Raw genomic sequence first — 144,179 nt, forward strand, 5'->3', positions numbered from 1 at the left:
CTTTTTTGAGCGAGAATTACGACGACTTTCGAGTAGTAAGACATGTATAAAAGCAACAGATACCAATAATAAGAATGGGCTAGAAGCATCTTATATGGTGAGCTACCGAGTGGTTAGGACAGGCTATTGTGGAGGATTTAATTCTTCCTGCTGCCGTGGATATGGCCAGAACAATGCTAGGGAAAAGGCCCCAAAAAGTTTTCAGACAATGCCTTCAACAAACAACACTGTTTCACGATGCATCATTGACAAGGCAGGAGATGTTTTGAAAAAATACTGCTTTGCATACAAGCCAGTGAATTCTATGAGTTACAGCTGGATGAGTCAACAGAAGTGGCGGGCCTGGCACAGCTCCTGGTATATGTCCGTTACGTTTATGGAGAGTCAATTAAGGAAGACATCCTCTTCTGCAAACCACTGGAAACCAGGACAACAGGCGAGCTTTGTGACATCAAATGGACTTTGGTGGTCAAGATATGTTGGTATCTGTACTGATGGCACAAAAGCCATGACAGGGAGACATAGTGGAGTGGTAACGAGCGTGCAAGCAGTTGCTCCCGACACCACTTGAGTACACTGCAGCATCCACTGAGAGGCTCTTGCTGCCAAGGGAATGCCTGACAACTTGAAATATGTTTTGGACACTACAGTGAAAATGGTTAACTTTGTGAAAGCAAGGCTCCTAAACTCTCATGGATTTTCTGCATTTTGCAGTGATATGGGCAGCGACCATGTAACGCTTTTACAACATACAGAAGTGCGCCGGTTATCAAGGGGCAAAGTATTGACACTTTTTTAGAATTGAGAGATGAGCTTAAAGTTTTCTTTACTGACCATCATTTTCAATTATTTGCCCACTTACATGATGATGAGTTTCTCACATGACTGGCCTATCTGGGTGATGTTTTTTCTCGCCTGAATGTACTGAATCTAGCATTACAGGGACTCTCCGCAACTATATTCAATGTGCAGGACAAAATTGAGGCTATAATTAAGAAGTTGGAGCTCTTCTCAGTCTGCATTAACAAGGACAACACATACTGTAGGTCTTTCCATTATTGTATGATTTTTTGTGTGCAAATTAACTCAAGTTTACAATGTCAAATGTGATGTAGCAAAGCACCTGGGTGAGTTGGGTGCGCAAAACTTACCCGAAATGGACGACACAAACAACTGGATTTGTTATCCCTTTCATGCCCTGCCTCCAGTCCACTTTCAGATATCTGAACAAAGAGCCTCTTCGAAATTGCATGGTTCTGTGAAAATTGAATTTAATCAGAAGCCACTGCCAGATTTCTGGATAGGGCTGCGCTCAGAGTATCCTGCCTTGACAAATCGCGCTGTTAAGACACTGATTCCCTTTGCAACCACGTACCTATGTGAGAGTGGATTCTCAGACCTCACTAGCATGAACATTAAATACAGGCAAATTATTTAAGACAGGGACTCTCTACAATACAATCCAACATTGATCCTTTCAAGCACACCCTTCTCATTAACCTGTGGTAAGTTATTCACCATTTTGATGAACAAATAAGGTTTTATATGTAAGATGCTAAATAAAGAGCAAAATGATTGATTATTATTATATCATTATTTGTGCCCTGGTCCTATAAGAGCTCTTTGTCACTTCCCACGAGCCGGGTTGTGACAAAAACTCACCCTCATTCTCATGTTTAATAAATGTATTGTATAGTGTGTGTGTGGCAGGCTTACAATTATGGCAAAAACAACACTTGAGAGTGCACTGACCCTGATGCTAGAGGGGATACGCAGCTGGAGGTTGAATGTTTGAAAGGGTACGAGACTTTAAAAACTTTGGGAACCACTGATATAGTGGGAGAGACCTGTAACAGAACAGTTCAGAATGTAATACTTGCTGATATTCTCATAGATCATTAGCATTATTGGGGTATATGCACAATCAATACTTAAAGGTCCACTCCTGCCAACACGTAACTGCAATGCTGTGAGCTTGAACTATACTGTATAGGGTATGTTAGCTTTAGCGTAACAAAATACTTTCTAATTAAAAAATATATTTAGGCTCCGAGGCTAAATTAAATATTTTCAAAGACCTTCACAATACAATCAACTGTTGAAAGCCATGTTTGAACAACATTTGAGCAATAAAAATTACAATGAAAGCTGTGTTTACTTTACGACATCAAAACCCTTTTTAGTTTGTATAAAAGTGAGTTTATTTACTCTTTGCATCAGAGTAAGACACACAAAATCTTCCATTAGAGTGGGTATTTATTCAACCTCGCAGCCAACTTACCCTCATGAGAGAAATTTATTACTATCTTCATTGGAGGCAACATAATTACATTATACAGGGGGATGATGTTATTTTCTGCTCCTCAGCCAGGAAGAGAGTAGATTCAGTCTTCCGATGGCTGTCAAATGCAAGGACCACACATTCTCTTTTTCAGCCCGCCTTCTCATTATTTTACCTCCTTCCCAGATTGCCTTGGTTTGACCTGATAAATAAGGACCTGTCACTTGGTAAGACGCTCACATGGGGCGAGCCCTCAACTTCTCCCTGTGGCTCGCCTTGTCGCACATCTCAAGCCTGCGCCGTGTTTGAAAACTCTTTATCGCCGGGAGGCAGCGAGAGACACCTCTGCTGCCTTACACCCCTGTTGGGATTCTGGTCATGTATCCCATTAGAGGAAGGGTCCTCTTTTGGAGACCTGTAAAACAGCACCTGCTGCACTTGGACAGGAGGACTGTGGTGCCGCCATAGCCGGAAGATATGGAGACGGGCAGCTTGTTAATAGCAGCACCTGCTCTATACTCTTCATGTTGTGGGCCTGACCTCCAGAGACCGAGCATGCTCTGGTTAACAAGTCCTGTATGATGTAACACAAGTGCCTGAGCTGTGGAAATGGCAAGGTAAAATTACCTCCACTCGCCAAACGTGTCTGTAGATTTGATCTGGGAGAGTACCCAACTTCACCATGCATTGCATATGGCGAGATCTGTTGAAGTGCTGAATCAATCTTTTTCCACCCCCTTCTCTTTTAAAAATCACAAAAAAGATTGGGAGTCTCCCATTCTTGTCTTTACTACATGTCTGAGGGCAAGACAGTGCACTTCAATGAGCTTTACCTGTGAGACCGCATGACAGCAGGCCTCCAAAGCACCTTGCACTTGGAAACATGTTACCCATAGTGTGGGAGTGCTCAGACCGCAAGAACGGAGAATTGAACAAGGCACCAATCTCAAATGTTTTTGGAAAGGCTGAGCCAAATCCCACCTTTGGTGACGTAGTGTCCAAAAAAACATCACCATTTTCAGAGCCTTCATTGGAAATGTATGAGTGATTACTACAATGACCCTTAGAAAAAGCCTTTAAATGGGAAGCTGTTTTATTTTGACAAATTTCCTCTTTAAAAGGGGTCTGTAGATTTCCTCTGAAAATAGCCTACACACAAGGTTTAGGGGAGTTCATTTGACCCCTTAGTAGTGCTGCCAGGTAACAAACATACATTAGCACAGACGTTATACATTAGCACAGACGAAAATATCAGCGTGGCCCCATGGATAATTGAAATTATATTAATATTTCCACATTAAAGCACAGAGACTAAATACAATTGATCTGAGTCATATTTCTAAACCATCTCTGCCTTTAGATTTGGTCCTTGAATGCCAATAGCTAAGAAAGCCCACTAATCCTGTATCTGTGTGGTGTAACAACAGCGTGGCTGTCTGATTGTGAAACAGATGGATTAAGGCAGTCTGGAACACAACCATGCTCTGCATTGTTAGTGAGGATGTCAGGCAGATTGCTAGCTAATTACAAATTAAAAGTAAGATTCTATACTCACCCTCTTTTAGGTTACTACCTTAGATTTGCTCGGTTGTTTTCAAAAACCTCTTTCATGAATTCTGACTCCTTTAGGATCGTCTTGTTTTAGAAGTTTGACACGTAGGCTTCTATTGTTGTCCACATCGATGGAATAATAGATAGTCACACCTGCCTGTCACTGCCTCCATTTGGTAACAAGTGGTATTTTAATGATTCAGTGGATATCTGGAAATACTGTGGTTTTGTAGACGATGCTGAGTCAATATTTGACCGTAAAATGTTTTTTCTTCAATTCCCAGGTTGGCTTTAGTGACATTGGATGGCAAAAGTGGCAGTGCTGCAAGGAATAGATTGTTTTAGCCGATGCAATTTCAACTACATTTTCTCATATAGACCACAATAGTCTGACAGGTAGGTAGGAAATGCATCTAAGCACTAAATTAAATAGATTCTGCATATTGCTGTGCATGCAGAGATCACAGGAGAATGGTGTTGTCTTCAGGAGGAAACTGCTTCTGATTTACACGGGGATGATGATGTAGATATTTCTGCAGAAAGCCATGATTTCTATATTCATGTGGGCTACAGAGAGTCATGCAACTGTATAACACATATCTCCAGGACACAATAAGAGTTCTGCATCAAAGATAGTGTTACATTAGAATTATATGAATCAAGATATTTGTTTAATGAATCATGTATTTACCTCTGTTGGGCTACACAAAAGTAGAAATATGTGCAAGAATATATCCAAAGGCACATTAGCACAATCTAATTAAATGTATATTTCACTTGGAACAGGCCTATCCTTGGAATTGATGTGACTAGCATGCCTTGGACATAATCATGAGATGATTGTGCATTCTATTTGAAGGTTTGTGTTTTCTTTCAGCAGTGATTTCTGAGAAGTTCATAGTTACGGTGGACTGGACATGGGTTAACTTATGTGACTTAAGAAACAAATATCCTGTATACTGCCATAACAGCACAAATGTTATAGGCTACTATATTATCCTACAGGTACTGTACATTTTTGGACAATATTTCAGTTGTAATGAATGGAAAGTTACTTTCCATCAACTTTGCTTTTTCATATTTCATTTTGGCCAGCCATGACCAACAAGTTATTAGAATGTAATCATCTTTCCTGGGACATTATGAGGACAATTAACAGGGATAAAATACCAGCGGATGTACGGATATACTCTGAGATTAGTGCAATTTTGATGTGCTTCACCTGCATTGACTCCGCATTTGTCAGCAACAAAGTCATTATAGAACAATTTCATGGAAGCAGAAATTTGCTCAAAATAGATTCCATTAGAAAACAATGTTGGTAAGGCTTGAACCACCTGCATTGAGGGTTGCATGATAAAAAATGTGTGATAGGCCAATCAAATCTGCACGCAGCAAAATGATCTGAGGAAAAGTTCACCATGACACTAGAGCAATATCTCCGACTTACTCCAAGGAATAATGGCAGTTTGAAGAATGAAAATCAATTAATTAATGCTACACAATGTGATAGGATTCAATGTCCCCATTACTAGTGACAAAGTGTGTTGCGTGTAACATTTATCCTGTCATAAATGCGGAGGGGAGGGGAGTTTACAGAGTTGTCAGGCACAAAGGTTCACTGGAAATGGTGGGAATTTGGCTCAATAATCTACATTTGAGCTTCTCACAGGCCACATGTATTTGTGTATGTCTACACATTTGCCATTATCTGTATAAGATTGGGATAGGAAAGGCCATGTGTAGGAGGAACATTAACACAATTCTATCAACTGATCAACAAATCACAACCTGGGACAAACTGTGTAAATAATGGTTAATTAATATCATTGTACTGGTCCTTACTTACCAACACTTTCAAAGCCAAATGTATTAACACTGAACAAAAATATGAATGCAACATGTAAAGTGCTGGTCCCATGTTTCATAAGCTGAAATACAATACATTTTCCATTCGCACAAAAAGCTTGTTTGTCTGAAATGTTGTGCACAAATGTGTTTACATCCCTGTTAGTGACCATTTTATAATTTGTCAAGATAATCCATCCACCTGCCAGGTGTGGCATATCAAGAAGCTCATTAAACAGCATGATCATAACACAGGTGCACCTTGTGCGGTGGACAATAAAAGGCCACTATAACATGTGCAGCTTTGTCACACAACACAATGCCAAAGATGTCTCAAGTTTTGAGGGAGCATGCAATTGGCATGCAGACTACAGGAATGTCCATCAGAGCTGTTGTAAGAGAATTTAATGTTAATTTCTCTACCATAAATTGCCTCCAACGTCGCTTTAGAGAATTTGGCAGTACGTCCAACCGGCCTCACAACCGCGGGTTGGGCCTAATATATTTATTTTATTTAAATTGACTGATTTACTTATATTAACTGTAACTCAACAAAATCTTTGAAATTGTTGCATGCTGCATCTATGTTTTTGTTTACACATTTAAAAAAACATACAAAATCCCCAGAACCCCACAAACAATATTTGAAACTTCATACCCTGCACTTAATTCCTATTTCTTTCGCTTACTTCTTTGTTTAATTACATGTAAACGTAATTATAATCATTGCGAAGGCTCATGTTCTTACCCCTAACCTCAGACCACCCCTCCCTTCCTCATTTGTCCCCACTATGCTTTCTTATTCCTGTTGGTGAAGGCATGGTGGAGCCATCTCATGTTTTTCCTTTCCATGTTGTGCGTGACTGACAAAGTGAGTACCTTTCATCATTGAACAATATGTATAAATGTTAATATTAAGATACTTTTAGTTTGATGTTAAAGTTTATATGCTGCCATATGCCTTAGTAAAATGTACTGTCAGTCCAGCATGTAAGACACAGTTGAAGTGGGAAGTTTACATACACTTAGGTTGGAGTCATTAAAAGTTGTTTTTCAACCACTTCACAAATTTCTTGTTAACAAAGTATAGTTTTTGCAAGTCGGTTAAGACATCTACTTTGTGCATGACATGACACAAGTCATTTTTCCAAGAATTGTTTACAGACAGATTATTTCACTTATAATTCACTGTATCACAATTCCAGTGGATCAGAAGTGTACATACACTACATTGTCTGTGCCTTTAAACAGCTTGGAATAACATGATGTCATGGCTTTAGAAGATTCTGATAGCTGGTATGCAAATTGGAGTGGGTCTAGGGTTTCTGGGATAATAGTGTTGATGTGAGCCATTATCAACCTTTCAAAGCACTTCATGGCTACGGACGTGAGTGCTACGGGTCTGTAGTCATTTAGGCAGGTTGCCTTTGTGTTCTTGGGCACAGGGACTATGGTGGTCTGCTTGAAACATGTTGGTATTACAAACTTAATCAGGGACATGTTGAAAATGTCAGTGAAGACACCTGCAAGTTGGTCAGCACATGCCTGGAGCACACGTCCTGGTAATCCGTCTGGCCCCTCAGCCTTGTGTATGATGACCTGTTTAAAGGTCTTACTGACATTGGCTATGGAGAGCGTGCCCACACAGTCGTCCGGAACAGCTGATGGTCTCATGCATGCCACAGTGTTGCTTGCCTCGAAGCGAGCATAGAAGTGATTTAGCTCGTCTGGTAGGCTCGTGTCACATTGCAGCTCACGGCTGTGCTTTCCTTTGTAGTCTGTAATAGTTTGCAAGCCCTGCCCTATAAGACGGGCATCGGAGCCGGTGTAGTATGATTCAATCTTAGCCCTGTACTGACCCTTTGCCTGTCTGATGGTTTGTCACAGGGCATAGCAGGATTTCTTGTAAGCTTCCGGGTTAGAGTCCCGCACCTTGAACGTGACAGCTCTACCCTTTAGCTCAGTGCGAATGTTGCCTGTAATCCATGGCTTCTGGTTGGGGTATACACGTACAGTCACTGTGGGGACGACATCCTCGATGCACTTATTGATAAAGCCAGTGACTGATGTGGTGTTCTCCTCAATGCCATCGGAAGAATCCCAGAACATGTTCCAGTCTGTGATAGCAAAACAGTCCGGTAGTTTAGCATCTGCTTCATCGGTCCACTTTTTTATTGACCGAGTGACTGATGCTTCCTGCTTTAATTTTTGCTTGTAAGCAGGAATCAGGAGGATAGAGTTGTGGTTGGATTTACCAAATGGAGGGCGAGGGAGAGCTTTGTACGCGTCTCTGTGTGTGGAGTATAGGTGATCTAGAATTGTTTTCCCTCTGGTTGCACATTTAACATGTTGAAGGAAATATGGTAGAACTGATTTAAGTTTCACTGCATTAAAGTCTTGGCCACTAGGAACGCCGCCGCTGGCTAAGTGGTTTCCTGTTTGCTTATTTCCTTATACAGCTGACTGAGTGTGGTCTTAGTGCCAGCATCTGTCTGTGGTGGGAAATAAACAGCCATGAAAAGTATAGCTGAAAACTCTCTAGGCAAGTAGTGTGGCCTGCAATTTATCACAATATACTCTAGAGACTTCCTTAGATTTCGTGCACCAGCTGTTGTCTTGTGTGTTGTTCTATCTTGCCGGTGCAGCGACTATCCCGCTAGCTGAATATTCATGATGTCATTCAGCCACGATTCTGTGAAACATAAGATATTACAGTTTTTGATGTCCCGTTTGTAGGATATTCGTGATCGTACCTCGTCTAGTTTATTGTCCAATGATTGCACGTTGGCGAGTAGTATTGACGGTAACGACACCGTTCCCACTCGCCTTTTCCGGGTCCTGACCATGCATCCGGCTCTTTCTCCTCTGTACCTGCATCGCTTCCTCTTGCAAATAACAGGGATGTCGGCCCTGCCAGGTGTTTGGAGAATGTCTTGTGCATCTTGATTGTTGAAGAAAAAATCTTTGTCTAACCGAGGTGAGCGATCGCTGTCCTGATATCCAGAAGCTCTTTTTTTGCCGTAAGATAAGGTTACGGAAACACTATGTACAAAATAAGTTACAAATAACACATAATAGCACAATTGGTTGGGTGCCCGTAAAACTGCTGCCATTTCGTCTGGCGCCATTTTAGCCATTTACAATGACGGCCTACCAGGCAACAGTGGTTAACTGCCTTCTTCTGGGGCAGAACGACAGATTTTTACCTTGGCAGCTCACGGATTCAATCCAGCAATATTTTGGTTACCGGCCCAACGCTCTAACCACTAGGCTACCTGCCACCCCAAGTAAAAATGTGACATAAGTAAAAATACTTTAAAGTACTACTTAAATAGTTTTGGGGGGTATCTGTACTTTACTATTTACATTTTTGAATTTTACTTCAGTATATTCCTCAAGAAAGAATGTACTTTTTACTGCATACAATTTCCTTGACACCCAAAAGTACTCATTACATTTTTAATGCAGAGCAGGACAGGAAAATGGTCCAATTCAAGCACTTATAAAGAGAACAAACCTGGTCATCCTTACTGTCTGATCTGGCAGACTCACTAAACAGACAAGCTGCATTTGTAAATGATGTTGGAGGGTGCCCCTGGCTATCTGTAAATAAAAAATAAAAATAAAATAATATTGGTGTATTGGTTTTCTCAATATTAGGAAGTATATTTTAGCAATTACATTTACTTTTGATACTTAAGTATATTTAAAACAAAATACTTTTAGACTTTCACTCAAGTATTATTTTGCTTTTACTTGAGTCATGTGAGGGAAAATGTTATGTTTGAGTGTATAGGACCGTACACAGATCGTATGTTTAGCATAAATGCTGCTTTTTTAATAACCAACTCGGTTGGGTTCATGCTAGTGACTGATTGATTGTACACACTAATTCTACATAGGAGGAATACTCACTATCATTGTATAAGCTATTTGGCAGTATGCCCAGAACATTGCTCTGGGACCAGAGGAGTATCTCAGTTTCAAGGTCTCAGCTTTGAGAGAAAGAGCCTTGTAAGGTATCGGTCAGTCTGGTTTTCATCAAGCTGTCTGTTCAAGAGGAAGCTTCTTACTGAAACAAGTGCCTGTAATCTGGTTCAGGTTATTAATCAACCTACCAGGGTGTTTACAAACACTACAGGAACAAGATGATACACATGTATCGATCGCATTTTAATAATACTGCAGAAGCTGTATCCTTACCCATTGGATGCAGTGATCACAATATAGTGGTGATATCCTGGTAAGTCAAAGTTCCAACAGCTGGGCCTAAAATAGTGTATAAGAGATCATACAAAATATTTTACTGTGACTCTTATGTGGATGATGTTAACCTCTTGGATCTCTAGGGGCGCTATTTCATTTTTGGATAAAAAACGTTCCCGTTTTAAGCGCAATATTTTGTCACGAAAAGATCCTCGACTATGCATATTATTGACCGTTTTGGAAAGAAAACACTCTGAAGTTTCAGAATCTGCAAAGATATTGTCTGTAAGTGCCCCAGAACTCATTCTACAGGCGAAACCAAGATGATACGTCAACCAGGAAATGAGCAGAATCTCTGAAGCTCTGTTTTCCATTGTCTCCTTATATGGCTGTGATTGCGCAAGGAATGAGCCTACACTTTCTGTCGTTTCCCCAACGTGTTTGCAGCATTGTGACGTATTTGTAGGCATATCATTGGAAGATTGACCATAAGAGACTACATTTTCCAAGTGTCCGCCTGGTGTCCCTGCGTCGAAATTGGAGCGCAAAGCCAGGTCCAATAATTTTTCCATTTGAGAGCAAGGAGAAACCATGCTTCCACGAAGGATATATCATCGAAGAGATATGTGGAAAAACACCTTGAGGATTGATTCTAAACCACGTTTGCCATGTTTCAGTCGATATTATGGAGTTAATTTGGAAAAAAGTTCGCGTTTTGAGGACTGAATTTTCGTTTTTTTTTTTTTTTTTTTTTTTTTGGTAGCCAAATGTGATGTACAAAACGGAGCGATTTCTAATACACAAAGAATCTTTTTGGAAAAACTGAGCATCTGCTATCTAACTGAGAGTCTCCTCATTGAAAACATCAGAAGTTCTTCAAAGGTAAGTTATTTTATTTGAAGGCTTTACTTGTTTTTGTGATAGTTGCCTGCTAAATGCTAACGCTAATGCTAACGCTAAATGCTACGCTAGCTAGCTACTGTTACACAAATGATTGTTTTCCTATGGTTGAAAAGCATATTTTGAAAATCTGAGATGACAGTGTTGTTAACAAAAGGCTAAGCTTGAGAGATAGCATATTTATTTCATTTCATTTGCGATTTTCATGAATAGTTAACGTTGCGTTATGGTAATGAGCTTAGGTCTATAAATAGAATCCCGGATCCGGGTTTGGTCGTCGCAACAGGTTAAAAATATTTGTTGGTCTGATGTGATTAATGAGCAGCATCCAGACGCTGCACTTGATGAATTTGTGTAATTGCTTCTTCCAATTATTGATAAACATGCACCTGTTAATTGGGGCTAGGGGGCACAAGGAGTTCCCTAAAGGGAACACCCCCTCCCATTCAGCTGAAAACAATATTCTTTAGAAATATTTAACTTTCACACATTAACAAGTCCAATACAGCAAATTAAAGATAAACATCTTGTTAATCTACCCATCGTGTCCGATTTTTAAAATGTTTTACAGCGAAAACACAACATATATTTATGTTAGATGACCACTAAATTCAAAAACACACACAGCGATATTTCACAGTCACAAAAGCATAAATATAGATAAAATGAATCACTAACCTTTGATTATCTCCATCAGATGACACTCATAGGACATCATGTTATACATTTATCGTGTGTTTTGTTCGATAATGTGCATATATATGCACGTAACGCGCCAATGTAAACTGAGATTTTTTAAATATATATATATATATAAAAATAAATCTCAGTTTACATTGGCGCGTTACGTGCAGTAATGTTTTGATTCCAAAACATCCGGTGATTTTGCAGAAATACTCACAATAAACATTGATAAAAGATGCAAGTGTTATTCACAGAATTAAAGATAAACGTATCCTCTATGCAACCGCTGTGTCAGATTTTTTTTTTAACTTTACAGAAAAATAATTAATCTGAGAACGGGGCTCAGAACCCAAAGAAATAGCCGCCATTTTGGCGTCAACAGAAGCTACAAAAAAACACTATAAATATTCATTTACCTTTGAATACCTTCATCAGAAGGCAGGTCCAGGAATCCCAGTTCGACAATAAATGACTGATTTATTCCATACATTTCCAAAAGCGCCATCATTTAGCCACTTGTTGTTAGGTTGTTCAGCCCAGCATTAAATCATCAAAAAGCACGAGCAATTCCTCCAGACAAAAACTCAAGAAGTTCTGTTACAGGTCGTAGAAACAAGTCAAATGATGTATGCAATCCATATTTAGGATGTTTTAAACATTAATCAGCAATAAGGTTCCAACCGGACAATTTAATTGTCTGAAGAAACGCATTGGAACGCAAGAACACTCTCTCGTGACCGCGCGCAATGAGACTGAGGCTTTCTGCTTTCCACATGGCTACCCCTATCCCGGTCAACTGCCCAGCAACCCGCCAAAGCCCCCACCATTTCTCCTTTACCCAAATCCAGATAGCCTATGTTCTGAAAGAGCTGCAAAATCTGGACCCCTACTAATCAGCCGGGCTAGACAATCTGGACCCTCTCTTTCTAAAATTATCTGCAGAAATTGTTGCAAACCCTATTACTAGCCTGTTCAACCTCTCTTTCGTAGCGTCTGAGATTCCCAAAGATTGGAAAGCTGCCGCGGTCATCCTCCTCTTCAAAGGGGGTGACACTCTAGACCCAAACTGCTACAGTCCTATATCTATCCTACCCTGTCTTTCTAAGGTCTTCAAAAGCCAAGTTAACAAACAGATTACTGACCATTTCGAATCCCACCATACCTTCTCCGCTATGCAATCTGGTTTCAGAGCTGGTCATGGGTGCACCTCAGCCACGCTCAAGGTTCTAAACGACATCATAACCGCCATCGATAAGAGACATTACTGTGCAGACGTATGCAGACCTGGCCAAGGCTTCCGACTCTGTCAATCACAACATTCATATTGGCAGACTCGACAGCCTTGGTTTCTCAAATGATTGCCTCGCCTGGTTTACCAACTACTTCTCTGATAGAGTTCAGTGTGTCAAATCGGAGGGCCTGTTGTTTTAATTTGAATTTGGCGCACTGCATTTCAGCGGGTGTTGATGAAAGTGATCCCGCTAACGGGATGGGTGCGTCAAGAAGTTAAGCAATGGCTTTTTTCTGGCCACTCTTCCATATAGCCCAGCTCTGTGGAGTGTACTGCTTAAAGTGGTCCTATGGACAGATACTCCAATCTCCGCTGTGGAGCTTTGCAGGTCCTTCAGCGTTATCAAATCAAATCAAATCAAATTTATTTATATAGCCCTTCGTACATCAGCTGATATCTCAAAGTGCTGTACAGAAACCCAGCCTAAAACCCCAAACAGCAAGCAATGCAGGTGTAGAAGCACGGTGGCTAGGAAAAACTCCCTAGAAAGGCCAAAACCTAGGAAGAAACCTAGAGAGGAACCAGGCTATGTGGGGTGGCCAGTCCTCTTCTGGCTGTGCCGGGTGGAGATTATAACAAAACATGGTCAAGATGCTCAAATGTTCATAAATGACCAGCATGGTCGAATAATAATAAGGCAGAATAGTTGAAACTGGAGCAGCAGCACAGTCAGGTGGACTGGGGACAGCAAGAAGTCATCATGTCAGGTATTCCTGGGGCATGGTCCTAGGGCTCAGGTCCTCCGAGAGAGAGAAAGAAAGAGAGAATTAGAGAGAGCATATGTGGGATGGCCAGTCCTCTTCTGGCTGTGCCGGGTGGAGATTACAACAGAACATGGCCAAGATGTTCAAATGTTCATAAATGACCAGCATGGTCGAATAATAATAAGGCAGAACAGTTGAAACTGGAGCAGCAGCACAGCCAGGTGGACTGGGGACAGCAAGGAGTCATCATGTCAGGTAGTCCTGGGGCATGGTCCTATGGCTCAGGTCCTCCGAGAGAGAGAAAGAGAGAAGGAGAGAATTAGAGAACGCACACTTAGATTCACACAGGACACCGGATAGGACAGGAGAAGTACTCCAGATATAACAAACTGACCCTAGCCCCCCGACACATAAACTACTGCAGCATAAATACTGGAGGCTGAGACAGGAGGGGGTTATCTTTGGTCTCTTTGTTGCCTCTCTGATTAATGCCCTCCTTGCCTGGTCCGTGAGTTTTGGTGGGAGGCCCGCATGGTAGAGCACCCCTGGTGCCTAACAATTACATTTTATCCCAGGTGCCTCCAGGTAGTTGTTGTTGATTTAGCTAATGCTTTCTTTCTCTTCACTTCTCTTGTTGCTCCTGGATGGAGTATTTTTGTTCAGTATGTTGACGATTTGTTGATTTGCTCACAATCAGAGGAGATATGTCACAAGGACACTTGGGCATTGTAGATTTTTGGGGGGCAGAAAAATATAATCAAATCAAATTTATTTATATAGCCCTTCGTACATCAGCTGATATCTCAAAGTGCTGTACAGAAACCCATCCTAAAACCCCAAACAGCAAGCAATGCAGGTGTAGAAGCATAATGAAGTTTCCCCCAGCAAGATGCAATTATGCTGGAGTTCCATTAAATATTTGGATAATGACATTACTTCTAAGGGTCGCGCCCTCTCCAATGATAGATAATAGTCAATTCATTTGTTCTACCACTGCAGGATTGTATAAATGGAAGAAAGATGGAGGTGAGTTAAGTTGAGATCAGTAGTGGCTGCTACTGAGGCTGTTTTGGCATGTTCTGATATTGTGGCAATGTCTCCTCTAACCGTACATGTGCCCCATTCTGTTCACGCAATTATTGCACAGGCAAGAATGGCTCATTTGACGCCTGCGAGACTGCTAGACTACCAGAACATTCTGTTGACAATGTCCCATGTTACTCTGAAACGATGTATAATTCTTAAAACCATTTAACTCTTCTCCCTACAGCAGATGCCTGTGAAGACCATGACTGTGATTTAGCTAGTGAAGCTGACTGTAGACCTAGTTTGGACCTGAGAGACACCCCGTTAGACAATCCAGACCGAGTTCTTTGTAGAAGGGTCTGCTCAGAGAACTGAAAAAGAGTCTCACACTTATTTACACAGAAAGCAGAATTATTTGGCCTGACTAGAGTTTGTATTTTGGGAAAAGGACAGCTCTGTTAACATTTACACTGACTGTAGATATGCATTTGGTATAGTGCATGATTTTGGAACATTGTGGAAAGAATAGAATGTTTTTGACCTGGTCTTGAAAACAGATTGCAGACAGTAATCTCATTTCGTCTGTTACAGGCTGTGTCAGGGACATACTTCCTTTGAAGATAACATTTCTAAATTGGCTGCTTCATCTTCTGTCCCCCACACCCTTCTACAGATGGCAGCAGTTCCTGCTTCCAGTAGCCATTTCTCTGTTAATGACTTTGCAGGCAACGGCTGATGCATCAGAGAAGGACGCCTCGGGTGCATGGCTGGACGAGTGGAGCAGACCAGCCATGCCCTGTTGTATCTTCCAATTCCTTGCCAAATTATGGTCAAGACCATGTGTCAAAGGAGGGATGGTAAATAAATATTGGTGTACAGTAGGTTTTACTGTGTTTGCAAAACATGTGGTGGGGTTGTACAATATTTGATTTGCAATCATATATTAAACTAATTGGTGAAATAAGCCTGACATGGGTAAAGTTGTTTCCACTGGCACTGATGAGTATGAGAGGCTGATCCCACACAGTTACTGATCTCTCTCCACATGAGGCGCTGACAGACTAGGTTTCTCCTTTTCCCCATAACAGGTTGTCCCTGCACGGAATGGAGGAAGACATGGTTGAGTACTGTGGCAACCTTAACAGTGTTCTAAAGACTAATTTCCCTCGAGTGAAGGCGTCTTTGACGAACTTGGCAGATGGAGCTCAGCAGTATTTGAACCCAGGTGATTTCGTGGTGGTCAAAGACTTCCGGAGAAACCTGACAGAGGGTGAGATGAATCCTGAGTCAAAGGGACAAACGTAGGCCCTGAGTAGTCACCTAGAAGTAGATGGTCATCAGAGAAAGAGAGCCCTGCTGGGCCCCCATATCCAAGAAGACTGATGGAATGGCCATTACCAAGTTTTCTGATGAGTATGACTGTTTAAATGGTTTGGGATATAAAGCCTCTTGGCACATTTTCTATGCTTTTGTAACAGCTTCCAATTAAAAATATCATTGCCATGTTAAATCAGAGGCTTCGTCAATAATTAAATGAAATTAACCAGCCACAATAGGGACGCCCCTCAGAGGAAACAACATCTTTAATACAGCAATACCCTCAGATAAAAGTAGACATTGTTAGGGTAGACTAAAATGAAAACAATGCCTTCCAATAAGGAAAAGGTTACCATGTTTGTATTGTTTGTTTTTTAACCTAACAATAGGGGTAAAAGCAGAACATAGTTTGAGAGTGATTCATATGCGTTAGCAGGAGTGATTGAGAGGGTTTTTCCTATTGGGAAAGAGCAGAGGCTTCCTAGTTGAAGGAAACCAATATGGAGACTAGTGAAAGTAAACAAAGATTCATGGTACTCATGATCTATCAGTTGATGTCAAATGTAATGAGTGTTGACAGTATGTGAATGGTAATATTAGTGGCTTTCAGATAAAACTCTAATAATGCAATATCTTAGTAATTTGTAAACGTTTCAATACAAGTTCACATGACAAACAGAGGGATTGAGCCTTGGGACTGATTACATTAGATGCTGCCATCTGGTGATTGGTTTAAAGATAAGCTTCCTGTGGACCAATAAATAAGCCGCCAGGGAAAGTCAGTGTTACTCACTGAACTCAAAACAGGCTGTACAGTGGAAAAATTTGAGACAGTGGTATGAATAATTGAATAAGATACGTTTTTGGACAATTTCCAATTATTATTTCTCAATTCGAGGTCAGGGCTTTGCACTTCAGGTCAGGGTTTTGCGATAGCCGCTCCAATACCTTGACTTTGTTGTCCTTAAGCCATTTTGCCATTACTTTGGAAGTATGCTTGGGGTCGTTGTCCATTTGGAAGACCAATTTGCGACCAAGCTTTGACTTCCTGGCTGATGTCTTGAGATGTTGCTTCAATATATCCACATCATTTTCCTACCTCATGATGCCATCTATTTGTGAAGTGCACCAGTCAAATCAAAATCAAATCAAAGTTTATTTGTCACGTGCGCTGAATACAACAGGTGTAGTAGACCTTACAGTGAAATGCTTACTTAAAGGATCTAACCAATGGTGTGGGGAAAAAAGGTATGTGTGTGTTTGTGTGAGGGTAAGTAAAGAAATAAATCAACAGTAAAAATAAATTTGAAAAAAGAGTAGCAAGGCTATATACAGACACCTGTTAGTCAGGCTTATTGAGTTAGTATGTACATGTAGGTATGGCATGTAGTATGTACATGTAGGTATGACTATGCATATATGATGAACAGAGAGTAGCAGAAGTGTTTGTTTACATATGTTTGTTTATATTTACAATGCTTACAAAACATTGAACTAAGCTCATGAGGCATTTCTAGGTTATATTCTTCAAGAATCAATGGACCAGTCAAAAATGTGGACATACTTACTCATTCAAGGAGTTTTCTTTGTTTTTGATATTTTCTACATTGTAGAATAGTGAAGACATCAAAACCATGAAAAAACACATATGGAATCATGTAGTAACCCCAAAAGTGTTAAGCAAATCAAACTATTCTTCAAAGTACCCACCCTTTGCCTTGACAGCTTTGCTCACTCTTGGCATTCTCTCAACCAGCTTCATGAGGAATGCTTTTCCAACAGTCTTGAAGGAGTTCCCACATATGCTGAGCACTTGGTGGCTGATTTTCCTTCACTCTGAGGTCTAACTCATCCCAAACCATCTCAATTGGGTTGTGGAGGCCAGGTCATCTGATGCAGCACTCCATCACTCTCCTTCTTGGTCAAATAGCCCTTACACAGCCTGGAGGTGTGTTTTGGGTCATTGTCCTGTTGAAAAACAAATGATAGTCCCACTTAGCGCAAACCAGATGGGATGGCGTATCACTGTAGAATGCTGTGGTAGCCATGCTGGTTAAGTGTGCCTTGAATTCTAAATAAATGACAGACAGTGTCACCAGAAAAGCACCCCCACACCATCAGATCTCCTCCTCCATGCTTCATGGTGGGAACCACACATTTGGAGATCATCCATTAACCTACTCTGGGTCTTACAAAGACACGGTGGTTGGAAGCAAAAATATTGTGGTCAGACTCATTCAGGTGGAACAAACTTCAACTTGAGCCTTTTTTCAATGCTGATTTGAATGTCATTGAGAAAAGTGTCCAGGATTTTTTTGGCCAACATCCTTTCTGAATTTAAAAGTATTCCTCGAAATAATCTAGTTTTTCAAAAGTATCTGTAATCTGATTGCTGGTAACATTACATAACTGTTTTTTTTGTAATCCCTTACATGTAACGGATTACATGTAATCTGTTACTCCCAAACACTGTCGGCTAGTGTGCAGTGGCTGTATCAGGTATTATCACCTAATTTGCTAATTTGTTAGTTTATCCCTTGAGAAGAATAACTTTCAACAAGAAGTTCAGTTACAAATGATCATCATCTGGTGAGTGGAACTGTGTTTTTTATTGCATCACTCTTGCTGTTGCGGGCCATCTCTTTGAAAATAGCATGTGTTAACCATTGTTGCATTTAGTGAAACTGACAATTTTGGCAACATGAAATCTTATTAAAATCCGTTGGCATTGTCAGTGGAGGCTACTGAGGGGAGGACGGCTCATAAAATGGCTGAAATGGAGTCAATGGAATGGTTTCAACCACATAGAAACCATGCCTTTGATGTGTTTGATACCATTCCATTGACTCCATTCCAGACATTATTATGAGGCGTCCTCCCCTCAGTAACCTCTACGGGTTCATATACACCCCCATGAAGTCTGACAAGCAACCACTTAGATATGGTAATTTTCACGTTTTCCTAAATGCTTAGAATATTTAGGAATTACGTATACTAAGGTATTTATGAAAATTCTACAGCAATATAGAGTGGGAAAGAGGCCATGCATTTGGAAAATTAATAGGCACTGCAGTAAATAAAACCAAATAAAAACAGCAGTCTTGTCCAGGACTGGAGTCTACACAGACCAGTGCGCTATAGCCAGTCAGAGCTACAGTAGACCTTTATACAAACAAGCCATTTGCCACAAGGGCCTGCCGTAATTCACTTTGAAATGGAATTAGTGTTTACAGGCAGTTGCAACAGCACAAATATAGATAATTTGAACGCATTTGCCAAAAGCCCAAAAAATACACCTGAATGGATTATTGCAAATGTGTAAACACCACGGGAGTCATCTTACATTTGGGAACTTTACAGTCTTATTGATCAAACAACCATGAAAAGGTAGGCTCTCTCTCCCTTAGCTATGCACATCAACAACAACACGAGTCAAAATATGGAGCCGACAGACATGGCAGCTCTGCTTCTAGCGCCTAAGGAACTTTGCAATATTTGTTTTTTTTGTGTGTTATTTCTTACACTATTAGTCCAGAACGTTTTTTGTATTATTACATACAGCCGGAAATAACTTTTTTTCAGAGCAGCCGTAACTGACCATTATTATGACCAGGAATATGACTTTCCCGAATTGGATCCTTTGTTTGCACCCCCCCCAAGGTAACTGAACTTATCCCAGAGGCTGCTCCAAGACGCCACCAGCGGAGAAGAAGTATTCGGAGTGGACTTCTAGTCCGACTCAGGAGGCGGGCACATCATCCACCACTTCCGAGTATATTACTCGCAAATGTTCAGTCTCTGGACAATAAAGTAGACGAACTCAGGAAGAGGATCTCCTTCCAGAGAGACATCAGGTACTGTAAATACTATCCCCGTCCATACAGCCAGCTGGGTTTTCAGTACATTGCGCAGACAGGAATAAAGAATTCTCCGTCAATACCATGATGGCCCTCAAGGAACAACACTGGACTTTATGCAAACTGGAAACCACATTTCCTGTGGCAGCATTTATTGTAGCTGGGGATTTTAACAAGGCAAATGAGGAAAAACTACCAAAGTTCTAAACACATTGACTGTAGTACTCGCGCTGGGGAAAACACTCAACCACTACTTTTCACTCTTCCGGGATGCATACAAGGCCCTCCCCCGCCCTCCCTTCGGCAAATCAGATACTGACTCCATTTTGCTCCTCCCTTCCTATAGGCTGAAACTCAAACAGGAAGTACCCTTGCTAAGGTCTATTCAATGCTGGTCTGACCAATCGAAATCCATGCTTCAAGACTGTTTTGATCGCGCGGACTGGGATATGTTCCGGGTAGCCTCGGATAATAACATTTATGTATATACGGACACGGTGACTGAGTTCATCAGGAAGTGTATAGAGGATGTTGTTCCCAGTGTGACTATTAAAACCTCCCCAAACCAAAAACTGTAGCAAGATGTCAGCATTCGTGCGAAACTGAAAGAAAGCGCTACTCACCATATTTAACCATGGCAAGGTGACTGGGAATATGATTGAAAACAAACCGTGTAGTTATTCCCTCCATAAGGCAATCAAACATGCAAAACGTCAGTACAGAGACAAAGTGGAGTCGCATTCAACAGCTCAGACATGAGACGTATGTCCCAGACGGCATCCCTAGCTGCGTCCTCAAAGCATGTGCAGACCAGCTGGCTGGGGTGTTTACAGACACATTCAATCTCTCCCTATCCCAGTCTGCTGTCCCCATTTGCTTCAAGATGTCCACCATTGTTCCTGTACCCAAGAAAGCAAAGGTAACATAACTAAATGACTATCGCCACGTAGCACTCACTTCTGTCATTGTGAAGAGTTTTGAGAGGCAAGTTAAGGACCATATCATCTCTACCTTACCTGACACCTTAGACCCACTTCAATTTTCTTACCACCACAATAGATCCACAGGTGATGCAATTGCCACTGCACTGCACACTGTCCTATCCCACATGGATAAAAGTAATACCTATGTAAGAATGCTGTTCAGCCTTCAACACCATAGTACCCTCCAAGATCATCATCAAGCTCGAGGTCCTGTGTCTGAACCACGCCCTGCGCAACTGGGCCCTGGACTTCCTAACGGGCCACCCCAGTTGGTGAAGATAGGAAACAACATCTCTACTTCACTGATCCTCAACACAGGGGCCCTACAAGGGTGTGTACTCAGCACCATCCTGTATTCCCTGTCTAATCAAATGAAATTGTATTGGTCAAATACACGTGTTCAGTAGATTTTTGCGGGTGTAGCAGATTTTTGCGGGATTTTTGCGGGTGTAGCAAAATGCTTGTGGTAATACATAAAAAAACAAAATACAAAATTCCTAAGAGCTAGAAGTACGGCATCCCTCTCTGTTGGCGCCAATTTCCAGGATGACTGTGTGGCCATACACGCCTCCAACTCAATCATCAAGTTTGGAGATGACACAAGGAGGTTTGGTCCCTGGTGGAGTGGTGCCAGGAAAATAACCTCTCCCACAACGTCAACAAAACAAAGGAGCTGATCGTGAACTTCAGGATAAAGCAGAGGGAACACTCAACTATACACATTGACGGGACCGCAGTAGAGAAGGTGGTAAGCTTGAAGTTCCTCGGCATAAACATCACTGACGAGCTGAAATGGTCCACCCACACAGACAGTGTGGTGAAGAAGGCACAACAGCGCCTCTTCAACCTCAGGAGGCTGAAGAAATTTGGCTTGGCCCTAAGACCCTCACACACCTTTACAGATGCACAACTGAGAGCATCCTGTCAGGCTGTATCACCGCCTGGTACGGCAACTGCACCGCCCTCAACAGCAAGGTTCTCATCACCGGGGGCACACTGCCTGCCCTCCAGGACGCCTACAGCATGCAATGTCACATGAAGGCCAAATAAATCATCAAGGACACCAACCACCCGAGCTACAGTCATTTCACTCCGCTATCATCCATAAGGCGAGGTCAGTACAGGTGCATCAAAGCTGGGACCGATAGACTGAAAAACAGCTTCTATCAAGGTCATTAGACTGTTAAAACAGCATCACTAGCTGGCTATAACCCAGTGACTCAACCCTGCACCTTACAGGCTGCTGCCCTATATACATAGACATGGAATCACAGGTCACTTTAATAAGTTTACATACTCCTTTACTCATTTTATATGTACAATTGATGTCGGAAATGTACATACACTTCTTGTACACAATGTACACACATTTCTTGTTTTCAAACTATAGTTTTTGCAAGACAGTTAGGACATCTACTTTGTGCATGACACAAGTAATTTTCCCAACAATTGTTTACAGACAGATTATTTCCCTTATAACTCACTGTATCACAATTCCAGTGGGCCAGAAGTTTACATAAAAGCTTGTGCGAGCAAGGAGGCCTACAAACCTGACTCAGTTACACCAGCTCTGTCAGGAGGAATGGGCCAAAATTCACCCAACTTATTGTGGGAAGCTTGTGGAAGGCTACCTGAAACGTTTGACCCAGGTTAAACAATTTAAAGACAATGCTACCAAATACTAACTGAGAGTATGTAAACTTCTGACCTACTGGGAATGTGATGGTAGAAATAAAAGCTGAAATAAATCATTCTCTCTACTCTTATTCTGACATTTCACATTCTTAAAATAAGGTGGTGAATCTAACTGACCTAAAACCGGGAATTTCTACTAGGATTATATGTCAGGAATCGTGAAAAACTGAGTTTAAATGTATTTGGCTAAGGTGTATGTAAACTTACGACTTCAACTGTATATACTGTATTCTATTCTACTGTATTTTAGTGAATGCCACTCCGAACACCAACAATAACACCTAAATATGTGTATGTGACCAATAAAAATGTATTTGATTTGATCAACAACTAATGCTAGCCATAGCAAGATGAGCTAAATTCTAACGAAAGAATATTAGATAATCCCTCTCAAACTTTTTCCGATTGTTGGCCGTCAAACTTGCACTGATAAATGATGTGAATTGTAGCCTACTTATCCGTCTGTGGCTTGCCTGCCAATGCATGCTTGTCCCAACCAAGCACCCAAGCTAACTGGCTAAAAGTGGCTAGCTTGCTACTCTGACCACTTTACTTGCCGTAGCAGAGCTGGTTCGGCTGTTTACATGTTGTCTAGAGCGTTCTTGACTAACTATTACTTTTTTGGCCTACGTTTACTGACATCGGTCATATTCAGCAGGTGTTGCATGTTCGTAAATTTATCAGTTGTTCTGCGCTCTGGCACACTCAGAAGAGAATGCTCTGAAATCGGAGTAGATCGCAAGAGTCAATTTGCGAATGCAAAAGATATGCTAACTGTATAACAGTTGTTCAAGTTCTTGCTAGCTAACCAAATGACACCTGCATCTCCAGCTGTGTATAACCACCAAAAAACGATATGAGTGGTATAGTCAGTCGCTCACTAAGTCCTCCAATGGCATGACATGACATCATCCTAGCAACTAGCTATTACGTTAGGCTCTGTGTGTTTTACTTGTTACATAAATAGATACAGTAGCCTATTAGCCACGTTATGACTGACATGTGATCATTTCCCTTGCTAGTTTGATTATATTGACATTTCCAGCCTTAGTTACGTACGTCAATTTTTGTCCAGATTATTGAGTCATTGAGACTGAATCAGTGCATCCCGAATGGAGGCAGCAAACAACGTACCAGATCAGCTATGATTTACAAACTGATAGCAATATTTTTTGGACTATCAAAAAATGTATTGGTGATTTATATGAATCATGCATTGAACTGCATCCATCTATTCTGCCAACAATGCTTTAGTGTACGTCATGGAAGGTTGAGTGAAATATAACCTGTTTTTAAAACCTTTTATAAAGTTGTTTTTGTAGCATAAACTGGGAATTTTATATTTTTGACTGATATTATGATTGTCTGTTTGTTTCATATCTGCAAAGTAGTTCAAACGCTATCAGTTCCACTTTAAACTTTAGGTCACTGATTACTTTGTGTGGTAAACGTGAAATGTTTTTTGCAATGGGAAGTAATAGTTGTACATTTCAATTGGGAAATGCTTAATGGTTGTGTTTTGGTATTCTTATGATTGGGACCTACTGGTTTATTATGTCAGTTTATGGACTGCTGTCTTTCCATCGGCCCTATGCAGTGGTGCCTGGAGAAGTTGGTATACTCTAATTTTACCAGAAACTTCCCAAAAGGCCCGCCCAGCAAAGGAAAGGAACCCTGTGTGAAAAATCCTGTTTTCCTTGGGTCTATTAGTTTTCCTATAGATTTTTCAATGTTCACTCTCAAAATCACACCTTTGTTATAGAAAAAAATTGATGGTCTAAGTCCACAACAATTCTTAAACCATATCAGTCAGATTGGGTGGGCTCCCCAGTGGGTGGGCCTTTGGCCACCCAGTCCCATCCATGTCTACGCCCCTGATGAAAACAGAGCATGATGACAATTGCCCATCACAAATAGCCAGCTAACCAACACTTCGGACTAAACTTTTTCAGTACCTGGTTTGCATACCCATTGTTGCCTTAGTTAGCATTTACTGGTAGATATCATAAATTGCTGCCGGCAGATGATATTCCGCTGTGTCCGGCGCATGTGAATATATTTAACCTTCATTGCGATTGTGTAGGCTACTTTGTACATAATTTATCTATTGTACTACATAATTGATAACAAGTAAACCTGCACTACACTACTTTGATGCGGATCAGTAGGGGTTAAGAAGTGAGTATAAGCAAAACCCACTGAAAAAAAGCGGATATACGGTTTATACCTGCATATACCCTCCCCTACACCACTGGCCCTTTGTGTTTAACAAAAAGTGCACTCTCCTACATGAGTGTGCTTGTACTGTAGATTCACCACTGCACAAACATGTCTATAGTAGATATACATCTGTTAAGATATTAATGTTTCAAGAAAGGAGTGTATATACATGTATTTGGCCTGGCGAAGCAGTTTTATGCGCTGACAGAATGGAAGATGAGAATAATTAGTTTTTTACTCCGCTGGTCTCGGCTAGTCTCTGGAAGAAATTACAAGTCCTTACTGTCCGAGACCGAGTCAAGACCAAGTACAAATGTATTCAACACAGAGACAAGACGGATTAAGTGATATGACATGCTATTCTATAAAATATTTTTTCTGTAATTAATATTACCTGATTAAGCTAATCAGGTTAATGTAATTAACTAGAAAGTCGGGGCACCGCAAAATAATGTTTATAGAGCTGTTATCTTCCAAATAAACTCTTAAAGACCTAGTAATCTTTTACATCAGTAGCAGTCAATATTTAATCATCACCTTATTTCAGTCTCATCTGAAAGTTGTAAATTCTTGGTTATCTTCATGAACCCTGGCTAACAAGTTAAATCAGCAATACAATATTTGGTTTAATTCTTTATTTACTAAATACCTAAATAATCACACAGAATTACATCTACACAGAATGGATCATACATTGATTACAGATGATGTCACAAAGAAAATGTCCCTGGTGGACGGAACAGATACGATGGCTGGTTACACAAAGAGAGGGGGTTGGGTTTGAGTGAAAGAGCGGGAAGACTGAATAACAAAGGGAGAAGCTATGCTATCATATATACAGAATCTTATGCATTCTAAATAACCGCTTATTTGAAAATGGAGAATGCAATAAATATTTACTCTGAGCTGGGCTTCGGTAGATTGGTCATCGATGGAAGGCCGGTTTGTCCTTTGAAGAATGTCTCTGGTGGTAAACGGGATACGTTGTAGTATCGTTGTGTGTTTTAGACTGGATACGTCGTCCGTCCTTTCCTAGCCCACGTTTACAGTGACTGCTGCTAACTCAACGGCTAGGAGGTATCACTTCTGGAGTGAATAAGAGTTCAAAGTTCATACCAAGTTGCCATACTTGTAAGCTCATGCTATATTCTGGCTGGTATAGTCGAAATTCATTCTTCCAGCATGTAGGTCGTCACCTTCACACTTACGTGGTAAGTCCTCACGTCCTTGGAACAAGAAGTTACATTTTCGTCAAGGGGCTTATATAGGATTGGGAGAGAGGGCCGTGTTTCATAGTTTACAACCCATGTCTGTTCACTTGGGCGGGGCCTCTGAGTGAGCAGAGTGGTGTTCTTCTGACAAACCGTTCTCTCATTAAGAAGCTAAAAATTACATTTAATCTTTTCACAATTAGTTTCATATTTAAACATTTAAATTGCACAACAATTCCAAGTGAATCTGATTTTCCAAGATATAGTTTATGTTGTCCTGTCATCAGTAATCATGTCTCAGACACCAACTGAACTGACATCATATTGATTAAGTCCCAATGCATATTTTCAACTGGTTGGATTACCAAAATATGGTTCAGTTTCCCATCTTTTGATGTCACCAGACTCTCTCTCAATGTTAACAAAGGGATTTTCAATAGTCACATCGGTAGAGTAGAGAGAGGAAAAAGGGGAAAGGTATTTCTGGGGGTCATAAACCTCCCCCTCAGGCCAACATCATGACACCGGACTCTACAACACTGCCTTGTATGGTCCTGCTGCCATGGAACAACAGACGACCTACCAGAAAGAGGCTCAGAAGTAAGTAATAGTGTTTGCGTTCAACCCTCATCTAGGTCCAACCCCTATATATGGACTATATATGGACTCCAAAGACAACCCCAGAGGGTCAGGACAATCCCATCCAAAAGCTCCTGATCAAGATGCAAGCTTTAAAGGCAACTGTCGAAAATCACAGAGAAATGTTGGGGAGCAGCTGAGGTTTCAGATGGCACCATCCACCCCTTGTAGCATAAATTCCAGTCCAAGACAGTACTCCACACCAAACCTCCAAGTGTTGGCACCAGCCAAACCTGACAAACCTCAGGCTCCACCTGAACCACCGGCAGTGGGCTGCCATTCCGGGGCTGTAGCTGCCGCCTCCCCCTACTAATTGCTTTAGCCACCTCACCAATTCAACCTCCTCCGATCCAGCCTCCACCCCAGGCTACCATAGTCCAGTCTCCTACCTCAGGCTCTTCCAGCCCAGCCACCACTGCCAGCTCCAGCACCTGCCTCAGGCTCCAGCCCCACCCTCAGGCTCCAGCCCAGCCTCGGTCGCAGGCTTCAATCCAGCAACCCCCACCAGGCAGAAGCCAATACATGTCGACAAAGGGTCCTACTTTTTTACACCTTACAAGTGAAGATGAAATGCAATACCTTCTGCTTAAAATGGCTCTCACCAATCTCATCTATCCAGACTGAACAATTCAAGTTTCTCATTCTACTTGACCACCAGCAGGTGGATAGAGCAAAGCCCCTAGCCCTCTCCTCCTTTTCCAATCACCCCTTCACCTAGGCAATATTGGCCCTTTATGAACCATATAGACAACCCAGACAACTGGCATACAAGGAGATTAACGCATTTGACGACGGCAAGCACTTTGGGCGTGTGTGGTTCCCATGTTGAGCGTTTTATATTAAGCATTTAATTTGTAGCACCTGTGCTATATCCTACTATCTACCAGACTTTGCCACCTGGCTCCAGACAGAAGCTTGGTGCCTACCTAGACACAGGAACAGTGCCTTCCAGCCTCAGATCAGCAGCATCACTCCCCTCACAGGCCCATCCAAGCCACTACTTTCATCTTCCATACCAAACTGGTCAGTTCAAGTCATCAGCCATCAACATCCTGTATATCCACATGTGCACACTGCAATTCTTCTGATCACCACATTAGTAGTTGTGCACAGTTCAGCCAGATGACCAATGACCAAAAGGCATACTGGATCCAGAACCACAAGAGATGTTGGTGCTATGTTCGAAACCACCAGGCCTCTAAATGCAACTTTACGACACTATGTCCCTTCTGCAAAGGCCATCACCTCCTGATCCTATGCAAACCCATCACCAATCCCATCAAAACCCAATAACCAAGCCAAACCCTCTCCAGACCGGCCAAGACCCCCAACTCCATGACGGACCCTTTTTCCCATGGAAATTTGGAGGTGGCTGTTGTGAAGGCACATGTTCTCACCGTTAACCTTAGACCACCCCTCCCTTGCTCCCTGACAGTTGTGACTGCTTCACGTGATGTTTTGTTCTCTACCTTCTTGCCTTTGTGCCGTTGTCTGTGCGCAATAATGATTGTACCATGTTTTGTGCTGCTACCATGTTGTTCTGCTGCCATGTTGTGTTTCTACCATGTTGTCATGTCGTGTTGCCACCATGCTGTGTTGTCATGTGTTGCTGTCATGCTATGTTGTTGTTTTCGGTTTCTCTTTATGTAGTGTTGTGGTGTCTCTTTTGTCATGCTGTGTGTTTTGTCCTATATTTTTTATTTTAATCCCAGCTCCCGTCCCCACAGGAAGCCTTTTGCCTTTTGGTAGGCCGTCATTGTAAGTACAAATTTGTTCTTAACTGACTTGCCTAGTTAAATAGGTTAAATATAATAACAAAATACAATTGCCACTCAACTCTCCTGTCCCAACAATGTACAGATGTAGGATCTTTATTTGATCACTATTTTGCTGCTGAGAATTTTCCTGAAAAGCAGGAAATGCAAACTTAGCATGTATAATAGTTTTAAAAAGACTTCTACAGTTTGTAATTTACACTTTGAAATTTCAGAATTTCATCCGTTATGGATGTGAAATGAAATGGACACGTTTTTTGGGGACACTGGACAATTTCACGAGATTCAGGATTGTAGGCATTTGCACTCCTTGTCTAATATAACCCCCCCCCCCCCCCCCCCCCCCCCAGGTCTTCCTTATTCCTGCTGCTGAATGCATGGGGTGACCATCCTATGTTTTTCCTTTCCATGTTGTACGTGACTGACAAAGTGAGTACCTTTCATTATTGAAGAATATGTATAAATGTTCATATTTAAGATCCTTTTAGTTTGATGTTAAAGTTCATATGCTGCCATAATCCTTGGTACTATTTCCTGTCAGTCCATTTTGTAAGATATATCCTCAATTTGTTGGTAAAAATGCATTTCACTTTATGCACTTGTCAGTCATGCTTGTATGTTAACATGTGTTTGTATCTTTTGTATTTCCCTAGTAAACCACAACAATTGTTGATCCTACAACCTTTCCCCATGTTCTCCTGTGTCTCGGTGTGTAATAAAAACCCAGCAACTAAAACCCAGTATTCCTGCTCCATCGCCTCATTTCATCTGCATATTGATAGATGCGCCATGGTGGCATTCTGAACTCTGAAACAATCATTACAAAACCTCTTTATATAATCCACGTTTTCTTTAATGATACTCCCTCCGCGTGCCTGGGAATCTAAATAATTTTCCTGTCTGGATATGATTGTCCTCAAACAAATGTAACACAAATGAACAGATCACTTCTGCATTCATGATGATTAAATTCTTCATCACGTGATGCATTGACAAAATCAGAAAAATTGTCATGCTAAATTAAAGTGATTGAAATGTATCTTAACATGGTCCATGGTGAATTAAGTCCATGTCAAACCCTAGAAGTTAATGACAGGCTGTTTAGAATGGCATTAATGAGGACTACAGTAGGTATACTGAACAGGCCCAAGCAGGAAAAAGAGGTGAATTGTAGCCTTGCTATGTAGCCAGTGGTCGACATAATATACTGTACCCTTGCAGTATTGGTGTATTTAGGTTATCAGGCACCACCAGAAAACATGAAATGCTGTGATATGCAACTCTAGAATTCCTTTGACTGTTGGTGTTGAATAGCTATCCTGACCATTGCTTCTCTGGGATTAATTGTAGTGGACGACGGTGCCAAGCTGGTGGAGAGAAGACAATGCATTCAATCTTTACCAGACATTGTTAAATCGTTCATTATGCTTTCTCTGGGCTTTGCTATTATCAAGTCCTTGTTTCAGGAATAAAGCCTGCCTACTAAGCCTGTGCCAGAGGCAATGTGTCTCAAATCCTGCCAAATTTCTGTTTGAAATAAGTAGGCCACAGAAGTATGTCCTTCACAAGTTGTTGCAAATATATTGACTCAAACATGTCTCAATATCGTGAAATAATTTGCATATTGTTGTACCAGAATGAGTCACATTTCACTATAGTGCATAATTTGCAAATATATTTTACACAAGCTATGTAAGCTATGTTAAATCACAACAAATTCAAGCAGGAACCAATACTGCTTTTGAGGCCACTGTTTAGTGACGTCAACCCGCTAAGGTAAATTACACCTGAAAATTATATTTTTCTTCAGTTCCACAATGTAAAGATTCAATCTACAGTATGCCCAAATTTGCATATTACCATTTTAATCTAGAATTCCTCTAAAAAGATTACTTGCATATCAGAGAATGGAAATACTGTACATTGTGGGTCTGTATGGATGGAGATGACCCATGAAAGGCATGAGAAATGCTGCCAATTTACTAGATCCCAACAAACCCTTTCAAGCTTGAGTACCAAGGCGATGAAACTGTACCATCCTGATAGGATAGCCTGCATTGTGTGCAAGTTACACATGCCATTTCATGGTTTACTGACATTTATAGAGATGGGTTGTCTTTTATTGGGATAGTAGCATCATTCCCAGACTTCAGGTGCATAAGCAATTTGTACGGAAATACATTTTGTGTTGTAAAAAACTGAAACTTACTAGGGAGCATAATGGTGAGATAAGTACCAAACTGTGAAAACAAAGAATTCTCAGGAATAATTGCCATCTCTGATACTACCAAATCTATACACAAGGCCTCTCCAATTTCTGCAACTGTACTGTCATTAAAAAGCTCTGCTTTCACTCAGACCAAGAAGACGATCGATCTGTAGGAAGGTCCACAGTCAAACAATATAGACGATGTGAAAGCTACAAATGTCCTCAATTGAAACACACTCTATACAGCAGTAGGCCGATGAACAGATTCTTTTTGTTGAAGAAAATACAGTAGTAAATGTTATATATTTTTTAAAGGATTCTTATATTTCACATGATCAATAAAATTAAGATGATTGACTTGCAGTATATTATGAGGAAATATGGTCTTTATCTCTTAAAACCTTTAAACCATTTAAAAAACATTTATTCTAAAATGAACATCCAACATTTACAGTAAATCAGATTAAGGACCAATATAAGTGTAAATCTAGCTTTTCTAGAAGATCTTGTAAGTGATGAACATGTATTAAGTTATGTAGGACACATTTGTTTGCATTGGCCAAAAGATTAATGCAAATTATAATACTGAAATTGCATCATATTTCTTTATCATTGAGTAAGCTACACTTATTAAAATAATAATACCAATAAGCCACTCTCACTCACTAGATCTACACTAACTCCAGTTCATCACTATTACAGTCAGTGTCTTTGTAGAGCTGTGTTTTTTGTCTGCACAAAGCACCCATTTTACCCACTAAAGCTGTAACAGTGTAATAAAGACTGAATTAGTTTGTTGCACAGTCAAATACAGAAGTAGAAAGTCATGAAAATGTATGATACATATAGATGTGCATAACTATTTTGCAAACAATTATGAGGCTGTGAGATCAACTAGGTCTAAATATAAAAACAGTGAGTAAGACAAGTTTAGCTCTGAAAGAGCAGTGATGTCTTTCCAGAACCTAAAAACAGCATGAATAGCTAAAATCAAAAGAACAGAAATAGCATGTCAAGACAGTGTTTAGCCATGCCTGGTTGATTTTCTATATATGCAAATTGTGAAAATAATTACACTGTACATACTAGGTAGTGTGAAACTAATTTCGATACATGCCCTTGTTCAGTTTCAAACTTTGTCACTTTCAATTTCCCTGTAATCTGTTGCTCCCACATATTGACAAACCCAGCATCACACACATAATTGATAGTCAAAATATTATTTTCAGGACGGCAATTGCACAATGTGGTACCATTTTTGGCAGTACCTCTGTGCTAAGATGCATCAGTGCCCTGCAATCACCATGGGCTCTATTGTAAATATAAGCAGATCGTCACTGAAAATGTGTCAAGCTATATTTATAGAGATGGTAACAGGTTGCATTAGTATCAGTATACTTGTATTTGAAGAGGAAGTTTGAAGGGAAGATGGCTTAAATCTGTGTCCTTTATTTTTTCCTTGGATGCCTGGCAAGCGCCCATCCGAAACGGAGCAGTGGGTTTCAAGCATTGGAATAATACGCTCATCTGGTACAGGGGATGGAGGATCAACCAGAAGGCTTGAGTAATTGGCCCAGTCTGCCATGGACCTCAAATACATGCTTTTTCCTTCCTTTGTTTGTCCACATGCTGAAGCAAAGCTGTTTCAAAACAGAAAATCTGTTTTGGAACATAAGGTGACAACAGGGCCATCGATAAAAAGGAGGCACACAGGCTATATTAAAATCTTTCCTCAAACTTCATTATAGGTACACTAAAACAAGTCATATCTCCACATAATGAGAGGAGCCTCCCATTGGCTTTGGCTATGCTTGATTATTTGGGCAACAATGTGCAGATGTAGGATCTTAATTTGATCACTATTTTGCTGCTGAGAATTTTCCTGAAAAGCAGGAAATGCAAACTTAGCATGTATAATAGTTTTAAAAATGCTTCTAAAGTTTGTAAATTACACTTTGAAATTTCAGAATTAGAACCGTTATGGATGTTAAATGAAATGGACAAGTTTTTGGGGGATACTGGACAATATCAGGATTTCAGGAATTCAGGATAGTAGGCGTTTGACGCAATTTCCTACTTCACCTTAACAGGTTATTTTTTCTCTTTGTATGCAGTGCCTTCAGAAAGTATTCATACCCCTTAACTTATTCCACATGTTGTGTTACAGCCTGAATTCAAAATGGATTCAATTGATTTTCTTCTCACCCATCTATACCCCATAATGATAAAAAAAGTGAAAACATGTTTTTATGGGTAAGTCTCTAAGAGCTTTGCATACCTGGATTGTACAATACTTGCAAATTATTTTTTTTAAATATTCAAGGTTGTTGATCATTACTAGACAGACATTTTCAAGTCTTGCCATAGATTTTCAAGACGATTTAAGTCAAAACGGTAACTAGGACACTCAGGAACATTCAATGTCGTCTTGGTAAGCAATTCCAGTGTATATTTGGCCTTGTGTTTTAGGTTATTGTCTTACTGAAAGGTGAATTTGTCTCTCAGTGTCTGTTGAAAAGCAGACTGAACCAGGTGTTCCCTTAGAATTTTGCCTGCTCTATTCCGTAACTTTTTGTCTGAGAAATTATAGGAAATAAATGTAGCTTGGGCTAAGACAAGACTGCTTGATTCTAAATATGATTGGAAGTCCTTCAGACATTTCAGAAATAGATGTCAATCCCTGGTTTAAAAAATCAACATATTTCTTGAATTGTGTATAGGAGAGTGGTGGTAATCCAGCCAATTTCTGGAAAGTGGACAAATCTTTTCAACAAAACTCCACCCCTTGATTGAATTTTTTTTTTTTAATAACCTTTTTGAATCAGCTGGCCACCTACTTGAAAGGATCATCTGTCACAAATTTAGAGATGGATTGGACCAAGGTGCAGCGTTGTAGGTGTACATTTTTCTTTTATTTAAATGACACCGAAAAACAACAAAATACAAAAAAATGAACGTAAAACTACATGCAGTGCAGAAAGCAACTACACACAAACAAGATTCCACAAACTAAAGGTGGAAAAAAGGCTGCCTAAATATGATCCCCAATCAGAGACAACGATAGACAGCTGCCTCTGATTGGGAACCATACCCGGCCAACAAAGAACAAAGACAGATTCACTTGATCCCTTACTGCAGCTCTCTGCCCCACTTATTGTAGAGCCACTGACCTATATTTTTAACTTGACAATTGGTTCTGGTGTTATGCATAAGATCTGGAAAGCGGTACATGTCCTCCCCCTACAAAAAAAGAGAAGATCTTTCTGACCAAGATAACTATCTTTCAATTTCTAAATGATCTTGCCTTTCCAAAGTTTTTGAATCCTTGACTAACTTTCAGCTAGGATTTTTTTTAACTTCTCACTCTATACTTAATGTGCACAAGTTCGGTTTTAGACCTAGCATAACACCATTTCAGCTACTATGCTTATTTTAGATGATGTGTTAAATTGCCTGAGCTTCCTAATTTATAGACCTTTCCAAGGCCTTTGATACTCTTGACATCACATTCTTACTCAAAGGTTGACTGAAATAGGCCTTGATCAGGCATTTTGCAAGTGGTTTGAGAATTATATGTCAGACAGGACTCAATGTGTGATTTCTGATGGTGTTAAGTCTAGTTTCCTAGATATTAAAAAAGGTGTACCGCAGCGGTCGGTACTGGGACCTGTTCTCTTTACTATTTACCTAAATCATTTTGGTCTATCTGTTAAAACTCTGTATGCAGATGACACTGTTATGTACGCCATTGTCCCATATGTTGACCAGGCTATGTTAGAGCTGCAATTTGAGAACATCTCTCTGAGTAGACAAAATATGACCAAATATTTCAAACACTAGCAGACAAAATAGCTCCATTTGTTTGGTGCATTGTGTTCAGAAATCCACAGGCTCGAGCGGTCACGAAATTACAAACGACCATTCCAAATAGTATCCGTAATATCCACAGAAACATGTCAAACATTTTTTCTAATCAATCCTCAGGTTGTTATTAAAATATATAATCGATAATGTATCAACCGGGACTGTCGCTTTTTCAGTAGGAGAGGGAGAGACAATGGCTGCCCCCACTCTGTTGCGCAAGCAAAACTCTGCGAATACCCAGCTATCCACTGACACAATGTTATCTTTCTCGTTCATTTTTCAAAATAAAAGCCTGAAACTATGTCTAAAGACTCTTGACACCTTGAGGAAGCCATAGGAAAAGGAATCTGGTTGACATCCCTGTTTTCGCCTGCAATATCAGTTCTGTTATACTCACAGACAATATTTGGACAGTTTTTGGAAACTTTAGAGTGTTTTCTATCCTAATCTGACAATTATATGCATATTCTAGTTTCTGGGCCTGAGAAATAGTCAGTTTCAAATGGGTACGTTTTTTATTCAAAAACGAAAATCCAGCCCCCTACACTCAAGAAGTGAACATACAACTTTAGTCGTCAGCATACATGGACACCTTCGTTTTAAGCCTTGGAATTCAAATCCTCTAATATTGTTATTTGATCTGATTTTAATAGCTTCAATTTCGATGGCCATAACAAATAGATATTGTGACAAGCGGACACCCTTGTTTAACTCCTCTTGACAATTCAAAACTCCTTGAGAAGTAGCCGCTTTACTATTTTACACCTATACATTACTTTTACACATTTTATAAGAGATAAATAAATCCAGTCTTACTTTATCAAACAACTTTTCAAAATTTGCTATAAATACAAGGCCTGGCTTCTTAGGTGGTTCATGTTGTTCTATTATTTCTAGTAGTTGTCTGATCAGGATGAAAAATACTTGTGCTGTGCATTTCGCTAGTATTTTTGCATCACAATATTGAAGTGTAAGAAGCCTCTAGTTTTTTTGATAACTGGATCTTTATATTTGCCATCTGGGTCTTGTTTTAATAACAGTGAATTCAGACCTTCCTGCTGAGTACCTGACAGAATACCATTTAAAAAGGAGTAGTTCAAACATGCTAATAATGAGGTTTGAGTATATCAAAAAAGGACTGAAAGGATCCAGACTGAAAGGATTTAATAGCATCAAAAAGTTATTCCTCTGTAATTTGGCCTTCACACAAATCTTTTTGTACATTTGTTAATTTTCAATTTTTTATTATTTAGAAATAATTCCTTACAGCAATCTGAAAAGAAAACATCTGCTTAAAAGATTTAGCTTCGTCTTTTAAAATATAATCCGGAGAATCATAGATGAATCTGTCTTTAGTAACGAGTTTCTTCTAATTATTTTTGGTAGCATTCCTGTGTTGGAGATTCAGGAAGAACTTGGTGCATTTTTCTCCATATTCCATCCAGTTTGCTTTATTTTTGTAATATATTATATTAGATCATTCTTGAATAAGTTCCTACAGTTCTTTTTGTTTTTCCTCCAACTTATTTTGTATCTTCTTGTACTGTTAGTTCATGTCTTTCCATTGTTCGACTCTTTAGACAGAAACAGCTTTTTTTTAAATTAATGATGAATATTGAATGACATCTGAAGGTACATTTAAAAGTATCCTAAACAATAAGTGGATTTTCTGAATCTGTATTGTACTGGAAAAAAATCTGTTATATATGATTTTGTCTTAGTTAAAAATAAATTGTCCTCCAGTAGACCATTAAATATTCAATATCCCCATCCGTGTGTAAATTATGTGAGAGTTATGTGAAGGCCAATTAGATGATGATCTGATCACATTATGTCTCCTATCAATACGTTTTAACCTTTGATGCAAGAGAGAAAGAGATAAGACAATAGTCAAGACAATTAGCTTGATTAAGTCTCCTCCATGTACAGTGGGGCAAAAAAGTATTTAGTCAGCCACCAATTGTGCAAGTTCTCCCACTTAAAAAGATGAGAGAGGCCTGTAATTGTCATCATAGGTACACTTCAACCATGACAGACAAAATTAGAATAAAAAAATCCAGAAAATCACATTGTAGGATTTTTTATTAATTTATTTGCAAATTATGGTGGAAAATAAGTATTTGGTCAATAACAAAAGTTTCTCAATACTTTGTTATATACCCTTTGTTGGCAATGACAGAGGTCAAGGTTTTCACACACTGTTGCTGGTATTTTGGCCCATTCCTCCATGCAGATCTCCTCTAGAGCAGTGATGTTTTGGGGCTGTTGCTGGGCAACACAGACTTTCAGCTCCCTCCAAAGATGTTCTATTGGGTTCAGGTCTGGAGACTGGTTAGGCCACTCCAGGACCTTGAGATGCTTCTTACGGAGCCACTCCTTAGTTGCCCTGGCTGTGTGTTTCGGGTCGTTGCTGGAAGACACAGCCACGACCCATCTTCAATGCTCTTACTGAGGGAAAGAGGTTGTTGGCCAAGATCTCGTGATACCTGGCCCCATCCATCCTCCCCTCAATACGGTGCAGGTGTCCTGTCCCCTTTGCAGAAAAGCATCTCCAAAGAATGATGTTTCCACCTCCATGCTTCACGGTTGGGATGGTATTCTTGGGATTGTACTCATCCTTCTTCTTCCTCCAAACACGGCGAGTGGAGTTTAGACCAAAAAGCTCTATTTTTGTCTCATCAGACCACACAACCTTCATCCCTTTCCTCCTCTGGATCATCCAGATGGTCACTGGCAAACTTCAGACGGGCCTGGACATGCGCTGGCTTGGGCAAGGGGACATTGCGTGCGCTGCAGGATTTTAATCCATGACGGCGTAGTGTGTTACTAATGGTTTTCTTTGAGACTGTGGTCCCAGCTCTCTTCAGGTCATTGACCAGGTCCTACTGTGTAGTTCTGGGCTGATCCCTCACCTTCCTTATGACCATTGATGCCCCACGAGGTGAGATCTTGCATGGAGCCCCAGACCGAGGGTGATTGACCGTCATCTTGATCTTCTTCCATTTTCTAAATAATTGCGCCAACAGTTGTTGTCTTCTCACCAAGCTGCTTGCCTATTGTCCCGTAGCCCATCCCAGCCTTGTGCAGGTCTACAATTGTACCCCTGATGTCCTTACACAGCTCTCTGGTCTTGGCCATTGTGGAGAGGTTGGAGTCTGTTTGATTGAGTGTGCGGACAGGTGTCTTTTATACAGGTAACGAGTTCAAACAGGTGCAGTTAATACAGGTAATGAGTGGAGAACAGGAGGGCTTCTTAAAGAAAAACTAACAGGTCTGTGAGAGCCGGAATTCTTACTGGTTGGTAGGTGATCAAATACTTATGTCATGCAATAAAATGCCAATGAAATACTTACAATTACTTACATACAATGTGATTTTCTAGATTTTTGTTTTAGATTCCGTCTCTCACAGTTGAAGTGTACCTATGATAAAAATTAGAGACGTCTACATGCTCTGTAAGTAGGAAAATCGGCAGTGTATCAAATACTTGTTCTCCCCACTGTAGATGAATTCAGATCAACATTTTTGTTAATTCATATCATCACACCTTTTGAGTTCCTTTGTCCATGACAGAACATTTTCACCACCCCATTCCCTTTTCCACGCAACTTCATCTAAGGATGAAGAGTGAGTTTCCTGTAAACAGTTATATTCCTTTTGTTTTAGCCATTTCAAGACTGATCATTTTTTTTACCATTATAACCAACTGTTATTTATTATTTATTATTTACCAACTGTTACAATTATAACTGGGTATACGTATTTCACCCCTTACCATAACTAGATACTACTGTAAATGTACTGCCATAAGAGGTATTATGACTGTCAAAATTAGAGATTTCAAATGTTTGATGTTCAGAATTCAAGAGACAGGTTCTAGCAATATTTGTTTTATTTCCTTGTCTGATTGCCTGTGAGCCAATGCCACAGATGTTAGAAAAATTGAGTCAATATATTATGTGTGTAGTAATCTGAGAAGGTTGAAGAATAATAATATAATGTGTGATGTCTAAATAAATAATAACCTAGCCAATTTGCATGGTGTCTATGTGTGTAACATGAAGTGAGTATAGCCTTAATATTCAGGTGTCACGTTCACTGTCTTCAATCTCCCTGTCATAGATGAGCCAAGGCGCAGCGTGCATGTAATTCAAATTCAATTTTTTTTTTTATAAAGTGAAACCTTCACAAAAAACAGGGAAACAGAAACCGAACGTGACGCAACCGTGGCGCACACAAACACACACAGAAAATAAATAATTACCAACAACATTAGGTGGGAAAAAGGATGCCTAAGTATGATTCCCAAGAGACAACGATAGACAGCTAGCTGCCTCTGATTGGGAACCACACTCGGCCAAAAACAAAGAAATAGAAAACATAGAATGCCCACCCAAATCATCCCCCCCAAAGGTGCGGACTCCGGCCGCAAATCCTGACTCTATAGGGGAGGGTCCAGGTGGGCATCTATCCTCTGTGGTGGCTCCGGTTCGGGACGTAGCCCCCGCTCCGCATGCTGATCCCTCCACTTCCGTGGAACCGGACCGTGGATCGTCGCCGGAGACTCCGGACCGTGGATCGTCGCCGGAGGAACTGGACCATGGATCATCGCCGGAGGCTCTGGGTTGGGAACCCCCGCCGGAGGCTCCGGACTGCAAAATGTCGTTGCAGGCTCCGGACTGGGGACCGTCGCTGCAGGCTCCGGACTGGGGACTGTCGCTGCAGGCTCCGGACCGTCGCTGGAGGCTCCAGACTGGGGACCGTCGCCGGAGGCTCCATTCCCTGGATCATCACTGGAGGCTTTGTGCCATGGATTATCACTGGAGGCTCCGGGCCACGGATTATCACTGGAGGCTTCGTGCCATGGATCATCACCACATGCTCCGGGCCACAGATCATCACTGGAGGCTTCGTGCCATGGATAATCACTAGAGGCTTCATATGTGGATCCGGAACAGGTCTCATCGGACTGAGGAGACGTACTGGAAGCCTGGTGCGTGGAGCTGCCACAGGGCTTACCAGGCTGGGGAGACATATTGGAGCCCTGGTACATGGAACCGGAACAGGTCTCACCGGACTGGGGAGATGCACTGGAAGCCTGGTGCATGGAGCAGGCACCAGATACACTGGGCCGTGGAGTCCACTGGAGGTTTGAAGCGTAGAGCTGGCACAACCAGTCCTGGCTGGATGCCCACTTCCGCCCGGCAAATGCGGGGCGCTGGCACAGAGCGCACCGGCCTGTGAATGCTCACTGGAGACACAGTGCGCATCACCGCATAACACGGTGCCTGACCGGCCACATGCTCCCCACGGTATGCACGGGGAGTTGGCTCAGGTCTAAACCCTGACTCCACCAATCTACTCGTGTGCCCTCCCCAAAAAACTTTTTGGAGCTGCCTCTCGGGCTTCCGTGACCGGGTCTTGTGGCGCACACAAACAACCGAACATGTGGCGCAAAATAAATAATTACCCACAACATTAGGTGGGAAAAGGCTGCCTAAGTATGATTCCCAATCAGCGATCTGAGACAGCTGCATCTGATTGGGAACCCACTCGGCCAAAATCAAAGAAATAGAAAACATAGAATGCCCACCCAAATCACACCCTGACCTAACCAAATAGAGAAATAAAAAGTCTCTAAGGTCAGGGCGTGACATCAGGATAATAATTGTAATCCACATCGTATCACCATCATAGTCGCATCTTAGTTGCATCATAATTACGTTTAACATCATTTTCATAGAAAAACCGATCCCAGCATATCCATAGCAATTGACGTTTCACATGATTATGAAAGGGACCTTGCATTACTTTAGAGACGGCTTCACTACAGCACAAATGTATCCCGTACTATGTTATTATTCCCCAACGTCCTTGTTCTGATATCTTCCCATTGCTTGTTGTAAACATAGATAAACATGTAGACAAAGACATACCAAAGATAGTCAAACAAAAAACATTAAGCTATAGAAAAGTTAACAATAGAGAGCAGAGAGAGATCAAGTGTGTGTGTGTGTGTGTGTGTGTGTGTGTGTGTGTGTGTGTGTGTGTGTGTGTGTGTGTGTGTGTGTGTGTGTGTGTGTGTGTGTATGTACAGTATGCGTCCGTATGTGTAAGCAAGAGTGTAGTTGAGTGCATGTGTGCGCATATCAACTTCAGTCTTTCAATGTTTTTACAGTCCCCATTATTTATTTTCAGAACCTGACGTCCCCGTAGAATTTAGTACGGCCATGGTGTTATGGAGCTGTCTCGGAAGAGCTGTCTGTCTATAAAGAGTTTGTCCACAATGAGAAAGGCACGCATACTCCTCTTCCTCTGTTGCCTCTGTACAGGATTCAGCCTCTTCGTTTATCTCCTGAGGAAATTGGTCAGTGAGACCGAATCTGGTCCCTTTAAGCTCCCTTCCCTTGCTTTTGATCAACTCCTTTTGTTGGTAGTCTTCAAGTGTTGCAAGACGCAGGCCTCCTAATTGTCCCTAGAATTTCTAAGCAAACAGCTGGAGGCAGGGCTTTCTCCTATAGAGCTCAATTTTTATGGAACGGTCTGCCTACCCATGTCAGAGACGCAAACTCGGTCTCAACCTTTAAGTCTTTACTGAAGACTTATCTCTTCAGTGGGTCATATGATTGAGTGTAGTCTGGCCCAGGAGTGGGAAGGTGAACGGAAAGGTACTGGAGCAACGAACGGCCCTTGCTGTCTCTGCCTGGCCGGTTCCCCTCTTTCTACTGGGATTCTCTGCCTCTAACCCTATTACAGAGGCTGAGTCACTGGCTTACTAGGGCTCTCTCATGCCGTCCCTGGAAGCGGTGCGTCACCTGAGTGGGTTGATTCACTGATGTGGTCATCCTGTCTGGGTTGGCGCCCTCCCTTGGGTTGTCCATGGCGGAGATCTTTGTGGGCTATACTCAACCTTGTCTCAGGATGGTAAGTTGGTGGTTGAAGATATCCCTCTAGTGGTGTGGGGGCTGTGCTTTGGCAAAGTGGGTGGGGTTATATCCTTCCTGTTTGGCCCTGTCCGGGGGTGTCCTCGGATGGGGCCACAGTGTCTCCTGACCCCTCCTGTCTCAGCCTCCAGTATTTATGCTGCAGTAGTTTATGTGTCGGGGGGCTAGGGTCAGTTTGTTATATCTGGAGTACTTCTCCTGTCCTATTCGGTGTCCTGTGTGAATTTAAGTGTGCTTTCTCTAATTCTCTCTTCTTTCTCTCTCTCGGAGGACCTGAGCCCTAGGACCATGCCCCAGGACTACCTGACATGATGATTCCTTGCTGTCCCCAGTCCACCTGGCCGTGCTGCTGCTCCAGTTTCAACTGTTCTGCCTTATTATTATTCGACCATGCTGGTCATTTATGAACATTTGAACATCTTGGCCATGTTCTGTTATAATCTCCACCCGGCACAGCCAGAAGAGGACTGGCCACCCCACATAGCCTGGTTCCTCTTCTAGGTTTCTTCCTAGGTTTTGGCCTTTCTAGGGAGTTTTTCCTAGCCACGGTGCTTCTACACCTGCATTGCTTGCTGTTTGGGGTTTTAGGCTGGGTTTCTGTACAGCACTTTGAGATATCAGCTGATGTACGAAGGGCTATATAAATACATTTGATTTGATTTGATTTGCATTGATAGGTCGGGGAATCTTTGTCTTGTTGCCTGAATTCTTATTGACTCAAGACAATTCAGCTTTTCAATTGTAATACTTTTCTAAACATTTCTAAAAACATAATTCCACTTTGACATTATGGGTATTGTGTATATTGTGTATTTTAGTTTGAACGTGCAGACTGGCACTAAGAACAGTGGGAATGTTTCCCTAGTCAGCGCCATTATTAGTGCAATGCCCCTTAAAGCGTTGCTCTGTGCTACCCAGTGTGGCGGGTGGGGGCCCACCCCCCTTTCCTCCTCCTCCCTTCCCCTTGGGCTAGGTCTGTCTTCTGTGTGCGGCTCTGCGGCCCATCCCGTGCCACCTGCCCTCATGCCTTGAACCTCATACGCTTTCAGTGGATACAGCTGGCAATCCCATTGTGTGCCACTCGGGAGCCATGACCAATATTACCAATATGTATTGTCCTGCTAATAACAGGGTTAATAATATATCTGTGAGAATATCCTAGGAGCTTTTATATCATTCTAAATTAATAATAATAATAGCTTAATAATTGTTTAAAAAATAACCATATTTTGGAGATGATTTCGTTTTCAAATAGTGTAAAATGAGCGAGAAAAAGGCCATTCTTGAATATAGGGTGAGACATTGTTACTAATTTGTAAATAAAGCCAGTTTGTTATTTATATTTTTTTATTTCTGTTTTTAGAAGGAGAGAGACCAAACACCTACAGTCATCTCATGGGTCACCCAGTCAAGGCCAACACAGGTATTGAACCAGCATTTATAACAACACAGCTTGCACTGCTATGCAGTGTCTTAGTCCATTGTGCCACACAGGCGTTGTACAACGTAACCGGTCGGGAGTGGCTACACTACCACATTAAGAGCAAAATAATCCTAACAAAATAAAATAATAAAAACCTTACTGTAACAACAATTTTAGGGTGGCAGAGTAGCCTAGTGGTTAGATTGTTGGACTAGTAACAGGAAGGTTGCAAGTTCAAACCCCTGAGCTGACATGGTACAAATTGACTGTTCTGCCCCTGAACAGGCAGTTAACCCATTGTTCCTAGGCTGTCATTGAAAATAAGAATTTGTTCTTAACTGACTAGCGAGCTATCTAGTTAAATAAAGGTAAAAAAAAAAGTCATATGAAAGTCGTGTATCAGTTTCTATTTAGGTTTATGTCACCCATTCATTGTCAGTTAGAGACACAGTAGGACCCAAAAGCATAATCAGTGCTCTAACTCCCCCTTGCGCTGGTCTGGAACAATGAAGTGGTGACGCAGGGAACCATACTAAACCACAAATGACCTCTAAGTACCGCAGCATAATCACAAATCTTTTAGTGGAGCAACTACTTTATGCATAGCCACTTTAATAACTCTACCTACATGTACATAATTACCACAATTACCTCGACACCAGTGCCCCACATTGACTCTGTACCGGTACCCCCTGTATATAGCCCCGCTATCGTAATTTACTGCTGTTCTTTAGTTATTTGTTATTCTTATCTCTTACTTTCTTTTAGGTATTTTCTTAAAACTGCATTGTTGGTTAAGGGCTTGTAAGTAAGCATTTCACTATAAGGTGTTGTATTCGGCGCATGTGAAAAATAAAATGTGATTTGCTGCATCACTATCAGCAGGGGTGTAGTGCAGCTGGTGTGCAGCAGAGCGACACTCCGCCTGGATCCTGAAGTATCCCTTTAATAGCCTATGTCACTCTGGGTTGTTGGAGCTCACAGTTGTATGGTGAACTTGTGCTTCATCTATGTTTATGTGTGAATAAGTATGGCTTTGATAATAGCCAGTGCCTACCCAGCCACTGACATCATCACACGTCACTGCTTGATATATATTGTTATACTGTATATTACAGACTGTATTACAAAAGAGAGACAATCTGACAGAGTCAGTCTGTCTAGGGAATGAATAAGATTAAGCAAACTTAAAAAAGGGAATCCAAACTATAGCCACCTAAAGCAATTTAAAGCAGTCTATGAGTCAATATTTGAACTCGCCAGGCTTGTTAGCTTCACTTTGTAAACTTCAGACTTTTATCAAGCTAATCATCAGACCAAAGGACAAAACCTGCACTTTACCAGAAGTAAAAACATTCACACTTCAACCACTAATATAACTTAAAAGGAAAATCCTGACTGCATGTCACTGTAAGGCTTGACCTGGAAGGCCATCTCTTACATTTTCACATCAGGGGACCGACCAGTGGAGGCTCCTCAGAGGAGGAAGGGGAGGACCATCTTCCTATGTGTCAGAAAAATTGAATTAGTTAAACATTTAAAAAGTTAACCTTTTTAGATACAACTATACTAAATATAATCACGTCACCAAATAATTGATTAAAACATACTATTTTGCAATGGTCTACAGTAGCCTCAACAGCACACTGTAGGGTAGCACCATGGTGTAGCCAGAGGACAGCTAGCGGGGTGAACACTGCCTGTTCACCCCGCTATCATCCAAAAGGCGAGGTCAGTACAGGTGCATCAAAGCAGGGACCGAGACTGAAAAACAGCTTCCATCTCAAGGCCATCAGACTGTTAAACAGCCACCACTAACATTGAGTGGCTGCTGCCAACACACTGACTCAACTCCAGCCACTTTAATAATGGAAATTGATGGAAATTGATGTAAAAAATGTATCACTAGCCACTTTAAACAATGCCACTTGATATAATGTTTACATACCCTACATCACTCATCTCATATGTTTATGTATATACTGTACTCTATATCATCTACTGCATCTTGCCATCTTTATGTAATATGTGTATCACTAGCCACTTTAAACTATGCCACTTTTATGTTTACATACCCTACATTACTCATCTCATATGTATATACTGTACTCGATACCATCTACTGCATCTTGCCTATGCCGTTCTGTGCCATCACTCATTCATATATCTTTATGTACATATTCTTTATCCCTTTACACTTGTGTGTATAAGGTAGTAGTTGTGGAATTGTTAGGTTAGATTACTCGTTGGCTATTACTGCATTGTCGGAACTAGAAGCACAAGCATTTCGCTACACTCTCATTAACATCTGCTAACCATGTGTATGTGACAAATAACATTTGATTTGATTTGAGCTTTTGTCCTCTGGATACATGGGATTTAAATTCAAAACCTAGAAGGCTCATGGTTCTCACCCCCTTTCATAGACTTACACAATAATTATGACAACTTCCGGAAGATGTCCTCCAACCCATCAGAGCTCTTGCAGCATGAACTGACATGTTTTCCACCAAACCAAAGGATCAGAGAATGACTCTAGTACTGAAAGCATAATACACAGCTAGCTAGAACTGCAGTGCATAAAATGTGGTGAGTACAGTGCCTTGCAAAAGTATTCATCCACCTTGGCGTTTTTACTATTTTGATGCATTAATACCTTAAATTTAAAATTATTTTTATTTGGATTTCATGTAATGGACATACACAAAATAGTCAAAATTGGTGAAGTGAAATGAAAAAATTACTTGTTTAAAAACAATGATTGATAGGCAGCATAAACTTCTTGAATTCAACCATTATTTCAACCACATTTAATTTTGTGAACAGCCATCCACAACAACCACAATCCAGAAAGCGCAAATAGCTAAACGAGAGCAGCAGTGTGATTCACATCAACTATGTAGATATTAATAATAAGTGATACCCGTATCGCGGTAGACTACACCACTGCCGTCATACTTACAGTTGTACCATTGGAAGACATAGCTTGGACTGTAGCCTACAAAAGCCTATTCCTGCTCTTCCCGAGATCCATCAAACCCATTTGGTGTGTCATCATAGTGGTCTCTGACTTGTGGTCAGACTCGCTCAGGTGGAACAAACTTAAATTTGCGCCTTTTTCAATGCTGATTTGAATGTCATTGAGGAAACAGAAGTGTCAAAGTTTTTAAAAGTAATCCTCAAAGTAATCATCAGGATTTTCAAAAGTATCAGTAATCTGATTTCAATATTCTTGCTGGTAACGTAACAGATTACAGTTACTGTTTTTTGTAATCCCTTACGTGTAACAGATTACATTTAATCTGTTACTCCCAACCCTGATTCCACATCAAGTAACTCATGCAAGCAGTAAAATTAGATTTAAGAAAACAGATTAAAAATACACCTTATGGAACAGCGGGGACTGTGAAGAGACACAAACACAGGCACAGACACATGCATACACACGATAACATACGCACAGTACACACACGTACACATGGATTTTGTGTTGTAGATATGTGCTTTGCATGCAGTAAATGTTGGTTTGGTGCGAAATTGTTGGCCGATAACGTTACCAGTGGATGCAGTATAGTTAGCCTTGTCCCAGCCTTAATGGCCCATATGGCAGGTGCTTATTGTTTTACGAGGCAAGTTTATGTAGAAGAGAGCATGGGGTGTTTGAGGATAGTGTGTGGGGGGGTAGTGATGGATTCAGTCACGGATGTCTGGATAGAGGGAGTTCCAGAGCTTTAGAGTAACTCTTGAGAAGGCCCTGATGCCGAAGCGGGGGTTTGGGGGGGGTGGGGGGGGGGGGGACAGTGGAGTTCACAGAGGACAAGGGTGATGTGCTGCCAGGACTTAGTCGGGGTGAGGAGTCGGGCTGCAGAGTTTTGAAACATTTGAAGCGTATGGAGGGTCCTTGAGTTTTACTCCGGAGAGTAATGAGTTGCAATAGACCTGTCGGGAGGAGATGAATGCACGGACAGTTGATGACTCTCCTCTTTTCTTTGCATGTCAAATGGTCCAACACCCTCGACAATTGCTTTCATTTTTTTATGGATAAGGCTTTTAATACAGGATAAAAAATCTCACATGATTATGCAAAAGACAAGGCCATAATTATAAACAACATCCACAGCAGATAGTCAGTGTGCTGCTGTAGTTCAAACTGAGGTTTTAGGTTTGTGATACCACCTTCAGCCACATCATGTCCGATTTGTGTGTCACCGACTGGGTGCCCTTGATGTGCGTGCTCACAGGTGTCCAGCCTTGCCCATGTCTGCTGCAGCACTAGCCACAGCTATTTGGCAAGGTCATCCGACAGGCCCTGCACCTCGCCAAAATGAGGTTCATTTTGTGCGTGTTCTTGCTGTCCATGCGGTACTGTTCGTTCATGAGGTCATTCCATGAGCACTCCAGGTGGCCCTCCAGCAACTCGGCCTACTCTATCATTAACAGAGTGTCTGCCACCATCTCAGGCACTGCACAGGAAGGGGAGGAGGAATATTAAAACACAAATATATTGTAACCAAACAGCAGGGCTCTCTAACCCTGTTCCTGAGTGTGGTAGCTCTCCAGGAACATGATTGAAGAGCCCTGCTGTAGAGCATCATGTAAAATGCAATGCAAGCCAAAAATAATAGTTCCCAGTCAAGTGGTATCTTATGTTGTAACTGAGCATACCTGAACATATATTATTCCACGGCTGAGGCAAGCTGACTGTGTGGCATCCCAGCATATTTTACGTCCTTCAGGTTTCAATGGTGTTGATGCTTTGCCTCCAGTCCTAGCTGATGTCTGCCAGGGAGTTCTGGATGTCTTTCACGTCCCCCATGGCATTGTGAAGCTGACTGAGGCCTGTACACAGAGACACAGAGACAGACAGACAACAGAGAGAGACTTCCAGCAGTGGACATAACTTTATCTCGCTGATTGACTCTTTGAGCAGGCCGGTGTTCAGGTCCACGAGTAAGTGTCTGGAGGGCTCTGTTCCCTGTCTGCGCTCCCCACTGGGACACTCTGGATCTTAGCTTTGACATCTAAAGGGAGAAGTATAGGGCCAATGAATGAGCAATTCAACAATTCAACATTAAACATTTGTTGTACTTTGGAATCTCTCTCTCGCTGTGTCTCTCACCTTGAGATGTCAGTATGTCAGTTCTCTCCATCTCCCTCATCTCTACACTGGTGAGAAGAGAGAAGTGGAAGTGAGCCATCCTGTACCCCGCCTAACTGGGACTGAATCACTGCCTGGCAAGTGGGGACAGACAATTGTAAATGGTTTAGAAAGGGCTTTATATGACTGCAGCCAATGTAAAAGTAAAAAACATCATTTTCTACTTTTCCTTCTACTAAAACATCAGATCTAACTGGGGGATCTTTAAATCATGGGATTTATGTCAGTTGCGAAGTCTTAGCAGGTGAAAGATTCCTTTACTGATGATTGTGCTCACAATGGCACCATACACACTCTTCTTCTTCTTGGCATTCGCACATGTGTTTGTGCATGCCGCCACCTACGGTGCGGGAGTGTATGCCCAATCACGTTACATGTGTGATACAAAAGTAAAAAGTAAGGAGCAAAGGAAATAAATTGCACCACCAACTATGAGGGGTTGTGTCAACATGTATGCTAGCTTGTGGTTCGTAGGAAATGACCGATCAGATGAGAGAGTGTGTGTATGCCAAAAGGCTAGCAGGGGCAGATGAGAGACAGGCATTTGTTTTGTAATGTTCCATCAACGAGTTGGTTATTTATTAGCTATAATAAAAAAAAAAAACCTTTCTAAATGCAAAGTGGTAATCTTATGTCTTATTCAAACTCAGCTTGCAAGCTTATCATGATGTTTGCCTTTACTTGTAGTAATTTCCATCTCTGTACAAAGGCATGGTCTTCAAGCTATGGAAGATGCCAAAACATTTAATAATAATAATTGATTGGACTTACATGGCACTTTCTAGACTCTCAAAGCTCTTTACAGTGTACGGGGAAACTCTTAAACCCCTCACTAGTGTATACACCCTTATATTATTAAACAAGAGAAATTGTGATTCCATAGCTAGGCCTGACAGTGAGGACTTGTGAAGAGCAGAATAAACAACATAATTTGCAATAAGTGCCATGGGATCTTTGGTGACCACAATTTCTATGCCCTCAAAGGCCCACCCATGGCTACACCCTTGCCCAGTCATGTGAAATCCATAGATTAGGGCCTAATGAATTTATTCAAATTGCCTGATTTCCTTATATGAACTGTAACTAAGTAAAAATCTTTGAAATTGTTACATCTTGCGTTTATATTTCTGTTCAGTACAATTTAGGCAGAGCTTTATGGCGCAGAGCTTTAGAGCACCCCATACATGTGTTGTTGTTGACAGTATTGAAAATCATACTGTCAGTATTTCAAAAACACCCCAGTTTACAGTATACCGCCCAAGCCTATTTAATCCCACACCATTGATTAGAGTAGTTAATGCTGCACTTCGAAGTCGTCACAGGGGATGTGGACTGAAGAACTACGAATGGTTGGAGCCCTACCCTCCTCGCAGTCTTCAACCTTTGAGAATGATGCCACAATCATCCAGAGTTATTCAAGGTAGGTACAACATTTTTTCTATTTGCTTGTGAAAGTGCTCCTAAAGCACGTCTTGTGCACGCTCTCCACTGTCTAACAGCCAGTATGGAATTTGAGACATGCCCACCTGTCTTGCAATGAGGTAGAAATGGCTCTATAGGGACAGCTAATTACAACCCGGGAGAGGGAAGGGGTAGAAGGGCTGCCGAGGTTGGCTTAATTAGTATTCATACCCACTTCCCAGTGGTACTGTTGTCCTGACTAAGCCAGAAAGAGATGTACACACTGGACCTGTAGCCACTCTGTGAATAGTGAGCAGCTGGGTCAACCTGTTTGCTATATGTTGGTACACCTGTCATACCACAATATGTGCTCCTTGGGCGTTTCACAGACAATTTTAGGTTTGGGTTTGCTTCAAAGTTGAACTATAATGTATTTAATTTAATTTAATTTAACCTCACACCATACACCTAGATTAAGTGGCGGTGCGTGGGTAAAATCACTGGGGAAGTCAGTTACAATCTATGTATTGTGATAATTGCGTAGTTTGCTCTATAACCTGTTTGTTCATATGCCAAATGCTTGCTGGCTTCCCAAGCATTCAATGCTATGGCTGGCAACCATATCTTACTATTTTTGACCAGACAGCATAAGATAGATGGGCTACACATACAAAGACAGAGGGGCACAGTTTCACTTCCTATGATGCTTTCTCCTGTGAGATACAGTCTACCTCTCGCGAATTGAAGTTAAAATTATGAAACACAGAGAGACGAATTATAAAATATTTTGGGGAAAACATTAATATTCAATACTGCCTTGCACACTCTTGCCTGCACACTCTAGCTGATATAGGGTGTAATCATTAGTACAGTTGCAAATGAGAGTGTCTATTGGACAAATTCAGGAATGTTTATCGTTGTTTTGTTCCATTTAAGAAAAGTTTTTCAGTAGAATTGGCGGAAGGAATACACCCCTGATCACGCGTAAACACAGTTCACTTTCATAACAGCCACGTTGTATTCCTTCTCACATCTATGCATTCTCCTCCTCTCATCTTTTCCCTTCGTCACTTGTGAACGTCAATGCAAAACACATCAGCTATGTGACCCGGAAAAAAAGCTTTACAAACCATATCATAGCTACTACACACAGCGTACATCATTGTCACCATATTAGCTAAAGTAACGTTAGAGTCAACATAGCTAATAGAACTAACTCGTTAGTAAACCTGTAACAATCATGCAGTAACGTTACAGTATACAGTCAGTAAGCAGTTTAGCACTTACACCGGAGGTCCCCAGTGGCAATACATTTGTAAAACCAAAAGCTTATCTGTCTTGGAAGAGTTCCAGTGTTGTGTTGAACAGTCCTAGCCATAGCCAGGTAGCTAACATAGCATCTCTCTCTCTAGCTTTCTCTTGCTTCTCCTTCATTTGGGAATAAATTAATTTGTTCTACTACTGTCTTTCTCTCTCTTTGAGACAACAATAGATGCTTGTGAAAGTATTCACCCCTTGGCATTTTTCCTATTTTGTTGCCTTACAACCTGGAATTAAAATATATATTTTTTTGGGGGGATGTATCATTTGATTTACACAACAGGACTACCACTTTGAAGATTGAAAATATTTTTTATTGGGAAACAAACAAGAAATGAGACAAAAAAACAAAACTTGAGTGTGCATAACTATTCACCCCCCAAAGTCAATACTTTGTAGAGCCACCTTTTTCAGCAATTACAGCTGCAAGTCTCATGGGTTATGTCTCTTTAAGCTTGGCACATCTAGCCACTGGGATTTTAGCCCATTCTTCAAGGCAAAACTGCTCCAGTTCCTTCAAGTTGGATGGGTTCCGCTGGTGTACCACAATCTTTGAGTCATACCACAGTTTCTCAATTGGATTGAGGCCTGGGCTTTGACTAGACCATTCCAAGACATTTAAATGTTCCCCCTTAAACCACTTGAGTATTGCTTCAGCAGTATGCTAGGGTCATTGTCCTGCTGGAAGGTGAACCTCCATCCCAGTCTCAAATCTCTGGAAGACTGAAACAGGTTTCCCTCAAGAATTTCCCTGTATTTAGCGCCATCCATCATTCCTTCAATTCTGACCACTTAAAGGACATTCTGTAGTTTCTATAAAGTATATGTATATCCATTGATTCTTGAAATGAATGCCTCATGAACTGTCACACTCCATGAGAACCCAAATTATAAGCTTGTTTTCTCCAATGTTTGTAAACATTGTAAATGTAACCAAACGTTGTATAGCCTCATAACATGGTTAAAACAATCATTTTGATATCATGGATGGTCAGTCCTTGCATCCATTGTTCTGCCTATTGACAGGTCTCTTTTGGAAAAGAGATGTTATCTCAATGAGAAAAACCTGTATAAATAAAAGGTCAAATAAAAAATTGGATACATTTGGATACATTTGGATACATTTGGATACATTGGATACATTTGGATACATTTGGATACATTTGGATACATTTGGGTACATTTGGATACATTTTGTTATTGTTTCATCTGTGGATTTGCCCTTTAAACAGCTTCATATTAGCAAGATAAGTGTCACCAACTAAAAGGTAAATAGGCCTATAAGAAATGCAGCATATGGCATTCATTTTCACATGTTTTTCAGTAGTGCTCAAAGCAGGCCATTCCATGAGCGCAGCATACATTTTTCAAATCAGTGAGCACAATCAGTCCTCCATGACAACAAAATCATAAACAACAGAGTAGGGCTGGCTAATAAGTACTTAGTTGTTGGGTTATGCTCAGGTAAAACAATTTGTCTAATCTATATTTCCAAGATCAAGGGGTATAACATTTATTGGGTTGACTGGAATTCTGATAGACTTTGGTTTTTAATGCAAATATATAATTTTATTTTATTATATGTAGCAGAAGGCGATGGGTTAGAAGAAGCCTACATTACCAATCCATAAAGTACAATTTAACATCCAATAATGGCCAGCTATGTAAACTTTAAAAGTGATTTATCCTGCAATAGATGTCGTTCAATTGGTAACATTCATTTTTGTCTTCTTCTAATGCCTCTTAAGGGGAAAGTAAGTAACAGAATGTAATCATATTACAGTACGGAGTTTGAGTAATCCAAGAGTTACATTACTAATTCAAATTTCGGGCAGGTAACTGTAACAGATTACACTTAAATTAATCTACCAAAAACTCCATGTGGAATAGAGTTCCATGTAGTCATGGCACTATGTACTACTGTGCGCTTCCCATAGTCTGTTTTGTTAGGTTAGTGTGTAGTCAAGGCTTTGTCATTAAAATAATATTGTGCCTATCTTTCAGATGTGCCAACCAGGCTTGGTGGGTGACAGGTAACCGTGTTTCCTCCAAGTTGTTCCAGGCCTGGAGTGGCAAGCTGGAACTTCCAGAGGCTTGTAGACCTGAAGCAGTGTGATGGGGTCCAGGTAATTATCTCACACACGTATACTCACTCAATCACTCACTCTGTTTTGTTGTATAATTGTTTCCACTTAAGAAAATTGTTCCTCTCTCTTTTAGATCTGACACCCTTATTAGCTCAACTACAATCCTCACAGCTGCAGTCGTCTGCCCCTGCACCTGCTACACCGGCCACCGGCCAGTACAGGTGATTATCTCATACATGTATACACACATGCATACTCTCCCTCACTTGGGGCCCTATTCAATCACATCTGCTTTAGCTGACATCCGCATAGCTGTTGTTTTGGTGGTGTCTGAGGTGGAACTGTGTTAGAGCTGTCAAATCCACAATCTGCTCCTGGCATAAGCTGACATTGCCATTGGCTGCATGGAGTCAGAAATCTCATCCAGCCCTGTTTACAAGTTTGAAAACATGAATGTGAGATGTAATCTAAAACCTTGATTAGGCTGATAGAAATCTTCATTATTTTGTTTAAGAATTTTGAATTTGAATGTCATCATTCCTACGTATATAGCCTACACTTTCTCAAACTTGAAATGCGAGTAGGTTTGGTGTAGTTTTGTGACAATGATCAAGAGCAGCTGTTTACCGATTTGACAGTTCCAACGCAGTAACACCTCCGACATCGCCATAACATCAGCTATGCGGGTGTCGGCTATCATCGGTTAATGCTTGATCTGATTGAATCTCGTGTAACGCTCTGGGTGTAGTGGGTGCGAAGTCAGGCGCAGGAAGCAGAGAGTTCAGGGGAGTGCTATTTAATGCACTAACGGCGAACATAAGCCACCCCACGAAACACAGGGCACATACAAACCAAATGCCTGAAACACAGGGATTTAAACTGTCCAACAAAACCCCACGAAATGGGGAAACACGTTAACCTAATTAGTGCGCCACCCGAACAGGAAGGGGAGCCACCTTCGGTAGGAGTCGTGACATCTAGGCCTTACGCTCATTCAGTTTAGTTGTATGATTATTGTCAGTTAAGAAAACGGTGCCTCTCTTTTATATCTGCCACCCCCAGCAGTTCAGCTGCAGCCATAGAGTCCTCTGCTGTGGTATTTCATTTACCGGCTGCAACACTTCCTACTACACTGCCCGTGAACATTCTGACTTATTACATACACATATGTGGCTCTCTCATGCCGTCCCTGGAGGGGGTGCGTCACCTGAGTGGGTTGAGTAACTGATGTGGTCATCCTGTCTGGGTTGGCGCCCCCCCCTTGGGTTGTGCCGTGGCGGAGGTCTTTGTGGGCTATACTCAGCCTTGTCTCAGGATGGTAAGTTGGTGGTTGAAGATATCCCTCTAGTGGTGTGGGGGCTGTGCTTTGGCAAAGTGGGTGGGGTTATATCCTTCCTGTTTGGCCCTGTCCGGGGGTGTCCTCGGAGTGGGCCACAGTGTCTCCTGACCCCTCCTGTCTCAGCCTCCAGTATTTATGCTGCAGTAGTTTATGTGTCGGGGGGCTAGGGTCAGTTTGTTATATCTGGAGTACTTCTCCTGTCCTATTCGGTGTCCTGTGTGAATCTAAGTGTGCGTTCTCTAATTCTCTCCTTCTCTCTTTCTCTCTCTCGGAGGACCTGAGCCCTAGGACCATGCCCCAGGACTACCTGACATGATGACTCCTTGCTGTCCCCAGTCCACCTGGCTGTGCTGCTGCTCCAGTTTCAACTGTTCTGCCTTATTATTATTCGACCATGCTGGTCATTTATGAACATTTAAACATCTTGGCCATGTTCTGTTATAATCTCCACCCGGCACAGCCAGAAGAGGACTGGCCATCCCACATATGCTCTCTCTAATTCTCTCTTTCTTTCTCTCTCTCGGAGGACCTGAGCCCTAGGACCATGCCCCAGGAATACCTGACATGATGACTCCTTGCTGTCCCCAGTCCACCTGACTGTGCTGCTGCTCCAGTTTCAACTGTTCTGCCTTATTATTATTCGACCATGCTGGTCATTTATGAACATTTGAACATCTTGGCCATGTTCTGTTATAATCTCCACCCGGCACAGCCAGAAGAGGACTGGCCACCCCACATAGCCTGGTTCCTCTCTAGGTTTCTTCCTAGGTTTTGGCCTTTCTAGGGAGTTTTTCCTAGCCACCGTGCTTCTACACCTGCATTGCTTGCTGTTTGGGGTTTTAGGCTGGGTTTCTGTACAGCACTTTGAGATATCAGCTGATGTACGAAGGGCTATATAAATAAATTTGATTTGATTTGACATATTGTAACAGCATTCTTTCTCCTCTTTTGAGGAGGAGTAGCGAGAAGGATCGGAGGACTAATGCGCAGCGTGGAAAGTGTCCATAACGTTTATTTTAAGACATAAACTGAACTCTATGAAATACAAAACAATAAACGTGAACATGAACGAAAACCGAAACAGTACCGTGTGGCAACAAACACTCACACGGAAACAAAAACCCACAACTCAACAGTGAAACCCAGGCTACCTAAGTATGATTCTCAATCAGAGACAACTAACGACACCTGCCTCTGATTGAAAACCATACTAGGCTGAACTCAAAACCCCAACATAGAAAAACACACATAGACTGCCCACCCCAACTCACGCCCTGACCATACTAAATAAAGACAAAACAAAGGAAATAAAAGGTCAGAACGTGACACATACGCTCATCTGGAGCTGAAACAGGAAACAAACAGCCCTCACATTATGTACAGGGTTCCCAGGAGTGGCAGGCAAATGTGTTTATTGTCCTGCAAAACAAGTATTTTTTAATGTAACAAAGCCATACCCTGGCTATCCATCCACATCGCTCAGGCCAAACTGACGTTTGTTCTCCACAATGAATGTCTGTAGCGATTCAAATTCAAGGTGAGTCATCAGGCAACCAAGGCCAAGTAATGGAGAGAGAGATGACCTGGAGGGAGTTCCAGACCTCAGTTTTTTTTATGAAACAGCAAAGCAGAGATGGGTGGCTAACAAGAAAAAATAAAAGACATACACATTCGTATGTAAATATGTAAATATATTGTAATCACTTGTTTATTTGATATGTATGCTCCATTTTATTTCAGGATTGGATACATTTAGGCCTACAGATTGTGTTATCCATTTCCCACAACGGACATGTGCAGTTGGGCTTACTCACAGTTGGTGGAGAGGGCATGGTTAGCAGAGATGGCTGACAAGGAAAAATAAAATACAATATGCACACACACATTCTTTCTCTCTCTCCTACACACGCACACAATAGTCTGTGTGATTTTTTTCTGAGTTATAAAACATGACTCTCATACAAGCCACCCAAATTAGACCCAATATAAATAAATTGTAATAAAATAAACATGTTATGTATGCTCCATTTTATTTGAGGAAAATATCTGCAATAAAGTACATTCACAGTTAAAGCAATGTCTTTGGTTTATTGGATATTTCTCGGAATACAATGCGTCACCAATAGGAAGTGGGCAGACCTGCAACCCTCGGACTGTGTGCTGGTTTTGTCATCTGGAGCTGAAACATAGAGAGATGGGGAAGAAGAGCACAGTTTAAAGGTTTATCATTAATAACTGACAATTCTATAATGAATACATATTCAAATAATAATACATAATAGAGTGACTAATAGTGACTGTATTGTGATTGTTTAGTGTTTTATTTACTCAACAAGTAGTGCCCCAAGGAGGGATCGATCCGTGTCTCAAAAGCAGCAGAAAAGGTCAAATAAGGTCACCACATTTCCGTTACGGCTATACACGTCTGGCTACCGCAGGCCATCGAGTTGTTTATATTCTGAACTGTGACATGACCTTTAATTTTTTCCATTTGCAGAACATACTCAGCTGTGAAGTATTCCAACGTAATGGCTGCGATATTTTCCCAGTTACAACTGTGATATGGGCATTCAAAAGTACCTTTAGTAGCCATTTGTTTACATGCCCATGTTACTGGTAGGATGCGAACCCCCAGTCTCCTGCTCCTTAAACATTATTTCGACCAAAAAAAGATTTAGTCTTTGGCCAAGGGTGGTTTTAAGTAGCAGGCAGGGCTACTTCATCACTAGAGTGTTTTAACTCACCTCTGCTCCACTTAAAATTTGGCCTAAATGACTGCTGTGTTTTCCTCTGTTCTCATTGCAGTATCCTGCGTGTTACTGTCAAACCTTTTGGATTTCAGGAGATCCAGGGCCAGAAGTATAGACAATAAATATAAAAGGCGATTACTTTTTGTAGATTAAAGCAGGGGCGACACTTTTAGAAGTTGGGGGGACAGGCCTCCCGAATGGCGCAGTGGTCTAAGGCACTGCATCGCAGAGCCACTAGAGATCCTGATTCAAGTCCAGGCTCTGTTGCAGGGACCGGGAGACCCATGGGGCGGTGCACATTTGGCCCAGTGTTGTTCGGGTTAGGAGAGGGTTTGGCCGGCAGGGATGTCCTTGTCCCATCGCACTCTAGCAACTCCTGTGGCGGGCCGGGCGCATGCACGCTGACACGGTCTCCAGCAGCTAGGAATTGCCTAAATGGGTATCTCCCCTGACGTGGGCATGTTTTCAATACAGAATCATTTAGTCGTACTGTATTCCATATATGGCATCCAGACCTTATGAAATTTGCCCAGTATACCGTCAATCTTGTAATAAATCAAATCTAGTAGTACAAAACTTGAAATTGTGGGAGGATAACCAACCTTCTAACGGATGACAATGCATTTCTTAGCCGCTATAAATGCTTGGTTACACAATTTCTTAAGATACCAGTCTCCAGTATCAACATTTTCAAGCAAACAAAAACAAGGAGAAGAGAGAATCTGTAGACATGTCGAGATAAAATAACATACATACTCTTTGCCAGAATTCAGCCAGCGTTCACAAGAGCATAACATATGCAAATATGTCCCCTTTTGTATTTTATACCTCCAGCAGAGGAATGACATTTGAGAGCATGTAAATTCAGTTCCACGGGCGCTGATTTAAAAAAAATGGACTTTTTTACTTTATTTAATCTTTATTTAACTAGGTAAGTCAGTTAAGAACACATTCTTATGTGAACTGGCGTTCTATGGATGATCTTAAACTACAGTAAATTGTGTCTGAGGTTATATGAACATGACTGGGCATTCTAACATCTGTATCCATTCATCATCAATAATGTCTCCCAAATCTTCCTCACATTTTTGTTTTACATGTTTTGTGTCATTGGGAAAAGCCTCCATCAACCCTTGAAACAGTTTGTAAATCAACTTTGGAGGTTTGTCAGACTGCCTTAAAATAGCATCTGGCTTGTCCAATGTTTGCTACACAGAGAGAATAAAGTGTTGTATCTTCAAAAATGTTGTATCTGCATCTTAGCTCCGTAACAGACTGGTGTTCCCTGGCTGCCTGACCCTACTGAGACCCCTGTCACCATCTGATCCTCCTAAGATGAGGCATGACAAAAAATTACCAAGGTGTACATTTATACATTATGTTATCCAAGAATATAATCAATGGTTCAATAATTGAAATTACCATTATTCCCAGATCCCAGACTGGACCTTTAAACTTAAGCTCCTGTCCTGCAGCTACTGTAGGTCTACCCATAAATTCAAGAACTTGTATCATTCACTGATATTGTTAATATACATTTGAAGTCAGAAGGTTACATACACTTAGGTTGGAGTCATTCAAACTCGTTTTTCAACCACTCCACAAATGTCTTGTTAACAAACTATAGTTTTGGCAAGTCGGTTAGGACATATACTTTGTGCATGACACAAGTAATATTTCCAACGATTGTTTACAGACAGATTATTTCACTTATAAATCACGGTATCACAATTCCAGTGGGTCAGAAGTTTACATACACTAAGTTGACTGTGCCTTTAAACATTTTGAAAAATTCCAGAAAACAATGTCATGGCTTTAGAAGCTTCTGAGAGACTAATTGACATCATTTGAGTCAATTGGAGGTGTACCTGTGGATGTATTTCAAGGCCTACCATCAAACTCAGTGCCTCTTTGCTTGAAATAATTGGAAAATCAAAAGGAATCAGCCAAGACCTCAGAAAAATATTGTAGACCTGCACAAGTCTGGTTAATTTCCAAACGCCTGAAGGTACCACGTTCATGTGTACAAACAATAGTAAGCAAGAATAAACACCATGTGACCACGCAGCCGTCATACCACTCAGGAAGGAGACACATTCTGTCTCCTAGAGATTAATGTACTTTGGTGCGAAAAGTGCAAATCAATCCCAGAACAACAGCAAAGGACATTGAAAAGATGCTGGAGGAAACAGGTACAAAAGTATCTATATCCACAGTAAAACGAGTCCTATATTGACATAATCTGAAAGGCCGCTCAGCAAGGAAGAAAACACTGCTACAAAACAGCCATAAAAAATCCAGACTACGGTTTGCAACTGCATATGGAGACAAAGATCGTACTTTTGGAGAAATGTCCTCTGGTCTGATAAATAATAAATAAAATAAATAAATAGAACCTTTTGGCCATAATGACCATTGTTATGTTTGGAGGAAAAAGGGGGAGGCTTGCAAGCTGAAGAACACCATCCCAATCGTTAAGCACGGGGTGGCAGCATCATGTTGTGGGGGTGCTTTGCTGCAAGAGGGACTGGTGCACTTCACAAAATAGATGGCGTCATGAGAATGGAAAATTATGTGGAAATATTGAAGCAACATCTCAAGATCAGTCAGGAAGTTTAAGCTTGGTCGCAAATGGGCCTTCGAAATGGACAACGACCCCAAGCATACTTCCAAAGTTGTGGCAAAATGGCTTAAGGACAACAAAGTCAAGGTATTGGAGTGGCCATCACAAAGCCCTGTGCTCAATCCTACAGAACATTTGTAGGCAGAACTGAAAAAGTGTGTGTGAGCAAGGAGCCCTACAAGCCTGACTCACTTACACCAGCTCTGTTAGGAGGAATGGGCCAAAATAATAATAATCACAGTGGTTGTCGAGGGTGCTACAGGTCAGCACCTCAGGAGTAAATGTAATTTGGCTTTTCATAGCCGATCCTTCAGAGTATCTCTACCGCTGCTGCTGTCTCTAGAGAGTTGAAAACAGCAGGTCTGGGACAGGTAGCACATCCGGTGAACAGGTCAGGGTTCCATAGCTGCAGGCAGAACAGTTGAAACTGGAGCAGAAGCATGACCAGGTGGACTGTGGACAGCAAGGAGTCATCAGGCCAGGTAGTCCTGAGGCATGGTCCTAGGGTTCAGGTCCTCAGAGAGAGAGAAAGAACAAAAGAAAGAGAAAAAGCATACTTAAAAAAAAAAGCATACTTAAATTCACACAGGACACCGGATAAGACAGGAGAAATACTCCAGATATAACAGACTGACCCTAGCCCCTGACACATAAACTACTGCAGCATAAATACTGGAGGCTGAGACAAGAGGGGTCGGGAGACACTGTGGCCCCGTCCGGCGATACCCCCAGACAGGGCCAAACAGGCAGGATATAACCAATTGAGTGTATGTAAACTTCTGACTCACTGGGAATGTGATGAAATAAATAAAAGCTGAAATAAATCATTCTCTCTACTATTATTCTGACATTTCACATTCCTAAAATAGCCACCTCACATCACTATCTGACAGATGGATAGAGGCTAGACCTGACCTGGCTGTGGTAGCTACTAGCTAGAATAGCTAATTAACTCAATCGAGAGGGGATGAAACATTAGCTAATGTTACATGTCAGTTACAATACTTGCTCAGCTCTGCGAATAAACACTAGTTTCGTTTTTTATTTCTGAACACCCCAAACAGCCTACCCGACCGCTCGGAGGCGTCTGCATGGTCCTAAAGCATCCTTTGCCGTTTTTTGTATCACATTGCAATGATAAAACTGGGGGGGACAAAAATGCAGTGAAAGTTGCACCCCTGGTAGGTTTGTAATATAGTGATACAGTCTGCAGCCTCTTTGTTAACCTCTTGGATCTCTAGGGGCGCTATTTCATTTTTGGATAAAAAACGTTCCCGTTTTAAGCGCAATATTTTGTCACGAAAAGATGCTCGACTATGCATATTATTGACCGTTTTGGAAAGAAAACACTCTGAAGTTTCAGAATCTGCAAAGATATTGTCTGTAAGTGCCCCAGAACTCATTCTACAGGCAAAACCAAGATGATACGTCAACCAGGAAATGAGCAGAATCTCTGAAGCTCTGTTTTCCATTGTCTCCTTATATGGCTGTGATTGCGCAAGGAATGAGCCTACACTTTCTGTCGTTTCCCCAACGTGTTTGCAGCATTGTGACGTATTTGTAGGCATATCATTGGAAGATTGACCTTAAGAGACTACATTTTCCAAGTGTCCACCTGGTGTCCCTGCGTCGAAATTGGAGCGCAAAGCCAGGTGCAATTATTTTTCCATTTGAGAGCAAGGAGAAACCAGGCTTCCACGAAGGATATATCATCGAAGAGATATGTGGAAAAACACCTTGAGGATTGATTCTAAACCACGTTTGCCATGTTTCAGTCGATATTATGGAGTTAATTTGGAAAAAAGTTTGCGTTTTGAGGGCTGAATTTTCGTTTTTTTTTTTTTTTTTTTTTTTGGTAGCCAAATGTGATGTACAAAATGGAGCTATTTCTAATACACAAAGAATCTTTTTGGAAAAACTGAGCATCTGCTATCTAACTGAGAGTCTCCTCATTGAAAACATCAGAAGTTCTTCATAGGTAAGTTATTTTATTTGAAGGCTTTACTTGTTTTTGTGATAGTTGCCTGCTATATGCTAACGCTAATGCTAACGCTAAATGCTACGCTAGCTAGCTACTGTTACACAAATGATTGTTTTCCTATGGTTGAAAAGCATATTTTGAAAATCTGAGATGACAGTGTTGTTAACAAAAGGCTAAGCTTCAGAGATAGCGTATTTATTTCATTTAATTTGCGATTTTCATGAATAGTTAACGTTGCGTTATGGTAATGAGCTTAGGTCTATAAATAGAATCCCGGATCCGGGTTTGGTCGTCGCAACAGGTTAAATGGCTGACACAGCCCCCACTGGCCGAATCTGTGGGGGTTCCATATCTAAATCTTTTCAGGGTACCTAAATAGACCTCTGTGCCAAATGTGGTGTGTAGGACTTTTGAACTGTAAATTGTATTACCGCCTGTGGCAATTTGATGGGACTGCCATGCCCCCCAGGGGCCAAATCTGGGTGTGCTCCATATCTACATTTTCTCAGGGTCCATAAACCTACCTCAGTTCCAAATTATACCTCTCTTCTGAATTGTAATATAATGATTAAGAATGGCTGCCACACGCCCTAGGGTCTAAATCTGGGGTGGCTCTATATCTGAATATATTCAGGTGGGCAGGTAGCATAGTGGTTAAGAGCGCTGAGCCAGTAACCAAAAGTTTGCTGGTTTGAATCTCATAGTAGACTTGGTGAAAAATATATCTGTGCCCTTGATAAGAGTGTCTGCTGAAATGTATAGATTGTACATACATCTCTCTCTGTGTTTATCACAAAATGCACAATTATTCCAGATTTTTCATTTTAGAAGTTTGATGAGAAGATCCAGGGCCATGCACATACCTTTTGGGTGGCATGTGCTCCAAAACATAATGGCACCCCAAAAACAGAATTTCCTGCACTGTGGTCAGACTGAGAAATTATTACATAAAAAGGGGGAAAGCAGCACAATCTTACAATCTGTTGAGTGAAGTATTTTGAAATTGAATAAATTCTGCCCTTATTAACAATAACCAACACAATTCCAGTCAAATTATAAGATTGTAAGTACTGTAGCCTACCATTAATATATCCAACTCCAAATGTTGCCTGTCATTACATCAATAAAGGAAATGCATTTTCAAAACGCAACATATGCAACATATATAAACAGAGTTTTACACCTGCATTTGGAGCTGAAAGCCATTCAAATTAGCAGCCAATATCACGGAGGTATACGTAGCTAAATCATACAACCATGATGCCTACTTGTAGCAGAGGTTGCAGGATCGGATGGAACGCACATTGTCTGCACCACGCCATCACGTTGCAGGACAGCCTGCCTGCCGAGTGCATGTTGACAGCTGGGTAATCATTTTCTACTTCACAAATATCATAATAAATCCACCAGAATATGTTACATCTTCATCCCATAACATTGAAGACAGTGCAATGTTAAAGCTGCTTATCTTTAGACATAGCCAGTAGCCACCCAAACCAGGCATATCTAGTTTGGGTGGCAGGGTAGCCTAGTGGTTAGTGCGTTGGGCTAGTAACCGGAAGGTTGCAAGTTCAAATCCCCGAGCTGACAAGGTACAAATCTGTCGTTCTGCCCCTGAACAGGTAGTTAACCCATTGTTCCTAGGCCGTCATTGAAAATAAGAATTTGTTCTTAAATAAATATGAAAATGATCAATGAAATTGTCAGGTAGCATATTGTTCTGGCAATCATGAGTCAGTAGTAAATTGCTAAACGGTATTTTATATGGATGATAAACGTAGGCATAATCTGTTTATGCCAGGCAAAACAGGAGGAAATGAAACTAGTTCTATCTGGTCACTAATCTGGATATGTGTGCCAGCCTTTGCGAGCCGATGCTGGTCATTCACATTGACCAACAATCAAGATGCGCGGCGCAACGTTTTGGTTCTAAAGCAAATGAGAATTTTAACCTGTCTACGATACTGGTTCCCAATTGGGAATCAACCCTCCCACGTTCAGCTGAAACGGTGGCGCATGGAACGCAAAAATATTCTTACAAATATTTAACCTCCACACATTAACAAGTCCAATAGCTCAAATGAAAGATAAACACCTTGTTCATCTAGCCAGCAAGTCAGATTTCTAAAATGTTTTACGGCGAAAACATAGCACATATATATGTAAAACCACCACCAGACACAGCTCATTTGAATAGCCAAAACATGCAATCAACAAACGCAGGATTAAAAAATAAATCGCTCACTAACCTTTTGAAAATCTTCATCAGATGACAGTAATATTACATGTTACACAGTACATAATTTTTTTTTTCAATAATATGCCATTTATATCCATAAATGTCCATTTACAGTGAGTTCACGTTCAGAAATTACTCAAAAATGCCCGCAGGAAATCTGTAGCGCGGCAAGATAACGTAAATAGACATCATAAACTTTGACTAAATATACATGTTCTACATATAGTTAGAAAGATACACTTCTTCTTTATGCAACCGCTTTGTTAGATTTATTTTTAACGTTACAGAAATCGCACACTATTCTATATGCTGAGACGGCGCTCAGTTCCAAGCTACATTTCTACGTAATGTTGGAGTCAACAGAAACACAGATTTAAGCATAAATATTCCCTTACCTTCGATGGTCTTCGTTCAGAATGTTCTGGAAGGGTTCATACTTACCCAATACATCGTTTGGTTTCAAGTCTTGCGTCTTTGTATTAGCTACTGCTAATAACATCAGCTGAAATGCACCCAAAACGTCCTCTGGTCCGGAAAAGTTGCGCATCAAAACTTCAAAATTACATATTATATGTCGACTAAACAGGTCAAACTAAGTGCAGAAGCAAGCTTTATGATGTTTTAGACACGCAAAACAAACTTCAATTCAATCGGCCATCGTCTGCCCTTCTCTTGAGTGCTGGAACAAAGGAATGGCTGGGACCAATTCGCGCCCTAACGCACAGCCTATTCTCTCGTGGCACGCACTAATTTCACTCCCATAGGGTCAATTCTCGCGGGATTTGAACGATTCAAAGCTCTCCTGAAAGAGGACATCTAGCGGAAGAGATAGAAAGTCTCCCCAGAATCATAGCTGGTTGGGAAGGGTGGGGGCCATGACGTCAAAGTTGCTCCAACTTTCATGGCCACAAAAACTAGTTTGGAAGAATGCCTGCCCTGTGAGTTCTGCTATACTTACAGACATAATTCCAACGGTTTTAGAATCTTTAGAGTGTTTTCTATCCAATAATAATTTTTATTTGCATATATTAGCAATTTTTGACAGATTTTTTTTTCAGTTTACTAGGGGTACCCAATCTCTCCAAAGGGGGCATATGTCTGCCATATCCTTAACAGGTTTGACTGCTGGCAGTTCAGAAGAAAAAAATGCATAGCAAAAAAAATTGTCTGTGAAATTATACCACCACCGGAAAAGGCACTTTGGAGACTGGAAGGGCAAAGGGGAATGTGCTCTGCCCTGCATGTACCTGAGAAGATTCAATATTTTAAGGTTTGTTTTAAAAAACAACTGCCATGAGAACTGTAACAACACAATATCACATTCAGTTCGTACATATACAGTACCAGTCAATAGTTTGGACACACCTACTAGTTCAAACGTTTTTCTTTATTTTTACTATTTACAACATTGTAGAATAATAGTGAAGACATAAAAACTATGAAAGAACACATATGGAATCATGTAGTAACCCAAAAAGTTTGAAACAAACAAAACACTTTTTTATATTCTTCAAATAGCCACCCTTTGCCTTGATGACAGCTTTGCACCCTCTTGGAATTCTCTCAACCAGCTTCACCTGGAATGCTTTTCCAACAGTCTTGAAAGAGTTCCCACACATGATGAGCACTTGTTGGATGCTTTTCCTTCACTCTGCGGTCCAACTCATCCCAAACCATTTCAATTGGGTTGAGGTCGGGTGATTGTGGAGTCCAGGTCATCTGATGCAGGACAACATCACTCTCCTTGGTCAAATAGCCCTTACACAGCCTGTATGTGTTTTGGGTCATTGTCCTGTTGAAAAACAAATGATAGTCCCACCAAGCCCAAACCAGATGGGATGGCGTATTGCTGCAGAATGCTGTGGTAGACATGCTGATTAAGAGTGCCTTGAATTCTAAATAAATCACCAACACTGTCACCAGCAAAGCACCCCCACACCTCCTCTATGCATCACGATGGGAACCACACATGCAGAGGTCATCCATTCACCTACTGTCTCACAAAGACACGGTGGTTGGAACCAAAAATCTCAAATTTGGACCCATCAGACCAAAGGACAGATTTCCTCTGTGTTTCTTCCTTATTGACTGACCTTCATGTCTTAAAGTAATGATGGACTATCATTTCTCTTTGCTTATTTGAGCTGTTCTTTCCATAATATGGACTTGGTCTTTTACCAAATAGGGCTATCTTCTGTATACCACCACTACCTTGTTACAACACAACTGATTGGCTCAAACGCAAATTGAAATGCATTCCAGGTGACTACCTCATGAAGCTCATTGAGAGAATGCCAAGAGTGTGCAAAGCTGTCATCAAGGCAAAGGGTGGCTACTTTGAAGAATCTCAAATGTAAAATATATTTTGAGTTGTTTAACACTTTTTTGGTTACTATATGATTCCATTTGTGTTATTTCATAGTTTTGATGGCTTCACTATTATTCTACAATGTAGAAAATAGTACAAATAAAGAAAAAACCCTGGAATGAGTAGGTGTGTCCAAACCTTTTATTTATTTTTTGTTTTTAACCGTTATTTAACTTATTTACAATGACGGCCTACCCCGGACAACGCTGGGCCAATTGTGTGCCGCCCTATGGGACTCCCAATCACTGCCGGATGTGAATCAGCCTGGATTCAAACCAAGGACTGTAGTGAGGCACTGAAATGCAGTGTCTTAGACCACTGTGTCACTTGGGAGCCCATGTTTGATTTGAGTCATTTCGGAAGATGTTAGGCAAAATAAGTATTTTCTTGTCATATTTATGTCATAATAAAGACTTCTCAAAAAAATACATCTTAAACGGGCTATATTTTGGTCATATGACGTCACAACCAGAATATACCCAGAATAAGACGGTAAAATGACGCCCTGTGCCCATTCGGTTTGCACTGGACTGAACAAACTATGCAAGTTGTATTCCTATCCACATTCAAGACATGAAAGCTCTACCTGCTAACATCAGAAAATCATTCTCAGACTTCTTTGTCCTGCCAAAAACAAAACAAGTTACCATGCATTCTGCTTACCCAAGCCCATGATCAAAGAAATGAGCTGGTACAAGTTATAGGGGGAGCCATTGGTCAAACAGAGAACCCCACTGCCTTCCAGAGATGGATGGTAGCAGGACCTGAGCAGGTTCTACTACTGGTTGATTTTGAATCACACCTTTTAAATGTGGAGTCCCATTCAACACAAAGTTTATCACACCAGGAAACATAAAAAAACAAGTGGCCAGCTTGTGCAACCAAATCTCAAGCATGGGGAGCTGGATACACGCAATTGTGCAAGCAAAGATGTAATTAGCACTGTCCACACCATTGCGAAACAAGGCACTAGTTTCTAGAAACTAGAAACTAGGCCGAAATAAGACAAATAAGTCATTGTGAATAGGAACACATACATCCATTAAGAGGAATAATGTCCCACTGTTTAAAAATGCTAACGCAACTCTATATTGCCAAGGCTGGCTTAGCATGGCTATATTGTGCTTTCCTCATTGAAAGTATATTATAGCAACGAGCAATGGTAAATACCGTCAAACGGTAAATACCGCCAAAACATGAATAGATTGAATGAGAGAGAGGAATGTGTCTGTGTTTAAAAACTTTGCTCAACCTCTCTTCCACCCAGCTAGCATGTTTTGAATTTGCCTTAAACATTTTTTTTTTAATGGAAACAGTAGAGACAGTAGGGTAGCCAACGGGGAAATTACTTGAATCTCCCCATTTCACTTGTCTGCATCACTTATTTGTCTCTTGCTGTTGCTATGAAGCATCTTATCGAGCATTTCAGACATTTCAATTATTACCATTTTACTGCTTTTCAAAACAACATTGTTTCGTGGGCATCATTTTTTTGAGTGCTTTTTCTGTATTGGTGCAAGAATGACAATTGAAGTCTCATTCACCTTCACATCTTTATCCTCAGTTTGATACATCCATACACTCGTCGTGCAGTGTTGATACTGTTCTCTCTCACCTACCTTAAGTGGGTACTTTTAATTTCTTCATAGAGTTCTGGCGATGGATTGTTGTTCTACATGCTTATTTCAGAATACTGACCAATTCAGGGTTTAATGACTTCACAAAATAGATTTTCACACTAGTGAAGTGAACTCAACCAAGCTGTTCTAAGATGGCATGCTTTCACTTTCACCAACGTAGCCAGAACGTGCTGAAACAAACTTTTCCGCACCAGCATAGTTAGGTTTGTGTTGGCATGATAGTATAAAGATGGCAAATATATCTACAGCTAGGACCACGTTTAATCTGTCACTGAGGGCATGCTGTAATACATTTGTAAAGTGTGAATTTCATGCTCCATTACATATGCAAGTACAATTCCCACTGGTATAACATATTTGATAAGGAACAGGAATAACACGTGTTTAATGCGTTTCGATACGAGTGAGTAGGCTGGGTTTGAGAATAAACCAAAGATTTGCAATACTACAACCTTAACAGTTCTGTATGTTATATGCTATCAAATTATTTATTTTGTTTGAATATGTCAAATTTAATCAAATTGTCAAATACCCCCAATGCAACAGCACTCTCAACTCTAAATCATTGAATAGGATTGGTATTCTCCTTAGTTTCTCCCAACTGCACCCTATTTTCTCTACAACTATAGCTGGATCTCTTGTCATGTGGTTTCTCCCCTGAATGCGTATTGACTACATTAGTAATTTGAATGATAGATTTCAGCTCTTCTTTGAAAAATAGCTGGAGAACAGTGGTGAATATCATTACTTTATTTGACTCTGACAGCTGTGTCCCAGTTGACTTAGCATGCCTCCACCTCCTGACTCACTTCCAGACAATGAGATAAAACAAGGGGGGAGGGTGACAAACTCAACATGGCATTAGATTTGCTTCCGGCAGCCAGGTTTGACACATGCTTTCCAGTCCCCTGCCTCCTGTATTAATACACCCAATCGTGTTGGGAAGGTGTGTGCGCCTTGTCCAGGATCATCCAAGTGCTGATAATACAGTGGCAGATTGATTTGGAGAAATGTCAGAGGCTGTCTCACATGCACACACAACTGAGCCAGGGCTGGGTGCTGGAACCCTCTAAAAATGCAGATAGGATGAATCACTCACCACGGGGCTCCATATAGTTTTTGGGCATGTGTTCAATGTTTGAAACCCCAACCCCGGGCATTTCCAGTTGGTATTCATACTGTCGGCCTGAAGCAGCAGGCTGGAGTGGATGAGAGATATTTGAGATTCTCCCTTGTATGATTAATTAGAAACAAGAGCAGAGGCACAATTCAATCAAACGTGCAGTATTTATGAAGTAAACATACCTTTTTTCTATGTGGAAAAACACAACTGATGAAAAGTTTTAGGACTCCAGTCACAGACAGGCAGATAGCTTCCTTATTTCAGAATCACATTTTTGTAAACAAGAACACAGCACGAAGAGTGCAATATCAGGGTTGATGGAATCAGGCCCGAAGATCCTAAATTAGAGGCGAACCTGTGCCCAATGCATTTCTAGACTACCATCACTGCTAAGACAATACAATTGTCGACAAACAAATTACAATCTAGAAATATCTGGCAACCTATGTGCATGATGCAAATAAACCTACTATCCACATGAGACTCATACATAAACATGATTGACAGAGGAAGACATCCTTTCTTAGTTTAGTGTATTATCTCTGGCATACATTATTGTACTCAAGCAGAACATCATAGCACCTCCAGAATTGTGCATTCTCTGCTGCCTCCTAATCAAATAAGGTAACCTTTATGTTGTGAATACATTAACTCCAGCGAGCACATGGGGACACAGCAGTTGACATGATGAGATGCTTAAATGTATATTTAATGCTCTCAAAATGGATGTAAATAGTCACTTCGCCTCATGGAAGGATTGCAATGAAGTATGTGTTGGAATGGGAGAATGTTTGGGGTTGAAAGCCAGTAAATTTGTCATAAGACGACTCTGCTTGTACATATGTTATTGGCACTCACAAAATTGATATAATGGTGTCTCAAAATGTAGCTTGTGAAAACTGCTTATGGGTTTTCCAAACAAGTCTCATGAAAACAAATACCTCGGACATGATGCTGGTTTCCCGAACTCCGATAAAGCCAAGTCCTCGACCAAATACAGTAGCACTTGGAGGTCATTTTTTGGTTAACTTGGACCAGAAATGTATTAGCATCCACAGTCCAATAATGTGCTACAATAGGTCCTATGCTAACATCAGTCTCTAACCCGAAATATTGTATTTGAAAAAAATTCTACCATCTGAATACCTGAATATTTAGTTACTGCTCAATTCCAGATTTTACTTGCAGGGCTCAGTACAATACCTCAGGGATCTGGTATAAGAAGACCTCACTAATTACAGATGTTAGCTATATCTTACTTTATCCTTATTACTATTCCAACATGGTGCTGGACTCTTAACACTGTACCTTTGATGGTATTACACAACATGATTAAAACATCCATTAACATCACATGCTACCCTTTGGTCTAATGACAGCAGCTTGTAGCACAAATTATAATTCAAACGCTCCCTAAAACACTTCAGCGAGCAGGCCTTTCTAATCGACCTGGCCCGAGTATCCTGGAAGGATGTTGACCTCATTCTGTCAGTAGAGGATGCCTGGTTATTCTTTAAAAGTGCTTTCCTCACCGTCTTAAATAAGCATGCCCCATTTAAAAAACATAGAACCAGGAACAGATATAGCCCTGGGTTCACTCCAGACCTGACTGCCCTTGACCAGCACAAAAACATCCGGTGGCGTACTGCATTAGCATCGAATAGTCCCCGCGATATGCAACTTTTCAGGGAAGTTAGGAACCAATAGACACAGGCAGTTAGGAAAGCAAAGGCTAGCTTTTTCAAACAGAAATGTACATCCTGTCGCACAAACTCCAAAAGTTATGGGACACTGTAAAGTCATTGGAGAATAAGAGCACCTCCTCCCAGCTGCCCACTGCACTGAGGCTAGGAAACACTGTCACCACGATAAATCTGCGACAAATGGAGAATTTCAATAAGCATTTTTCTACGGCTTGCCATGCTTTCCACCTGGCTACCCCTAGCCCGGTCAACAGCCCTGCGCCCCCCACAGCAACTTGCCCAAGCCTCCCCCATTTCCCCTTCACCCAAATGCAGATAGCTGATGTTCTGAAATAGCTGCAAAATATGGACCCCTACAAATCAGCCGGGTTAGACAATCTGGACCCTCTCTTTCTAAAATGATCTGCTGAAATTGTTGCAACCCTTATTACTAGCCTGTTCAACCTCTCTTTCATATCGTCTGAGATTTCCAAAGATTGGAAAGCTGACGCGGTCATCCCCCTCTTCAGAGAGGGAGACACTCTAGAGCCAAATTGCTACAGACCTATATCTATCATACCCTGCCTTTCTAAGGTCTTCGAAAGCCAAGATAACAAACAGATCACCGACCATTTCGAATCCCACCGTACCTTCTCCGCTATGCAATCTGGTTTCCGAGCTGGTCATGGGTGCACCTCAGCCAGGCTCAAGGTCCTAAACTATATCATAACCGCCATTGATAAGAGACAATACTGTGCAGCTGTATTCAGTGACCTGGCCAAGGCTTTCGACTCAATCACCACATTGTTTCGACTTGTCAATCACCGCATTCTTATTGGTAGACTCAACAGCCTTGGTTTCTCAAATGACTGCCTCAACTGGTTCACCAACTACTTCTCAGACAGAGTTCAGTGTGTCAAATCGGAGGGCCTGTTGTCCGGACCTCTGGCAGTCTCTATGGGGGTGACTCTTGTATACATCAATGGTGTAGCTCTTGCTGCTGGTGATTCTCGGATCCACCTCTACGCAGACGACACCATTCTGTATACTTCTGGCCCTTCTTTGGACACTGTTAACTAACCTCCAGACGAGCTTCAATGTCATACTATTCTCCTTCCGTGGCCTCCAACTGCTCTTAAATTCAGGTAAAACTAAATGCATGCTCTTCAACCGATCGCTGCCCACACCTGCCCTCCCATCCAGCATCACTACTCTGGATGGTTCTGACTTAGAATATGTGGACAACTACAAATACAGAGGTGTCTGGTTAGACTGTAAACTCTCCTTCCAGACTCACATTAAGCATCTCCAATCTAAAATTAAATTTTGAATCGGCTTCCTATTTCGCAAAAAAAGTATCCTTCACTCATGCTGCCAAACATACACTCGTAAAACTGACTATACCACCAATCCTCAACTTCAGCGATGTCATTTATAAAATAGCCCCCAACACTCTACTCAGCAAATTGGATGCAGCCTATAACAGTGCCATACGTTGTGTCACCAAAGCCCCAGATACTACCCACCACTGCGACCTGTATGCTCTCGTTGGCTGGTTCTCGCTTCATATTCGTCGCCAAACCCACTGGGTCCCGGTCATCTATAAGACTTTTCTAGGTAAAGCCCTGCCTTAACTCAGCTCACTGGTCACCATAGCAACACCCACCTGTAGCACGCGCTCCAGCAGGTATATTTGACTGGTCACCCGCAAAGCCAATTCCTCCTTCGGCCGAATTTCCTTCCAGTTCTCTGCTGCCAATGACTGGAACGAACTGCAAAAATCACTGAAGCTGGAGACTCATATCTCCCTCACTAGCTTTAAGCACCAGCTGTCAGAGCAGCTCACATATCACTGCACCTGTAATTAGCCCATCTGTAAATAGCCCATCCAACTACCGCATCCCCATACTTTTATTTATTTGATTTATTTTGCTCCTTTGCACCCCAGAATCTCTATTTGCACACTCATCTTCTGCACATTTATCACTCCAGTGTTTAATTGCTATATTGTAATTATTTAGCGACTATGGCCTATTCATTGCCTTACCTCATTTGCACACACTGTATATCGACTTTTTCTGTTGTATTATTGATTGTATGTTTGTTGTTCCGTGTGTAACTCTGTGTTGTTGTTTGTGTTGCACTGCTTTGCTTTATCTTGGCCAGGTTGCTCTCAACTAGCTTACCTGATTAAATAAAGTTGAAATAAAAAATGTAAATAAATAAATATCTCAGATTCACAGACACTCTAGATGAAGTCCACTGAAGAACATGTGTCGCTGAAAACAGACCAAAACACAGATTAAACCTAGTCCTGAGCTGAAATGTTTTTTCACTGGATAATATCCATTGAGCATGCCTTTTAGTCCACGACTAGGCTTAATCTGTGTCCAGGAAACCAGCTCTATTTCAAAGTAATGTTTGTTTATATTAAATATCATTATTTGAAATGAATATGCCAGGTTGTGCCTTTAAACCATAGGATACAAATTATCTGTGACATTTTTATGAGCCGTTTTTTTGTATTTTATGGGTCAACCTTGTCATGTCTATCATTTTTTAAATTGAACCTTTATTTAACTTTGCATGTAAAAACAAACATTTCTCAAAAAGTTTAAGACCATTGGGAATAAGAGGATATCAAAAGGAAACCATTCAGAAATAGGAAATTAAACTCAGATAAACAGTGATAATGCTTATCTGAGTTTAATTTCCTAATGTAATGTATGCTTAACACAATTAGGATGAAGTCATGAAGCTACACATCAGATTGAGGATGTCTGGGAACTGGGAAGAACTATGATTAGAGGGGGATATCTCCTCACGTGCTGGAACAAAATGTTGTTCCAGCACATACACTCACTGTATAGGCCCTGTGCATTTCAATTACAGTCAAAGCACAGGTACTGTGGAGGCCTTTGCATTTCCTATTGTATGCCACTGCAGACATATAGCATGGCTCATCTAATACATTCATTAGAGGCCATTCTTCAGTTCTTATTTCATCATTTCCTCATTTCAGGTCATACAGGAGACACAAAATCCTAAATGGAAAGAGATGATTCCAGAGTCAAAAAGTGGACTTGCTGCCACCTAGTGATAATTTGTGTGCCATTACTTTAAAAAAAAAAAAAATGAAAATACCAATGACAAATTCCTTGTCAAAATTCAGTCACATTTCTGTTATTGCTGCTGCTATTGACCCAGAATGGTACCTATAAAATAATAACTTTTTTTCCTGGTTAACTGCGAACCTAGTTCATTTTTTCTGTTACAATATTGCAGTGACCACCACAAGCAATGTTGTGGGTTTGGTGGTTTAATTTCCACCCTCTAGTGGTTTACAGTGAAAGCACTATGTCTCATTTTCATCAAATAGTTGCCCGTGATGAATATTAATGAGCAGAGCATAAGAGGAAAAGTAATTGAGCTACTATATGTGCAACCTCATTATCTGTGTATCACATGGGATATTGTACCTTTTAAAACTGAAATTCACATAGATGGAGTTGTAGATGACTGCATGATCACCATTTATGCAAATGAGGCATTTGAGTTATATTCAATAATCAATGGGTATATCATTAATTGAAATGAATATACCAGGTTGTGCCTTTAAACCATATGATACAAATTATCTGTGACATTTTTATGAGCAGTTCTTTGTATTTTGGGGGTCAACCTTGTCATGTCTATATTTTTTTTAATTTAACTTTGCATGTAAAAACAAACATTTCTCAAAAAGTTTAAGACCATTTGGAATAAGAGGAAATCAAAAGGAAACATTTCAGAAATAGGAAATTAAACTCAGATTGGCAATATCACTACTCCTCAAAAGATGGTAGCATTGCACAAGCAATGATGTGACAGATGTAGACTTTTTATCAAATCTGGAAACAAGGATAAGGAGTTTCTCCCATTCTTCTCTGCATATCCTCTCAAGCTCTGTCAGGTCAGATGGGGAGAGTTGCTGCACAGCTATTTTCAGGTCTCTTCAGAAATGTGAGCCAGGCATCCAGCTCTAGGAAGAGTCTTGGTGGTTCCAAACTTCTTACCCTAATATGGACTTAGTATTTTACCAAATAGAGCTGTCTTCTGTATACCACCCCTACCTTGTCACAACAACTGACTGACTCAAACACATTAAGGAATGAAATTCCCCAAATTCACTTTTAACAAGGCACACCTGTTAATTGAAATGCATTACAGGTAACTAACTACCTCATGAAGCTGGTTGAGAGAATGCCAAGAGTGTGAATCAGGAGACATGAGGGAGAAAGATTTAGCAGAAGGGAGAGATGATATGATAGAAAGAGAGTAGTGGGAGAGAGAGGGTGAAGATCGTGACAGTGCCAAGTGGTTAGAGGAAAGGGAGACAGAAAATATAACAATGCAATGATCAGAAACCTGGAGGAGGGGGAAACATAGAGGCGAGCAGCCTCTAGTAAAGATGAGGCCAAGTGTATTGCCTGCCTTGTGAGTTGGAGGGGACAGATCACAATAATATTAAGATTGAGTGGACAAGTGACAATATGGCATTCAAATGAAGAGATGGGCAGGTGAGAAATCTCCTATGAGAAATGAATAGACCTGTGCCACCACCGCGACGACCAGATGCTCTCAGACTATGAGAGAACATAGAAAGGAGAACCTGGAGAAAATAGAACCAGTGTTCTCTGGGGTGATCAGTGTCTCCGTCAGAGCCAAAAAAAATTAAGGGACTGAAGGGCAGCATAGGCTGAGATGAACTCTTGACCACAGATCGACAGGTCCAAACACTGCCAGAGACCTGGAATTCCATATGGGTTTTGCACGCAGGGTACACTAAATTAGAAGGGTTGCAGCGAAGGGGTGGGGAGCATCTGTAAAGCCTACAAGGAGACAAAACATTTGATAATCCGAAAATAACTAGTTGAGAGTGGTGTGGAGCAACTCGGCAGAACCGTCTTAGTTTTGCAACAAACTCGCCACTGAAACAACCGCAGCTTATAGCTACTGCTGAGAAACCAGGGGAGACTGAAGAAGTAACACTAATTGCTAATTGCCTAGCAGACGTGGAAAGCACACCTCCCTGTCCTAATTGCTGATTGCTTAGGAGAGGTGAAACCACTCCCCCTTCAATACAGCCACTGATTACCAAAACAAGTCACAAATTACCCTGACCCTTGATCCTGGTTGATGTGTCAACAACTATGTGCAAATTATGAGCATTCAGCAGTTCACACACCAAGCAGACCACTGGGAAGACAAGCAGCACTTAAAGTAGATGGCCCTGGCTAGCAAAAAGACAGTACGTACTAGACCACAACAGATAAAGACAAAAATATTATACTATATCAGGAGTCCTCTAGCTGTAGAATGAAGCACAGTATATCATCTATTTAGATCAATAACAAAAGCAATGAAGTACCTTAGATTATGCGATGACTTTACTGCCCATTTGCCATTAACTGTCCTGAAACTTTAAGTAATACCAAAGTAATACATTCAGATGTCCTTAGATAAACTCACAAGTGGCACAGCAGTCGAGGGCACTGAATCTCAGTGCAAGTGATGTCACTACAGTCCCGGGTTTGAATCCAGACTGTATCACATCCAGTTGTGATTGGGAGTCTCATAGGGTGGAGCACAATTGGCCCAGCGTCGTCCGGGTTTGGCCGGGTAGGCCGTCATTGTAAATAAGAATTTGTTTTTAACTGACTTGCCTAGTTAAATAAAGGTACATTTAAAACATAAAAAATAATAAACTCTACATGCCTTTAACTCTGAAAACTGAGGTCACCTGTAAGTAAAATCCACACAGACTTTCCTACGGACACAACTCACAAAATATAAATAAGACTTCATGTAACATTTTCTACTTCTGCAGAAAGGTAATCTTTCATTTCCCTACATTGATTGATTTCTCCAATGTTGGCTGTACCAGAGTAGAAATATATCATATGAATGTTTGGCATGCTATTACTCCACTTTATCATAATATGTACTTTTGGCCTACCATAATTCATGCTCTCTCACACTGCAGCCTGGAATAAAACTGATGACAACTTTTCTCTCCATGATAAAATGTTTAAATAAACCATAGGATGTTCACCTACGGTATGTTTAAAAAAGTGTTGTGCAGGGCATCAGGGGGTGAGGCTAGTGTTGTAAGGATTTACCAAGGCTGTGTTCAGTTAGTTGAATGTTTTGAAACATTCTGCAATGGTATGTATTGAACGACTCTCCCAAAATGGTCCACATAGTCCTTCCACATTGTGGCTGTGGTTGCAGTTCTATTAACCTTTGTGGTGGAATGTTGAGTAGGAGCTTGGGTCAGTGTGTGGCGGAACCATTGGTTATCGGTTTATTGACTTTCAGTGAGCTGTTACTATCAAGTACATGAGAATCACAATCACTGTGGTTGACATGCATCTGAGTACCACATGCACATTTGATTCATGTTCCTATTACCAACAGCAGTAGGCCTGATTACCAACAATGACGAGACGGCCTATAGGGAGGCGGTGAGGGCCCTGGCGGAGTGGTGCCAGGAAAATAACCTCTCCCACAACGTCAACAAAACAAAGGAGCTTATCGTGAACTTCAGGAAACAGCAGAGGGAGCACACCCCCATCCACATCGACGGGACTGCAATCTGAATTGGTCCACCCACACAGACAGTGTGGTGAAAAAGGTGCAACAGTGCCTCTTCAACCTCAGGAGGCTGAAGAGATTTGGCTTGGCCCCTAAGACCCTCACAAAGTTTTTACAGATGCACAATTGAGAGCATCCTGTCGGGCTGTATCACAGCCTGGTACAGCAACTAGACCACCCGCAACCGCAGGGCTCTCAAGAGGGTGGTACGGTCTGCCCAACGCATCACCGGGGGCACACTGCCTGCCCTCCAGGACACCTACTGCACGCAATGTCACAGGAAGGCCAAAAAGATCATCAAGGACATCGACGACCCGAGCCATGGCCTGTTCACCCTGATATCATCCAAAAGGCAAGGTAGGTACAGGTGCATCAAAGCTGGGACCAAGAGACTGAAAAACATCTATCTCAAGGCCATCAGACTGTTAAATAGCCATCACTAGCCGGCTACCACTTGCTTACTCAACTCTGCACCTTAGAGGCTGCTGCCCTATATATATAGACATGGAATCACAGGCCACTTTAATAATGGAACACTAGTCACTTTAATGTTTACATACTGATTCCATATGTGTTATTTCATAGTTTTGATGACTTCACTATTATTCTACAATGTAAAAACAAAGCAAAATCCTTGAATGATTAGGTGTCCAAACTTTTGACTGTACTGTATTCTATTCTACTGTATTTTAGTCAATGTCACTCCGACATTGCTCATCCTAATAATTATATATTTCTTAATTCCATCTCGTTCCGTCTCGTGAATACAACCTGTCCCTGGGATTTCACACATGCTGCAACAGGTGCATTAACCTGTCAGTAACAGTGGTCTCCTAGCTACATTCCACAGAGCCTCACCAACCACGCCTCTCAACAACTATGTTTGGTTGCACCAGAACATCATTGTTTGACTCTGCATGCTGCACTTGTTTATTTTTTTCTTCGCTCACGCTCCTCTCCTGCCTGCCTGGTTGCCTGCCCCATGAGAGAGCGAACACATGTTAATGGAAAAGAAGGTATGTGTTAATAAAATAAGTTTATAAAAGCAGTTTAGTTGTCCTCTAAAACTAGCTAGAATTATTCAATCTATAGCTAAAACTAACTCACTCACTTTTGTACATCGCCTTGGTCCGTACAATTGAAATTATTTTAGCACCAGAAAACGTAATACTTTCAGATCAACTATAATGTCAATACCATTGTAAAGCACAATTTCTCCCCTTTCCAACAGAATTCATGCCGAGACCTCCACGCTGCCCGTTTCTGCATGATTGAAGAAGGCAATGAGCTCCTTCGGGTCTTTTTAAAAATGGCGGGTGGGGAAGCGAAACTAACGTGTGGTAGTGAGAAGGAGAGGAGATGTGTGGGAAAATGCCTTTTTTTCACTTGATCTGTCCAACTTATCACCTTATCGCCTCAAAAATGTAAATAAAACACTATAAAGAGTTTATATAATGTGTCATTACATCTCAGTCGAATTTGAATCGGGTTTTTAGGGCGGTGCTAAAGTGATCTTCAGAAGTAAACAGCGGCTTTGAGAGTGACAATCGCTTACAGTGATGACGCAAAAAATGACTAGGTATCCCCCCCTTACCCCCGTCACTGTCCATTTCTTGTTTTTAAATGATGAGAGAAGTGCTACACCTGGGGGAGAGATATTGTAAGACATAAATAGTTGCTTTATGCGTGCTGTACGTTACGGCATGACACGTCACGATGTAACGGAGGGTCAGTTTTTTTCAACTTTTCTCCAATACTATAGAGCCATTACCATGATTTTGAAGTCAACACAGTTGCTACAGTCCCATTAGTTTTCTTTGCAGCCTTGTTTGAATGTCGCGGTTGCGCACATTTGTACGGAATGGGGTGAGTTTACGTTAGCTAATAAATCTACTAACATTAGCTTTAGTAGCCTAGCTAGATAGCTAGCTAGTTAACGTTAGCTGCCTGTTTGATGCGATCATGCAGCCAGTAGCTAATGTAAAATCATTTAGACTCAATAAATGTGTTTGGCACAAGATAAAGATGAAATTATCTGCTGCTACCATAGGCCAAGGGATACTGAAGTTCCTGAAAAGGTTAGACAGCCAGTTTGTTAGTCCAATAATGGCATATTATTTTACTTCCACTGATCATTCAAAAATGTGTGTGGTGCAAATGTCACTGTCTTAAAAGTAAAAAACCTACAAATTCCACCACAGAGAAGTTTACAGAGACAATATGAACACATTTGTCCAACCAATGGACAGCTAATGCAGAAAGAGAGACATTATACATTTTAGCACAATGATAACTTTCACGGATAGAAACAGGTAGCCATCACGGCATCAGTCTTTTTCTACTAGCTAGTGCATAGTGACACCTACTGATAATAACTGGTATCACAGGTTTGGTTAAAATAGAGTGCAATAGAACGAGTGACATTCAATAAATCTACTTCATGAAAAGGCGGATAGTATTTTCAATGCAAACATTGAAAGTAGTTGATTTAATCATTGAATATATGGATTTTACAGGCAATCAGTTCCTACAGTGAGCACCAGGGAACCAACCACTGGTGGGCCAGATGGAGGCCAAGACAACAACACAAGGTTAGTGTTTTATGAATAACACCTTAAAACAAACGTTGTTACAAAGTCTACTGTATGGTGATAAATGTAACCTTGCCTTACATAACCCTTACAGATAAATCACACAAATTCCACATGTAAACATGTGATCTTATGCGAAGTTAATGTGATAGCATGTGACAACAAGTAAAGCAACATGTAATAACATGAAACTATGCACGCTCACATGATCACGTCAAGTGTTCCAAAAACACATGTTTCTGTAAGGGAAAGCTTGTAGAATTAATAATTGCAACAGAGCACTGTAATCAGATTAACACATAATAGGTTTTATGACATAAAATGTTGTGTGAAGTACTTAGGTAAAAATACTTTAAAGTACTACTTAACTTCTTATGGCTGCAGGGGCTGTATTGAGTAGCTTGGATGAAAGGTGCCCAGAGGTGCCCAGAGTAAACGGCCTGATCCTCAGTCCCAGTTGTTAATATATGCATAGTATTAGTAGTATTGGATAGAAAACACTCAGAAGTTTCTAAATCTGTTTGAATGATGTCTGTGAGTATAACAGAACTCATATGGCAGGTAAAAACCTGAGAAGAAATCTGAGGTTGGTCGATTTTCAACCCAGCCCCTATTGAATACACAGTGGGTTATTGGTTATGTTGCACATCCCAAGGCTTCCACTAGATGTCAACCGTCTTTAGAAACTTGAATGAGGATTCTACTGTGATGTGGGGCCGGATGAGAGCTCTTTGAGTCAGTGGTCTGGCAGAGAGCCAGATCCAGGTCACGCGCATTTCACATGATAGCGACCTGCTTTTCTACGGACAATGGAATTCTCCGGTTGGAACGTTATTGAAGATTTATGATAACAACATCCTAAAGATTGATTCTATACTTAGTTAGAAATGTTTTTAAGACCTGTAATATAACTTTTTGAAGTTTTCGTCCGACGTTCGGCTGGACCAGCACAAGCATTTGGATTTGTGCACTAAACGCCCTAACAAAAGTAGCTACTTGGACATAAATAATGGACATTATCGAACAAAACAAACATTTATTGTGGAACGAGGATTCCTGGGAGTGCATTCTGATGAAGATCATCAGAGGTAAGGGAATATTTATAATGTTATTTCTGATTTCTGTTGACTCCATCATTGCGGATAAAAAATGTTTTCTGAGCGCCGTCTCAGATTATCGCATGGTTTGCTTTTTCCGTAAAGTTTTTTTTAAATCTGACACAGCGGTTGCATTAAGGAGAGGTATATCTATATTTCCATGTCTAACAATTGTATTTTCATCGACATTTATAATGAGTATTTCTGTAAAATGATGTGGCTCTCTGCAATATCACCGGATGTTTTTGAAACTAGTGAACGTAATGCGCCAATATATACTGAGATTTTTTTAATATGAACTTTATCAAACAAAACATACATGTATTGTGTAACATGAAGTCCTATGAGTGTCATCTGATGAAGATCATCAAAGGTTAGTGATTCATTTTATCTCTTTTATGACTCCTCTCTTTGGCTGGAAAATGGCTGTGTTTTTCTGTGAGTTGGTGGTGACCTAACATAATCGTTTGTGGTGCTTTCGCTGTAATGCCTATTTGAAATCAGACACTGTGGTGGGATTAACAACAAGATTACCTTTAAAACGGTATAAGATACATGTATGTTTGAGGAATATTAATTATGAGATTTCTGTTGTTTTGAATTTGGCTCCCTGCACTTTCACTGGCTGTTGTCATATCGATCCCGTTAACAGGATTGCAGCCCTAAGTAGTTTTTTTGAGTATCTGTACTTTACTTTACTATTTCTATGTTTGACTCCTTTTACTTTATTACATTCCCAAAGAAAATAATGTACTTTTTACTCCATACATTTTCCCTGACACCTGAAAGTACTTGTTACATTTAGAGTGCTTAGCACGACAGGAAAATAGTCAAATTCACACACTTATCAAGAGAACACCCCTGGTCATCCCTATTACCTCTGATCTGGTGGACTCCCTAAACACAAATGCTTAGTTTGTAAATTATGTCTGAGTGTTGGAGTGTGCCCCTGGCTATCTGTAAATAAAAAAAACAAGAACATTGTGCTTTCTAGTTTACTTAATGTAAGGAATGTGAAATTATTTTTTCTTTGCTTTTGATACTTAAGTATATTTAAAACCAAATACTTGTAGTATTTTCCTGGGTGACTTTCACTTTCATTTTCTATTAAGTTATATTTACTTTTACTCAAGTATTACAATTGGGTACTTTTTCCACAACTGGTTATTCTGAAATGATGATAATGCATTCAAAATGGCAGGCTTTTGAGAGGTTATTCAAATGACATATAGGCTATTCACTGCAGTTTACAACCTAAACTAGAGTTTAGTACTCACTTGAAAACAGTAATATAATTCTTCATCACATTCTGTTGTTGTAGCCTGGGTAGGATACATTTCTTGTCCCTAATAAACGTAAATAATAAGGTCCCTTTTCGAGCTGCATACCCGGGGACAGGAGGGCACTCAGAGTGCTGCCTCTGGAGCGCACATCGTAGCTTAATATGATTTCCTTATCTGCTAAACTTTTTTTTTCTTTCACTGTGTAAATTGACTGGATATAATCACTGCAATATTCAGCCTAACATAGAACTTTTGAATGACAGGCTAATATGCATACGCTTCTAATTTAGGATATAGGCTACATCTCGAGCCTGTCTGTCTTCATTGTTGTGTTGCGCAATTACTCACCTGGCCTCTCCGCTGACATGGCTATTACTTTTAAATATTGTGGAGTCCCAGAAAAAAACAGACTGCAAAAGCTTGTTGGACGCTTATTTAAACTTGTTTTCTTTAGCCTACTAATAGCCTGTTGGAGGAGAGATGCACGCTTGCTCTTGCCCTATCTTAACACTGGGCTACATCCTGACAAAATAGGGCTACACCATATGAGAGACCTTTTAATGTACCTTTCTGGACCTTCTAAACTGTCGAGAATAGACCCAAACGAATCCAAATGGTTGCATAATCAGGCCCAAGCTGTTGGCCTATGCAGTTATTTCATCATAAAACAAAACAGGAGGTGTGAGCGGTTATTCAAATTAGCCTACATCACAGCAATTTACAGCCTATGGGCAATACTTTTGAATGCACTTGATATCTATAGTACGTTACTCATTGCACTGTGTAGCCCAGGTATAATAGTTGTCTTGTCTAAAAATGTAGGCCTAGGTCTATCCGTTTGCCTTGTCACTTTACCCCTTAATACCTATATGTACATATCTACCTCAATTTCCTCGTACCCCTGCACAATTTCCTCATACTGGTTCCCCATGTACAGTGCCTTGCGAAAGTATTCGGCCCCCTTGAACTTTGCGACCTTTTGCCACATTTCAGGCTTTAAACATAAAGATATAAAACTGTATTTTTTTGTGAAGAATCAACAACAAGTGGGACACAATCATGAAGTGGAACGACATTTATTGGATATTTCAAACTTTTTTAACAAATCAAAAACTGAAAAATTGGGTGTGCAAAATTATTCAGCCCCCTTAAGTTAATACTTTGTAGCGCCACCTTTTGCTGCGATTACAGCTGTAAGTCGCTTGGGGTATGTCTCTATCAGTTTTGCACATCGAGAGACTGAAATTTTTTCCCATTCCTCCTTGCAAAACAGCTGGAGCTCAGTGAGGTTGGATGGAGAGCATTTGTGAACAGCAGTTTTCAGTTCTTTCCACAGATTCTCAATTGGATTCAGGTCTGGACTTTGACTTGGCCATTCTAACACCTGGATATGTTTATTTTTGAACCATTCCATTGTAGATTTTGCTTTATGTTTTGGATCATTGTCTTGTTGGAAGACAAATCTCCGTCCCGGTCTCAGGTCTTTTGCAGACTCCATCAGGTTTTCTTCCAGAATGGTCCTGTATTTGGCTCCATCCATCTTCCCATCAATTTTAACCATCTTCCCTGTCCCTGCTGAAGAAAAGCAGGCCCAAACCATGATGCTGCCACCACCATGTTTGACGGTGGGGATGGTGTGTTCAGCTGTGTTGCTTTTACACCAAACATGACGTTTTGCATTGTTGCCAAAAAGTTCAATTTTGGTTTCATCTGACCAGAGCACCTTCTTCCACATGTTTGGTGTGTCTCCCAGGTGGCTTGTGGCAAACTTTAAACAACACTTTTTATGGATATCTTTAAGAAATGGCTTTCTTCTTGCCACTCTTCCATAAAGGCCAGATTTGTGCAATATACGACTGATTGTTGTCCTATGAACAGAGTCTCCCACCTCAGCTGTAGATCTCTGCAGTTCATCCAGAGTGATCATGGGCCTCTTGGCTGCATCTCTGATCAGTCTTCTCCTTGTATGAGCTGAAAGTTTAGAGGGACGGCCAGGTCTTGGTAGATTTGCAGTGGTCTGATACTCCTTCCATTTCAATATTATCGCTTGCACAGTGCTCCTTGGGATGTTTAAAGCTTGGGAAATCTTTTTGTATCCAAATCCGGCTTTAAACTTCTTCACAACAGTATCTCGGACCTGCCTGGTGTGTTCCTTGTTCTTCATGATGCTGTCTGAGCTTTTAACGGACCTCTGAGACTATCACAGTGCAGGTGCATTTATACGGAGACTTGATTACACACAGGTGGATTGTATTTATCATCATTAGTCATTTAGGTCAACATTGGATCATTCAGAGATCCTCACTGAACTTCTGGAGAGAGTTTGCTGCACTGAAAGTAAGGGGGCTGAATAATTTTGCACGCCCAATTTTTCAGTTTTTGATTTGTTGAAAAGGTTTGAAATATCCAATAAATGTCGTTCCACTTCATGATTGTGTCCCACTTGCTGTTGATTCTTCACAAAAAAATACAGTTTTATATCTTTATGTTTGAAGCCTGAAATGTGGCAAAAGGTCGCAAAGTTCAAGGGGGCCGAATACTTTCGCAAGGCACTGTATATAGCCAAGCTATCATTGCTTATTGTGTATCTATCCCAAGTGTTAAAATAGTTTTTCTATTATTATGTTTTATTTATTGTATTCTGCATTGTTGGGAAGGGCCCGTAAAGTAAGCATTTCATTGTTAGTCAACACCTGCTGTTTACGAAGCATGTGACAATGAACATTTTATTTGATTTAATCAATAGTGGGGCTTTGCATGCCGGGGCACCACAGAGCGCAGCCTGGAGAAACGCACAACAGATCTGCCATTTCATAATCTGGTTACTTATTTTTCTTGCACTTTGACAGGTAAATATTTAGCCTATAGGGCTAATATTTAGCTAATGAAAGGCCTAATATCTATATAATATTTAGCTTCTTACTTCGGCTACACATCACTTGCCTCTCTCTTCCAGCTGCTCCCGTATGCAACAAGCTACACAAGTCTCTCCACAACAGGCCTCTATTAAATCCTAGAAAAAGCTATTTTGAAGAAGAAGAAAAAATACTAGGCCTTATAGCCTATTCGGGAAAGAAGCAGGCTTGCTCTTGTTAATTGCTTAATGTAAAACAGGCCTACAGCATAGAAAATGCAAGTTGAGGAGAGACATTTGCAATGGTGTGATCCCTTTTGGCCTGTTATGATAAAATTGTTGCACTCATTGATGCATTGAAAATAGTTGCACAAGAAAGGGAAAAGGGGAAAGGGGGATACCCAGCTAGCAATGAGGAACTGATTGAATCAGCCCGGAATCGGGTGTCGGACTCGCCCCGGAATCAGAATGAATGACTGCCCAGAGTCGGCCCAAGTACATTGGGCCGTTTCCATCTACTGGAATTCAGCCAACTTTGCCTGCATTTTACCAGAATCCCCCCAGAAGCGGCCCGATGCAAATGTAAAGTGAATGTATACAACATTTCCCGATTTAGTAATTTTATATATTACTATTATACATTTTAGACATACAAATTATACCCATCCACAAAAAACACTTCGTATCGGAGGAAACACCATACACCTGGTGACCGTGTCAGCGTGCATGCACCTGGCCCGCCACAAGTCAATGGAACAAGGACACCCCGGGCGGCCAAACCCTCCCCTGACTCGGATGACGCTGGGCCATTTGTGCATCGCCTCATGGGTCTCCCGGGTGCTGCCGGCATGGGTCTCGAACCAGCATCTGTAGCAACGCAGATTGCAGAGACTTAGATCGCTACGCCACTTGGGAGGCTCCATCCACAAAATAATTAAATGTTAATTATATAAAGCAGCCCATGTAATCATTTGCCAGAGAGTAGCCCCATTCGGCCCGAGCCCCAAGTAATATATACATTTGGGCTAGATAACTCACACCGGAATCGACCCGAGCTCAATCCAACGCATCCAAGCCAGTATTATTTGCAGTTTTCACTATGACAATGAAAACACACTGAAAGCACTAAATGGTCTGAACCAGTATCCTATTGTTAAATACCTAATGAATGGTCTCGTTTACCACCCTATTAATAGCAGTGTGCAGTAGGATGCGTTGATCAGTTGATTGAAAGGTGTAGGAATGTAGAATGATAAACTTTCCTCTATTGTGGATGCTCGGTCATGTAGCCTATATTTTATCACTATAGCTATCGTTATAGTTAAGACTTTTGGCTTGGTGGATGGCATGGGCCTTAACTCTGTCACAACACAACAGCAGTCTTGCTAACGTTAGCGAACTTGATTGAAATAAATATACAATTATACACTTACTTGTTTACTTGATTTTTTATTCTTTCTAAATTGACTCTCAAATAATTTACTGTGGCAAGTTTGCCCCCGGTGTGCTGCAGTAGGGAAGTAAAGAGGAAGTCAAATCCATCACTTCCGTTGTTTGGCTATGCCCATAGCAACGTTTGAAAATGAGGTGTATAGTCAGATGAAAAGGGAAGTTATCTATAATAATCTTTTGTCATAGCCTACGAATAGGACCCAGTCAAGCACATCCTAGAGTAAAATGTTTTAAACATTTGGTTGGCAGCACATCAGGCAAACTTACCATTATCAATGCATAGGGTTGAGATAGGGTTGAATAATAGGTGACACTATCCTCAGTCTCCACTGTCAACCTGTCCCATTTTGAGGTCCATTTGAAATATGGAGAAACGCAATGTGCCCGCATTCCAGTCACACATATTTGTCACATGCACCGAATACAACAGGTAGACCTTACAGTGAAATGCTTAATTACAAGCCCTTAACCAACAGTGCTTTACAACAAAAAAATAAGTGACAATGAACATTTTATTTGATTTAATCAAAAAATGAAAAAAATAAAAGTAAACAAATAATTAAACAGCAGCAGTAAAAAAACAAGCAAGGCTATATACAGGGGGTACTTGTACAGATTCAAAATATGCAGGGGCACCGATTAGTCGAGGTAATTGAGGTAATATGTACAGTTGAAGTCGGAAGTTTACATACGCCTTAGCTAAATACATTTAAACTAAATTTCACAATTCCTGACAAAAAATATTCTAAGGTCAGTTAGGATCAACACTTTATTTTAAGAATGTGAAATGTCAGAATAATAGTAGAGAGAATGATGTATTTCAGCTTTTATTTCTTCCATCACATTCCCAGTGGGTCAGAAGTTTACATACTGTCCCGTTCTGACCCTAGTTCTTGTGTTATTTGTTTGTTTTAGTTGGTCAGGACGTGAGTTGGGTGGGCATTCTATGTTTTGTGTTTCTAGGTTGGTTCTCTGTGTTCAGCCTAGTATGGTTCTCAATCAGAGACAGGTGTCGTTAGTTGTCTCTGATTGAGAATCATACTTAGGTAGCCTGGGTTTCACTGTTGGTTTGTGGGTGATTGTTTCCGTGTCTGTTGCCACATGGTACTGTTTCGGTTTGTTCACATGTATTGTTTTTGTATTCATAGTGTTCAGTTTATTCTTTCTAAATAAACAACCATGGACACTTACCATGCTGCGCATTGGTCCTCCGATCCTTCTCGCTTCTCCTCCTCAGACGAAGAGGAGGAGGAAAACCCTTACAGAATCACCCACCAACCAAGGACCAAGCGGTGTGGTAACGGGCAGCAGCAACAGCGGCCGAAGACACAAGGCTCCTGGACGTAGGAGGAAATCCTAGACGGGAGAGGACCCTGGGCAAAGCCAGTGGAATATCGCCACCCCAAAGCAGAGCTGGAGGCAGCGAAAGCAGAGAGGCGGCATTGCGAGGAGCTGGCACGGCAGCGAGGATGGAAGCCCGAGAGGCAGCCCCAAAAATGTATTGAGTGGGGGGCACAGCGAGAGTGTGGCAGAGTCAGGAGTCAGACCTGAGCCAACTCCCCCTGTTTACCGTGAGGAGCCAAGGATGGAACCAGAGCCGGTGTTGGAGGTGAGCGAAACAGAGACAGTGAAGGAGTTAATGGGGAAATTGGAAGAGAGAGTTATGAGGGAGGTGCTGTGTTGGTGCATGAGGCACGGCATTCGCCCGACGGAGCGTGTCAGGGCTTTGATGGCACCTGGGTCAGCTCTCCATACTCGTCCTGAGGTGCGTGCTAGTCGTCTGGTGAAGACTGTGCCAGCCTCACCAGGCCTCCTGTGCACCTACCTAGCCCTGCACATCCTGTGCCAGCTCAGCGCTACAGTACTCCTAGCAGTGCTAACCATGGCGGGCGTTGTACTGGTCAGGCACCGTGTTATGCGCTGGAACGCACGGTGTCCCCAGTACGCGTGCCTAGCCCGGTGCGCTACATCCCAGCTCCCCACATCTGCCGGGCTAGGGTGAAGATCCAGCCAGGGCGGAAGGTGCCAGCCCTGCTCTCAAGATCTCCAGTACACCTTCACGGTCCGGTCCATCCAGTGCTACCTCCACACACCAGCCCTCCGGTGGCAGCCCCCCGCACCAGGCTGTCTCTTCGTCCTTTGTGTATAGGTGCTCCCGCCTGTCCAGCTCTGCTAGCGCCTTCCGTCTGTCCAGAGCTGCTAGAGTCTCCCGTCTGTCCAGAGCTGCTAGAGTCTCCCGCCTGTCAAGAGCTGCTAGAGTCTCCCGCCTGTCCAGAGCCGCTAGAGTCTCCCCCCTGTCCTGAGCCGCCAGAGCCGCCAGTCTGTCCTGAGCCGCCAGAGCCGCCAGTCTGTCCTGAGCCGCCAGAGCCGCCAGTCTGTCATGAGCCGCCAGAGCCGCCAGTTAGCATGGAGCCGCCAGAGCCGCCAGTCAGCATGGAGCAGCCAGAGCCGCCAGTCAGCATGGAGCCGCCAGTCAGCATGGAGCCGCCAGAGCCGCCAGTCAGCATGGAGCCGCCAGTCAGCTTGGAGCCGCCAGAGTCGTCAACCAGCCAGGAGCTGCCAGTACCGTCAACCAGCCAGGAGCTGCCAGTACCGTCAACCAGCCAGGAGCTGCCAGAGCCGTCAGCCAGCCAGGCGCTGCCAGAGCCGTCAGCCAGCCAGGAGCTGCCAGAGCCGTCAGCCGGCCAGGAGCTGCCAGAGCCGTCAGTCAGCCAGGAGCTGCCAGAGCCATCAGTCAGCCAGAAGCTGCCAGAGCCGTCAACCAGCCTGAGTTACCTCTAAGTCCGGAGCTACCTCTCTGTTTTGTGTTTCTAGGTTGGCTTTCTGTTTTCGGCCTTGTATGGTTCTCAATCAGAGGCAGGTGTCGTTAGTTGTCTCTGATTGAGAATCATACTTAGGTAGTCTGGGTTTCACTGTTGGTTTGTGGGTGATTGTTTCCGTGTCTGTGTTTGTCGCTACACGGTAGTGTTTTGGTTTGTTCACGTTTATTGTTTTTGTATTCATAGTGTTCAGTTTATGTTTTTTAAATAAACAACCATGGACCCTTACCATGCTGCGCATTGGGTCAAACGTTTCAGGTTTGGGTCAAACGTTTCAGGTAGCCTTCCACAAGCTTCCCACAATTAGTTAGGTGAATTTTGCCCATTCCTCCTGACAGAGCTGGTGTAACTGAGTTAGGTTTGTAGGCCTCCTTGCTCTGACACAGCTCAGTTCAATTTTTCAGTGCACCAGTCCCTCCTGGAGCAAAGCACCCACACAACATGATGCTGCCACCCCCGTGCTGCTCGGTTGGGATGGTGTTCTTTGGCTTGCAAGCCTCCCCCTTTTTCCTCCAAACATAATGATGGTCATTATGGACAAACAGTGCTATTTTTGTTTCATCAGACCAGAGGACATTTCTCCAAAAAGTACGATCTTTGTCCCTATGTGCAGTTGCAAACCGTAGTCTGTTTTTTATGGCTGTTTTTGAGCAGTGGTTTCTTCCTTACTGAGTGGCCTTTCAGGTTATGTCAATATTGGACTCGTTTTACTGTGGATATAGATACTTTGTTACCTGTTTCCTCCAGCATCTTCACCATGTCCTTTGCTGTTGTTCTGAGATTGATTTGCAATTTTCGCACCACAATACGTTCATCTAAAGGAGACAGAACACGTCTCCTTCCTGAGTGGTATGGCGGCTGCGTGGTCCCATGGTGTTTATACTTGCGTACTATTGTTTGTACAGATGAACATGGTACCTTCAGGCGTTTGGAAATTGCTCCCAAGGATGAACCAGACTTGTGGAGGTCTACAATGTTTTTTCTGAGGTCTTGGCTGATTTCTTTTGATTTTTCCATGATGTCAAGCACTGAGTTTGAAGGTAAGCCTTGAAATACACCCACAGGTACACCTCCAATTGACTCAAATTATGTCAATTAGCCTATCAGAAGCTGCTAAAGCCATGACATCATTTTCTGGAATGTCCCAAGGTGTTTAAAGGCACAGTCAACTTAGTGTCTGTAAATTTCTGACCCACTGGAATTGTGATACAGTGAATTATAAGTGAAATAATCTGTCTGTAAACAATTGTTGGAAAAATGACTTGTCATGCATAAAGTGTCATGCACAAAGTATATTTCCTAACCAACTTGCCAAAACCATAGTTTATTAACAAGACATTTGTGGAGTGGTTGAAAAACGAGTTTTAATGACTCCAACCTAAGTGTATGTAAACTTCCGGCTTCAACTGTAAATGTAGGGAGAGTTAAAGTGGCAATGCATACATTATAAACAGAGAGTAAGAGCAGCGTAAAAGAGGGGTCTGGGTAGCCCTTTGATTAGCTGTTCAGGAGTCTTGTGGCTTGGGGGTTGAAGCTGTTAAGAAGCCTTTTGGACCTCAACTTTGCTCTCCGGTAGAGCTTGCCATGCGGTAGCAGAGAGAACAGTCTATGACTAGGGTGGCTGTAGTCTTTGACCATTTTTTGGGCTTTCCGCTGACACTGCCTGATATAGAGGTCCTGGATGGCAGGAAGCTGGCCCCAGTGATGTACTGGGCCATACGCACTACCCTCTTTAGTGCCTTGCGGTCGGAGGCCGAGCAGCTGCCATATGACCAAGCACACCAAGCACTGCACATTTTGTATTACACCTATGGACACACATAATTCACTCACACACTTACAGTACACACTAATGCATTGTAATATGTTTTTGATGGCACAGTGAAATTGCATGAGAGAAAGCACTAAGGCATGATACATTTGGAAATTATGAGTTTATAAAGCAATAAGGAGAGGGGAAAAGGTTCTTTAATTAGAGAGATGTAAATAATGGCTATCTGATTGCCTTCACAAAACAGGATATTGGTATTGACCTGTGGTCCCTGATAAAAAAAGGGGCAATGTTATTAAAGGGCAGAAATTAATAGGAGATTATAATTAGGTGACAGGGGTTTAACAGATGAACAGGCTTTAATAAGATGGACTCATTTTCATCAAGGTTAAGGCTGCTGTTTGACTGTCCATCACAGGGGGAAGGTTAGCTGAGGCAAACCACTCATGCCTTTTTGTGGTTGAAAGATTCTCTTCAAATGAAATCTGAAATCTGAAATCTGCATAAGATGGAACAGCGCCACTATTTTGTTGACGAAAGGGAGGAAAGGAGAGTCGGGCAGTGTGGTGAATAAAATTACAGTAGGGGAGAGTGGGGTTAGTTGAGCCAGAGGGATAAGTTGAACCACCCTTGTTTCTAGAAACCATACACAAAACTGATTTTCACCAAGTCAAATGAATGTATTGTGTTAGAGGTGTCATGATGCTTGTATCTAAACCAAAGTAGATACTTTTAAGATTGTTCTATACATCAGTTGGGGTCTCTATACGTTTCAATATGAGATCCTAAACCAGGTATGAAAGTGCATCCTTTTAGCTCTATAGTCAAAATGTTTGCCTTGGGGTAAGTTGAGCCGATGGTTGAGCCAATGGCAAGTTGAGAAAATTGAAGTGTTTTCTTCCCAGGCATAATGAAAGGCATTATCACTTGGATATGAGGTAACAAAAGGGCCTGTTCTACGATAAAAGTGTGTTAAAAAGTACAAAGTGTTTGTTCGGAGTTAAGCTTGTGCTAAAAGATGCTTAAAATTATTAAAAGACCAAGCGATTGTGATTGTGTTGAATTGTGTTTGGGGAATAAAGGTAGATGTGGTTGTAAAAAGGTAGTGGTAATATTTAATTCAGTACAGAAATGTGTAGGCGTCTTAACTTACCCTTTCACGAGCCTCAACTTACCCTGTGCCCGGGGTAAATTCTGCCTAGAGACAAACTATGTTTTCAAAATTGTAGTATTTACATTAATTTAGATTTTTCTAAAAACATCCTGAAATACTGTATGTGTGTATATACAGTGCCTTGCGAAAGTATTCGGCCCCCTTGAACTTTGCGACCTTTTGCCACATTTCAGGCTTCAAACATAAAGATATAAAACTGTATTTTTTTGTGAAGAATCAACAACAAGTGGGACACAATCATGAAGTGGAACGACATTTATTGGATATTTCAAACTTTTTTAACAAATCAAAAACTGAAAAATTGGGCGTGCAAAATTATTCAGCCCCTTTACTTTCAGTGCAGCAAACTCTCTCCAGAAGTTCAGTGAGGATCTCTGAATGATCCAATGTTGACCTAAATGACTAATGATGATAAATACAATCCACCTGTGTGTAATCAAGTCTCCGTATAAATGCACCTGCACTGTGATAGTCTCAGAGGTCCGTTAAAAGCGCAGACAGCATCATGAAGAACAAGGAACACACCAGGCAGGTCCGAGATACTGTTGTGAAGAAGTTTAAAGCCGGATTTGGATACAAAAAGATTTCCCAAGCTTTAAACATCCCAAGGAGCACTGTGCAAGCGATAATATTGAAATGGAAGGAGTATCAGACCACTGCAAATCTACCAAGACCTGGCCGTCCCTCTAAACTTTCAGCTCATACAAGGAGAAGACTGATCAGAGATGCAGCCAAGAGGCCCATGATCACTCTGGATGAACTGCAGAGATCTACAGCTGAGGTGGGAGACTCTGTCCATAGGACAACAATCAGTCGTATATTGCACAAATCTGGCCTTTATGGAAGAGTGGCAAGAAGAAAGCCATTTCTTAAAGATATCCATAAAAAGTGTTGGTTAAAGTTTGCCACAAGCCACCTGGGAGACACACCAAACATGTGGAAGAAGGTGCTCTGGTCAGATGAAACCAAAATTGAACTTTTTGGCAACAATGCAAAACGTTATGTTTGGCGTAAAAGCAACACAGCTCATCACCCTGAACACACCATCCCCACTGTCAAACATGGTGGTGGCAGCATCATGGTTTGGGCCTGCTTTTCTTCAGCAGGGACAGGGAAGATGGTTAAAATTTATGGGAAGATGGATGGAGCCAAATACAGGACCATTCTGGAAGAAAACCTGATGGAGTCTGTAAAAGACCTGAGACTGGGACGGAGATTTGTCTTCCAACAAGACAATGATCCAAAACATAAAGCAAAATCTACAATGTAATGGTTCAAAAATAAACATATCCAGGTGTTAGAATGGCCAAGTCAAAGTCCAGACCTGAATCCAATCGAGAATCTGTGGAAAGAACTGAAAACTGCTGTTCACAAATGCTCTCCATCCAACCTCACTGAGCTCAAGCTGTTTTGCAAGGAGGAATGGGAAAAAATGTCAGTCTCTCGATGTGCAAAACTGATAGAGACATACCCCAAGCGACTTACAGCTGTAATCGAAGCAAAAGGTGGTGCTACAAAGTATTAACTTAAGGGGGCTGAATAATTTTGCACGCCCAATTTTTCAGTTTTTGATTTGTTAAAAAAGTTTGAAATATCCAATAAATGTCGTTCCACTTCATGATTGTGTCCCACTTGTTGTTGATTCTTCACAAAAAAATACAGTTTTATGTCTTTATGTTTGAAGCCTGAAATGTGGCAAAAGGTCGCAAAGTTCAAGGGGGCCGAATACTTTCGCAAGGCACTGTATATACATATATATACTTATTACAAAGAATACGATATTTCCCTTGACGGAGTGACGCGAAATATAAAAATGGCTCAGTTTACCCTACTCTCCCCTACATATTCTGGTGTTCTATCTGGCATGCAATTTTACCAGAGCGGAAAAAACAATGTTTGTTGTTTGAAGTAACTACTTTGTTGTTGTAATATCCCAAACGGACAAGGCAGGTTCACCAACTACAGATTCCAGCTTTAAAAGGAGCACTCAGCTTTTATTCCCACTTTGATTTGGAAGACTGAGGTGGTCCTTCAAGTGCAAAATTTAAAAAGAGGTGAAGACGCCATGACTGATCAAACATAGTTAATTGTTTTGGTGTGTGTTTGTTTTGTTACATCCATTGTTGTGTGTATTGTTGTGCAATCATAACAGAGAGAAAACCATGTCGCAAAGATCTGTACACAATTTCCTGGAAGCTGAAAATTGCCCAGTTCTTCATTGGCCTGCATACTCAACAGACATGTCACCCATTGAGCATGTTTCAGATGCTCTGGATTGTCGTGTTCCAGTTTTCGCCAAAATCCAGCAACTTCGCACAGCCATTAAAGAGGAGTGGTACAACATTCCACAGGCCACAATCAACAGCCTGATAAACTCTATGCGAAGGAGATGTGTAGCACTGTAAAGGCAAATTGTGGTGACTGGTTTTCTAACCCATGCCCTACCCTTTTTTAAAGGTATCTGTGACCAACATATGCATATCTGTATTCCAAGTCATGTGAAATCCACAGGACCTAATGAATGTATTTAAATTGACTGATTTCCTTATATGAAATGTAACTCAGTAAAATCTTTTAAATTGTTGCATGTTGCATTTATATTTTTGTTCAGTGTAAAATCTTGCATAATTTGGTCAGCTGCGTGATTAAGATTTGGGTCCATATGCGTTAGAAATTGAGAGTTCCGGTCTCCACCCCCGTGAAAGGAAACTCTCAGCCAAAGCCCTCAAAATGAAAAAAATATATAATTTCATAAACCACTTTCTTTTGGATCACTGACAGACAACATCTCTTTGTGCATAAAAAAAAACGTTTTACTAAAGTGGGCTAAATCAGGGTCACACAGAGTGATTCTTGGTAAACAAATCTTAAACAGTCTTAAACAAATCTACTTTGAAACAAAGGTATACATCTCACATAAATGGTTATGGGGTTAAAAAAGAACACATCTGTACCATGTCAGATATAGAGTTGAAATGTATTCCATTTTGAGTTTCGATCCCAATTTTACACTTTATCTATAAGGGCCAGAGGGCACTTTTGGTTATTGACTGCAGGAAAGGGCTTCAGCTGAAGTTGTAACGAGTCTGCAGAGATTTTGATGGTGTCTCTGCGCCATTCAGTGGACGTTTAGGGAAAAGAAAGGTCTCTGTCGTCAGTTATATGAAAGGGTGTCAATATTGTACTGTCACTAAGAAAGAAAGATGAAATCTTACATTCATTTATAAATTGATTGCTACTATATTTAGAAAGCACTTCAGTCATTTCAAGCCGTTTTGTTGAATATGTATAAAAACTATTTAAAAAGATTTCATATTTTCATAATATTTTTACTATGTACCTACCTGAGCTTGTGCCCTCAAACGTGAGTACATGTTAGCAATTTATAATAATTTTTACAGATCATAAATGTAAAATGTCTACCTGTAAATCATACATGTAACATTTGTAACTGCAAGTGTCTACCTGTAAATCATACATGTAACTCAATCAAATATCATCAGTAATGATGGAATAAAAATCCACTAGATTAAAACTGGCTGGTCCGGCCAATTGTTGTGTGTAGGCTGTATCTCCCTGTTTTATGATTAGGCTATTTTGAGACCGTTGCCCTTTACACTTGTACCAATGAAATGGTAGATTTGGGCACTTATAAGCGCCTAAATTTGAACCCTGTGGCTGTACAGTAACATGCTATAAATTACGTCAGAGCCCAGGCTCTGTGCTTCACAGCGCTGTATGGGTTTTGACTGACAGCCATTCTGAACTTGAGCACCGCACGTGACAAGAAGTTGTCCCCATTCCTCCCACTAATTGGGCAAATTTGTTGTTGTCTGAGTGAGAGAAACACTGTAAATTAAGAGGACTCTCTATTTTGAAAGATGAGACTATGGATTATAATAAGGATTATAATAAATACCGCTTTGATGTCATTCAAACAAGCCAAACATCTTCACACATGTTCATACTATAAAACACGTGCCATATTCAGAGTCGATGTTTATGATTACTATGTTTAATGTAATAAATCAACAATGTAATGTTTTCATTCAGTCTTGTGGCAGGTGAACTGTTGTGTCCTCAACTTTGGTCTAATAATTTTCCCATAACCTCCATACTGTTAACGTTCAATTGCTACCATGCTTATGCCATGCTTTCATATTTCTTCTGTAAAAAACAATTCAAGTTTCCCTATCCATATAGGGCAATTCCCATGATTGTAAAGGGTTAAGGAGCATCAGTTAAGTTACTGCTGTAATGACTAGCAATGGCATGTCCGTGTTCTTTGTGAGAAATTACACTGGTCACTCAAAACGTTTATAAAGTATTTATAAAGTTGCCACACGGCTAGCTATCGAGATTTGGTTAGCCATAGCCACAAGGCTTTCGCTAACTTGGCTGACTAGCTGCAAGGCTAGCTAACCATACAAAGGCTAGCTCTCGCCGCAAGGCTTAAGCTAACCCATGCAATTCGCCGCAGGGGCTAGCTACACAAACAAAAGCACTTTTCTTTCTCCAGCTAGCAGTGTGCTAACTAGCTAGGCTATTAGCTGCAAGGCAAATGCTAGCTAGCTTACAGTTTGCATGAGGAATACTACTTCTCAGAATGATGGAGCCTGCCACCCCTGCACAGGGAGAACCTAGCAGGACTTCTGCTCCTGCCCCAGAACTGGCACACTCATGCAAATGTTGGGCTATGATAGCAGGCAAGGATGGGAGAGGGTAACCGGCTGGCACCAGTATTTTCTGTAACACAAAACCCCCAGCAACTCAGCAGGCTGATACCCACAGTTTGACGCACGGAGGTCTTGCCCACCTGACTCTCCTGGAGAGAAGACGTTTCATCCGAGCTAGGGCTATCAAAATGGGGAAGAGGCCCGTCTGTGTTCCTAGAACCCTACCCCTCATGCAGTAGCTTTTCTTTATGCAACCTCTTACAGGGAAGACAAGGCAATCTCACTCATCCCCTGAGATGCCCCATGTGCCACTACTCTCCCATCAGTGCTTTCACAAGCAACCGAGGTAGGAAGACAACTTGCCAGTCGCATTCAAGCATGTCCCCAAAGCCTAATGTTAAAAAAGTCTCTGTCGCATCCAGGCACCTGGCCAAGAGCAAAAATACACAAAGGGGCAACTCACTCCAACACCACCAGAGGATATTCGGAACCACTGGTGAGCTAAAATCTTCCACAGTGTGGGTGACTTGCGCAGGCGCAGTCCAACCCTGGGTCACAGTCACAAGGGGATACAGACTGCAGTTTTCTATGAAACCACCTGTTTTCAACAGAGTTTTAGTTTCAACATTCTGGACCTATAGATCCTCAACAGCTTTCTGTGAAAGTACACGTTCAGTATGCTTACGCTCAACGTGCTGTCTCACTCTATTCGTTGAGGTGACTGGTTCACTTCAGTCAACCTGGAGGAAGCGTATTTTCATATAAGCGTCCTGCCAGCACACAGGAGGTTTCTCAGGTTTGTATTTCAAGGCATAGCCTACGAATACCTTGCTGTACCGTTCGGGCTAGCACTGGCTCCAGTGTGTAGAGGTGGCTCTAGCACCCCTGAGAACCAAGGGGCTAAGAGTGTCCGCTTAGATTAACAATTTCCTGCTTTTTTATTTTTTTAATTTTTTTATTTCACCTTTATTTAACCAGGTAGGCAAGTTGAGAACAAGTTCTCATTTACAATTGAGACCTGGCCTGATACAGGATTAAGTGGTATGAGACACAGTTTTCCTTGTACCCCACCTCACCGAGTTAGGGTTTAAGATAAATCACAAAAATATCTGTTCGGTGCCCACACAGAGAATAGAATACATAGGCGTCAAGCTGGATTCTCTCTCTTATCGGGCTACACTATCAGACGGCCGTTCCGACAGTTCCTCTCCCTGTTCAACAGGGGGTGCTCGGTCATGCTTAGATCTGGTGAAACCATCGAAGATCTATACGCATTGCATATAGACAAGCACAGCCCGTTGCTCTTTGCGATAACGGGATACACACCACTGGGTCTGGGCGCATTGGTGATGCTCTATGCGTTTCCTCCTCTATGCTTGATTCTCCTACCTCTAAACAGAATGTGTGAACAAGAATTATCCATCATCTTGGTAGCTCTTCAATGGCCAGGCAGACTCTGGTTAGCGGAGTTAGCGTTCTCTGGAGTGATGAATCACGCTTCACCATCTGGCAGTCTGACGGACTAATATGGATTGAGAGCACTACCTGACCCAATGCATTGTGCCAACTGTAAAGTTTGGTGGCAGAGGAATAATGGTCTGCGGCTGTTTTTCATGGTTCGTGCTAGGCCCCTTAGTTCCAGTGAAGGGAAATCTTAACGCTACAGCATACAATGACATTCTAGATAATTATGTATTTCCAACTTGGTGGCAACAGTTTGGAGAAGGCCATTTCCTGTTTCAGCATGACAATGCCCTTGTTCACAAAACGAGGTCCATACAAAAATGGTTTGTCGAGATCGGTGTGGAAGAACTTGACTGGACTGCACAGAGCCCTGAGCTCAACCTCATCGAACACCTTTGGGATGAATTGTAACGCCACCTGCAAGACAGGCCTAATCGCCCAATATCAGTGCCCAACCTCACTAATGCTCTCGTGGCTTAATGGATTCAAGTCCCCGCAGCAATGTTCCAACATCTAGTGAAAAGCCTTTTTCCAGAAGAGTGGAGGCTGTTATAACAGCAACGGGGAAACAACTCCATATTAATGCCCATGATTTTGGAATGAGATGTTCACAGAGCAGGTGTATACATACTTTGGGTCATGTAGTGTAATGTGGATCTGTTTTTGCATTGGATGCGTCTCAATCCACCGCATCCGACTATGTTGCACTTCCACATCTACGGTGAAAGGTGGCAGAGCTAGAGTGGTGTTTGTCCTAACATGAGACATCCCGAAAACTGGTCTTCTCACGAAAACGTCTGTAGCGTCCGAACAGTTTTACATACAAACATGACCACTCTATGGTAAGGGGAGACTTTGTTTTGGTGCTCTCCACTTTGTATAATATTTTAACATTTTTTTGATCATTTATTTTGATACCTAAAGGGGTCCTAAAATTCTAAATCAAATAGATAAATGATCCATAGTATGACCATCTTAAAGCAATTCCATATGTCAGCTTAGAATCTTTATATTTTACAAACAATACAAAACATACACATACAAATGACAACATCATGCAAACATCAACTACATCACACCTGCCCAGACCCGCAAGCACACACCCCCATCTCCAGCATCCGCATCACTTTCCGCCACATGGCCTGAAACTGCACCATTGTGTTTCTCTCCATAGTCCACACACTTTCAATATTTAAATAATAAATCATTAGATTTTTGCATTGTGTTAATGATAGTGGATTAATTGATTTCCAAGTTGTTAGTATACTTTTTTTCAAGATTGGTGATGAGAAGAGAATCGTCCATCCCATCCGGTATCTCACTACACCCCCATATGTCATGTCATGAAATATGCAGACAGATCGATTGAAAGTAAGTTTACATTGTAATACTTCCGACAGTCAACCCTCCAGCTCCGCCCACAACTACAGACTTTATAGCATTCCCAGAAAGCATGGATTACCGAGTCATTATTAGTTTTACACTTAAGACATGACTCTGCCGTTGTGCTTTAGAATTTGTGAATTTTTTCTCTTGTATAGTACATTCTATAAATTAGTTCATACTGGATTAAGCATACATTTTCATTAACTTTAGTTATGCTCCAACTTTCCCTCCATCCTGTGCTAAAATCAATTATTTTTAAGTCTTGGTTCCAATAGTTTATGTATCTACATTGGTCAGTACAAAACTACTTTTTAATTCTGTCATGGAAATCTTACCAAGTCATTTACGGTTATGCCTTTAGTTTTCCATGTGGACTAATTTATCAGTGAATTCTGAAAAGCTATCCAAGGATTGTTCCATTAGGTTCTGTTTTTAGGAAGTCATATTGGTTCTTGTAGAATATGTTTCATTTTCTTCCGCATTCTTAGTGTTCTTAATGTTTTTAGCTTCATCCTTTGAAAATAGACACATAAAAATATTCTGGACATGAGTATGCGCATCTTCAATATGTACCCATTGTTCCTCTTTAGTGCATTTAACTACAGAGTACTAGGAGTTTACTAGCCACCTGCGGTAACTGCGCCCCCTGTAATTCCCATTAAGACCACAAGATATCACAAAATTATTTCCCCAACACTTTCCCTGGCTGCCACTGCTCTTGCTCAACAAAAAATGTTATCTGTGTCATCACAACATTTTGGAGATATTCCAACAAAATGGTTGTGTGGTATATTGATAAAAAAAATAGAAATTTTGGAAAAGTTGTAGATGTATTCCAATGAAGTCAGATCTCGTTAAAATAACAGCAAATTGATATGAAATACAGTGGAGACGGTAATGTTGTAAATGACTATGGTAGCTGGAAACGGCATATTTTTAATGGCCTCGGTGCACAACTGAGCAAGAGGACAAGTACATTAGAGTTTCTAGTTTGAGAAACAGATGCCACACAGTCATCAACCGGCAGCTTTATTAAATAGTACCCGCAAAACACCAGCCTCAACGTCAACAGTGAAGAGGCGACTCCGGGATGCTATTAAAATAGCCACCTGTCCATTCTAATAGCCACGCAACGGCACACATTTCAGCAAATTAACACCTGTTTCAAATATACGGCGGGTATAAATAAATTATTTACGAGGTTACCATGAATTACCATGAATTGTTTACAAGGTTTAATGTTTGATTTGTTACATTAAAGAATTCAGTAATGACTCAAAGAAATGATGCCTATCATCTGTTATCATCCTTATATGAACTCAGTCAAATCTTTGAAATTGTTGCATGTTGCACTTATATTTTTGTTCAGTGTAATTATATGCTTTACCGATGTAGACTGACTGTAGCTCCAGATTGGATTAGATTCAACTGTGACATGTTTTGCTATGGCCCTGGGTTGGTTTTGGTTTGTTGCTCCTAGTTAATGCACAGTTGTAGTAGCAAATGCTATAGTGACCACTATAGCTGCATCCAATATTTATTTTTGCCCTAGACATGGGATGCACCTCCGTCATTCAGCCGTGTCAGTTCATTGTTATGAACGTATCCAACGGCTACTGGTGCCTTACATTCTGAACGGATACAAATGTGACTGTTTCGTCTAAATTGCATTAATATATAGTGGCATGCTAAAGTAGGCAAATAATCAGTGGGAAACAACTTTGTCATCATTAGGATGTCGTCAAATTTCCTTTAAGGAGATGGCAATGTCACCATTAGTATCAAGTTCGTCAAAAATAGCTAGTAATGTTAATGTTATCTAGCTATTATAAAGTGGTGTCCCCTCAATCTTAGATAGCTGGCTATACTTTAATGTTTTTTTTATTATTATATTTATTTTATTTTATTATGAGCACAACAATACAAAAACAGAAATATACAAACAAGAGTACATAAACCTAACTGACTTATATGGCAGCTAATGTCAATCATGACAAAAGGTCTTCCTACTTACTATTTGCCTCCTTTTTAAAAGTGATCCTGTTTCCAATTCAAATCTGAGTTTTATTGTGGTAGCCAGCTAGCTAGGGAGCTAGATAGCTAATGTCAGATAGCCTGCCATGCTAGCATTATGATAGTGATAATGATTGTCAAAATATACAGATACATAACCAGCAGGGTCTAGCTATACTCACCACCACTGCTCAAGGGTTTGATCATTGACAGCCAGCATCGGCTGTTATCTGGCCATCTAAATTGTGTGAACTGCATTCCCAGTTAGCATCAATTTAGTATGGAAGCCCATTGCTACTTGGTTGAAATTAGAAAAACATTTCAGAGCAAAATGTTTATTTCACACAAAGCTGTCATTACTGCAGACTTTGGGACAGAATGGAAAATCTGTAGAGGACTTTTCGCTTAGCCTCAAAAAGGACAATTTGCACATGGAGTTGGCTTTTATAAGGGTGTTGCAATCCTGTGTTTTGGGCAGAAAGGTTAATTTATTGTTGACATAATTATAATTCCAGCCCAACCCTCAAGTAAGTCAATGCATTTACTTCCAAAACTCATTTTTTGGACAGGACTGACTTTATGGCCAAAATTATTCTATGTATACTTTATGGTCAATTTTGACACTAGAATAAATATTTATGACTCATATTGATGCCCCATAAATGAGAAGTTGCTTTTTAGGGGCAGTCTCTTTATTTGCTACCCATAAATTATTTGATATTGATAAGCATTGAAACAATTTGCGTACACTCTTAGAAAAAAGGGTGACAAAATAGTTCTTGGGTTGTCCCCATAGGAGAACCCTTTTTGGTTTCACGGAGAACCCTTTTTGTTTCCAGGTAGAACCCTTTGGATTCCAGGTAGAACCCTCGGTGGAAAAGGATTCAATGTAGAACCCTTTCCACCGAGGGTTCTACATGGAACCCTTTCAGGTTCTACCTGGATCCAAAAAGGGATCTCCACGGGTACAGCCAAAGAACCCTTTTAGGTTCTAGATAGTGCCTTTTTGAAGAGTCACTTTTTGTCAGGACATTTTCACCCCACAATAAATATCTGTGACAGTTTGATGCAAAGCGCAAGAACTAGGGGGTTATGAGTGTCAGTTGTTTTATTAATGTTTGATCCTTTTCAAGGTCAATAAAGCTGTTACGGTAGGATGCCATGTGTCTGACTGAATTCTTTCACCTGATGAATTCCAAATTGAGAAAATGCTTGGCAAGCATTAGGTGAGGCTGTATATTAACAGCACTGATAGTAAAGACCTGGGCATATTGATGTCTTACTCTGTTTGATGCACCATGCTGAGATTAGTTCAATTGGAATGAAATTGGCTGTTAAATATATATCTGGCAGAATCTGACAGTGACAAATGGGAAGGGCCTGAGGATGCAGAAGTTATAATATTAGTAGTGTCACTGTTAACCCCAGTGGCACCAAACTACAGTATGTCACATTGTTGTTCCTTGAATATTGAAACTCTGCCAGCATCGTTGTCTAATTCAGTGTAATCTTTCAGTCATTCTGCCAGAGGTTCACACTACTGAGAATCAAAATTATATTCTTCAAGAAGCAAAGGGTATATATCATAAATAAAAGTCCAAAAGTGTATATAGCAATCGCAGATTGCCCCTAAAAAGGTATTTATCTTAATGGGTAGCTTTGTCAAATAATCATGCTTAATTGTCAATATTAATTTAACATGTTTTGTTATGCATCATAGCATAATGCAAATGACTATGTGCCAACAAAACACCACAGCAAATCGCTAAGCAATTTAATGATACATTTTCTAATTTGGCTGATGATGTCGAAATGGAAATGGAATAAAGAAATGAAGACAATGATTTCATACCACATGGGGTTTCAATCGTTCCCTACCTGTCAAGCATATTTATTTTCAGAATGAAACAGAAAATACTTCTTACATTTCCTGCATCCAATATGCCATTGCTTTGCTAAAAATACATTCAGTTTCAACAGATTGTGATTATTGTAAACAATTTCAATAATTCCAATGATTAAGAATCAGATGTTTTAAATTAGACAGTGGGGTTTTAATCTTGGCAAAGGTCTTACACCACCTCCACTCCTGATCCCAATTCTGGAATCAAGACTGATACTGTCTAAACCCATATTTTCTATTATTTTAAGGGGCTGCTGTGCAAATTCACAGCAGCACAGTGGTGTGTATTCATGAATGCCAAAGAAATCCAGGCTTCCCCAAAACATTTGCTAAGAAATAAAATACATAGAATTTATCTTTAGTCTCTCTGGGTTTCCTTGAAACGGCTCTCGTCGAAAGGAGTGGACCAAAGCGCAGCGTGGAAAGTGTTCATGATTTCTATTTTCAAAAAACACTCAAACAAAATAACAAAAGTGAAAGCGCAGTTCTGTCAGGTACAGACACTAAACAGAAAACAAGATCCCACAAAACCCATAGGGAAAATGACAACATATACAGTGGGGCAAAAAAGTATTTAGTCAGCCACCAATTGTGCAAGTTCTCCCACTTAAAAAGATGAGAGGCCTGTAATTGTCATAGGTACACTTCAACTATGACAGACAAAATGAGAAAAAATCCAGAAAAACACATTGTAGGATTTATGAAATTATTTGCAAATTATGGTGGAAAATAAGTATTTGGTCACCTACAAACAAGCAAGATTTCTGTCTCTCACAGACCTGTAACTTCTTTAAGAGGCTTCTCTGTCCTCCACTCGTTACCTGTATTAATGGCAACTGTTTGAACTTGTTATCAGTATAAAAGACACCTGTCCACAACCTCAAACAGTCACACTCCAAACTCCACTATGGCCAAGACCAAAGAGCTGTCAAAGGACACCAGAAACAAAATTGTAGACCTGCACCAGGCTGGGAAGACTGAATCTGCAATAGGTAAGCAGTTTGGTTTGAAGAAATCAACTATGGGAGCAATTATTAGGAAATGGAAGACATACAAGACCACTGATAATCTCCCTCGATCTGGGGCTCCACACAAGATCTCACCCCGTGGGGTCAAAATGATCACAAGAACAGTGAGCAAATGTCCAGGCCTGTCTGAAGTTTGCTAGAGAGCATTTGGATGATCCAGAAGAAGATTGTCATATTTATAAGTATGATCATATTTATTTTACAGTTACAGGAAACGTTTAATTTGATTGCTACTATATTTAGAAAGTACTTCAGTCATTTCAAGCCCTATTGCCACACTTGTTGAATAGGGAAAAAAATATGATTTTTCATATTCATCATATTTGTACTATGTACTTGAGTTTGTCATCAGAGTACATCTCAGGAATTTATTTTTAAAAAATTACCAGAAAGGTAAGTGCCAGACCTTTCTAAAACTATGCAATATTACCAGTTATTGTTTAAGGCCATCTCATGAAAAAATAATTACATTTGGGTACGTCTATTTTGGCAGAAATCTAAATGTTGCCTTAACATATTAAGGCAACCAACATCACCCAAAAGCTTGAGTCAGCAGCCTTTTATTGGGCTTGTCATTTAAGATATTGGAACAACTTCCCTGAAACATAACTTTGTCAGATTTAAGTGATTGAGCTTGTGCTTTCTCTCCACTGCTTAGTATTCTAGACTGTACATAATAATCATAAAAACAAGCTTAAATCCTCTTGCAATTTGAAAAATAGGCCTGGATGGCCAGCTACAGGTAGATGGGGTGCTGGGTATTGCTGGGTTGTCATGGCGACCAGCTCTTATTTCTGAAGTGTTCCTGTGTTGGAAACATATTGATTCTTTATTGGAGATGACATGGCATTCCCCCACCATGTAACATCCAATCAATGTACCGCTGGAAGCCAGAAGGCAACATGCTGCTCAGTGACACATTTGAAATGGTGGCGACTCAAATGGTACACAAGTCAGGCTTGGCTGAATGTTTTTCAATGTTTTGTAGCCGGTATATTCTATATCTAATGCAGCATCCAGTTTCCCATGCAATTGAGGAGTCCTAGAGAAAGAAAAAACAATTACAACCAGCAAACATAATTTCAAATTCCACCATTCCATCAATGTGGTCTGTTTCAGGTGTGTAATGGGTCACTTTTGAGCCCAAGATGTGTCCAATATGCAGTGGTGATTTTAGCATGTAAATCTTGGTGGGGGAAAACAGTATGGTTTAGATGCATGCCAGCAAAGCCACAACACTAAACAATACAATAATTGCTCTATAACGGTGACAAACGGTGCCCATAAACATAATTTATGAAGCAGCATTAGACATTTTTGGACTCACGGTTGTGATGTGTTTGAATAGGAAAGTGGCGCAGCAGTCCTTCGTGGGCAAATTGTCATCAAAGAGAAATATGCAGATTTACAATACCAAGTTGAATGATGGTTCAAAACGTATTTTACCAGTTGCAATGCTTGCAGTTAGCCAATGTCACCAATTCCATACAAACCACTCATTGTTGAATTTGTAATCTCCAAATTGTTGTGTAATGTTAATGTCCAATGGCCGATTGTCACGATCGTCGTACTCCTCGTCTGAGGAGGAGTAGTTGGAAGGATCAGAGGACCAAAATGCAGCGTGGTATGTGCTCATCGTGAATTTAATGAACAGAGAACACTTGAACAAACTATACAAAACAATAACCGAATATGACACTATAATAAGAACTGTGCTGACACAAGCAATTAACATAGACAATGACAAAACAGGCTACCTAAATATGGTTCCCAATCAGAGACAATAACTAACACCTGCCTTTGATTGAGAACCATATCAGGCCAAACACAGAAACAGACAAACTAGACATACAACATAGAATGCCCACTCAGATCACACCCTGACCAAACAAAACATATAAACATACAAAGCAAACTATGGTCAGGGCGTGACACCGATGAGCACCGATACGTTTTATCTATATTTTCTCTTCATTATTTCTCTTCAAATGACAAAATTCATGAATCATGATGATGACTGCTAGCTAAGATTGTGAAAATAAGATATTGACATGATCAGTCCAATCATACCTACTGTACATATAACGTGATTGACATAATTTCTGTGGCCAATGACCTTGAGCCTTCTTGGAAGGGCACTTCCTAATCTAAGTCTATGGCAGGACACAGGAGGGCTCACATTCTTGATGTCTCCCCTTACTAAATGCGGGTGATGTAGTGTCCCATGAGTGACAGAACACTGAGCCAATCACGGTGCAATGCTGAGCCAATCACGGTTCAATGCTCCTATTTTCTGCTGGCCTAGCCCCAACACCAAAGAAAGCACTGAGCTAGGCTGAAACGCCTGCATTTTGGATCTCCCTGTTTGTATGCGGCTTTATTAACATTATATATACATATTTCTAACATTGTTTGCAAACTGATGTGACACGTATTAATGCCAAACTAACATGCAAAATTTTTTTTTAATGTATACATACACCTTAGACAAATACAATAAAACTCATTTTTTTACACAATTCCTGACGTCGTTTAATCCTAGTAAGCATTCATGGTCTTAGGTCAGTTAGGATCACCACTTTATTTTAAGAATGTGAAATGTCAGAATAATAGTAGAGAGAATGATTTATTTTAGCTTTTATTTATTTCATCACATTCCCCGTGGGTCAGAAGTTTACATACACTCAATTAGAATTTGGTAGCATTGCCTTTAAATTGTTTAACTTGGGTCAAACGTTTCAGGTAGCCTTCCACAAGCTTCCCACAACACGTTGGTTGAATGTTGGCCCATTCCTCCTGACAGAGCTGGTGCAACTGAGTCAGGTTTGTAGGTCTCCTTGCACATACCTTTTCAGTTCTGTTCACAAGTTTTCTATAGGATTGAGGTCAGGGCTTTCTGATGGCCACTCCAATACCTTGACGTTGTTGTCCTTAAGCCATTTTGCCACAACTTTGGAAGTATGCTTGGGTTCATTGTTCATTTGGAAGATCCATTTGCGACCAAGCTTTAACTTCCTGAATGGTGTCTTGAGATGTGGCTTCAATATATCCACATAACTTTCCATCCTCATGAAGTCATCTATTTTGTGAAGTGCACCAGTCCTTCCTGCAGCAAAGCACACACACAACATGATGCTGCCACCCCCGTGCTTCACAGTTGGGATGGTGTTCTTCGGCTTGCAAGCCTCCTCCTTTTTCCTCCAAACATAACGATGGTCATTATGGCCAAACAGTTCTGTTTTTGTTTCATCAGACCAGAGGACATTTCTCCAAAAAGTATGATCTATGTCCCCATGTGCAGTTGCAATCCGTAGTCTGGCTTCTTTATGGCGGTTTTGGAGCAGTGGCTTCTTCCTTGCTGAGCAGCCTTTCAGGTTATGTCGATATAGGACTCGTTGTACTGTCGACATAGATACTTTTGTGCCTGTTTTCTCCAGCATCTTCACAAGGTCCTTTGCTGTTGTTCTGGGATTGATTTGCACTTTTCACACCAAAGTACGTTCATCTCTAGGAGACAATGCGTCTCCTTCCTGAGTGGAATGATGGCTGCGTGGTCCCATGGTGTTTATACTTGTATACTATTATTTGTACAGTTGAACGTGGTACCTTCAGACTTTTGGAAATTGCTCCCAAGGATGAACCAGACTTGTGGAGGTCTGCAATATTTTTTTCTGGGGTCTTGGCTGATTCTTTGGATTTTCCCATGATGTCAAGCAAAGAGCTACTGAGTTTGAAGGTAGGCCTTGAAATACATCCACAGGTACACATCCAATTGACTCAAATTATGTAATTAGCCTATCAGAAGCTTCTAAAGCCATGACATCATTTTCTGGAATTTTCCAAGCTGTTTAAAGGCACAGTCAACTTAATGTATGTAAACCTCTGACCTACTGGAATTGTAGGTCAGTGAATTATAAGTGAAAACAATCTGAATGTAAACAAATATTGGAAAAATTACTTGTGTCATGCACAAAGTAGATGTCCTAACCAATTTGCCAAAACTATAGTTTGTTATCAAGAAATGTGTGAAGTGGTTGAAAAACTAGTTTTAATGGCTCCAACCTAATTGTATGTAAACTTCCGACTTCAACTGTATACTAATATATATATATATATATATTGGACGTGATCTTAAAACACTTTCAAATTTGTATGTATGTATTGGAATTCCTAACATATTACACAATTTGCAGGAACATCTTTTTTTCATTTGCAAGATGTAACATATCATACAAAATGGATGAAGTTGTGCACAATCTTCGGGGACCCGTTTTGGCTCGTGAGTTCTACTTTAATAACTACTGGCTGAAATTTGACAAAACCTATGTAGCGTGACTTTAAGTGATTCTTCAGCCAAATAATAAAAAACAATAGTGACTTGAAGACTATAAAATACATTTACATTTTTTACGTAATGACACAATTTATTAAGGCCATAATGTGATTTATTCTCAACAAAAGCTAACCCAAATCCTATTGAGAGCATTGTTACCGTCCCATTTGCATGAATTGAACAGTGTGTAAAGCACAAATCTAGACATGTTGGTATGGCTTCAATTAGAGATGACCATTGAAAAGTGGCAAACAAAAGAAAGTCATGATGAAATGTCAAATCATTGATTAAGGTTATTTCATACATGTATAATTGTGCATTCATAAATGTATGTATTGATGTGTTATAGCACATGAGATGGAGTTTGCAAAAGAAATGGCCATAGGGTTGAGAAGGTTTTTGGGAAAGCCTTTCCATCTTAGGCCTATCATTAGCATTGCTATATTTTGCCTGTTCCATAATTGTTTGAAGCCTGGATGTTTTACTTCATATTATGAGGAATGTCTTACCTTGCTTCAAAGTAGACTACAGCCAAAATCCCACCATAGAAACATGGAGGCAATTATTTTCCTGTTCTTGAGGTTTTTCTTTCAACTTTCTTTTATTGTCTAGCCACCAAAGGAATTACCCTACTCACCATTTGCAAACGATGATAGTTGCATCTTTAAATCCCCCCTTTCTACATTTCTAATGGATATTTCCATCCCTGTCCATGAAACCGCTCACATGTGTGGTGAGCATTCTAGAACAGTGTTTTCTTGCTAATTGCATTTTGAAACATTCACGTGGGCCTAAAGCAGTGTACATTGCTGTGCCTAAAATGTGAAGAAGTATAGTTTATCAATATTTTAAGCTAAACATTGTAATCTGTTCAATCAGCCTTATTAAATGATATGTCATATACCTCCACTACACTACTTTGAGAAGCATCCGTGTTGATTGAGAATTTAGTATATGCAATGCCCAGTCAAAAATACGTGGGTATATGGCATATACCTGCGTATACCCTCCACTACACCATATTCTTTAGATGTTTGGGGCTGCTGGGGAACCATGATGTGCAGACCTAATCAAAGTGACACTGGACTAGCGCACTTGCCAGAGTCGTTAGGGTGTCAATGTCAAGCCATTTTGAGTATGCTGTAACATTTTGGACAAACCTACAGACTTTTCAAGTAGCCTCAGATTAAAACATTGCGACTGGTTGTGTTTATGCCACATATAAAAGGTAATACATTTTTTAAGTTAAATGACACACATTTAGGCTATTGGAGCGTTAGGTTCTAGGTGCATGAGGAATAGCTGTTTGGATTGGAGAGGAGACATTTACATTTATTATTTTTAAAATTTTAGTAATTTAGCAGACACTCTTATCCAGAGCGACTTATGGTAGTGAGTGCATACATGTTCATACTTCGGAACGTGAGGAAACACATGGTGGAGAAACAGAAACAAGTCATGTTTTTTTTTTGAAAATGGCCTGGTGTAGGATTGGATAGGGTTAAGATTATTATATTATTTAATAGAGTTGTATTTGGCTGATCAGGTTGTGGAATGGAGCGGAGAAAGAAGAAGAGGCGGAAGAGCAGGATCAGAAATGTCTGTCTCTTGAGTGTAGAATTGAGGATCTTTTTTCTCCGGGTAAGTGATTATGGAGTTAGTGAAATGGAGTTGAAGGGAATGAGGAAGAGGCAGTGTTTGTGAGGGAAAGGAACAAAAATCCAGAGCCTCGCACCAATGGGCATGATAAAGATGAGTCTGGTCCAGTAGGAGTGAGATTTTATGAGAGGGTGGGCCCCTGACTTTTTGCGGATCCATATGTGGTTTCAGGGTGGGTGGAGACATAGTTGGATGCTGTTGAATCGGTGAAGGTAACCCGAGGTGGTCCTGTAATGTTTTTTTTGTGTTTCTTCCACCCAGTGGGAGCGGGCACTTCGTGCGACGCAACTTGGGTCAAGATCTATATATTGCTTTCAAGATCTGCATCTTGCAGCAGAGTAACTTTAAAACGTGTGATTTCTTGGGTAGCGATAATTGCCGAGGGGGAGCAATTGAAGTTGAATATTCCTGGTGTGAATCAGACCCATGGCGGGATTGTGGGGAAATGGAGGGGACACAGCCTGTTCTTTTGAGTTTTGAATTAGAGGCTTTACCTGATAAAGTTATGTTAGGATATGTGAGTTATCCTGTAAGAGCTTTTGTGTCAAATCCACTGCGGTGTTTCAGGTGCCACATTTATAGTCATGTCACAGCAGTGTGTAGGAGGTAGATTCCAAGATGTGGGAAGTGTGCAGGAGGGCAAGGAACAGAGGAATTTGTAGTTTCCATGGAAAAAGTTGTCAACTCTAGGGGTTCCCATGTTGCTGGGAATCGGAAGTGTCCAGTGCAAGAGAAACAGGTTGACGTGGCCAATGTCAGGAGGGTGTTGTATGCTGAGGCATTGAAGAAAGTAGAGGAACATGGGTCAAGGGGGAGGGATCCTGAGTGTATCCCTGTGAATAGTAGATCTGTGCCAGCACAGATGGATAGGCCAACGAGTGATATATGCTTCAGTATGGTTAGTTTCTTAGCATTCATAGTAATGGTTATCAACTGTATTGCAGAAATGGAACGTAAATTACAGAAAATAGATGTGGTGGCAGCTGCGGAGAGGTACCTGGGTGTACCAAATGTAACTTCAGAAGAGTTACAGGGTGTGTTGAGTGGTAGTGTCCCATCCTCCCAGGCCATTGGCATGGTGTAGGAGCAAATAAGATCAAAGTAATGGAATGAGGTGATGGGTTTAAATGTGTAGGGTTAGTCGGAAGGGTGATTTTATTTCCCTTTTTTGTTTCAAAGTGTAATGGATTTACACTCCAATTCAGTTGGTGACAGTAATGCACCTTGTGATTGTCAACCACCATTTAAAAACCACAAAAGAAGAAGAAGAAGAATTGGGCTGCCAGGAGCATATGTGGCCACATTATTATAGGACAACTTGAAAGAATGATGATCCGCTACAGACAGCACATCTTAGTATCAGTAAAAATACAGCCAGACTAGCCTGCTACTGTGCTTTTCTAGGCCTTATAAACTGTCGAGAGTAGACCCACAACTGATCCAAATGGAGTGAAACAGTCAAATCACAGGGCTTTTGCGCCATTATTCAAATGACAGAATAGAAATTTGTACTCCCGTGAAAACAATAAAGCAATTATTAGGCTAGTCTAGGTAGGATAATTATATTGTCCTTCAACAAAAACTGGTTTCATAGACTAGACGTAACATAGTCAACGTAAATCCTGGGATACTCAAATTAATATGATATGTTATCTTCTTGGCGCACCCATCCCGTTAGCGGGATCATTTTCGTTAACATTTGGCACTCTGCCAAATTCTAATTAAATTACTAAAAATATTTCATTTTCATGAAATCACAAGTACAATATAGCAAAACACAGCTTAGCTTGTTGTTAATCCACCTGGCATGTCAGATTTCAAAAAAGCTTTACAGCAAAAGCTATCCAAGCATTTATGTTTGGACATCTCTCTCAGCAGACAAAACATTACAAACAGCTAGCAGCAAAGTAGATTTGTCACGAAAGTCAGAAAAGCAATAAAATTAATTGCTTAACTTTGATGATCTTCGGATGTTTGCACTAACGAGACTCCCAGTTACACAATAAATGTTCCTTTTGTTCCATAAAGATTATTTTTATATCCAAAAACCTCCATTTGGTAGGGGCGTTTTGTTCAGAAATCCACAGGCTGGTGCAGGTCATGACGGGTAAATTCCAAATAGTATCCGTAAAGTTCCTAGAAACATGTCAATCGTTTTTTATAATCAATTCTCAGGTTGTTTTTATAATAAATAATCTATAATATTTCAATAGGAGAGAGAGAGAAAATGTCTGCTCCAAGCTGTTGCGCATGCAAAACTCTGCTGGCACCCAGCCATCCACTGACGTGATGTGATTGTTCTCGCTCATTTTTCAGAAGAAAAGCCTGAAACCATGTCTAAAGACTGTTCACACCATGTGGAAGCCATAGGGAAAGGAATCTGGTTGATATCCCTTGAAATGGAGGGAAGGCATGCAATGGAACAGGGAGATTTGTTTCTCTTAGGCACTTCCTTGTTGGATTTTCCTCAGAATTTTGCCTGTAATATCAGTTCTGTTATACTCACAGACAATATTTTGACAGTTCTGGAAAGTGTTTTCTATCATAATCTGACAATTATATGCATATTCTGGGCCTGAGAAATAGGCAGTTTCATTTGGGTACGTTTTTCATCCAAACATCAATGTACTGCCCCCTACTCAACAGGTTAAGTTAGGTATGGTTACACAGGATAGAATGTCACTTAGGGCAAAAACTAAAGGAGGGTGGTTATTCGGGGTGGATGGGTCGGTGTAAAACATGAATGACTAGCTACCCAAAGGTTGCGTGTTCAAATCTCATCACAGACAACTTTAGCATTTTAGATAATTTGCAACTACTTACTACTTTTTAGGAACTTTGCAAATACTTAGCATGTTAGCTATGCTATGCGGACGACACACAGCTGAAAGGAACATGGTGAAGCCCCAAAATTGCCCTCCCTGGAAGCCTGTGTTTCAGACATGGAAGTGGATGGCGGCAAATGTTCTACTTTTAAACTCAAAACAAAACAGAGATGCTAGTTCTAGTTAGTGCTAAACACAGCTGCTAGAATCTTGACAATAACCCCAAAAAATTATCCTATTACTCCAATGCTAGCCTCTCTAAACTGGCTTCCTTTTAAAGGTAAGGGCTGATTTCAAGGTTTTACTGCTAACCTACAAAGCATTACATGGGCTTGCTTCTACCTAGCTTTTTGATTTGGTCCTGCCGCACATACCTACACATACGCTACAGTCACAAGGCGCAGGCCTCCTTACTGTCCCTAGAATTTCTAAGAAAACAGCTAGAGGCAGGGCTTTCTCCTATAGAGCTCAATTTTTATGGAATGGTCTGCCTATTCATGTGAGAAACGCAGACTCGGTCTCGACCTTTAAGTCTTTATTGAAGACTCACCTCTTCAGTAGGTCCTATGATTGAGTGTAGTCTGGCCCAGAAGTGTGAAGGTGAACGGAAAGGCACTGGAGCAACGAACTGCCCTTGCTGTCTCTGCTTGGCCAGTTCCCCTCTCTCCACTGGGATTATCTGCCTCAAACCCTATTACAGGGGCTGAGTCACTGGCCTACTGGTGCTCTTCCATGCCGTCCCTAGGAGGGGTGCGTCACTTGAGTAGATTGAGTCACTGACGTGATATTCCTGTCCGGGTTGGCGCCCCACCTTGGGTTTGTGCCGTGGGGGAGATCTTCGTGGGCTATACTCGAACTTGTCTCAGGATGGTAAGTTAGTGTTTGAAAATATCCCTCTAGTGGTGTGGGGTCTGTGCTTTGGCAAAGTGGGTGGGGTTATATACTGCCTGTTTGGCCCTGTCCGGGGTTATTGCTGGACGGGGCCACAGTTTCTCCTGACCCCTCCTGTCTTTGCCTCCAGTATTTATGCTGCAATAGTTTGTGTCGGGGGGCTAGGGTCAGTCTATTATATCTGGAGTATTTCTCCAGTCTTATCTGGTGTCCTGTGTGAATTTAAGTATGCTTTCTCTAATTCTTTCTTTCTTTCTTTCTCTCTCTCTCGGAGGACCTGAGCCCTAAGACCATGCCTCGGGACTACCTGGCCTGATGACTCCTTGCTGTCCCCAGAGCACCTGGTCATGCTGCTGCACCAGTTTCAACTGTTCTACCTGCGGCTATGGAACCCTGACCTGTTCACCAGACGTGCTACTTGTCCCAGTAGAGATCCTCTGAATGATCGGCTATGAAAGCCAACTGACATTTACTCCTGAGGTGCTGACCTGTTGCACCCTCTACAACCACTGTGATTATTATTACTTGACCCTGCTGGTCATCTATGAACATTTTAACATCTTGGCCATGTTCTTTTATAATCTCCACCCAGCACAGCCAGAAGAGGACTGGCCACCCCTCATAGCCTGGTTCCTCTCTAGGTTTCTTCCTAGGTTCTGGCCTTTCTAGGGGGGGTTTCCTAGCCACTGTGCTTCTACATCTGTATTGCTTGCTGTTTGGGGTTTTAGGCTGGGTTTCTGTACAGCACTTTGTGACATCAGCTGATGTAAGAAGGGCTTTATAAATACATTTGATTGATTGATTGATTGATAGCTAACCCTTCCGCTAACCTTAATCCTTAAACATTTTAGCTAACCCTTCCCCTAACTCTAACCTTAACACTTAATCCCTAGTGCTAGCTAAGGTTAGCATTAGCCACCTAGCTAACGTTAGCCACAATAAATTGGAATTCATAACATAGCATGCGTTTGGCAAATTCGTAACATATTGTATATTTTGCAAATTGTTGACATATTGCACGAATTGTACTTTGTAACATATCATAAGAAATAATTGTAATTCATAACATATCATACTAAATCGAGTGTCTAGGATTTATTTTTCAAAGTAATATGAAATGCTCTGTGACCATGTTGTTAAACACAATCAATAGGGCGTTTTGAATTGCCATGTGTTTCACGACTTCACAGTTCTTTCATGCGCAATAACGCACCTGGCTACTCCGCTGCCTATCAGCTATTCCTATTTGTAATGACAATTGATGCATCTTTGAATGCTTTCATGTGTGGTATAATTGCTAGTTAGCCCATTGCAGATCTGGACCTATGATCCACCTGCTACTGTTGTCCACCTGCTACTATGAATGGTGGATAGAGGGCAGGATAGACAATTAGACTGGTAGACTATATTGGCCTGTGGTACAGTAAAAGTTAACATGTTATAAAGTGTAGTGCATAAGGGAAGTATCAAAACACCTTGATACAGGGGAGGTGCATGCAAGCAGATGACAAAATGTGTCTAGAATGGAAGAAATATGTTTGAAATGTGTTGCCTGCACCGAAGGACATCATCACACAGAGGTTTCTTAGGAATAAGAGAGCAGTTACTTTACTTGTATGCTATCTCATGTCTCAGCGTATGTTCAGACTGTACAATCCTACCACTTTCAACCTGGGCCCCCATTTTGTATGCACTGTGTGACATGCAAATTTCTCTAGAGATGGTTTAATCATCCACCCAGTCATTGTGGTCATCAAAGTCACTGTGTGGAGTGATGCTGCCATTTCTCCTGTCATGCTGAGTTAATGACACCAAACAGGATAGACATAAATCAGCTCCTGAAGGAAATCCAGCATGGCAACAACTTTTTTGATTGCACTGCACTGCACTGCTTTGGTAGTGCAGCACTTTCTGATAATCAAACCTACAACAAGAATAATTCCAAGATACCCAAAAATAAGGCGAGATGAGTAGCGATATAGCTAGTTATATTTCCATGCAGTAAAGTATATTTTGGTTGGAAATTCCTCTGAGACTATAGGTTTACCTTTAAACCTGCTGAACATGTTGCCAGTACTGTTCCACAAACACAGCAGACATTGAGATGGAAACTAGGAAGTATACATATTTAGTTATACACCTTTTGGATGGTATTTGTTGATACTTTGCTGTATGCACAGATAGACCACCTACCCTTTTGCCCTCCTATGGCCTATGGGAAAATGCCTTTTCAGATTGGTGGTGTTTGGTGGTTCCCAAAACGCTAAGGCAGACGCACTGTCCCGGATGTATGACGCAGAGGAGCGGCCCATGGATCCCACTCCCATACTTCCGGCTTCTTGCTTGGTGGCACTGGTGGTGTGGGAGCTGGACGCGGACATCGAGCGGGCATTACTTACAGATCTGCGACCTTTTGATCTGTTGGGCCCACACCTCACCCTCCTCTGGTCATCCTGGCATTGGTCGGACAGTGCGCTGTCTTAGTGGGAAGTACTGGTGGTCCACCTTGGCTAAGGACGTGAGGGTTTATGTTTCCTCCTGCTCAGTGTGCGCCCAGTGCAAGGCACCTAGACACCTGCCCAGAGGGAAATTACAATCCCTACCCATTCCACAATGGCCATGATCACACCTGTCTGTTTCCCTCTGTCACAGGGAAACACCACAATCCTGGTCGTTGTGGATCGGTTTTCTAAGTCCTACCGTCTCCTTCCTTTGCCCGGTCTCCCTACGGCCCTACAGACTGCGGAGGCCCTGTTCACCTGACGACATAGTGCCTGACGACATAGTTTCTGATCGGGGTCCCCAGTTCACGTCCAGGGTCTCGAGGGTGTTCATGGAACATCTTGGGGTCTCGGTCAGCCTCACCTCAGGTTTTCACCCCGAGAGTAACGGGCAGGTGGAAAGAGTTAACCAGGATGTGGGTAGGTTTCTGCGGTCCTGTTGTCAGACCCGGACAGAGGAGTGGGCGGCTTTCATCCCCTGGGCAGAGATGGCCCAAAATTCTTTCCGCCACTCCTCCACTAACCTATCTCCCTTCCAGTGCGTACTAGGTTATCAGTCAGTTCTGGCACCGTGGCATCAGAGCCAGATCGAGGCACCTGCAGTGGATGGGATGGGACCTGGGACCTGGATGGGACCTGGGATGCCCATGTGCACCTGCAATGGGCCATAAGGCGGCAGAAGGTGAGCACCGACCGCTACCGCAGTGAGGCCCCGGTGTTCGCACCGGGGGACCGGGTCTGGCTCTCGACCCGAAACCTGCCCCTCCGCCTCCCCTGCTGGGTCTGCGGTTTGTGGGGCCATTGAAAGTCCTGAGGAGACTGAACAAGGTCTGTTACAGGTTACAGCTCCCCCTGATTACCGTATTAACCCCTTGTTCCATGTGTCTCTCCTCAGGCCGTTGGTGGCTGGTCCATTCCAGGAATCTGAGGTGTGGGAGGTTCCTCCTCCTCCTCTGGACATCGAGGGGGCCCCATCGTATGCTGTTCTAGCCATCATGGACTCAAGGCATCGGGCGAGAGGCCTTCAGTACCTTGTGGAGTGGGAGGGGTACGGTCTGGAGGAGAGATGATGGGAGCCGGTGGAGGACATCCTGGACTCTTTATTGCTGCGGGAGTTTCATCGTCTCCACCCGGATCTCCCTGCGCCTCGTCCTCCGGGTCGTCCCCGAGGCCGGTTTCAGCCTGCTCTCTAGAGACAGCAGGAGCGGTAGAGATCCTCTGAATGATCGGCTATGAAAAGCCAACTGCCATTTACTCCTGAGGTGCTGACCTGTTGCACCATCTAAAACCACTGTGATTATTATTATTTGACCCTGCTGTTCATCTATGAACATTTCAACATCTTGGCCATGTTCAGTAATAATCTCCACCCGGCACAGCCAGAAGAGGACTGGCCACCCATCATAGCTTGGTTCCTCTCTAGGTTTCTTCCTAGGTTCTAGCCTTTTCTAGGGAGTTTTTCCTAGCCACTGTGCTTCTACACCTGCATTGCTTGCTGTTTGAGGTTTTAGGCTGGGTTTCTGTACAGCACTTTGTGACATCAGCTGATGTAAGAAGGGCTTAATAAATAAATGTGATTGAAATAGCAACAGACAAACAGAAACCACCGGTATACATCCACAGGGGATTATGGGAGACACCTGGCAGGGGGTGGAGACAATCACAAGACAGGTGAAACCGATCAGGGTGTGACAGAAAGTAGTAAAAATACCAGTCAAACTTTTGTCCAAACTTTTGAATGGTACTATGTTGAAATTTGGCTATGCGACCATTAGATAATTAGCTATGAATCTTTGAGCACCTGCCCCTCCAAAGATCTGTGCATGGCCCATCTGTGCATGGCCCAGTATGTAGAATTAGTCATCGCCACCGATCCCTTTTTCCTTTTCTGTTCATTTGGTCTTATTAGTTGCACCTGTTCCTTATTGTGTTTATTGATTTTTGTCTATTTAAGCATGTTAGGCCCGCCTAGGTTTGTAAGGGATTGTTATTCTGTGAGTCTGTGGATGTTCGATTGTATTTTATTTTTGGGTCCTGTGTATGGGCCGGTCAATTGATGCGCCTTGTGTTTTTGGCGTGACCATTTTCCCTGGTAATAAAATATACATTTATTCGAACCCTCTGCTCTCTGCGCCTGACTCCAAACCCACTGTTCTTTAGGTACTCTGACAGAATCCCACACCGGTAAATGGAGTCAGCAGGAGCAGCTGCACCTCCTCTCCCATCGATGGAGGAGCGAGTACTCCATACGGCCATTCTCCACCAGATCGGGTCGGCAATGGACCAGATGATTGAGAGGATGGACCGATGGGAGAGGAGTGGTCTCCCTACCTCACCCCCAGCTCCGCTTCCGCCAGCACCACCTACCCCTCCTCCGGCGTCAGGATCCGGTGCCCTGCGTCTGGTGCTCCCCAGGGAGTATGATGGAACGACGGCTGGGTTCCCGGGATTCCTACTACAGCTGGAGCTGTACCTGGCTACCTTCGTCTGACTCCCTCGGGGGAGGAGAGTGTGAGCATCCTCATCTCCTGTCTGATGGGTCGAGCCCTGTAGTGGGCCAACGCAGTGTGGAATGGCCCAGACTCGGCAAGGGATCACTACCCCGGCAGGTGAACGGCTGTTTCACCTACGACAGGAGACAAGGAGTGCGCAGGACTTTGCGCTAGAGTTTCGGACCTTGGCCACCGGGGCGGGGTGGAACGACAGGGCCTTGACGGACCACTATTGCTGTAGCCTCCGGGAGGACGTCCTCAGGGTGCTAGCTTGTCGAGACACCACCCTCTCCCTCGACGAACTGATTGACATGTCCATCCGACTGGACAAACTGCTGGCTGCCCGCGGGCGTCCAGAACGGGCCCTGTTTATTCCACCTCCAGGCCCTCCCGCTCCAATCCCCATGGAGTTAGGGGGGCCGCATCGAGGGGGACCGGAGGAGGAGGCTCCTCCTGCACCAGGTGTGGTCGGAGAGGACACACTGCCGATCGGTGCTGGAGGAGCTCGTCTGGGAGTCAGGATGGCAGGCAGAGCACTCCTTGTTCACCCCAGGGGAGTTAGCATGAGCCACTCTCTACAGCATGAGCTGTAGAGAGAGCCGGCTGGTCAGGGAGGCCATGGTTCCACTGGACATGGTAACGCAGGGGAATCATAAGGTGCTGATTAGTCTCTTCCTTATTGATTCACCTGCATTTCCAGTGGTGCTGGGAATTCCCTGGCTGGCTAATCACAATCCGGAGATTTCATGGAGACAGGGGGCTCTCCAAGGGTGGTCAGAGGAGTGATCAGGCAGGTGCATAGGTGTTTCAATCTGTGTGACGACGGTGGAGAGTCCAGACCAGGTTTCCACTGTGCGCATTCCCTCTGAATATGCCAATTTGGCTATCACCTTCTGTAAGAAGAGGGCGACCCAATTACCACCTCATCGACGACCTCATCGACGTGTCCAGCAGGTATTCAGTATGTGCCGCTTGGTGTCCGTGATAAGTTGATTCGATGGGCCCATACACTACCCTCTTCGGGTCATCCTGGGATCGAGAGGACAGTGCGGAGTCTTAGGGGGAGGTACTGTGTCACGTTGGTGAAGAACATGAGGTTTTATGTCTCCTCCTGCTCGGTGTGCGCTCAGAGCAAGGCTCCTTGACACCTGCCTAGAGGGAAGTTACAGCCCTTCCCCGTTCCACAACGGTCGTGGTCGCACTTGTCGATGAACTCTCTCACCGACCTTCCCCTGTCTCAGGGAAACACCACGATCCTGGTCGTTGTGGATGGGTTTTCTAAGTCCTGCCATCTCATCCCGTTGCCCGGTCTCCCTACGGCCCTACAGACTGCGGAGGCTCTGTTTACCCATGTCTTCTGCCACTACGGGGTCCCTGAGGACATTGTTTCTGATCGGGGTCCCCAGTTCACGTCCAGAGTTTGGAGGGCGTTCATGGAACGGCTGGGGGTCTCGGTCAGCCTGACCTCGGGTTTCCACCCGAGAGTAATGGGCAGGTGGAGAGAGTAAACCAGGATGTGGGTAAGTTTCTGCGGTCGTATTGCCGGACTGGTCTGATGAGTGGACGAGGTACGTGGGCGGAGCTAGCCCAGAACTCCCTCCGCCACTCCTCTACTAACATGTCTCCGTTCCCATGCATGTTGGGCTACCAGCCGGTCCTGGCTCCATGGCATCAGAGCCAGACCGAGGCTCCTGCTGTGTAGGAATGGGTGCAGCGCTCGAAGGACACCTGGAGAGCCGTCCAGGAATCATTGAAACAGGCTAGTGGACGGCAGAAGAGGAGCGCTGACCAGCACCGCAGTGAGGCCCCCGTGTTCGCACCGGGGGACCGGGTCTGGCTCTCGACCCAAAACCTGCCCCTCAGCCTGCCCTGCTGGAAGCTGGGTCCGCAGTGTGTGGGGCCATTTAAAGTCCTGTGGAGGATAAACGAGGTGTGTTATAGGTTACAGCTTCCTACTTACTATCGTATTAACCCCTCGTTTCATGTGTCTCTCCTCAGGCCGGTGGTGGCTGGTCCCCTGCAGGAAGGTGAGGTGCCCGAGGTCCCTCCGCCCCCTCTGGACATCGAGGGGTCCCCGGCGTACACAGTACGTGCTATTCTGGACTCGAGACGCCAGTTGAGGGGCCTACAGTAACTCGTGGACTGGGAGGGGTACGGTCCGGAGGAGAGGTGCTGGGTACCGGTGGGGGACATTTTGGACCCTTCACTACTGAGGGACTTCCACCACCTCCACTCGGATCGCCCAGTGCCTCGCCCCCCGGGTCGCCATCGAGGCCGGTGGCGGCGCGCTGCAGGAGCCGCGCGTCAGGGGGCGGTGCTCGGCGGTCGTTGTCGCCGGTCTACTTGCCACCACCGATTCCTTTTTCCATTTCTGTTCATTTGGTCTTATTAGTTGCACCTGTTCCTTATTGTGTTTCTTGATTTGTGTCTATTTAAGCCTTTTATGCCCTCCTAGGTTTGTGCTGGATTGTTATTCTGTGAGTTTGTGGATGTTCGATTGTATTTTATTTTTCCAGACATTTTGGGTCCTGTGTTTGGGCCGGTCAGTTGATGCGCCTTGTGTTTTTGGCGTGACCATTTTTTCCGGTAATAAAATATACATTTATTTGAACCCTCTGCTCTCTGCGCCTGACTCCAAACCCACTGTTCTTTAAGGACTCTCCCACATGTTGTTGCTTGCTAAGCATTTTACTGACTCCAAACCCACTGTTCTTTAAGGACTCTGACACATGTTGTTGCCTGCTGCTGGAAGTGGCTATTGATTATTTAGAGGCAAGCCGAGGCACTGCAGAGAGGCTAGATTTGTTCTTTGTGACCTTTTTACCCTCAGCACAAACTGTATACTATGCTGAGGAGTGGCATATGACTCTTTAAGTATTGTAGGTGAGTGGGTTTCTAAATTGTAACAGTAGACTATTACCGTAGGCTGGTTACAACCTGCCTACATTTAGTCTCAAAATGAAATTATCAATAATTACCATTTACTGTATTTACCAAATAAAAAAACACTTTGTGTCTTTCGCAAAAACACCTGTATATGGTTTTGTCTTCATATTGAAAATGCATTCCATCCATGATAGGTCGTTGTCATATATTCACACTTTGGATATGGTAAAAATTACATATTTCTGCTTTTAACAGAGCAGAGGTACAATTTTGTTACTGCTCTTATTTGATGTATCCATAAAAGCACCAGACAAGAGGACTGAGGCAATTTATGACTCACCTAGTGTGCTCAATGCATTTGCCTGGAGTGATGACTATGATTCCGATAGTGTTAACTTGTTGTTGGGGCTATGGTGTTTTCTTGTCAAAACAAATGTTAACGTTTTCAATGTGGGGACATGTTTGAGCAAACAGCCTTACATATAGGTGTATTATTTATGCATATCCAATTCACAGACAACACTAGGGACACTTTCATTCTGTTTACGCTTTTTATGGATTACTAACTAGGCTTAAAGGCCTGGTTAAATTTGATTGGTGGTATATGTTAAACATTGAGTGATGTCATAAATACCCGAGTGTAACTCAATACACTCAAAAATGGTTCCACATGCTTTGTTTAGCTAAATCTTAATTTGGCTCTGGTTTGTGTAAATTGTTTGTTAGGAGTTGTGTAAATTGTTGATTTTCTACGATTCTCTGTTTTGTATAACACTGTAAATTGTGTATCAGCTAAAGTATTATCAAGCCTGGCAAAGCAAGACAATAATAAACCTTGTGAATTATTAATGCCATGCTAATGTGAATTTCACAAATCCCTATGTAATTGCACTTAATGATACCAAGCTGAAATGAGGCTCCAACAACTCAATTTGATAAGTAAAAGCAACACCGTCATTATTTCTATCTTGATTACTGACAAAATAGAACAAACATTAGTACCTTCCATTTTGGCATAATCAAAAGAAGAGAAGAAAAATAAGAAAAAAAGAAACCGCAATGTTCACTTTCCATAATAATTGTGGGACCTCTCTCTGTAATTTTCTGCAAATAGTCTGCTCTGACAGGCGAGAAGTCAGAGGCCATGCCAGGAGTTGTATAGGAGAAAGCAGCAGGTATAGTCTCGGGTCAGAGGTGAGGGAGCAGCTGCTAGTGTAGCAGTGACAGGCTTGGATGCAGGGTCAGTATGTTGGCATTTGGAGCACTCCTCTGTTAGAAAGGAAGACAAGGTGGAGAAAGAGTCACAGAGAAGGTTGCAAGAAGACCCCTGAAAAGCTAGGCGAAGAAAAACAAGGTTCATTCTTTCGTGCCCTTGCGCTCTGATAAATGTATCTTCTTTTACTTCAACTGCACTCAAGTTGAATAATAAGGTGTAGGTATGGAAAGGAAAGGGGGACACCTAGTCAGTTGTACAACTGAATGCATTCAACTGAAATGTGTCTTTCGCAAACATAAAAAGCCTACTGTGCAAAGAATGTAAAGTTGTGTTTATATGTGCACTGTTTATTGGTTTATCCCAAATCTGCAATCTTAGATATCATGTCTCCCTCTTTTTAAATCGTGCATTAACGTAAAAATGTAAGCTACTAGCTGCTGAACAGTGTCGTGTCTTAACTATCATTAAATGTGAAGACTGTTATTTTACCAAATCAATTCTCTATGTGTAATTATTATTACGTGATTAAACTAATCATGTAAACGTTAATTAACTAGGAAGTCGGGAACCACAGGAAAATGTTTATAGAGTCTCTATTTCCCAAATCGACTGTTTAGATATTTTCATATCTTAACGATTAGTCTTCTATTAATTTATCATTATTACCTCATCAGTTCTCATTACTGAACGTTGCAAACCCTTGGATATCTGCATGAACCCTATTCTAAATGATTATTCAGCGATATACAAATTGGCTTAATTATTTATTTACTAACTAACTAAATAATCACAGAAACACATAATTAACAAACAGTAGATATTGGGTACTAACACAATGCATTGATAAGTCCCTAGTGGGCTAAACCGGTATGACGGCTCAGTAGACAAAGGAAAGGGGGGGTGGACCGCTCAAGAGAGGGAAACCTATAGCTGATAATTACACTCATAGAAATTGCTAATACTTTACATGAACGAGCACTCATTCGAAAATATATTGTAATTGACATATTTACGAGTGTATGTCTTGTTGTCTCTCTCTGTGGTCGCCGGTCTGTCTGCTGGAGAGTCAATCGACAGAAAGTCTCAAGGTTGTGTTCATAATCGATACGTGGTTGTATTATAGAATAGATGTTTCAGCGGTTGTCGGTATTCTTGTCCTAGGCTTCGTACATTTCCGGCTGCAGACTGGTAGTTCGATGGCCTAGAATTTCTTACTTCTGTAGTGAATCGATAGTCTCAGAGTTGACCATTTCCAGCCATGTAGCCAATGCTCCACACTGTATGGTCTTGTCCTTTGGTAGAGTTGTAGTTCTTAATCATTTCAACATGTAGCGTCAGCTCCATATTTTCTGGTCTTAATGGCCTATAGATTTGTAGGCATTCCAACGTGGGGACTCCGTCCCGGCGGTCTCTGACTTTAATGTACATTTTGTAGGAAGTGGTTTTATACTCTGAGGAAAAATGTCTAGCCTCACGGGGGCGTGGCCACTGACTAATTAAAACTTTATATCTTAACAAGTATCTCGTTTCAAAGGCAAACATCACATTACATCTTCTCACAAATAGTTGAATATTTACTCATTAATTTTATCCAACATTAAGATGTAAACCTGACAGCTGGGAAATGCATTTTTTAAGAGATACAGTTATGTGTGTTTTCTGTCCCTCATGAGATCACCAAATGAAACACACTCATCATGACTGTCCCTTAAGTGTCCACGGACCACTCTCACATTCTCAAAATATAAATATTGTTTAATTATTCATACTTTTGATGTTCAAGGGTCTCTCTGTGTTCCACAGTTTACATTCCAACCTCAAACACTACAGAGCATAGGGGCAGTGTATTTTATGACCGTAAAACAGCCGACTTCCCGCTCTCCTCCTCTACGAGAGAGAGCACGCTGTAGACCTCTCGCTGTAGATCGGTGTAACCTGATCCTTCAGATCGTCACAGGAGAGTTATGACAACAGTCTGGGATGGTTTCTTGGACACTGATTAGGCCTAGTCCTAGGCCTTAATCTGTGTCTGGGAAACCACTCTTATGAGAACCAGGGCCGTGCACAAACCTTTCTGGGGGGCATATGCTCAAACTAAAAAAACGCACCCCAAAAAATGTTTTACCTACAACCATGGTGACAGACTCATTGAGCAATTATTACGAGAAGAGGGGGAAGCAGCACAATCTGATTAGTACATTATTTAGCAAAACTATTTTGAAGTACAACAATGACCAACATTATTCCAGTCAAAATAGATTATTGTAAGAAAGACTGTCGCCTACAATTACTATATACCCAAGGTGTTGACCTGAGTCACATGGCTTGGACTTGGGTCTGACTACAGTTACAAATTTTGATGATTTGAGACTCGACTTGATAGAAATTTAAATAACTTGTGACTTGATTTGAGACTGATGACTTGAAATCATCTGACCAGGTATTGTAACGTGATTGGACCATCAAACGGTCAATCAGTACAGTCATCTGTGCTTCAGAAGCAAAAAGTTGCACTTTTTGATTGTTGACCAATGACCAGTCATCAGCATAGGCTTAATTTTCTCCTGTTTTGCCTGACACAACAGAGTAGACCTACATTTATATTATTCATATCAAATACAGTTCAGAAATCTCCTACAGAGGCATCTTTGCCAGAACAATAATAGGCTCCCGAGTGGCGCAGCGTGAAAGGTGAAAGGTGAAAACTATGATCCCTTATTGATGTCCTGTGTTAAATCCACTTCAATCAGTGTAGAAGGGGAAGAGACAGGTTAAATAAAGATGTTTAAGCCTTGAGACAAATGAGACATGTATGTGTGCCATTCAGAGGGAGAATGTGCAAGACAAAAGGTTGAACAGAAAGCTGTTCTTAATCTTTTGTACCCTCAGTGTATGTCTGAAGATCACACTGTTTTCAATATTGTGGGATGAATTGGAACGCCAACTGCAAGCCAGGAAAGAAAAAGGGGATACCTAGTCAGTTGTACTAATGCTTGTGGCTGAATGGAAGCAAGTCCCCGCAGCAATGTTCCAACATCTACTGGAAAGCATTCCCAGGAGAGTGGAGGCTGTTAGAGCAGCAAAGGGGGATCAACTCTATATTAATGCCCATGATTTTAGAATGAGATGTTCGACAAGCAGGTGTCCACATACTTTTGGTCTTGTAATGTACTTATAGGTAGTATTGGGTACTCATCACTACATACATTAGAGAAGATTCAGCACTTTGTTGAACATGTTCAGTTAATGGATGGTGGGTATAAAGACCAAAAACATTCAACATTGTGAGAGGATATCTCCTCCACTGTTTCACCAACCAGGTATTACGGTTACCATTTCACACCAGAGCATTCACCATACTTGGACTATCACAGAGAAGTGGTAAGTGTGTGTTGATATAAATGGGTAATATGGTAATGGTTAACAATAATTGAATAAAATTTAGCCAGGGCATCAGGGTTTCAAAGATCCGTCAAGACACATCATGAAAACCAACCTCTTCTTTTCCTGGGACAGAGCAACAATGCATCACATCCAAAAGTGAGAAAATAACTATTGTTCAATTGTGCAACTATTGAAAATAAGGTTGCATTATATTAAGTATTTGTAAGTGCATAATTGGAGGTAAATATTGGCTCACTATTTGGCAAACACTCACTATTTTGACTAATGCAATATAACTGTTAATTAATGGTTTATACTGCATTTAACTATTGATTAAATAACCATTAATAACGTAATTATAAACCCTTTAAAATTTTACCTTATTGTAGTCATTCAAAAAGCATGTTAAACACTACTATTGCACACAGAGTCCATGCCACTTATTATATGATTTGTTAAGCACATTTCTACACCTGAACTTATTTAGGCTTACCATAATAAAGGGGTTGAATACTTTTTGACTCAAGACACGTCAGCTTTGAACTTTTAATTAATTTGTAAAAAACACAAATCCACTTTCACATTATAGGGTATTGTGTGTAGAGGCCAGTGACGCAAAATGTGGAAAAAGTCAAGAGGTGTGAATACTTTCTGAAGGCACTGTAAATACTATTCAATTAATAGACACCAATCTCAATTAAATGCCACAGATGTCTCAAGTGTTGAGGGAGCGTGCAATTGGCATGCTAACTGCATGAACATCCACCAGAGCTGTTGCCAGAAAATTGAATGTTAATTTCTCTACCATAAGCTGCCTCCAATGTTGTTTTAGAGAATTTGGCAGTACATCCAACTGGCCTCACAACTGCAGAACACTTGTAACCACACCAGCCCAGGACCTCCACATCCAGCTTTTTCACCTGCAGGATCGTCTGAGAACAGCTACCCGGACAGCTGATGAAACTGTGGTTTTGCACAACTGAAGAATTTTTGCGGAAACTGTCAGAAACCATCTCAGGGAAGCTCATCGCGTGCTCGTCGTAACTGACCTCAGTGGGCAAATGCTCACCTTCGTTGGCCACTAGCACACCAGAGAAGTGTGCTCTTTGCGGATTAATCCTGGTTTCACCTTTACCGGACAGATAGTAGACAGAGTGCATGGTGTTGCGTGGGCGAGCGGTTTTCTGTTGTCAACATTGTGAACAAAGTGCCCCCATGGTGGCTGTGGGGTTGTGGTATGGGTAGGTATAAGCTATGGATAACGAACACAACTGTATTTTATCGATGGCAATTTGAATGCACAGAGATACCGTGATGAGATCCTGAGGCCCATTGTCGTGCCATTTATCCTGCGCCATCACTTCGTATTTCAGCATGATAATGCACGGCCCCATGTTGCAAGGATCTGTACACAATTCCTGGAAGCTGAAAATGTCCCAGTTCTTCCATGACCTGCATAAGCGACATGTCACCCATTGATCATGTTTTGGATGCTCTAGATTGACGTGTACAACAGAGTGTTCCAGTTCCTGCCAATATCCAGCAACTTCGCACATCCATTGAAGAGTGGTTTTCTGATTCACGCCCCTACTTTTTTAAAGGTATCTGTGACCGACAGATGCATATCTGTATTCCCATATCTGTATTCCCATAGATTAGGACCTAATGAATTAATTTCAATAGACCTATTTCCTTATATGAACTGTAACTCAGTCAAATCTTTGAAATTGTTGTATGTTACGTTTATATTTTGTTCTGTGTACATAAACGTGCATAGTGTTTGTGGGCCGTACAGTCATTGCATATAAGACACTAGAACCATTAAAATGATTACAATTGGAGCAGCAGGGCTTGCATGATTCAGTTTAGCACACTTGGTAAACAACAGCTAGCAGAGTGCACTAAAGCGGGTTAGGGTCTCACGGCATACTGTATCCAGTCAACACGCTAGGCTCGGTCGTATTTCGGTATTTCGTTTGAGACTTGGGTGACTCGGGGAACTCGGACTCGGGGGCCGAGCTTTTCCAGAGTCCGGCAGAATCATATTACTCTGGGCTCCGGTTAATGGTACTCTGGCCAAGTCCACTTCAGCTTATCCAGCCCAATTAACTTTTTCAGGAGATTTTTTATTCGGCAGGTAATGAAATACCAAATATAAAAATGTTTGTCTCTGTGGTCCAAAGCTATCAGTGATGGTCCCTAATTTAGAGAATCTCCGATGTTACAAATGCTTTTGCTTTTACTACAGGCTATGGCAGTGTTTATTGTAGTTGAAGTCCATTCAATTGAAAAGTGCACATTCACTTCCATAACATTTGTTCCAGGCTACCAGCATGTAAGATGAACATGCACAATAATACAGAACACCTTTACAAAAATTCCCTGCCGGTAAAATGCACTAATGCTGCAGTACAATGAAATAATGGTTGTTTAATGATATTTGGTAGCTTCCTGTGTGTGTAGGCTTCAAATAATAATCTTTTGTTGATGTTAATTGCACTGCTTATTGTGTTGCACATTTTCTTCTGTTCCACTGAATGCTCTATTATGACTAACTACATTTCTTTCAGAATTTAACAAATAACACTCTTTTATTTTCATATCGTCTACAATCCACCAGGATTGTCACGTTCTGACCTTAGTTCTGTTATTATATCATTGTTTTAGTATGGTCAGGGCGTGAGTTGGGTGGGTTGTCTATGTTCGTTTTTCTATCATTTGGGATTTCTATGTTCGGCCTAGTATGGTTCTCAATCAGAGGCAACTGTCAATCATTGTCCCTGATTGAGAATCATACTTAGGTAGCCTGGTTTCACTTTTGAGTTGTGGGTGTTTGTCTTCCGTGTTTGTGTTTGAGCCACACGGGACTGTTTCGTTTGTTTCACGTTGTTGTTTTGTATTTTGTAGTGTTCAGTTTTTCCGTATTCAATTATGGACACTTACCACGCTGAAAATTGGTCCGATCTATATTACTCCTCATCAGAGGAGGACGACGAACATTACAAAAACAACCACCACCAAAGGACCAAGCAGCGTGGTAAAGGGCAGCAGCAGCAGCGACTAAAATCACAGGACTCCTGGACATGGGAAGAGATTCTTGACGGCAAGGGACCATGGGCACAGCCGGGTGAATATCGCCGCCCCAAGGCAGATCTGGAGGCAGCGAAAGCCAAGAGGTGGTGTTATGAGGAGGCAGCACGGCAGTGCGGCTGGAAGCCCGAGAGGCAGCCCCAAAAATGTGTGGCGAAGTCAGGTAGGAGACCTGCGCCAACTTCCCGTGCTTACCGGAGAGAGAGAGGGACCGGGCAGGCACCATGTTGTGCGGTGGAGCGAACGGTGTCCCCGGTGCGTGTGCATAGCCCGGTGCGGTACATTGCAGCGCCTCGTATCGGCCGGGCTAGAGTGGGCATCGAGCCAGATGCCATGAAGCCGGCTCAGCGCATCTGGTCTCCAGTGTGTCTCCTCGGGCCGTTGTACATGGCACCAGCCTTACGCATGGTGTCCCCGGTTCACCAGCACAGCCCAGTGCGGGCTACTCCACCTCACCGCACTGGCCTGGCTACAGGGAGCATTCAACCAGGTAAGGTTGGGCAGGCTCGGTGCTCAAGAGCTCCTGTGCGCCTTCACGGTCCGGTCTGTCCGGTTCCACCTCTACGTACCAGCCCTCCGGTGGCAGCCCCCCGCATCAGGCTGTCTCTCTGTCTCCTCCCTATAGGTGCTCCCGTCTGTCCTGAGCTGCCAGAGTCTCCCGTCTGTCCTGAGCTGCCAGAGTCGCCAGTCTGTCCTGAGCAGCCAGAGCCGCCAGGAGCTGCCAGAGCCGTCAGTCAGCCAGGAGCTGCCAGAGCCGTCAGTCAGCCAGGAGCTGCCAGAGCCGCCTGTCACGCCGGCTATGCCAGAATCGCCCTTCACTCCGGCGCTGCCGGAGTCTCCCGCCTGTCCGGCACTGCCGGAATCGCCTGTACGTCCGGTGCTGCCGGAATCTCCCGTCCATTCGGGACCCGTGGTGAGTGTCCCCAGTCCGATGTCGGCGGCGAGGGTCGCCACTCTTAAGAGGCCACGGAGGCGAAGAGAGAGGCGAAGAAGGACTATGGTGGAGTGGGGTCCACGTCCCACGCCAGAGCCGCCACCGCGGACAGACACCCACCTAGACCCTCCCCTATAGGTTTAGGTTTTGCGTCCGGAGTCCGCACCTTTGGGGGGGGGTGTACTGTCACGTTCTGACCTTAGTTCTGTTATTTCTATGTTCGGACTAGTATGGTTCTCAATCAGAGGCAACTGTCAATCATTGTCCCTGATTGAGAATCATACTTAGGTAGCCTGGTTTCACTTTTGAGTTGTGGGTGTTAGTCTTCCGTGTTCGTGTTTGAGCCACACGAGACTGTTTCGTTTGTTTCACGTTGTTGTTTTGTATTTTGTAGTGTTCAGTTTTTGTAATTAAATTATGGACACTTACCACGCTGCAAATTGGTCCGATCTATCTATCTTACTCCTCATCAGAGGAGGACGACGAACATCACAAGGATTTACAAAACTCGATTTTTTTCCCCATTCATTTACATCAATAATTAGTCAAATTATTGCACATGAATTTGACCCTGAGAATGTGACAATTATATATTCCCTTAAAACTTTTACGCAATTAAACGGGATCGGTGTCCCTAAACCGGGACGGTTGTTGCTAACGTGCCCTAATGTGACTAGAATGACATTGTAAATAACAGCCAACATTCCAGGACATAGACATGTCTTATAATGGCAGAAAGCTTAAATTCTTGTTAATCTAACTGCGTGTCCAATTTACAGTAGCTATTATAGTGAAAAAAATACCATGCTATTGTTTGAGGAGAGTGCACAACTGAAACTGGTTTGATACATTCACCTCTGAAGGTAAATAATGTACTTACATTCAGTATCTTGCTCTGATTTGTCAGAGGGTCCCAGAGATAAAATGTAGCATAGTTTTGTTTGATAAAAATCAATTTTTATATTCATATGTAGTAATTGGGTTCTACAGTTTGAACCCCTGCTGAATCTGGCACCACTCTGGATAACTCTGAAATGTTGCACACAAACTGCTGTCATCTGGTGGCCATAATCTAAATGACATCTAAACTCCTATCTATCCTATCTCCTCCCTTTCTCTTTCATTTCAAAGATGAAGGAACAAAAAAATATATAGAAAACCAATGTTTTTTTTATTTGTTTGTATTATCTTTTACCAGATCTAATGTGTTATATTATCCTACATTAATTTCACATATCCACAAACTTCAAAGTGTTTCCTTTCAAATACTATCAAGAATATACATATCCTTGATTCATGTTCTGAGCTACAGGCATAAGCTGAACGGCCCTTCAACTTATGTCGACATAAGACTCATTTTACTGTGGATATAGATACTTTTTAACCTGTTTTCTCCAGCATCTTCACAAGGTACTTTGCTGTTGTTCTGGGATTTATTTGCACTTTTAGCACCAAAGTACGTTCATCTCTAGGAGACAGAACACATCTCCTTCCTGAGCGGTATGACGGCTGCATTGTCCCATGGTGTTTATACTTGCGTACTATTGTTTGTACAGATGAACGTGGTACTTTCAGACATTTAGAAATTGCTCCCAAGGATGAATCAGACTGGTCTTGGCTGATTTCTTTTGATTTTCCCATGATGTCAAGCAAAGAGGCACTGAGTATGCCTTATGACTAACGTGACATGGTGTGATGAAAGAAACATACAAGAACTCAAATCCTTCTGTTCACCTGATTTAGAATTCCTCACAATCAAATGTAGACCGCATTATCTACCAAGAGAATTCTCTTCGATTATAATCACAGCCGTATATATCCCCCCCCAAGCAGACACATCGTTGGCTCTGAATGAACTTTATTTGACTCTTTGCAAACTGGAAACCATTTATCCGGAGGCTGCATTCATTGTAGCTGGGGATTTTAACAAGGCTAATCTGAAAACAAGACTCCCCAAATTTTATCAGCATATCGATTGCGCAACCAGGGGTGGAAAGACCTTGGATCATTGTTACTCTAACTTCCGCGACGCATATAAGGCCCTGCCCCGCCCCCCTTTCGGAAAAGCTGACCACGACTCCATTCTGTTGATCCCTGCCTACAGACAGAAACTAAAACAAGAGGCTCCCACGCTGAGGTCTGTCCAACGCTGGTCCGACCAAGCTGACTCCACACTCCAAGACTGCTTCCATCACGTGGACTGGGACATGTTTCGTATTGCGTCAGACAACAACATTGACGAATACGCTGATTCGGTGTGCGAGTTCATTAGAACGTGCGTTGAAGATGTCGTTCCCATAGCAACGATTAAAACATTCCCTAACCAGAAACCGTGGATTGATGGCAGCATTCGTGTGAAACTGAAAGCGCGAACCACTGCTTTTAATCAGGGCAAGGTGTCTGGTAACATGCCCGAATACAAACAGTGCAGCTATTCCCTCCGCAAGGCTATCAAACAAGCTAAGCGTCAGTACAGAGACAAAGTAGAATCTCAATTCAACGGCTCAGACACAAGAGGCATGTGGCAGGGTCTACAGTCAATCACGGACTACAGGAAGAAATCCAGCCCAGTCACGGACCAGGATGTCCTGCTCCCAGGCAGACTAAATAACTTTTTTGCCCGCTTTGAGGACAATACAGTGCCACTGACACGACCTGCAACGGAAACTTGCGGTCTCTCCTTCACTGCAGCCGAGGTGAGTAAGACATTTAAACGTGTTAACCCTCGCAAGGCTGCAGGCCCAGACGGCATCTCCAGCCGCGCCCTCAGAGCATGCGCAGACCAGCTGGCCGGTGTGTTTACGGACATATTCAATCAATCCCTATACCAGTCTGCTGTTCCCACATGCTTCAAGAGGGCTACCATTGTTCCTGTTCCCAAGAAAGCTAAGGTAACTGAGCTAAACGACTACCGCCCCGTAGCACTCACTTCCGTCATCATGAAGTGCTTTGAGAGACTAGTCAAGGACCATATCACCTCCACCCTACCTGACACCCTAGACCCACTCTAATTTGCTTACCGCCCAAATAGGTCCACAGACGATGCAATCTCAACCACACTGCACACTGCCCTAACCCATCTGGACAAGAGGAATACCTATGTGAGAATGCTGTTCATTGACTACAGCTCGGCATTCAACACCATAGTACCCTCCAAGCTCGTCATCAAGCTCGAGACCCTGGGTCTCGACCCCGCCCTGTGCAACTGGGTACTGGACTTCCTGACGGGCCGCCCCCAGGTGGTGAGGGTAGGCAACAACATCTCCTCCCCGCTGATCCTCAACACTGGGGCCCCACAAGGGTGCGTTCTGAGCCCTCTCCTGTACTCCCTGTTCACCCACGACTGCGTGGCCACGCACGCCTCCAACTCAATCATCAAGTTTGCGGACGACACAACAGTGGTAGGCTTGATTACCAACAACGACGAGACGGCCTACAGGGAGGAGGTGAGGGCCCTCGGAGTGTGGTGTCAGGAAAATAACCTCACACTCAACGTCAACAAAACTAAGGAGATGATTGTGGACTTCAGGAAACAGCAGAGGGAACACCCCCCTATCCACATCGATGGAACAGTAGTGGAGAGGGTAGCAAGTTTTAAGTTCCTCGGCATACACATCACAGACAAACTGAATTGGTCCACTCACACAGACAGCATTGTGAAGAAGGCGCAGCAGCGCCTCTTCAACCTCAGGAGGCTGAAGAAATTCGGCTTGTCACCAAAAGCACTCACAAACTTCTACAGATGCACAATCGAGAGCATCCTGGCGGGCTGTATCACCGCCTGGTACGGCAACTGCTCCGCCCTCAACCGTAAGGCTCTCCAGAGGGTAGTGAGGTCTGCACAACGCATCACCGGGGGCAAACTACCTGCCCTCCAGGACACCTACACCACCCGATGTCACAGGAAGGCCATAAAGATCATCAAGGACATCAACCACCAGAGCCACTGCCTGTTCACCCCGCTATCATCCAGAAGGCGAGGTCAGTACAGGTGCATCAAAGCTGGGACCGAGAGACTGAAAAACAGCTTCTATCTCAAGGCTATCAGACTGTTAAACAGCCACCACTAACATTGAGTGGCTGCTGCCAACACACTGACACTGACTCAACTCCAGCCACTTTAATAATGGGAATTGATGGGAAATGATGTAAATATATCACTAGCCACTTTAAACAATGCTACCTTATATAATGTTACTTACCCTACATTATTCATCTCATATGCATATGTATATACTGTACTCTATATCATCGACTGTATCCTTATGTAATACATGTATCACTAGCCACTTTAACTATGCCACTTTGTTTACATACTCATCTCATATGTATATACTGTACTCGATACCATCTACTGTATCTGCCTATGCTGCTCTGTACCATCACTCATTCATATATCCTTATGTACATATTCTTTATCCCCTCACACTGTGTACAAGACAGTAGTTTTGGAATTGTTAGTTAGATTACTTGTTGGTTATTACTGCATTGTCGGAACTAGAAGCACAAGCATTTCGCTACACTCGCATTAACATCTGCTAACCATGTGTATGTGACAAATAAAATTTGATTTGATTTGATTTGATTTGAGTTTGGAGGTAGTCCTTGAAATATATCCACAGGCACACCTCCAATTGACTCAAATGAAGTCAATTAGCCTATCAGAAACTTCTAAAGCTATGATATAATTTTCTGGAATTTTCCAAGCTCTTTAAAGGCACAGTCAACTCAGTGCATGTAAACTTCTGACCCACAGTGAATTATAAGTGAAATAATCTGTCTGTCAACAATTGTTGGAAAGTTTACTTGTGTCATGCACAAAGTAGATGTCCTAACCGACTTGCCAAAACCATAATTTGTAAACAGGACATTTGTGGAGTGGTTGAAAAACGAGTTTTAATGACTCTACGTGTCTGCAAACATCCGACTTCAACTGTATGTGTGTGTCTTTGGGTTCTGTGTGTGAGAGAGAGGGGGGAATTGATGATAATGATCAAAGCAATTTGTAGGAAAGATTGTCATCCTATCAACATTGGTCATGCTAGCTGTGTGTGTGTGTGTGTGTGTGTGTGTGTGTGTGTGTGTGTGTGTGTGTGTGTGTGTGTGTGTGTGTGTGTGTGTGTGTGTGTGTGTGAGAGAGAGAGAGAGAGAGAGACACACATTTTAAGCTAACCTAATCCTTGAAACGTGTACCCCCCACTATGGATCTGAAGTTTTTCTTTATTCTTCAGCCATGTATTTTGTATTTGACAATACAATTAATTTTGCCTATCCTGCAACCCTTCAACACTCATTCTAACATTACAACTCTCAGCTGCCTTTTTCAATTCTCTATCTCTCTCTGTATGTCTGCCAGATTGCTGAGGGGCAACATGGTCAATGTAGTTTCTAGGCTAAGTCTAACTTAGTGAAGGTCTTAGGTAATGGTTAATCATGGTACGTCTCTGTCTTTACAGTTCCTGAAACATGTTAATGACCTGATGCATGGCCTCTACAGCAGTGCTTGGCCACCCTCTCAGTTAATAGTGACCTGTTCTGCCATATCCCAGGGAAAGGAGAGAGCAGCACCACCACTCTTTAAGTTTTGTGTGAAAAAAGTTTTTTTTTCTTCTGTTTGATACTCTGATCTTCAATGTGTATTGATTCCAACTAGCCAGCTTTGTAAGAGCTAGGTTTGTACTAGCTACCCTGATGATTATTATAATTTTTTTCTCTGCATTCCCCAAGAGACATGCTATTCAGAAAAAGCTGTATCTCTGTCCAGTGTCTGTGTTCTTTTGCCCATCTTAATATTTATTTTTATTGGCCAGTCTGAGATATGGCTTTTTCTTTGCAACTCTGCCTAGAAGGCCAGCCTGGGGTTGCCTCTTCACTGTTGACGATTAGACTGGTGTTTTACAGGTACTATGTAATTAAGCTGCCAGCTGAGAACTTGTGAGGCGTCTGTTTCTCAAACTAGACACTCTAATGTGCTTGTCCTCTTGCTCAGCGGTGCACCGGGGCCTCCCTCTCGCCTTTCTTTTCTGGTTAGGGCCAGTTTGCGCTGTTCTGTGAAGGGAATAGTATACATCGTTGTAAGAGATCTTCAGTTTCTTGGCAATTTCTCGCATGGAATAGCCTTCATTTCTCAGAACAAGAATAGACTGATGAGTTTCAGAAGAAAGTCTTTGTTTCTGACCATTTTGAGCCTGTAATCGAACCCACAAATGCTGATGCTCCAGATACTCAACTAGTTTAAAGCCCAGATTTATTGCTTCTTTAATCAGATCAACAGTTTTCAGCTGTGCTAACATAATTGCAAAAGGGTTTTCTAATGATCAATTAGCCTTTTAAAATTATATACTTGGATTAGCTAACACAACGTTTGAACACAGGAGTGATGGTTGCTGATAATGGGCCTCTGCACGCCTATGTAGATTTTCCATAAAGAATCTGCCGTTTCCAGCTACAATTGTCATTTACAACATTAACAATGTCTACACTGTATTTCTGATAAATGTTATGTTATTTTAATGGACAAAAAAAGTTGCTTTTCTTTCAAAAACAAGGACAATTCTATGTGACCCCAAACTATTGAACGGTAGTGTACGTGTTCCTGAGAGTTTGGGAAATGCTTTGGGAAGGTTTGGGGAAAACACTACCTTGGGGAACACTGGCTTAACCCCTACCACCTTTGTGCCCCAATGCAGATGATTGGTCATTGGTCAACAATGAAGACGCACAACTTTTTGGTTCCGAAACATACTGCAGGTAAGAATTTAACGACGACATGTAGACAGTGGGTTCAGAACAACAACATTTTTGTTTTTATATATATACATTTTTGGGGGAAATTATACCACCACCAAAAAGGGCACTGGAGACTGGAAGGGAAAGGGTGCATGTGCTCTGCACAGGTAGAGCCCTATCTGTGTGCGTGCCTGATGAAAACCAATCCAAAGAGGTGGATGCGTTACATTTCTTTCATATGATAGAACATTGATAGAGATGGTTATCATATTCTGAACCCCGATTACATATTACGATTACACACTTTAAAGAGAGCTCTGTATAACTCTATGGAATCTGTTAACAGAAGATATTAAATATTGATGTTGAATTAATTCTGTAGCTTAAAAAATATGCATGTTTTATTTGTTTGTATTTTCTTTTACCATGTGTTATATTGTCCGACATTCATTTCACATTTCCACAAACTTCAAACGGTTTCCTTTCAAATGGTATCAAGAATATGCATATCCTTTTTTCAGGTCCTGAGCTACTGGCAGTTAGATTTGGGTATGTCATTTTAGGTCAAATTTAAAAACGGGTTCAATGCTTTATAACAAGCTAGAATTTGGTTTGATGACACTTTTTTTTACAGTTTTGAACAGAATTTTCTGTCATTTTGATTTTTGATATTGAAATTTCATTAAAACCTTATTTATTATGCTGTATTTTTATTTTATCTAGGCAAGTCAGTTAAGTACATATTCTTATTTACAATGACAGCCTACCCCAGCCAAACCCTAACCTGGACGATGCTGGCCCAATTGTGCACCACGCTATGGGACTCCGAATCACAGCCAATTGTGATACATCCTGGACTTGAACCAGGATCTGTAGTGACACCTCTAGCACTGAGATGCAGTGCCTTAGACCGCTGTGCCACTCGGGAGTATATGTGTTCATGTTATAATATTTAACCTAATAACATTAATATATGTGTGTTTGCGTGTGTGTGCGGTGCATTGGAATAATTGTAAATCCATTGTTAAAAGAGTATTTTAGTGCCACCTAATGGTTGTTACTGTGGATGCTACAGCGGTCTAAGGCTGGGCTGAGTTGAGCAGTATGTCATTTTGTCAAATTATATGAAATATGCCGCCATCAGAGGTGGCGATGTTTAAAATGGGTTAGAAGCACTAAATCACGCCGGCGTGACCGTGGGACTCAAGGTTTTTAATAGCCTATGTCACTCTGGTTGTTGGAGCCATCTGTTGTATAGTGAACTTGGGCTTCATCAAGGTTTATGTGAGTAAATCACGCTTTTAATAATAGCCATTGCCTTCCCAGGCTCCGACTTCACAGCAAGTTACTGACATTCAGTATCATGTATTGCAACCTATATTTAGCTCTACAATACCACTCAATGTTATTTTGTCATTTTATCATGTTTTCCATTTCCAAGGTTATCATACATGTTTTTACACACATTTGGTGATAATATATGCAATAATGTGAGTGCAGACGATGTTACAACCCGTAATGGATGATATTTTTTGTTGATATTGAGTCGTTTCATTCATGCAACCTTAATGGTCTCATCTTGAGATTGTTTATCAAAATTTGTCCTTGACACAGATGTTAGATATCCCAGGGGACAGTAACATGTTTAATCTTTTTTATTTATCAAATCAGCAGGGAGTAAAATCCATTAATGTCCAACATTTTCAGAGCCACTTGCACCTTGGATACACTTTGTTAACACTTCATAGAACACTTAAGCAGGTAGCCTAGCAGTTAAGAGCATTGGGCCAGTAACCAGAATGTTGCTGGTTTGAATCCCCAAGCGGAGTAGGTGAAAAATCTGTTGACGTGCAAGGCACTTAACCATAATTCCTCCTGTAAGTTGCTCTGGACAAGAGTGTCTGCTAAAATGAAAATGTTCATCTCTGCCATACCTGGGTTCAAATAGTATTAGAACAAATTTTTACCACTTTCGAGACTTTAGTAATTGAATCCGTTCCCTATTCTTCCCTCAAACTCAACTCTGGACCTCAAAGCCAGTTCAAACTGTGTATTTCCATTGTTCACCTCTAATCAGGGACTGATTTAGGCCTGGCACACCAGGTGGGTGCAATTAATCAGGAAGAACAGAAAACCAACAGGCTCCGGAACGCATAGGGTAAGAGTTGAATACCCTTTCTTTATATGACAACACTAAATCACTTTTTTAGCTGCCATGAAGCCAGACTTGGGGTCACAAAGTTACACATTTTTAACACTTTAACACCACACAGCCAGACTTTAAACTTTACCAGTAATTGAATCTTCTCCCTATCCATCATAATGTTCAGTTTGCCTATTTAGTTGATTAATACTTTTATAATAGCCTTGTTATTACTCCTATTTGAATCAGAGTTTCCATGACATGACAAATTGATTGATTTGCAAGGTCATACATCTGTGAGTGAATATAGCACATTCTTACATTTTTCCAACGATATAAAAAGGACTTGATTAAACGAAAGATCTCTCTTTGAACTATAACTGCAAATGTGTTTTTAGGGGGAGACGAATCTTTGTGACAGCGGTCAGGCATTTATGACTTTCTCATAAAGACTAATGCAATAACAATTATATTTCTACAGGGCAGATTTACAAAGCATTACTTAGAGAAACACCTTTCAAAGTTTGACGTCCTATTTTCCTAACAGTATATCCTTACATGTAAATGATACTGTTTTCTAAAGAATTATCACCCCCATTTGAAATGAAATTGTTTATATTGGAATTAGAAATACATTACAAACATGGCATGGGTCGACATTTTCTAAACACACACTATTAGCCCCAAAAACCTCTACCAGGTTATCTCAAAACATACAAGGATGTATGAGAAGGTAGCCATTATAGTGTAGATTTAAAGTAAACAGCACGGAAATGGTGATGCACACAGTGTAATTGCATTATTATGAACTTCTTTTAGATTTGCTGTTACATCTCACCTACTTACTTTGCCCACTGAGTGGGCACGATAAGAAGTGTAAACAGTTTCCCCCAAATGTTTGCCACTAACTATACTTTATTCTTGTCCGAGCATTCAATGGTTGTACTACACTGTACCGTATATTTTTAATTCTATGGAGTACCATTTATGTCATGCCGTTTTGCATACCTGTCGAAGCAATGTAATGTTACTGAATCATTCATTTCCAAACCTGATTATTCAGCATGCCCATAGTTGAAATTAAATTATATACCGCTGTATGAAGTTAATTTATTTTGAGCAGAGCAATTGCAAGCGTTAGCTTATCCATTTGCTTAACCAATATAAATAAATAAAAAGGTCAAATTGTATGATGGCTATGAACTAAATTGCACTGCATCCAGGGTGACTGCAATAGAGGATAATGAGCAAATTACAAGAGCCACTATTGCAGAATGTGACTGGGATCCATTACCAAAAGGGTAATAAGAGTGAGGCTGGTTAGTGACAAGCCAAGTCTCTAATTAACTCATTAACTAGGCAGAATTGTCAACACTGGGAGAAGACAGCAGCCACAGGCACTAACACATATGAACAGCATGTTATAGTAAGAGGAACTAAACATGGCAACATGGTATTGAGCAAATGGAAAGACGGTACCAGTCAAAAGTTTGGACACACCTACTCATTCAAAGGTTTTTCTATATTTCTTTACTATTTTCCACATTGTAGAATAATAGTGAAGACATCAAAACTATGAAATAACACATACATGTAGAAACCAAAAAAGTGTTAAAACAAATGAAAATATATTTCATATTTTAAATTCTTCAAAGTAGCCACCCTTTGCCTTAAATACAGCTTTCCACACTCTTAGCATTCTCTTAACCAGATTCATCAGGAATGCTTTCAACAGCCTTGAAGGAGTTCCCACATATACTGAGCACTTGTTGGCTGCTTTTCCTTCACTCTGCGGTCCAACTCAATCCTAACCATATCAATTGGGTTGAGTTCGGATGATTGTGGAGGCCAGGTCATCTGATGCAGCACTCCATCACTCAACTTCTTGGTCAAATAGTCCTTACATAGCCTGGAGGTGTGCAATGGGTCATTGTCCTATTTAAAAACAAATGATAGTACCACTAAGCACAAACCAGATGGGATGGCATACCGCATGCTGGTTAAGTGTGCCTTAAATTCTAAATAAATCACCAACAGTGTCACCAACAAAGAACCCCCACACCTCCTCCTCCATGCTTCATGGTGGGAACCAAACATGCGGAAATAATCTGTTCACCTACTATGCACCTCACAAAGACACAGCGGTTTCTCAAATTTGTGCTCATCAGACCAAAGCACAGATTTCCACTGGCCTAATGTGCTCGTGTTTCTTGGCCAAAGCAAGTCTCTTCTTCTCATTGGTCCTTTAGTAGTGGTTTCTTTGCAGCAAATCAACCATGAAGGCTTGATTCACACAGCCTCGTTTTAACGGTTGATGTTGAGATGTGTCTGTTACTTGAACTCTGTGAAGCATTTATTTGATCTGCAATTTCTGAGGCTGGTAACTCTAACAAACGTATCCTCTGCAGCAGAGGTATCTCTGGGTCTTTCTTTCCTGTGTCGGTCCTCATGAGAGCCAGTTTCATCATAGCGCTTGATTGTTTTTGAGACTGCAGTTGAAAAAACTCTCAAAGTTCTTGAAATGTTCCGTAGTGACTGACCTTCACGTCTTAAAGTAATGATGGACAGTCATTTCTCTTTGCTTATTTTAGCAGTTCTTGCCATACTATGGACTTGGTCTTTTACCAAATAGGGCTATCTTCTGTATACCACCCCTACATTTTCACAATACAACTGATTGGCTCAAACGCATTAAGGAAAGAAATTACACAAATTAACTTTTTTTTTCAATTTCAAATTGTATTATGTTTTCTTGTTTTTCAATCAACCAACAAAACACATTTCACATTCACAGATGTGACAGACATAAATAATAAAATAAAATATAAAACAAAACAAACAAACTTGCAGCAGCGCTATCAACGTTCTTATTAGCTATTACCAGCCTTAGCTGACACGAAGAGCAAATCATTTGTTTTTATAGCACCTTACACAACATGTATCTGCTCATTTCCCTAATCACCCCGTTCACTCTGTCTAATTTGAAATATAGTTGGGTAGTGGAGGCCAGTCTATCAAACTTGGGCTGTCTCTTGTGGAGATTATAAGTGAGCTTTTCAAGAGGAAGAAAGTTAACAATCTGGTTAATCCACATTTTAAATGTAGGAGAAGTATTAGAAGGCCACAATATAAGAATACATTTCTTAGCAAAGAATGTGATAGTCATAAACAAATTTTCTCTGTCAGGATCAAGAACAAAGTCCTGCTGGACATTAAGAAGATAGATACACGGGGTCATATCAAACTGTACATCTAGTATTTTCTATGCAGCAGTATGTATAGGTTGCCAAAATCTCTCTACAACTCCAAAATACATGCATATAGGTTCCACTTTCAGAAGTACATATTTTACAGAGAAATGTTTGTATTCATTCTATGGAGTCTCACTAGGGTGTAATAAAATTTGCACAAAGATTTGTACAAAAACATTTTTACATTAGTAGAGGAGCAGTATACCCTGTCGCATACATCCGCCCATAACTAATCAATGATAATCAGACAAAGGTCCTTTTCCCAGATTATTTTCAAAGGAGTGAAGCAGGAGCCCCCTTTCTCAGAAAGGAGTCTATAGATATAGGCGATTTTGCCTTTGATGGATTGTGCAGTAGCAAGAAGGGTCTCAACTTCATTCAGCTGAGCTCTAAACCTCCTCTTGGAAGTAAATTATGAAATTACGTGTCTAATCTGAAGATATATATTTGTTTAATGATATTGGCACATTGAATTCACTGCAGAGCTCTTGAAAGGATTTCAGAGTAGTGGTTTTCTGATGAAGCAGGTCTGAAAATGTCCTGATTCCTAGAGTATGCGAAAGATTAATGTTGGCATCACTCAGGGCTTTTGGCAAGTATGGGTTGTATACTATAGGCGAATGAGAACATATTTGGAAGGAAATGCCAAGGTATTTCTTTCAGTCCCTCCATGCTAGTAGGGTGCTATAAATCACAAAGGTTTTGGCTATGTTGCCCACTTCACTAAAGTTATTAATGAATATAATTGATCTTAGGGGCAATGAGCCACAGGATTGGGCTTCTATCTGAATCCACATGTTGTCTTGTCTGTTTGTGATCCATGTTAGCATGTTGCAGATTTGGGCAGACCAATAGCACCATAGAATGGAGGGAAGGGCAAGACCACCCTTAGATTCAGGCTTTGATAGAGTGGAGAACTTGATCATAGGTTTTTTATTGCCTTTCGGCATATTCCAGCTGACAGGTCCTGGTGCAAGGTGAGTTTAGCGTTTCCCACTGTAATGGTGTTGATTTTCGCCGCCTGCTTGGTGAGCTCTCTTAAGTTCTATGGGCCTGTCGGTGGACAGGTGGAGCCACTGGGGAAGTTTGTCTTGCAGGTAGCGGATCAGTGGCATGATTCCCTCTTCTTTTTCGGACAGATTTAATAGAACACAATTATTCCTTCGCCCCCTATTTTCCATGTCCTCTGTTTTCTCTTCCAGATGCTCTATTTTCTTTTTAGCAGATGCTATTGTTTCCATGGCATCTGCCAGTGAGTTTTCCATGGATAGGATACACCCCTCTGCCTCATTCAGGTGCCCCGCATTGATGGTTATCTTGTTGTTGATGTCAGGCAAGGCATTTTCCAGGGTGGTCACC

Source organism: Oncorhynchus clarkii, chromosome 12 (assembly GCF_045791955.1).
Source record: "Oncorhynchus clarkii lewisi isolate Uvic-CL-2024 chromosome 12, UVic_Ocla_1.0, whole genome shotgun sequence".
NCBI classification, from domain to species: Eukaryota; Metazoa; Chordata; class Actinopteri; order Salmoniformes; family Salmonidae; genus Oncorhynchus; species Oncorhynchus clarkii.